General features: G+C 37.6%; 2 protein-coding genes across 6 annotated transcripts in view; both read right to left on the bottom strand.

Annotated features, from left to right (window-relative positions):
* Positions 1-947: 947 nt before the first annotated feature.
* Positions 948-78,189, bottom strand: Qser1 (glutamine and serine rich 1). Of its 3 annotated transcripts, none has more exons than XM_074043964.1 (13): positions 78,118-78,189; positions 48,083-48,195; positions 47,521-47,682; positions 40,176-43,847; positions 24,042-24,370; positions 22,771-22,887; positions 18,349-18,482; positions 16,779-16,996; positions 11,147-11,284; positions 9,338-9,435; positions 5,649-5,801; positions 3,703-3,798; positions 948-2,658 (listed from the first exon to the last, which is right to left on the bottom strand). In XM_074043964.1, exons 3-13 carry the CDS (start codon positions 47,615-47,617, stop codon positions 2,518-2,520), a joined length of 5,193 nt encoding a protein of 1,730 aa, XP_073900065.1. In that variant the 5' UTR covers positions 47,618-47,682; positions 48,083-48,195; positions 78,118-78,189; the 3' UTR covers positions 948-2,517. The 3 variants fall into 3 exon arrangements, with proteins under 3 accessions (XP_073900065.1, XP_073900070.1, XP_073900059.1); XM_074043969.1 differs by lacking the exon at positions 78,118-78,189 and adding an exon at positions 76,884-76,978; XM_074043958.1 differs by lacking the exon at positions 78,118-78,189 and adding an exon at positions 51,630-54,699.
* A 28,003-nt stretch (positions 78,190-106,192) lies between these two features.
* Prrg4 (proline rich and Gla domain 4) overlaps positions 106,193-112,844 on the bottom strand; it is a 27,976-nt gene continuing 21,324 nt past the window's right edge. For all 3 annotated transcript variants that reach the window (XM_074043947.1, XM_074043929.1, XM_020186046.2), the window contains exon 6: positions 106,193-110,357. In XM_074043947.1, the coding sequence (XP_073900048.1) occupies positions 110,129-110,357 (229 nt within the window). In that variant the 3' untranslated portion in view covers positions 106,193-110,128. The remainder of the gene's footprint in view (positions 110,358-112,844) is intronic.

Raw genomic sequence — 112,844 nt, 5'->3', positions numbered from 1 at the left:
AATTATTTCCAGATCTCTATAGGTAGGAAAATCCAATCTTCCTTAAAAATATTTTCCTAGGTTGTGGCAACATGTGCTTTACTTCTTTAACTCTATCTACAACCTAAAGATATTCCTATATTATAAATTTCAAAATCCCTGGCAAGGAATGTATATGCTAACCAACTAGGCATTTATTTAACTTCATACCAAGAGAGGACATGTATGTGGCTGTCATAGTCTCATATTTCTCTAAGGCCTGAAGTTGATGTTTTCCTATGCACAATGGAACAAATGAGAAGATGATGCAAGAAACAACAGTCTCTTTGAGACAGGGCTATAGGACTTGGTCTCCTGTATTATGAAAACACATGTTTTTCTAACTAACACAACTACAACTATAAACATCTTGAGGGCAACTGCCATTCAAAAGGAAATGGGTTCTTTTCTATGGCAAACAAGATGAAACATCTTTGTTTTCCATTGGGTTTATTCAAAATCTACTTCAAGGGTTACCTAAATGCAAGGTGGTTTTTAAAAATATTTAAAGCACTCATGATTCAGGAAAGAAAGCTGGGAGAGTAATGTAAGGATGTATAGGTACAACACTACATCAGGAAATGTAGCTTTGGAAATGAAAGAAACCAATTCTGTCCAGAGTCATTGTATCAGAGAAAAATGGCTGCTTCCTGCTTTTTTCTACTTGCAAAATTAATTTTATGATTTTCCCACTTCTCATATTCTCTGCACTCTCTCATATTCTCAGGAGTTAGGCAAAATAAATCTTATAGGTTACTTTTGTTTTCAAAAATAAGTTTAAAAAAAACTTTCAGCAGTGGAACATTTGACCCTTGAGAGTAACTTCCATTCTTGAGTTCCTTGTCTAATGACAGGTACAAGTATTAAGGATTATTGCTTTTAATAAAATACCCATCAGAAATAAATGTATAAGCTTAATTCAAATACTCGTTTTTCACCCAATGCTACAATATTTTATTCTAAAATCAAGTGACATGTTAACTTTAATTCTTTGCCAGTTTACTGAAATTTTAAGTATAAGACGTTGTTGGCCTGTTAACTCAAAATCAAGACAACAGAAATATGCACATAGGTATGTCTTATTTGGGCATTGAACAATAATGTTTTCTTAATAGGACTTAAGGCACTAAATGGTGGTAAAATAAACAAAAGTATGATGATTAACAATTTCTTTAGAATCCTAAAAAAGCAGATAGCTTAGAATGACACTAGTAAATCTTTTTCACAAACAAATAAGGCATCCTGTTGGCAAACACAAATAAAACACAAGGTCATGTTGAACCTAATACATTCACTGTCTCAGCTAAACTACTTGAAATGCTAGCTCTTAAACTTAAGAAAGCTACAATAATGTGTAAAAAGGTTGAAAAGGCACCAAAAGGAGAACTCCACTTCCAGTTTTAAGTGAGGGAAGCTGTGTGAAACACTGCATATTATCTATTTACCAGTTTTATTCTCCAAGATATAGCATGTACTTAAGATTTTTCTTTGACAGGTTGGCTTAATCAAGTGCTGGTTTAGTAAAAAATTTATTTTATAATTACAAAATTGCCATGCAGTGTCTAACACAGCCCCATTTATAAAGCTAAACCAATAATTCTAGCACTGAATGCATGTTCTGGATAACACTGGAGCAAATCTCTATGAACAAAAATGGTTACCTTAAGATAGAATTCACAATAAAATTCAACATAAGACTAAACAGGATTTACTGAAAACAATGAAGTATATCACAGATACAGAGGACAAAATTATAACCGCAACATTTTCCTTATGAAAAATACAACTATTAGTAAAATAAAATGTACAATTGAAATTTTCCCAAAGGAAAAAACACAGTATAAAGGAAAATACTTTTCTTTGAGATAGGGAAAATAGTATGTCACTGTTTTTTTCATCACAATATAATTTGACACAAAAAGCAGTCATAGAATTGCACCAATTCCACATCCAGTTTCCTGAACATGTTAGAAGGAGTCCGTAAAGCAGAATGCAGTTTCTGAACTTTATGTTTTAAACTGATGATATTCTCATACAGGATGTCACATCATCTCAGATCTGTTTACATAATGTACAATACTTTCGGTTTTGTGGCCAGACACGAATACAAATGTATGCTTTCTGCCACCTCTTTCATTCTGACATTTAGCCAGAATCAGAAAAAAAAAAAAAAAAATCAAGTTATTTAAGTGTTATTACTCTAGCAATAAAGATTATATTAGTGCATGCTTCATCATTTGTCAAAAAACATTTCTGAAAATAAAACTCAGTTACCCAATGGTTTATGAAATAGAAAAATCATTCATCAGAATAAAAATGTGGTGGGATTAAGTTTCTAAGGACTGATGTCATGGTAGCACCACTCTCCTTAGCAGAGGTACTTGTGAAAGTGTTTGCTGGAAGTGGGCATTCCTGCAGGAGACATGTGATTGATTATCTGTGACCACCCCCTCTGCCATTTCATTAGTGCTATAAAAAAGGGGAATTTTTGTGTACATGTTAGGAACATTTCTGCTGTACGTGATTTAGAAGTTCTCCAAATTTTTCAAATAGGTCCTCCACCCATTTTACATTTTTCATACAAAGTTGAACAATTTCCTCCTGTCCTAAATCTTCATTTTTTTTCTGCACAGAAGAAATCTAAAATAAAGAAAATTGTCACATTAGTTTATACATATCACTTTATACTTAAGCCTTCACAAGGCCTTACTTTTTCTTGATCTTGATTGAAAGGATTTATTAATTCAAACTACATATACAGACTTTTTCCCCCCTTATTCCCACCCATAATTATTTCAGATGAATCTGGGTAAGGTCTACTCCTGTTCTCATCCCCTTGTTCTAGGAAAGCTAGAACAAGTGCCTTAAACTTTCTAAACTCTTTCCTGTGTGTTAAAACTAAATGACAAATACAGATGTTAACACTGCATCTCGGAGCACTGTAAAACACCAACATAGTTGGCATCATCATCTTCGCATTCTTCTTTGCTAGAAAAGTTAGATTTGTGAACATCTTTCCATCTCAGACTATTGTCTAACACATTCAAGAAAAACCTGGGCTAACTTAACCTCTTATAACTAAAAAAACTGTTAGTGCTGGTCAAATAGGTAGTAGTAACAACAGTTTACTCTTGAGGAATTAATCCTTATATCCCACATATAAGGTGCTCCTATTGTGATAAATAATCTGTGTAACTAAAAGTTTATAATATTTAACTAAGTTGTAGTAATACTTTAATTAAGTTGCAATTAAAATGTAGATTTCATTTTTTATCCCAAGGTACAAAACCCCATTTCCCTGGGATAAGGTCATTTTAGTGATAAGGGAGGCAGGAAGATATCAAGCCAGTGACCGAAATGAATTAAAGCAGATCATTCTAGACAATGAAACAACAAAATGCAATAAAGCACCATTGACCTTGGTAATGTAAAGCAAGCACTAACAGTTTAAAAACATCGCCAGTTACAGTTATAGCTCAAGAGGTGGTAAGGCTCTGAAAAATTTGAGCACAAAACAGCACAGAAACTCAAATCTAGTCAATACAGAATACAAGCAAAGTACACATTTTACAATTCATTTTAAAGCAGTCACAAATACTATGACATTTAACATACTTAACTAGAGTCTCTTCAAACTTCAGAAAAACAAACGTCCCTTTTTTAAATAAAAGAAAAAGAAATTACCTCATCCTTACATATCAGATAAACATGGTATTTATAATGATGGAGTGAATGATACAAAGAATACAACTGTATTTTCTCTGGATCAACAGCAAACTCCTATAAAAAGAAAAACATTTATAGATATTTTCCCTGAAACATCAAGCTAAGAATACTTCTGGGGAAATACTAGATTAAAATTCTCAGGAATGGTCTTGTGGAGTGGCCCAAGTGCTAAGAGTGCCTGTGAGGCCCTGAGTTCAAACCCCAGTGCAGCCAGAAAAAAGCCAAAAACCTCTTATGGCAATCTTGATAATGACCTACATGGTTAGGTCTTAGGTTGTATTAATATGCACAGAAGTTTATTCAAAATAAGAGCTTAAATTATATTTTAAATCATTTTTTTTGGAACTGAGGAGATGGCTCTGTGGTAGAGTGTGCGCCTAACATGCACAAGCATGCACAAGGCCCTGGGTTCAACCCCCAGCTCAACAACAACAACAAAAAAATCATTTTTTTTTCTTGACCATAAATATGCACTATTTGGAAAAATTAACCAGAAAACACATGATGACTTAAAGTAAAAGCTTTCTATAATCTTTCACTTCAGAGATAAATGAGGCTAATAGCATGTTATATATTCTTGCATGCTTTCCCCTGGGTATAGTACATATATTAATAAAACTTTTCTTTTTTGTAGTTCTGGGGTTCGAACTCAGAGTCTTGTGGTTGCTAGGCAGGCACTCTACCCCTTGAACCACCCACCAAGCCCTAGTAACACTAATTTAAAATGAAAACAGAATCATCTATGCATATTGTCCTGTAATTTGCCCCTCCACAAGTTATTTTTTAACCTAACTACAACTTGGCTATCTTTCCTTTTATGATATATATATCTATCCTTACCTACAACCACATACAAGTTATATAAGAGCATGGAATTTTGTATTTGTTTGGTGGTACTGAGGTTTGAACTCAGGGTTTCACACTTGCTCTATGACTTGATCCACTCTGTCAGCCCTTGAGGGCATGGGTTTTGACTAGTTTTCACTGTTGTATTCCTAGTTCTTAGAATTATACCTGACATAGCACTTTTTGAGAATGAATGCATCTATATCTCTTCTTTTAAAAAAGTAACCAGTATTACATTGTCTTTGTAGTTCTTTCTTTATTTGACTTCACACTGGTGGTACATAAATGACTGCCAAGCAAACTTCTTTCTTTCTCTCTCTTTTTTGTAGTTATGCAGACTGAACCCAGGCCGTTGCGCATGCTAGTCAAGTTACTACACTAGTTGAGCTACACCCTCAGCTCTCCTTGCTTTTAAAGCAATCTCACTACCGTTTTGCCCAGACTGGCCTCAAATTTAGGATTCTTCTGCCTTGGCCTCCCAAGTGACTCAAATTATAGGCAGGTGCCACCATGCCAAGCAAGGCACACATTTTTATGCATTTGTGAATGTGTTTGTATAAAATAGATTTTCGATGTGGTATTGTTATGCTGTTAAATTTTTCTGGTAGGTTATAACAATTTATAGTATATTTAAAGATGAACAAATACCATTTTAATGATTTTGCAGATATGAAATCAAATATTGAATCTTAGAATGTATGCATGCTTATTATCTGTAAAAGTGTATCCAACAACAAAATGATAAACAGGTAATGAACATGTGAGGTAGCTCACGCTAGCTATTCCATCATTTATATATTCTTCAAAATGTGTACATGATAAATATAATTTTGCTTGTCAATTACAAAGCTGTCCATGGAATAATTTCTTCCTTATTTCTGTGAGCAATTTTTATATGCCAGATACTGTGCTTGGCACAGGAGAAAAGTAATACCACGTCCTGGTCAACAGGCCAGAACTGCTTATTCCTACCCAAAAACCTTCATACTTAATGACAACATAGGAAAATATTTGTTTCAATGGAAAATTTATACTTCAATTAATCAATATTTACTTACCTGTGCAGATTTAGTGATTGATTTAGAAGTCCTTAGAGTTTTCTTATTATAAGCTTTGCCATTCATTTTGATTTTAGAAATAGCAGATCCTCCATTTTTTGTTTTAGAGTCTCGAGTAATTATTGTTAGTTCAGGAAAACTTTCCAAAGCATTCTTTAAAACAATGAAGCAAAATAAATGACATCAGAAAACTAACCTAAACTTCCAGCTAGCCAAAATTTATACACACACACATGTGTGCTTACTGATGGGATTTATTAAGGATGTGTACACACACACACACACACAGGGAGGGTAGACATGATCACAAATTCTTTACACCCTCTCCCATCAGATGTGGAATCTATTTCCCTTTGAATGTGGGCCACCCATGTGACCTGTTTAAATAACAGCATGCTATAATAAAAAAACTCCTGAGTTCTTTCTAGTAATGCCTCTCTGGCTTCAAGAGGGACATGTATGTTTCTTCAAAGTTTACCACTTAAACCATAGTTCATACCCTGAAATGAAGCCAAACCTGCTATAAAGAAGTCATCTGTTCCTAAGTGAAGATAAGGACAAGGACAACAAGAAGTACTGTAATGTTTCTCTGGCTTCAATGCTTCCCTCTTCTTGCTTCTTACGATTTTACAAAAAAGTACTTGTGACATTAAGACCCTCAAACAGAGCATGGTGAGTTTTCTGACCACTGATAATATGGTGGCCATGTGGCAGAACCAATTCTAGCCAATTCTCTAAAAGCCACTGGCATATTCATGCCCTTTCTTACTTGGCAAGCCATCCTGACATGAAAGGCTCCAAACAGTAACTGAGTGACACTTGTAACTAAATTCAGCTGCTTTGATCACACTTTCATAAAATTACATTGAGCTGCCAGCATCATTTCTTATTCTGATACTAAAAAAGTTAAAGTCCTCCCATTTTCTTTCTGATTCAGGAAGCTGTCCATGTTTGAAAAGCTCAACTGTTAACTGTTGTAAACTTCAAAGGCCATTTCTAACAAACTTGGTTTCTAAATACTAGAATTGTGGCCCTAAAACTACATTTTTAAAGCAGGTAACTTAAAAGCCTTAGTTTAAGTGCTGTAAGGAACTAAGTGTGTTTTGGCATTTCCTACCAAAGGTGAGCTACCATCGATTTCTAGCTTCGTTCCTTCTCAGATTATTTGCTTTCATCACATACTCTGGTGCTCTGCATTTAAAATATGTTCCGCTTAAATAATTCTGGATCTAGAATTGAGAATTACAAGTAGTATGTAAAGACCAAAAATGGATTCTAAATTTGGAAACCATGGACACTAGCTCAGTGGAGATGAAAGGAGATAAATGAAGTCTTTCCAGTGAGCACAAGATACTGAAGATCTGAAATACATGGATTTCTGAGGGAGATACAACATCACTAACTTCAGGAACCTTCAGTACTGGGGGTCAGGTACAGTGGTACAGTGCACTTCTGTAATCCCAGCTACTCAGGAAGCACAGATTGGGAGGATCAAAATTCAAGGCCAGCTGAGGAAAAATAGTTATCAATACCCCATCTCAACCAGTAAGCTGGGTGTGGTGGGACATGCTTATAATTCCAGGTATGGAGACAGGAGGATGTCAGTCTGAGTCCACAACCAGGCAAAGATATGAGGCCCTATCCAAAAAGTAACTACAGCAAAAAGGGCCAGGGGCACAGTTCAAGTGCCTGCCTATCAAGCTTGAGATCCTGAGTTCAAATCATAATACCACAAAAAGAAAAAAAAAAAAAAGCTTCAGTACTCACTCCTAAAATCTCCACAGTCATCATGACAGATGCTGCTATTATTTCTATGGAAGAGAACATGTTTCCTAATCTATTTTACTTCAAATCATTCTAACTTTTAATACTGTGCAATTTGGCTTTGAAATACAAATTGTTATACGAAACGTCAGAATAACTTCACAAAATTAAAAATTTTGTTTCTTTTTCTGTGAAAACAGGAATATGGCTAGGCATGATGGTGCATGCCTGTAATCTCAAAATTCAGGAAGCTGAGGCAGAAGGATTGCAAATCCAAGGCCAGCCTGGGTTACACAGCAAGACCCTGTATTTCAGTTGTACACAAGATTCCAGCAGTCTTTATTTTACTGTGAGCTACTAGAGAATTGGTGACATTTCTAAAATAATCAAACAAAACTAGGTTTTGCGTGTGTGTGTGGTGCTTGGAATAGAACCCAGATCTTTACACATACTAGGCAAGCGTTTTACTACTGAGTTATATTCCCAGACAAAACTGGTATGTGTGCATGAGCACACACACTGGCCATGAACTGTCAATCCTCTTGCCTCAGCCTCCTGAGTACTAGGATAACAGGTGTATGCCATTGCCTGGCTGTAATTTTTAGCATTTAGTATGTCTTTAGAAAACCTATATCTAAGAAAATTCCCTTGTCTCCAGACAACTTAGTATTTCCCAAAAGAACATTTGAAGACAGCAGTTAAGTAGAAAACACTAGACTAGGAGCCAGGAGTACTGGGCATTTCACTAGCATATGCAAATGAATGCCAGTAAAGAATACATAACGAACAGTACAGTTTAGTGTCAATTTATTTTTGTTGACTATTCAAGGGGTTGAACTCAGTGCCTCACACTTGCTGACAGGCACTTTTCCACTTGAGCTACACCCCTAGCACTTTTTGCTTTAGTTATTTTTTGGAATAGGGTCTTGCATTTACATGCGCAAGCAGGCCTGGACCTTAATCCTGTTTGTTTCCAACATAGCAGGCATGACAGACATGTAACATCACAACCAGCCTTGTTGGTTGAGATGGGATCTTGGGAGACTTTGACCAGGCTTGTCTCAAACAGCAACCCTTCCAACCTTTACCTCCCAAAGGGCTAGGACTATAGGAGTGAGCCACTATGCCTGGCTAAGTGTTAATTAACTTCAAATTCAATCTCAGAGCCTCAATTTTCACCAAGTTAAAATGAAATAAATAGTGACTTTCATGTAGAGTTCACAAAATAGGGATATGACAAAGAGACACAAATGTGTAATACTGATACATCAATTTAAAAAAGTTCCACCAAGAAAGAGAATATCAAATCCAGATGTGATGATCTTACACTCTGAATAAGAAAATCTGGAAAATACTTTTGACTAGTTCTATGAGGAATATTCTGAGCTTAGATTATCTTTTGGTTCTGTATTTCTGAAAACACCAAAATCAACTTATACTGCCAAGAAAAAACAGAAATAATTATTTATACACACACACACACACACACATATATATATATATATGTTTTCTAACATATGAAAATCAAATTTTCCTCAGGTATTAGGTAAATAAAATAAAGGACATTTTGATAAAATGCTAAAAAAGGCTAATTTTAATTATAAGTGAAAAATTTTTAAATCTTGAAGAAAAAAAAGCAAGATTTGAATGTGATGGTTAAAAGGCAATATTTATAGAAAATATGTGGAAATTTCTAATAGAAAGATTGTTAGATAAATGTAAATGCCCAGAAACTAAAACAGAGAAAAAGGAAATGATTAACACTAAAAAGGTAAACTAAAATGACTCATAATGAACACAAAACAAATTTTTGTTAGGTGACAATTTTGTAAAGCTAAGAATGAGTTTCATAAATTTTCTTTCCTATTACATTCAGGACTATGTGTGCCACTGAGTTGTGATAATAAGTCATCTTACAGGAATACCTTGAATGACTGATCCAAATGAAGATTCAAAAGAAGTCTTTTTCGGTTATCATTTAGCATGCCATCTATTTTTTTCATATGAGGTAAAAGTAGCTCATCTGAAATAACATAATTTTTAATAGAATAAATTATCAACATAAACTCATTAAAAACCCAGTTTTTTTCAAAATATTTGCATATTACAAGACATCAATGTAACCAATGGGCAAGACGCCCAATTTCTCCAGACATCATCTACCTCATCTGCACAATAGTATTATCACAAAACAAAGTAGCCTGACATTATAAAATACTGAGTAGGACCAAGACATATTTTTTTTTCGGGAGGGGGGGCGGGGAGTGCTAGAGATTGAACCCAGGGGTCTTGTGCATGTTTGTAAAAGCACTTTTAACCATGGAGGTATATCTGCAGACTCAAAATATTTTTGATTCATTGTAATTTGAAGCAAAGAAAAAGTAGGGGAAGAAAAATAATCAAAACTCGGTGTCAAAAAATACAAGTCCAAACAGTTATTTTAGAAAAGGGGAAAGTAAAAATATGACAGACTCCTACTTGAAACTTCTTGCTTTCTTTTTTATCTCTCTGAATTAAGCTTTTAAGGAAAGTACTTTGAGTATAAGTTCATTACTTTTGGTACTTCATTAAATTCTTAAGGTTATCAGAATATTAATTTACCAGCACAGTAATATATTTTATGATGCCCTCAATGACCTTTCTGAAAATATATAGATAATCCTTGGGATCTAGGTTATAAACTTCACAGCTGAATAAAATTAATGTTCACATATTTGGAATACAAATACAAGCACAGTATCCTGGGAAAGCACAACTCCTTGAAGAAAAAGTCCTTGGTAAGGAAAACTTTCTAAAGTTGCTGTAACACATCTGCTAGTCTAATCTTATCATTCTAGTAGTGATTTGATCTGTTTTAATAAATATTACATTTACATCTCACTAAAACAAGCTTAAACATTTGCAATTTATTTTCAAATATGTCTTTTAGATTCCCTCCTTTACTTATATATAAAATAAAAAAATCAGAAAACTAAAAGCAATTTAAAAAAATCTTTCAAAATACAACCACACAAAAATAACTACTACAAAAAGATGTATATTTTATTATGTAAGGAGTTTTTGTTTGTTTTTACAGGACTGCGGTTTGAATTCAGGGCTTTGTGCGTGCAAAGCAGGCTGTCTACCATTTCAGCCACATCTCTAGTCCATTTTGCTCTGATTATGTAGGAGATCTTGTGAACTATTTGCCCAGGTTGGCCTCAAACTACAATCCTCCAAATCTCAACCTCCCAAGCACTAGAATCTGGCTACAAAGAGTTTTGATTCAGAGAGAAACCATCTGATAGCAAAAATGCTAAAGACTGTTTCTGTTTGTTTTGTAGTTCTAGAGATTCAACCCAGAGTCTTGTGTATTCTAGGCAAGTGCTCTACCACTGAGCTCCCAGTCCCATACATTGTTTTAATACTAATTGATTAGAAAATAATTCCTCTGCAATGTATATTTTACTGAAGATGCAAATAAACAATTTTAATCTTAAACTAGACAATCTGGTTCATCTTTCTAATTATTGGAAAGCAGAATATATTGACATATACTCTTTCCATGAAGCAATGAAAATATATTCAATATAAAGTTCTTCTTGTGGTTAGCAATGCATGGAAAGATACGACTGTTTTCTAGATTAAGACATTATGAACTTAACTGACAATTTGTAGGTATATATTACACAAACCACATAACCAGCAGACAAGAATAATAAAAAGTCCAAGAGAATTCTACTTAGTAGATATACCATTGCTCTTCTCTAAGGCTTGCATGGTGTCGGGATCCAGGGCGATGCTAACAAGCAGCTCCATATAACTCTTAAAAGTTTCCTTCATTGCTCTTGTGTTCAGAAATCGTGTGACAAAGGGAGCTGGAGGATCAAACTCTGGGATGGAGAAAAGATGAAACAGTCAAGTTTTCCTTCCAGACAAATTTAATAACACTTTTCTCTATAACAGGAGCTTACAAGCAAATGAAAGATTGAAGATATAATTTCTTCCAATTAAAGGCATTCTCAAAACACCCCAGGTGAGACTCTTGAAAGGTGGTCTGCACATTACAATTATTGGAGCAAGAACCAGAGCAAAAACCAGACTGCTAGACTTATTAAACCAGAATCTTTGGTAAGAGTGGTGTTGAACTTTAAACACTACACATTTAAAAAGCTTACTAGGTGTTTCTGAGACCTAACACCACCCCACCATCTGAACCTGTTTCTAGTCTCCTGGCCCACACCACACATCTGCTTCCAGGTCATGTCACTGCAGTCTTGATGGCTTCTCTATGTTTACTTAGTAAAAGAAACAATAAAATATCTAATGTATGAGTACATATATACTTATCTCTTCAGTTTTTTATTATATACTTAAAATTACTATAGAATGTCTGGGTGCTGGTTGCTTATGCCTGTAATCCTTACTACTTGGAAGGCTGAGATTGGGAGGATTGCCATTTGAGATTAGCCCAGATAAAAAAATGTTTGGAAGATCTTGTCTCAGTGAGAAAAACCTGGGCATGAGAAAGTACACCTATCAACCCAGTGACAGTTGGAAGCCTAAAATAGGAGGCTTGTGGTCCAGGCCAGCCTGGTCAAACAATGAGACCCTGTCTCCAAAATAACCACAGCAAAAAGGGCTGGAGGTATGGCTCAAGTGGTAGAGTGCCTGTGTACAAGCTGGATGCCCTACTTCAAACCCCAGTACTGTCCCCTCCCCCCAAAAAACTACAGAGTTCTAGTCTTGAACATATTAAAGTTTTCTTCTGTTTTTATGATTTCTTTTTGAGACAGGGTCTTGCTATAAAGCACAGCTGGCATAGAACACTCCCTCCCCTGCCTCAGCCTCCTGAGTGCTAGAATTATAGGTGTGTACCAACATGCCCAGCACATTTTAAAAAACATTAAGATACAAATTCAACAGCAAGAACTGAAAGGCTAAAAGTTTGCATCACAGAGCTAGGCTGTGGCTCAAGTGGTAGCACGCCTGCCTAGCAACTGCCAGGCCCTGAGTTTAAAGCCCAGAAATGTCCCATTTCTCCCTTGCCCCACAAAGAGCTTCAATTTTGAGATTTTTCAGGTCCTATACCAGCATTTCTTAAGAATATGGTTCATAAAGTAATTTCAGTGGTCTTTGATGTCAACACTATTTTCATCATAATATCAAGATGTTATTTATCTTTTCTAGTGTCTGGACATCGGCAAAAGTAACACTGGGTAAAATTGCTAGTTCCTTACTTAACATGAATCAAGGCAGTGATCAAACTATCCTAATAGTTATATACTTTGTCATGTTGCCACCATGCATTTGCTTGGGAGAAAAAGCTACTTTCACTTAAGAATTAGTCCTTAACAAACCAGGCCCTAGGTTCAATCTTCAGCAATTCAATAAGAAGAGAAGGAAAAAGAAGAGAGAGGAGGGAGGTGGAGAAGTAATTTCAGTAGAAGTTGTTTCAGAAGAAAAAAAGAAGTAGGAAGAAGAAGGAGGAAGGAGGAGAAAAGGAGAAAGGAGGGAAGGGAGAGAGGGGTGGAGGGAGGGACAAAGTGAAAGCCGGAGGGAGGAAGGCTGGAAGGAAGGAGAGAGTAGTAGTAGTAGTGGTGGTTCCTTAGCTGGGTGTGATGGTTCTAACACTCAGGAAGTAGAGGTGGCAGGAGGATCACAAGGCCTACATGTCAAGACCCTGTCTCAAAATACCAAAACAAAACAAATATAGTATAAATATGCAAGGGTATATGATTTAGTCATAAAAAGGAATCAGGTTCTGATACATGCTACAACAATGGATGAACTCTGAAAATATACTAACTCAAAGAAACCAGACACAAAAGGGCATATATAAGATTAAACACTGCATTTGCAAATTCATGTAAAAACAGATGAGAAGTTATCAGCTGCTGGGGGAAGGGGAGAATGGAGAGCTACTGCTTAATGGTTACAGCATTTGTTTGGGGTAAGAGTTTTGGAAATTGGCAGTGGTGAAGACTGAACAACAGAGTGAATGTTATTAATGCTACTGAGTTATATACTTACACTTAAAAATGATCAAAATGGCAAATTTTAAGAATAACCTTTTAAAAAATTAAATGGATTTTTGGAAGAACTTTGCCACTGAACTAATGCTAGCTAGTATTTCCACATGAACAATGAATGTTATGAAACTATGCATGGATGAAAGATACTCAAAGAACAAAACAAACTAGGAGATTTTAATATAACAGAGCATGAAAAGTTTAAAACTATAACATGTCAAGTTTGGAGTATCAAATAAAAATATCCAAAATTTTCTGAAAAGGCAATTAAAATATACTCTCTATCCATTCCCAACTACCTAACTATGTGATGATTGGCTTTCTTTATATACATTATCAAAAATAACATAGAATAACAAACTGAATGTACAGCAGATGTGAAAATGGCACCCATCTCAATATTGTTTAATTTTGGAAATAGCTATTTTAAAAGTTTTTGTTGGGTGAATTTGATCTAAGTACCTCATATGCACATATAGAAATATCACAACAAAACCCACTGGTACAATTCATTCCCACTAATAAAAAATTTATGTTACTAAGTAAGAATAAGTATAAAATAAGTAAATATTTTGCTTAACTGCTATTTTGTAAATACCAATAGATTTAACTCACATAAACGAAAATATTTGGAAACCTCAATACATCTGAAGACTATAAAGGTACTCTGAAACAAAAACTTTGAAAATCACAAGCATACAAATTTATTATAGATAGTTGATGACTCAAAAAATGCTCACTCAACTACTACTGACGCCTAGTGGCCACTCAAGTTATCAATTCAAGAAAATTTTATCTTGGCATTTGAAGAAACTGTATGTATAATTACAAATTCAGAACCCCAAACCCTCTTTACTTTAAGCAATAGACAAGACTTCTTATGGAAAACATTACATATAATACCTTCAATACCTACTGAAAGCAGGACTTTCTTATAAATTCTCACGTATACACTTATAAATAACCATTCACAAATAGCTTTTTAAAACAATACATCATTAGATTTCACCACTGAAGAATTTTTTTTTTTATTCATATGTGCATACAAGGCTTGGGTCATTTCTCCCCCCTGCCCCCCCTCCCTTACCACCCACTCCGCCCCCTCCCTCTCCCCCCCACCCCCTCAATACCCAGCAGAAACTATTTTGCCCTTATTTCTAATTTTGTTGTACAGAGAGTATAAGCAATAATAGGAAGGAACAAGGGTTGTTGCTGGTTGAGATAAGGATAGCTATACAGGGCATTGACTCACATTAATTTCCTGTGCGTGGGTGTTACCTTCTAGGTTAATTCTTTTTGATCTACCCTTTACTCTAGTTCCTGGTCCCCTTTTCCTATTGGCCTTAGTTGCTTTTAAGGTATCTGCTTTAGTTTCTCTGCATTAAGAGCAACAAATGCTAGCTAATCTTTTAAGTGTCTTACCTATCCTCACCCCTCCCTTGTGTGCTCTCGCTTTTATCATGTGCTCAAAGTCCAATCCCATTGTTGTGTTTGCCCTTGATCTAATGTCCACATATGAGGGAGAACATACGATTTTTGGTCTTTTGGGCCAGGCTAACCTCACTCAGAATGATGATCTCCAATTCCATCCATTTACCAGCGAATGATAACATTTCGTTCTTCTTCATGGCTGCATAAAATTCCATTGTGTATAGATACCACATTTTCTTAATCCATTCGTCAGTGGTGGGGCATCTTGGCTGTTTCCATAACTTGGCTATTGTGAATAGTGCCGCAATAAACATGGGTGTGCAGGTGCCTCTGGAGTAACCTGTGTCACAGTCTTTTGGGTATATCCCCAAGAACCACTGAAGAATTTTTATAATGGTTCTCTCTCTAACCAATCACTAAGATCATCTTTTTAACAATGATCCTTGTAGTTCTAAAACTTCCTGAACATCAACCTGAACCATATTCCCAACAACCAATTATTTTAATTCTAACAAGATGACACCCCGAGTTTCCTAAATCTGTCCCCTCTACTCCACCCACTACCAACTACTTAGGTTCAGATACAATTTATGCCTGAAACTATGTCTTATAATTAAAATTCAAATTTCACCATGTTGCTCCCCTCCAAGGGGATCCCAAGCTTACTTATAGGATCCCAAGCTTTTCATATTTAATATGGCATGCATGACCTTCCATCACCCCTTCATCTTTTTGTATCTTCAACTTTAGGCTCTAGCAGAATAATGGTCAGCACACTGTAAAGAGTCATATTGTAAGTATTTTAGGTTTTGCTGGTCATATGGTGGCTGTAGAAACTACTCATAGTAGCAAAGTAACTGTTTACAAATGCATATATTTCCAAACAGTATTTGTGGAGCCAAGTTCCAATAAAGTTATTTACAAAACTAGGCTGACAGTCAGATTTGGCCTGCAGGCCAGTTTGCCAATCCCTACTCTCTGCTGAACTGCTTGAGATTTTGTGTATGCATCATACACCAAGTTTTTTGATGGCTAGAGGAATGTGTGCTGTGTATTCTTGAGTCTTACAATTATTTCAGTTTTAATTTCTAATACGGCAAATATCAACAGCTGTAACTTCAATAAATGCTCTTTAAAATCTTCAACATCTTCAACAATTTTTAAGAGTGAAAGGGGTTGCTAAGGTCAGAAAGTTTGACAACTGATGAGGTATTTCAACATTATTTTATAGAAGAGAAAACAAAGGCATCTAATTTACTCAAGGGCATGTGGTTGGCTTGTGGCAGATACATAGTAGTACGCATCTTTTTTTTTGATGGGATTGGGGTTTGAACTCAGGTATTCATGCTTTCAAAGCCGGTGCTCTACAGCTTGAGCCACACCTCCAGTTTATTTTGCTGTGGTTATTTTAGAGATTGAGGTCTTGAACCTTGATCCTTTCCATATCAGTCTCTAAGTACCAAGATTACAGGTGTGACCCACTGGTGCCAGGCTAGTAGTGTACATCTTATACATATCGGAAGTATACATTACTACATACATTATTATGTAATATTAATTACAGCTTTTTGAGTTGCTGCTTTCTAGGTTTATTTCCTCTTTTCTTCTGGCATAAACACAGACTCAAGAGGTTTAGAACTAGAGTATTCATAGTAGTCATCTCACCTAACCTCCATCCTACCCAGAGAAGTGAGACCAGAACTCACAAAGTTAAGTTCTGCTTCTTCTATTTTACAAGGCTGCGTATGTGGGCCAACTGTTGTTCAACTGGTGTACTGTTTTCGCAAAAGCTCAAGCAGAACTTAGAAGACAGATAAATCTCCTGAAAAATGAACCCGTTTCGACTTGCCACCACCATGCTCCCTCCATCGTGCAGTGTAGACTGCATGCAGGTATCAAGGTGCTGGTTTCATGGAGAACTCACCCTCATCATCACTACTGCTAGAATGGACTTCAGGAGATGAGTCAGATTGTGAAGATGAAAATTCTTCTTTCCATTTCTTCCGTTTCTTTGGTGGTGGCTCAGCCTTTATTTTCAACTGTTTAAGTTTGGGTTTCATGGAAGGGGCTTTTGTAGTTGCAGTTTTTGATGTTGGAGGATCAGAAGTTTTACTGCTATTACTTGGCTTAGCCTGAACAGTTCTGCAATGTTACAAACAAATTTCATTAACACACTTAAATCTTCTCAGATTAAAATAAATTAGGAAAAAAGTGATAATCACAGGAGAAGAAAAGATTATTTAAATACTCTAATAGGAAGTCCAAATTGTCAACAGTGTCAACATCCATAAAGTATTTTTGAAATATATTCATAAACCACTGACATTCAATATTCAGTTATTAAGGGGCTATTACTTCAGTCCCTATTTCTCTCTTTATTCCTCCCCTTCCTTTTTGCCTTTTGGACTCATTTTCCAGACAGTATGAGGCTTTAATATCACCAGTGGGCTTAGGAAAGTAATGTATGATAAACCCTCAATAGTCAAATCTATTTCTGTCTATGGAAACTCATGGGGTTCTTGTGGTACTAGGTGTTAATGCAGAAATTCAAATGCATTTGTCTGAGTCTCAGTCCCTGAAGACTGTCTCTATGCTGCATATAATGATTTCGGTGGATAAATTCCACCATAAAAATTAGGTGAACTAGGGCTAGGAGTGGTGGCTAACACTTGTAATTCCAGCTACTTGGGAGGCAGAGATCAGGAAGATTGTAGCTCAAGGCCAGCTTGGGTGAAAAGTTAGTGAGACCCCCATCTCAACAAATAAGCCAGGTGTGGTGGTAAGTGCCTGTGATCCCAGCTATACATGAGGCTGTAGGTAGGGGGCTTTAGGTCTAAGGCCAGCTCTAGGCAAAAATGTGAGACCCTACCTGAAAAATAACTAAAGCAAAAAAGTTGAGGATATTGCTTAAGTGGTAGACCTCTTGCCCAGCAAGCACTGAGACAGTTAATTCAAGCCTCAGTAATACCTCCCCACAAAGAATAAAAAATTAGGCCAATGTCCCAGATTCATGCTGCAGACAACCCAGGCACATTAACCTATGATGAAAAGTCTACTATACACTTTTTGAGTAATGCACAGTTCTTACAGTTTGTTTTGTTTTTACCAAAAATTATCTCATTGTAAACTTGACATTCACTTATTATTTTCATTTTCTATCTGGGAAAGAGGGCTTCAGAAATGTGTTATCTTCTATAGGCCACAAAGAGCTAGACTCAAAATATTTTGCCCTAAATTCTATTTTTTTCCACTATGTTAGAGTGACACCAAGGAGACTCAGGGAAAGAAAACAGTACTTGCCCCACCAGATAGGTTTATAGTGCCCCTCATTCTTTCAAAAGGCATCACTTACTACAACAGACACTGAACATTCAGACATGCATAGAATAAAAAAAAAAATCAGTCTCTTCAGTTGATGTAATCCTTTGTACAATGTTATTGCCAAAAATAAGAAAACCATGTATTAAAAAAATATGTAATAAGAAAACAAATACCTGATGGTCTGTGAAGGCTTATTTCTTGGCTTTTTGGAACATACTCTGACGTATTCCTTTTTGTTTGCATTTTCAATGAACTTCACATATATCCTTTTATATTTAGTCTTTGCATCTCCAAAATATCCAAGGTACTAAGGAAAGAAACATCTTGAATTACATGTTATACTATCTATATACAAATACTATTATGCTGACAACTATCACAGCCATCCTTCATGTTTACAAAAGGATGTTCAGGCTAAATTCAACCTGAATAAAAAGGGCCCCAGCATATATATATATATATATATATATATATATATATATATATATATATACACACACACACACATTATATATATATTATATATATATATATACATACACACATACGCACATACACACACACACACACACACACACAAATAAATATTGAAATTAAAGCAGTAACAAAGAGTCTTCCAAAGAAGAAATGAACAGAACTGGATGGGTTCATGGCAAAATTCTACCAAACATTTAAAGAAGAATGCGCCTCAAATTATCCCCCCAAAAAAGAAAAAGAGAAAACTACCAAACTCATTCTATGAAGACAGTATTATTACTTGATATCAAAACTTCATAAGGACACAACAACAAAAATACAGAGCAATTTCCCTAATGAACATAGATGAAAAAGCTCTCAAAGATGAGAGCTGCAAACTGAATCAACAACATTAAACAGATAATATATAATGATCAAGTTTGTTTCACTCCAGGAATGCAAAGATGGTTCAACATATGCAAATCAGTTAATGTAATACAGCACATATAAACAGATAAAAAACAAAAATCACATGATCATCTCAGCATATGTTAAAAAAGCCTTTGGCAAAATTCAATATCCTTTTTTTCATGATAAAAGCCTGGAAGAAATGGGATACAGGGAACATAACTCAACATAGTAAAAGCTATTTTGATAACCCTATATAGCCAATATTTTCTCAAATGGGGAAAGACTGAAACTATTTTCTCTACACTCAGAAACAAGACAAGGGTGTCCACTCGCTTCACTCAATTCTTAAAGCAATAAAGCAAGAGAAATAAAAGTGATACAAATAGAAAAAGTTAAATTATACTTATTTGCAGATGGTATGATCCTATACTTAAAAGACCCTAAAGACTCCCAACAGAAAACTCTTACATCTGATAAACACTTTCAGCAAAGTACCTTTTCATATACCAATAGTGAACATGATGAGAAACAAATCAGAAACCAAACCCATTCACAATAACCTCAAAAAGTAAAAAATAAAACAAAATACCTAGGAACAAATGTAACTAAGGAAATGAAAGACCTCTACAATGAAAACTATAAAACACTGAAGAAAGGCATTGAAGAAGACAACAGAAGATGGAAAGACTTCCCATGTTTACAGACAGACAGAAATAATATGAAAATAGCTACACTATGAAAAGCAATATGCAATTCCCATCAAAATTTAATGACATTCTTCACAGAAATAGAAAATTCAATCCTAAAATTTACTTGGAGACCAGCAAGGTGGCTCATGCCTGTAATCCTAGCTACTCAGGATGCAGAAAGCAGGAGGATCATTGTTTGAAGTCATCCAGGCAAATAGTTCACAATGCTATCTTGAAAAATACCCCACAAAACAGGGCTGGCAGAGTGGCTCAAGTGGTAGAGTGACTGCCTAGCAAGCCTGAGACCCTGAGTTCAAGTCCCAAGACACCCCCCCACAAAAGAAAAATTCACTTGGAAACACAAAAGACCTAGATGAGATAAAGTAATCCTGAGCAAAAAGAACAATGCTAGAGGTATCACAATACCTGACTTTAAATTGCATTACAGGGCCATAGTAACAAAGACAGCATGGTATTGACACAAAAAGAGCCAGGTGGATCAAGAGCGTACAAGATTCAGAAACAAGCCCACAGAGTCCCAGTCATCTGATATATGCAAAGGTATCCAAAACCTACACTGGAGAAAAGACCATGTCTTCAACAAAGGTGTTGGGAAAAATGGATATCCACATCTAGGAGACTGAAATTAGATCCATGATCTGAAAGTTAAGACCTGAAACTGTGAAACTGCTAGAGGAAAATAGGGAAAATCCTTGTAGATACAGGTAATGCTTTTCTGCCTAGAACCCCAATTGCTCAGAAAATAAGAACGAGAATCAAAGTTGGGTGCTGGTACCCAACTCATACCTGTAATCCTAGCTATTTGGGAGGCTGAGATCCAGAGAATCAAATTTTCAGGCAAGCCCCAGCAAACAGTGTGTGAGACTCTATATCTCCAAAATAACCAGAGCAAAATGGACTGGAGGTGTGGCTCAGCAGTAGAACACATGTTTGTGAGTGCTAAGCCCTGAGTTCAAACCCCAGACTCACCAAAAAAACAAAAAACCTGAAAAACAGGATTGCATCAAATTAAAAAGCTTCTAACAGCAAAGGAAACTACCACAATCGAAAGAAAGCCTACAGTATGGGAGAAAATCTTTGTCAATTATTCACTGGATATAGGATTAACTGTGAAAAGAACAAATACTCCATTTAGTAAATAGGCAAATGAATCAAATGGTTTTCTAAAGTACAGGTGGCTAATGAATACACAACAGAATGCTCTACATCCTCAGCCACAGAGGAAACGCAAATCAAAACATCACCGAGATTCCATCTCACCCCAGTCAAAACCGCTAACATCAAGAAAACCAACAACAACAAATGCTGGCAAGGATCTGAGGGGGGAAAAGCAACCCTTAGAAGCTGTTGGTGGCAATATAAATTATCACAGCCACTTATGGAAATCAGTATGGAGGTTCCTTAAAAAAACTAAAGCTAGTTCTGCTCTACCACGTCTGGACATACATCTGAAGGAATGTAAGTCAACATAAATGAGGTACCTGTACATTCATGTTTATAGCAGCACAATTCATAATAGCAAAAATAAGGAATTGGCCTAGGTACCTATCAACTGATGAATGAATAAAGAAAATATGGTACACATACACAATGGAGTATTACTCAGCATAAAGAAGAATGAAATTATGCAGGAAAATGGATGTTAAGTGAAGTAAGCCAGACAAAGAAAGACAATTATCCTAAATTCTCTTTCATATGTGAGATATAATCTATAAAAGTGAATAACAGAAATGTAAACTAGGTCCTGTGTAGGGAAGGATATCAATGAGAATGAGGAGAGTAAAAGGAGAAGGTAAAGGGGGTGGGTGAATACAGTCAAAACCTCTTTGCACTTACATATGAAAATATAACTAATTATGAAATCTGTTGATTTTGGGGGGGGCAGGGAATAGAACTGAAGTTTGAACTCAGGACTCTGTATTAACAAAACAGAAGCTCTACTGCTTGAGTCACACCTCCAGTCCATTTTGCTCTTAGAAATGGGGTCTCTAGAACTATTTGCCTAGGCTGGCCTCAAACCAAGATTCTCCTGATCTCAGCCACTCAAGAAGCTAGGATTACAGGTGTGAGCCACCAGCCCCTGGCTTCCTTTTAAAATTTTTTAAGAAGGGGAAAGGATAAAGGGAGTGAATTTGATCGAGGTGTATTATATGCATGTGTGTGTGGAAGGATCACAATGAAACTCACTTGTACAACTGTAATATACTAATAAAAAAACCTCACAAAAAATAGAAATGTTAACAGTAGGGGAAAAAAGATCCCAGCACCTGCATACATATTTATAAATAATGCATTTTAAAAATTTACTTTCAAATTTTCTGCCACCGAGCTACACCATGAGTTCCCTGAGGCTCACTCTTGCCTACAAGCCATCCCATAATGGCACTAGAAGCAACATCATTTGCAGATTCTTAACTCACAGTGTTTAATGGCAGGGGGCCGTACTGGGGTTTGACCTTAGGCTTCATGTTTACTGGTAAGGTGCTCCACCACTTGAGCTATGCCCCTAACCCAACTCAAAGCTACTAAAAAGCTATATAATAAAAAAAAGAATAACATCAGGGCTGGGAGTGCGGCAAAAGTGCTAGAGTGCTTCCCTAGCATGTGTGGGGCCCTAGGTTCAATCCCCAGTCCCATTAAAAAAAAAAAAGTATCAGCCTTCTGACAAATCAGAATATTTGGTAGAATTATCAGTATAAGAACCTCTAATTCCACCTGACAGAAAAAAGTTAAGCAACAGTATCCTAAGTAGCTGGAACTTACTTGCTAATTTTATTTAAAAATCACACTCTCAGAGTACTATATACTACACAGGTCAAAATTTATGCTAGTTTAGATCAGATATACTCAATATAAAATGCACCTAAATCTAAATTATTCTGTATTTTCCCCAGGAAGGTTAATATAAACAAGCAATTTAGGGCTGGGGGCATGGCTCAAATGGCAAAGCACCTAAGTTCAAACCCCAATACTGCAAAAAATAAATAAATAAAGTAAATAAACAAGCATTTTACTTACACTATTTGTAGCAGCAAATTCTCTTTGCCCATCTCGAACTTCAGGAACAAATTTCTGTAATAAAGCTTTTTGTACTTTCCAAATAGCTGGGGGTTCTTTTCCTATTTTTAAGGCTTCCTATAATAAACAGAATTAATTACATATACAGAAAGTATAAATGTATTTCAATTTTTACAGAATATCTTACGGCTGAAAGGAATATTAAAAACCTACCTAGCTCAATTATTATCTCTAGTTGAGTTTGTACAATAATTCTTTTTTGCCCCTTTGCAATGTTAAGACCTTAGGCATGGAAGGCACGTGTTCTACCACTGAGTAACCTTTCCCCACTCCTACCAATAATTCTTGTAAGCTGGTTAGGCCACTCAGTCATTGCTTAAATTCTTCCAGAATTAAGTAGTTCACCAACACAAACACACTTTTAGTTTTGTATAGCTAAAACTATTGGAAAAGTCTTCTGCTAATGACAGTCATGTATTATTTATGAAATATTATAAGAGTATGTACATATTTTAAAAGACCAGAAACAAACTAAACTTTTAATAACTGTTAATTGTGAATGGTAGGAAAATAAACTTGAATTTTTTTCTTTCTCATGTCATCTCTCCACCCCAACTTAAAAAAAAAGGGCAAAAACAAAAAAATATGAAAATATATCATGTTAAGCATAGCCAAAATTTTCTTGCACAAAACTGTAACATTCTACTCATGGCGCTACAATTTAACATGATGAAATTAACCAAGCGCTGGTGGCTCACACCACTTGAGAGCTACTTGGGAGGCTGAGATTAGGAGGATCGTGTTTTAAAACCAACCTGGGGAAATAGTTCTCAAGTCCCTATCTCCAAAATAACAACAGCAAAATGGAGTGGAAGTGTGGCTCAAGCTGTAGAACGTGTGCTTTGCATGCACAAGCCCTGAGTTCAAACCCCAGTTCCACCAAAAAATAAAATAATGAAATTAGATCTAATACACTTTTAGATCTTTTACACTTTTACACTTTCAAATTATAGAAATAAACATCTTCTCCAAACTCCTAATGTCATATTAAGCTGGGAGATGCAGAAAAAAAAAAATTAACATTTCAAAACTGCTGAATACTGGGGGTATGGCTCAAGAGGTATAACATCTGCCTAACAAACATGGACACTGAGTTCAAATCCCAACACTGCCAACAAAAAAAGAAAAACTGCTGTAATTAACACACCAAATGCAACCAACTAGTAGGAAATACATAAACCAAGATAAAGTTAAAATAATTTTCACATCACCTTAAATGTCTCTATGTCTTCTATCTTTACCACAAATTCATCACGCTCTCTGTATTGGCCTTCTCCACCACTTTCTGTGTTCTCCTCATCTGTAAGACCTTCTATGGCAACAGTGTCCTGTCCCTTTGCAAACTGCTCTGAAGGAAGACCATCAAGTCCAATTGGTTTTGGCGGTTCTGTGGAGTTTATATTTTCCAGAATGTTTACTGCAGATGAAGTAGAGTGGAGAGTGTCTTGTTTAACTGCACCAACAGTGGCGGAGGAAACAGTAGTAGTACCAGTAGTACTGGCAGATGGGCCAGGAGTTGCCCCAGGCGTGGCCTCTAAAACTAAATCAAGCAAATGTCAATCAGTAATACAAATATTTAAACATGTACATGTTTTCAGTGAAATCTGAAGAGATAAGACTTGGTTATTTTTGCAATCAAATGGTTCAAATAATACCACAAAAATGAAAAGAAAGGCTGTTACTCTAAGAATGAAAGATGTGCAAATTAAATCTGGATGACAGAAGACTGCAATGCAAGCCTGCATCTGTGTACCAATCCTTCTCTCAAAATCTATTTTAAGTAGATTAGAGACAATTTTAAAAGAAGTGAAAGTGACAGAAGATAAAGAAACCAAAGCAGCAAAGAAGTCCTAGAAGATGAAAGGCCTACTGGATGCAGAAAAGGAAAATACCCCAATTTACTTTGAGAAACAGCACTAGAAGCTACTGAAATAAAAAAGATAATAAAGTAATACTATGAAAAACTGTATGCCAACAAATTAAATAATTTAAATGAAACAAATTCCCAGAGAGATACAAACTACTACAAAGGACTTAGAAATGAAAAAAATCTAATTAGACTAATACCAAATAAAGAGAATGAAAGTAAGTATTTAAAAGCATACTTTATACAAAGAAAAGCACAGGCCCAAATGGCTTCAATGGTGAATTCTATCAAAAGTTAAAGAATTAATATCAATCCTTCATAAACTCCAAAAACTATGAGGAAATACTTCCCAACTCACTCTATGAGGGCAGTATTCTTCTAATATCAAAACCAGACAAAATTATTACGAGAAAACTACAGACCAATATCCTTTATAATATAAATACAAAAAATCCTCAACAATATGTGACCCACCAACATATTAAAAAAAAGAAAATCATACAAGGGCTGGGAGTATAGTATATGCTGAGGCCCTGGACTCAATCTCCAGCACAAAAAAAAAAAAAAAAAAAAAAAAGATTAGTTAATATCTAAAATCAACTCATGCAATTTACTATGCAAACAGAACAAAGGACAAAATCACAGAATTATCTCAATGGATGCAAAAAAAAAAATAGCAGCAGCAAAATTTAGAATCTTCCTCTTATTAAAAAAACAAAACAAAATATTTAACTACCTAAAAATACAAATACCAGAGAACTTCCTCAACATGATAGAGGATACCTAGAGACTTCATACTTAATGAGGAAAAACAGGATGCTTTCCCCTAAAGGGATGTCTAAATAAGTAAAGTTATCCTTATTTACGAGTTATTGTATATAGAAAAGCTTAAGAAATTTACTTTAAAAAAATAAAAAATACCTACTAGAACTAATAAATGAGGTCAGCAAGACTGTAGGTGACAACAAGACCTGTATATAAAAATCAAATTACTTCCTAGACAAAGTCAGTAAGACTCTATCTTAAAAACAAAATAAAAAGCAAAATGGCTGGGGGCATGGCTCAAGTGGTAGAGCACTTGCTTAGCAAGCATGCAGCCCTGGTTCAGTCCCCCAGCAATGGAGAGAAAAAAAAAAAATCAAAGAAATTGTAAAAAGTCCACATAACTAGAAAAATATCCCTATACATGGATCAGAAGACACAGCACTGTTAAGAAGGCAACATTCCTCCAATTGATCTACAGATTCAACTCAATCTATATCAAAACTATGATGCATTTTCCCCATAAGCTGACAAACTGATCCTAAGACTCATATGCAAATGAAAGAAATCAATAAAATAACCAAAAAATCTTGAAAATAGAAGAACAAAGTTGGAAGATTCATATTTCACAATTTCAAAACTTACCATAAAACTACAATAATCAAGCCAGTGCGACAGGAACAAAGTCCCTGGCGAATGAGCCGAGCGGAAGGTCCCTAAGGGCTCACACTTACTGCTGCTTTTTCAAAACATCTTTTTGGTTTTCTTTTCTTTGTCTTTTTATTTTCTTGGACTCCTACATTTATAATCAAATGATCTTCAATAAAAGTACCAGAACAATTAAGTGGGAGAAAGAATAGTCTTCAACAAATGGTCCTGGAATAACTAGACAGCCACACACAAAAGAATGGAGTTGAACCTCAACCTCTCACCCTGCTCAAAAGCAACTGAAAACAGATCACAGACCTAAATGTAAAAACTACAATCAAAAAATTTTTACAACACAAGTTTTACAATACTTGACCTTGCAGTAGGTTTTAGCTATTGCCACCAAAAACACATGTGACAAAATAAAAAACTGAACTTCCTCAAAATGTAAAAACTTTTGTGCTACAATTGCCAATATCAAGAAAAGATCACCTAGAGAACTGGAAATGTCTAGAAATCACGTTTACCGTATATTTACCAGAGACTTATATTCAGAATAAACAGAACTCTTGTACCTCCATAATATAAAACTACTAAAGGCTGGGGCACAGCCCAAGTGGTAGAACCTAGCAAGCATGAGGACCTGAATTCACACACACCTGTACCAACAAAACACAAAACAAAAAAGGGCTAATAACCAATTTTTTAAAAAGTGGACAAAGGCAGGCCTGCTGGTTCAAGCCTGTAATCTCAGAACTTAATAGGCTGAGGCAGGAGCATTTAGGGTTCAAGGCCAGCTTAAGCTACATAAGGACACCATCTCATAAAACCAAAACAGCTGGGCACTGGTGGCTCATGCCTATAATCCTAGCTACTTAGAAGGCAGAGCCAGGAGGATCAAAGTTTGAAGCCAGCCTAGGAAAATAGTTCAAAAGACCCTATCTTGAAAATAAAACACAAAACGAGGCTGGCTGTGGAGACTGGATTATGAGAAGCCTATGAGGATATTAGCACAGCTATGCCCAATGTTCTGTAGGCTGAGTTTGGCACAGCCCTGGCCACAGAATAAGGTAAGAATAAGGTGCAGAGCAGCTACTTTTCCTAAAATGTTTCTGCAGGCTGAGACTGGCACAGCCCAAGCCACAGAAGAGAAAAATGCAAATCAGCTGCTTTTCCTAAGTTGTTTATGTTCAGAGAGGTAGACTGCAGGTTTCTCTTGTTACAATGTCATGCCCCAAACAGAGAGCTGTTGCCCCACCCTCCTTGTTTACCACTGGATATAAAAGACTCCTGAAGGAGGACAGGAGACTTTTGCTTTTGGCTTTTTGATGCAGGAGGCTTTGGAAGGGAAAAGAATTGCTGAAGGAGAATTGCCAAAGCTAAAAAGAGAACATAGGACTGTGCAAGTCTGCACCAAGAACTTTATACATAGGCTTTAGAAAAGCTAAGCTAGAGAAAAGCTACAGAGAACATGAGACAGTGCAAGTCTGAGCACCGAGGCTTTAAGAAAGCTACAGAGAGAGCATGGGACAATGGAAGTCTGAGGGCAAAGACTTTAAGAGAGATTATGCCAAAGAAAAGCAAAGGAAAACATAGGCCAGAGCGAGTCTAAGGAAAAAGACTTTAAAGAACTGAAAAAGACAACTTTAAAAGCAAGGTTTTAAGGAAGACTTTTAGAAGCAAGATTTTAAAGAACTGTAAAGGAGTAAGGTCTTAAAGAATACAAATAGAGAAAATAAGCAGAGTAAAAATAAATAAATAAAATAACTGAGGGTTGTGCATCTTCATCCAAGCGCCCAACACACCTGGCCCCAACTTTTGTCTGTCTATCCTGTGTCTTTTCTACATCTCCCATCGCCACCCAGTTAGGCCCAATTAGGTTCAATAGTAACAAGGGAGCAAGAGAAAAAGCTCACTCCAGCTGGCAGAGTGGCTCAAGTGGTAGAGTGCCTGCCTAGCAAGCATGAGACCCTGAGTTCAAACCCCAGAATCACCAAAAAAAAAAAAAAAAAAAAAATTCACTCTTACTAGGACGGCTTTAATTAATCATGGAGATGATAATAAGTGCCATCAAGAATATGGTGTTAACTGTAACCCTTCCTTACAGATTACTGATGAGAATATTAAATTGACAGCCACTTGGAAAGCAAGCTTGGCCATTCCTCCATTAAACACGGAGAGAGATATATATGACTGGGGAATTCCACTTCTGCAAACATGGAGAAATAAAACAAACATCCACATAAAAACTTGTACATTAAGGGTGGAGATGTAGCTCAGTGGTAGAGTTCTTGCACAGTATGCACAAGACCCTGGGTTCCACCAGCAGCACTGCACAAAAACAGTAGTTGTGGACTGGAGGTATGGCTCAAGCACTAGAGCACCTTCCTTACAAGTATGAAGGAAACTTGTATATTAATGTCCACAGCAGCATTATTCAAATAAATAGGCAAAATGCTGGAAAAACCCAAATGTCCACTAATTAACGAACATACAAAATGTAAGCTATTTTTGAGGACTGAAAAGGAATTAAGTACTGATATATGGTACAACACAGATAAACCTTGAAGACATTATGCTAAATTAAAGGTCACCTATTCTATGACTTTTTTATATGAAGTGTTCTAAACAGGCAAATGTATAGAAAAAGAAAGTAGATTAGTATTTGCCTATGGCATAGTGAGTGTGAGGAATGACTGCTAATGGATACAGACTTTTTTGGGGGGAGATGAAGAAAATGTTTTAAACTTAGACTGTGATGATGGTTGCACAATTCTATGAACTGATTCAGTATTAGGGTTTGAACTCAGAACCTCATGCTTACTAGTCAGGCACTCTACCATTGGAGTCACTCTGTCAGCCCAATTTGTATGTGAACTACAATTCAATAAAACTGTTCAATACTTTGAGAGCCAGAGCATATAGAAGCAGCCTGGGTTGAGGAACAAATACAATGTAGCATTCTGGTGGCAATTACGAGTAACACTGATGAAATAAAATGATACTATATACAATAACAATAGTAAATTAGGAAAAACAGTGATTCCTTTATTTGATAATAAGCTAAAATGCAAAAGCTAGTTCCTAAAAAAGTGAACTCTACCTCCTTGGAAAAGAACCAAAGCAGAACTCAAAAACATAGAAAAAAATAGAAAAGCAGTGTGACAAGGGAAATTAATGCACTAAAGTGCTTGATAACCAGAGTAAAGCCTTCTTCTCTGCCAGTCTACCTCTGTTCACAGTACTGGGGATGGAACCCAGGGTCTTACGCATGCTAGGCAAACACTTAAACATTGAGCCATCCCCAGCCCCTGTTCTTGTACCAAATTAAAACTATTCTTATCTATGTATAATTCCTTCCAATCAAGGGGAAAGGCCAGGTGAAAAAATACTGATGAATAATCTAATCATGTTAGGAATCCATACTGTAAAATTTTACCCTAATGCAATAAATATATTTTTATAATACTACAGCTATACAGTAACTTCTCCATCACAAAGCATGTATATAAATGAAAATTGACTTATCTTAGAACAGGAGTTTCTAAACGTTAGCTATTTCTAACACAATAACTTTCATCCAATCCTTTCAAATTTTAATGTAAAAAGAATGCTGTTGTTGGGTGGAGGCAGCATTTAAAATTATCAATACATGGGTCTATGGGTAAATACTGCTTATTGTGGTAGGTTTTTACAACCAGTTTTATTTCTATCCTTCATTTTTATTGATAAAAGAACTGTGAAACTATGTTTACATAAATAAAAGATGAATGAATAAAAGGGATTTTGTTATAGCAATGTTGTTGAATTTCACAAATGCAAGTTATACGGCAAAAGAAATCGGATAGCTGTCTATGAAAAAAAACAGAGATACTGGCTGGCGGTGTGGCTCAAGTGCCTAGCAAGCTCAAGGCCCAACACTGCCAGAAAAAAACAAAAACAAACAAAACCCAGAGATACTAGCAGAACCTAAAAAAAAAAAAGTAAAGTACACGCTATTACCAGATGCAAAAATACAACATATGACCCCAGAAAGGCATGAGGTGCGAGAATAAATGAAGGGTAAAGGGCAAAAAATGTACATAAAACTAAACAAGTGCTTACTATTTTTGAACACTATCAGGAAAGTCTTGTTGAACTTAAAAAAAAAAAAAGTATGTGGTAACAGGAACATTTAAGTTAGGAGGAGGTTAAGTGGAGGACCAATATTCAAGTCTGCATTATCCAAGAAAAAAGGTATTGAAAATTTTAGAAGCTAAAAACACATATTTCACCAAAACAATCAGTGGATGAGAGAATAGGTAAAAGAACAAAATGAGTAAGACTACCTAACTGAGTGGGCTGTGCCAGGGATCAGAGAGAATGTAGGGCCTCATACTTGCTAGGTAAGTATTTTACACTGAACTATATCTTCCAGTCCTTGCAGATGATTACTGAAACCAAAAGATACATGAAATTGGTTTCATTATGCCAATCTCTACTCTGTACTTTTATATACGTTTGAAATATTCCATTATAGAAAATTAAGCAGAGCTGGGTGCCAGTGGTTCAAGCCTATAATCTTAGCTACTTGGGAGGCTGAGATAAGGAGTATCACAGTTTAAGACAGGCCCAGGTAAATAGTTCCAGAACCTACCCCTAAAATAACCAGAGCAAAATGAACTGGAGGTAAGGTTCAAACAGTAGAGTGCATGCTTTGCAGGACTGAAATGTACCTCAATGGTTCAGTGCAGAATTGCATCTTAATATATTGGGATGCTGAGCACATGTGAGGAGCTGGGTTTGATTCCAAGCATCACACATAGACACACAACCTAACGTTAGGCACAATCTTTCTTTTTTTAAAGAGCAACTTCCAAATTAGTAAAGTGAAAATATACTGATATTATTTATATGAAGTTTTCGGTTTTTTGTTTTGTTTTGTTTTTACGGTACTGGGGCTTGAATTCAGGACCTTACACTTGCTAGGCAGGCACTCTACTACTTGAGCCACTCCACCAGCACTTACATGAACTTTAAAAACAACCAAAATATAATAGATAAATACATAGATAAATACATACACAGGTGGTAAAACTATAAGAGAGAAGGAAGTGATTACCATTCAAGTCAGTCAGTAGTCACCTCTGGAGATTATGAGGTTTTTTTAACTTAATACTCTCTTTTATTTTTTTTGAGGGGGCAGCGAGAATGCGGTTTGAATCCAGACCTTTGTGTTTGTTAAGCAGGCACTCTACTGCTTGAGCCACACCTCCAGTCCATTTTGCTTTGGTTATTTTGGAGGTGAGGGTCTCTCGACCTATTAGCCTGGGCTGGCCTTGAAACGTGATCCTCCCTATCCCAGCCTCCCAAGTAGCTGGGATTACAGATGTGAGCCACTGGTACCTAGCTCAATGAATGGAATTTAATGCTATAAATTTCCTTCTTTGTTTCACATTCTAGCCACATCCCATTGGCTCCAATTATTGTTTCTTCTAAATAGTATGTAATTCAACTTAGGTTTCCTTTTTACGCCAGGAATGGTTTAGAAGGGTGAGTTCTTTGTTTGAACTCAGGGCCGCATACTTGCTAGGCAGGTGCTCTTAACCACTTGAGCTACTCCACCAGCCCTTTTTCTTTTCTTTTTTAATTTAACTTTGTTTTTGAGACAGGGTCTCATCACGTTATCCAGGCGGACTCAGACATTCAATTCTTCTATATAAGCTTCCCAAATGTTGAGATTAGAGGCATGTACCTCCATGCTCAGCTGGAAAAAAGTTGAAATGAAATATCAGGAAGAAACTTAAAACATCATTAGTAAGTAAAGCATAACAGAAACAATAAATACAACAGGCTTTTTTTCCTTTCAAGTTATTTCATAATATATGATGTTATAATTTGGATTTGGAATGTCCCCAAAGGCTCATGTATTGAAGGCTTGCTCTCCCTCCATCTGGTAGTGCTGCTGAGAGGTGGCTGAAACTTTAGAAGCTGGAGCCTAGGTGAGGAGGTAGACCATTAGGTGCATACCTGTGAAGGGTATATTGATTCTGATCCTGACCCCTTCCTCCTTTCTTTTTTTTTTTGTTGTTTTCAGACAAAGGTCTCACCACATAGTCCGGCTGGCTTCTAATTCAAGATCCTCCTGCCTCAGCTTCGGACTGTTGGGATTGCAGGCATATGCCACAACACCTAGTCCTCCCTTGTCCTTAGTTTCTGGCCCCCTTGAGTTGAGCAGTTTCCCTCCACCACACTTCCATGATGAACTGCCTCACTACAGGTCTAAAAGCAAATGGGCCAAGTTACCATAGACCAAAACATCTCAAACACTGACAAGGTACCATAGACCAAAACATCTCAAACACTGAGTCAACATAACCCTCTTTTTCCTTTAAGTTGGTTTCTCTTGACATCCCATCACAGAGATGGAAAGCTAATGTAGTTTGGATATAAAGTGCCCCCCAAAGACTCATGTGTTGAAGGCTTGATTTCCATTGGTGGCCATAGCCATTGACAAGTGACTGGATCATGAGAGCTGTGACTTTATCAGTGCATTAATCCTCTGATGGGTTCATAATGTATGGCATCATTGGGAGGTGGTGGAGAGTAGGTGGTGGGTCAAGTTAGAGGATGTCAAAGAGGGCATCATTGGAAGGTACACCTTGTCGCTGGATCCCTTTCTGGCTGCCCTGAGGTGAGCTGCCTTGCTTTACCACATGCTTCCTTTCCCCCATGATGTTCAGCCTCACCACAGGCCCAGAAGCAAAGAAACCTCTGAAACTGCGAGCCAAAATAAGTATTTTCTTATTTTAAATTGTTTCTCACAGGCATTTGTCACAGTGATGAAAAAGTAACAAAACTAACAGAAACAGTAATAATTATACATATGACTGTGGACAGCAAAAATTACTACTCTATTTTCAGTATCATCTTAATGTATAACATATATAACCTGAGAGGAAATGTAAAGGAAACTGTATGGCTCTCGGACATCTATATTATACTTGAAATGGTAAAAATATTAACAGTAGATTATGAAAAGTTAGATCTGTAGATTGTGAGTCCTAATCACATTAAAAACATTATACAAAGAGATACAGCCCCAAAACAGAGAAAATCTTTCAAAATATTCAAGTCATTTTTTAAAAGGTAGTAAAGAGCTAGGAATGGTGGCACACACCTATAATTCTAGTACCCAGGAGACTAAAACAAGAGAATCTCAAGTTCAAGGCAAGCCTGGGTTTCACAGCAAGACTCTGTTATACTTATACACACACACACACACAAAAGCCTTATATTGAAAGGGAAAAAATAAAACTTTCCTTATTAACAGAGAACATCAATGTCTACCCAGAAATTCTATGGAATCTTAAAAAAGAAAAACCCTAGAAGCATACCTAGCCATAGAATTTAAGATCAATATGCAGGAATCAACTGTATTTTTATACTGCATCAATGAATACTGGAATTTGAAATTTAAAAAGTATAATTTACAATATATATTTATACATAACACCAAAAATATTTAGGTATAAATCTAACAGAAAATGTGGCAGAATCTATGTACCAAAAAATACAAGACAAATGAAACCGGATGCTGGTGGCTCATGCCTGTAATCCTAGCTACTCAGGAGGCAGAGATCAGAAGGATCATGGTTCAAAGCCGGCCCCAGGGAGATGGTTCTTGAGACCCTATCTCAAAAAAACCCAGCACAAAAAAAAAGGGCTGCTGGAGTGATTCATGTGGTAAGAGCATCCTGCCTAGCAAACCCCAGTTCAAACCCAGTGCTGACAAAACAAAACAAAAAAAAGGACAAATGAAAAGACAGTGTCCAGGAAAAAATATACTGTTAACAGTTCAGTTCCCAAACTGCTATATAAGATTCAATGAAATTCTAATCCCAGCAGGCTTTTGTCCCCACATGAATTATGCAATTTACAAGCTGCATTTATTTGGTAAATATCAACAAAATTTTGGCATTTCAATCTTATCTGTGACCTTGTTCCAACTGATTGGTATTAAACACTCTTAATATTTTTTTAAATTCATGTGAACAATTAATAATTATTAAGAACTTGTAGTTCTTATTTGTACTTTTTTAACTTTTTTGCCACAGTTTTTTTTTTATTTTCTTAATAAAAAATCAACATGTAATAATAATGTACATGTTTATGGCACACACTGTGATATTTCGATATATGCATACAATGTTTAATGATCACATCAGAGTAACTGGCATATCCATTACCTGAAATGTTTATCATTTCTTTGTGCCGAGAACATTCAAAATCCTCCCTAGTAGCTATTTGGAAACATACAACTGTTTCAACCAGTTACCCTCGTATGCTAAAAAACACTGAAAGTTATTCCTCCTATCCAACTATACTCCCAGCAGACTTTATTTATTCATTTCTTTTTTATTTATTTATGGCAATATTGACAGCTGAGTTGAAAAATATATGGAAAAAGGAACTAATTTATGAAAGAATGAATTTGGAGGAGTCACAATGCCTTAATTTAAGGCTTACAGTAAAGCTGCAGCAAGTAAGACAATGTGGTATTGAGGAAAACATAAGCACACTTATCAATGGTAGAGAACTTAGAACCCAGAAATACTTCTACACAGATAGGGCTACTGATTTTTGACAAAAGTAAAAAGGCAATCATGAGAGAAAAAAAATGGTGTTTTCAAAATACAGGAAAAGTTGGATTTCCTTATGCAAAAAAAAAAAAGTTGGATTTCCTTATGATTTAACTTCAACACATGCTTCATGTATTACACAAAAAACAAATTAAAATGGATCATAGACCTAAATGTTAATGAAGCTCAGAATAAGAACCCAAAATATGATGGAGACCACAACTATCACAATGATTATTTTGAGAAACCACAGATAAATAAGAGGCTCTGAAAAGTTGCCCTTCAGTAGGAAAAATTTATATATCACCATCTGTAAGAGAGTATCCTTCTCCACACCAGGAAGGAAAATTATCAGATACTCTGAATCCACGAGAAAGTATCACTTAAATCTGCATAACAAATCTGAGAAATAAAAACTTGTTAAAAGTACTTTTCTGGTCAGCTCTTCTTACTTTGGCTTTTCTCCATACTGTGTTTCAGAGAAAGGTAATTTAAAGCTCATGCCTATAATCCTAGCTACTTGGGAAACTGAGATCCAGCAACTCAGGCAAGTAATTTGTGAAACCACCCCCATCTCCAAAATAACCAAAACAAAATTGACTAGAGGTGAGGCTCAAGTGGTAGAGTGCCTGTTTTTTTTGCAAGCAAAAAGCCCTGAATTCAAACTCCCATTCCACCAAAAAGAAAGAAAGAAAGATCTTGAGGAACCACAGAAAACAAACTAGGACTCCTGCATTGGTATTTCACTGTTAAGCTTCCAACATATTTCAGCCAAGTGCATTTTATCCAGAGATACAAATAAACTGCAGGGAAACACTGTCGCTTTTATTGTGGGTTGGGTTTACTGTTTGGGTTTCAGTTACTGTGTCCTTTAGCAATTTGCTCTTCCCTAGGAAGTGGAAGCAGAGAGCTGTGGCTTAAGTTGGCCTCTATTTTGAAGAAACAGCCCACTCACCCTGAACGAAATTAAATTGTAACTAGAGTTTGTTAGCATAAATAACATTCTGCCTCCACTGGCTAGGTAACAGTAAGTTACCTGATACAGACACAGAAACATTTTGACACTGCAAAAACTAGTTTTTATACTGTACTTGCGTTTAATTTGAAGGGAGTAAGAACCAGTGAAAATGGAAACCATCCCCAGTTTCAAGATTCAAGCAAGTTTCTCCATCTTATATTCCATTAGTCATTTTTTGTTACTGTTTTTGCAGTGCTAGGGATTGAACCCAGAGCCTCCCAAGCCAGGCAATTTCTCTACTACTAAGCAGTATCTACAGCCTTCTATTGGTTATTTTAATACATATACAGAAACCAGTGCTGTGAAATGAAGCTCTCTGAAGAAGCCCAATCTTAAGACTGATTGACTGGTTAGAACTTCCTGATTGTGGAGATGGAATATTGCAGATCTAGAACCAAAATGCTTCTGAGTTACTTTTTTAGTCCCTTCAGTAGCCATTAACTATCAACCTCTGTATCTGACAGAGGTTACTATTAGGTAAAACTTTTCTTTGTATTATTAAAATTAGCAAGCCACTAGCTTCTACCAACCCTAAAGCAAAGAAAGTTATAAGCACAGAAAAGATTTCCCCAACTATGCTGTAACTCACCCACCTGATGCCCTCACCAATGTATATGGTAAGTGGATTTATTTATAACTTTCCATTACTGTTCATGGAACATCTTCGGCAGTGAAACATATCATTCATGGTACCCTGAATCTGTGTTCTCGAACCATGGTCACTCATGTTTGGCTCAGAATAAACCATTTCTTATTCTCTTTTTGGAGCTGTATTTTGTATTGACAGTTTGTTAGACAACTGTGCTCCATCTTGCCTATTATAGCCTGGTATCTAGTCTATATTAGTCACAGATACGGTGGTTCATTAATATTTTTTCTTAATGTAATTTTTTAATTTCCCCACCCTCTTAATTCAGCTTTTATAATGGAAGTAAATAGCAATCTTTACAATTACAGATGATTATTTCATCACAAATTTTACTAGAGAACACTACCGTTTTAGAGTACATAAATAATTCTAAGTCAACAACTAGAATCGTTGGAAACAAATGTAACTAAAAACATCTTCATATGCTAAGAATGGCCACAGTAGTCCATAAAAACTGGCAAAAAGTCAATGTTCCAGAAAATATTACAAGAATTCAAAAGTAAATACTTCAATGGAAGATAGCTCTGCTGTTTTTGCTTTGTTTTGTTTTGTTTTAGCATTGCTGGGATCAAACCTATGGTCTTGTGCATGCTAAAAGCATGGGTCCTGCTATTGAGCCACATGTCCATGCCTCACCCACCTCCTCACTTTTTTTAACTTTTTGTTTACCATGGAATTTGGAGAACCACAGTCCCATCATCTTATGACCTCATTGAAACTGTCTACAATGTGCACTGTATATGCAAAACTCAGAATTCTACTAAAAAAAATAAAATAACAAAAACTGCTGGGCGCTGGTGGCTCATGCCTGTCATCCTAGCTACTCCGGAGGCAGAAATCAGCAGGACTGCAGTTCGAAGCCAGCCTGGGAAAACAGTTCGAGAGACCCTATCTCAAAAAACCCTTCGCAGAAGTAGAAGGCCCTGAGTTCAAGCCCTAGTACTAGGAAAAAAAAAAAAAAAAACAACCTAGCTACTTACCTTTAACTCATGGGTCACCACAATTTTTCTTTTCTTCTTCTTTTTTTTTTTCAATATGGTGCTGGGGATACAACCTAGGACCTTGTTACACCCCAGCTGCATAACCACTTTTATTTTTTGGGTGGGAAGTGGCACTGAGCATTGAACCCAGGGCCTTGGACATGCTAAGCACATACTCTACCACTGAGCTACACTCCCCAAACGTTCCTTGTATTTTTTTGTTGTTGTTGTTGTTGGTCCTGAGGGTTGAACTCAGGGCCATAATGCCAAGTAGGCACTCTACCAAACTAAGGCATACCCCCAGCCCCTTTTGTCTTTTAGATACAGTCATCTCACAATCATTTACTGAGTCACTTTATATTTTAGGCTTGCAAAGAAAAAGGTGGACATAGTGTAATATAAAAAAAAACAAAAAAAACTAAGGCATCTGTTTCTGTACTAAGTGCTTTACATCTCTGAATCTTCTCAAAGTAGCAGAGGCATACTGTATCACTGTCTACATTTTACAGATCAGTAATGTGTCTAAAGTCACAGTTATTAAGATAGAAATTTGAAACCTAGGCGATTTAACTCCAAAGGCCAAATTCTTTTTTTTTTTGGTGGGACTGGAGTTTGAACTCAGGGCCTCACACTTGCTAGGCAGGTGCTCTACCACTTGAGCTACAATGCCAGCTTTTTTGTGTGTTGGGTATTTTTGAGATAAGAGTCTTGGAAACTATTTACTGAACCACAATCCTTCTGATCTCTACCTCCTAAGTAGCTAGGATTATAGTCATAGCCCAGCGCAAAGCCCAACTCTTAGCAATAAAGCCACACAGGCTTAAAGAAACTAATACTTTAATGAAATACATATATATATATATGCAAATGAATAAGTTAAAACAAAAGTAAATGCTTTCATAAACATTTAAGGTCAATGGGAATTGAAAGGATAAAAGTTCTAATTTGGCCTGGAGTAACTTCCATAAAATGACTTTGAAAATGGTTTTCAAAGATAATTAATTATTTGCTGGATTAAAAAATAAAGAGAGCAGTATAGACAGAAATCTGTTCAAAGATTTTGAAATTCAAAATCTTTCAAATTTCAATTGAAATTTTTTTTTGAATTTTGAATTCAAATTTTGAAATTTTTGAAATTGAAAAACATTTCAAATTCAAAAATTTCAAAATCTTTGAAAAGAATTCAAAGATTGTGAAAGAGGGTCAGGTCAGATGTCCAAGAAATTGAGTTGTCACTGAAGAAGGAAAATGGAAAGAGTAGGGTATTCCATAGAATAGGAAAACTCTTACATGTTATCTTCACATTTTCCCATGAAGCTCAAAGTGGTGCTTTGAAGCAGAATAATCAGTTTTCTTTCTTATAAAGATGAATCTGATGACAATGTGGAAGACGGACTGGTAGGGAGACTGGTGAGAAATACTGTCATGAGAAGTCTGTTCTAAGTGTAAATGATGAGTTCTTCCACATGGCCCAACAGGGACAGTGAAGAGAGAACTTCAAAGACCTGAGAGTAAAGATTGGGTTGGTACTGATGATTGGAATTAAAATTTAGATGATTGTCTAAAAGAAACTAATTTTAACTTTTATTTTAATTTTATCTGGTGGGACTGGGCTTTGAACTTGGGACTTCACACTTGCAAAGCAGGTGCTCTATTTGAGCCACACCTCCAGTCCATTTTGCTCTGGTTATTTTTGGAGATGAGGTCTCGCAAACTATCCCCGTGGGCTGTCCTCAAATGGCAATTCTCCTGATCTCAACCTCCCAAGTAGGAAGGATTATGAGTGTGAGGCCCCTGGTGCTCAATGGAAGAAACTAGTTTTAGACTCATGTTTTTGGATCAGAGATTTTAGAAAATCCTTGTTTTAGGAGAATTTTTTAGACATGTGCTTATTATCATTTATAATAAGATTATCAAGGATACCAGTTGTTTCCCATCATCTTATCAAATGCAGAGAGAAGCTGAGAAATAATTACAAAACAGAGTTTAAGTCTTAAAACATTGTCCTATTGATGCAAAAGAGCTAAATAAGGATATAGGCTCTAAAACCAGATGTACCTGGGTTGAGCCTTGTTGCTCACTACTAATGGACACTTAGTCTCAGTCATACCACCTACATTGGAGACAATAATGCATATCTTACAACACTGCTACTAGGTCCTGACACAGAAGTAATAGCTACACGATTGTTGTAAGTTTTTTCTTGGCATGTTCCTTAAAATAGTAATCTATACTTACCTGGTAATTGTTTAAAGAAGGCAGTACTCTTAAACAATTTCTTCTATTAACCACAGCATAAAGATTTAGGTATATAGTTTTAAGTAAGTACAAAATTGTAAAACTATCTTAATTAGATCGATATGCATACTATGTATCACTCAATTTAATAGCAAAATGCTAAATTTCAGATAAAATAGTCATATCAAGAATATATACCAGGTTTAAGGCTGGGGGCATAGCTCAAGTGGTAGAATGCTTGCCTAGCAAGGCCAAGGTCCTGAATTCAAACCCCAATATTGAAAAAACAAAAGCCAGATTTATACAACAGCGCCTCCAAGACAATGCCTCACATCCAAAAGCTATTTTAAGATTCTCAGATTAGAGAAGTCTAGATAGCATACTGGGTAAGTTATAATGCCTGTAGCAAAAAGCTAAGAAAAACTGGAATGACAACCTAACTTTCCTGTATGCAAGATAAATGTTTAAAAGTCTCTAGGACCTACTTTAAAAAGTTTAAAATGTGGGCTACAGCTAGAAAAACAGTTAGAAAGCCATAAATTTTGTGAATCTAAAACTTTACCTGTTTTCTTTGTTTTATCAGAAGTAACATCCGATGAAGACAGGGAAGTAGAGATGCTTTTATAGACATCATGACTGCAAACTCCAGGATCTTCCTCATCAGAAGAAAATGAAGAGAAATGTTCCAAGTTTTTAAGCTCATTATCGACTTTTTCTGATGGACTGACACTCCCAGTTTCAGACACTAAACGTGTGGGTGCTGTGGATGAAGTCTTTGGATGTGGTGGAGGACAAAACGTACGGACAATCTGGGTCCCGGGTCGTCTGGTCCTGTTAGGCATTCGGACAGCAAGTGTGGAAAACTGCTGCTTAGGCCCAGATTTCAAAAAATCTAAGAAAGAAGCAATAAATCCTGTCTTGACTTCTGGCTGTTTTTCTTCTACTTCTTTTATCTTCTGCCTCATTTTTTCTTGATGCTGATAACCTTCGTGGCAGCTTTCTGAGGAAGGTGGAGTATATGGTAAATACGGATCTGTTCCCCTAGGATTCTGGCGTTTGCCTTGGGCGGGTCTTTTCAGCTGTTTTTGATTATTATTTTCTTCTTCTTTAACTTGCCCTTTTCCTTTAGGTTTTTTCTTTGGAAGGTTAAAATTTATTAAATCTTGGCTTTCTTCTTCAATCTTGGCACTGGCTGTATCACCAGACTGAGCCATGGCCAACAGTGCAAGGGCACTCCTATTAGGGTTCATTGACATACTACTGTCATCACTCCCCAAGGTAAATTCATTCTCTGATGTAGCACTCTCTCCACTTATGCTCCTACTACTAGAAACAAACTCTTGGTTTCGGTTATTACTTAATGTATTATCAAGAGGAACCTCACTGTCTTCTTCAGACTCATGATTGGTAGTGGACAGTTTTTTGAATGGGCCAGAACTTTGCTCCTGGACTTCATGACTTGGCCCAACTACTGCAGAAGTTACTTTAGTTGCCATATTTTGACTAGGTGTTTCAATATGCTGTTGGTCAAGAGTCATTTTTGACTGAAGGGTAGGTACTGGTGAAAGGTTTACAGTAACCTGATTTCCATTTAAGGAAATATCATTTATATTCTGTGGCTTTCCTACTGTGGCTGTTATGGAGTTAAAATCTGAAGTTACATGCCTGACATCTAGTGACTGCTGAAAATGAGATTTAGAATTACCACCTTCAACAGCCTGCACGGTATCATTTGAGGTTGACTTCGAAAAATCAGAAGGTGTAACCCCACAAGCTGCTGCTGTAGCTGCTAAGATATCATCTACATTGGATAAAATATTTCTTTCATCACTGAGAAGCATTGCCTCTGGGAAACATATTGATCCAAGAGAAACAAACTGACTCTTGGAATCATGTTGATTTGTTTCAGTGAAATGACCCTTTGCTGTTAGATGTTGTTGTAATGGTTTTGAAGATTCGGAGAGGTCTATTTTCAATATTTCAGGATTCTGAGGATGGATCTGCTGCTGAGAGGGATCACCATTGGTCTGAATAATATGGCCATCCATTTGAAGAAAAGGATGTACTATTTGTTGAGGACTCTGAACACGCTGTACTTGTAAAGATGCTTTAACTTGTCCTAAACCTGCCTGAAGCATGGACTGCTGAAGAATCTGTAAATCACAGGCAGATTCTAAAAGGACCTGTGTACTGGGAAGAGATGTCTGATGGCCGTGCCCTAAAGCATGATTTGGAATTTGAATCTGAGATGAGGCATTAATTATTTGATCATGCTGTTCCTGGGCCTTGGCTTCATGTACCTTATGTATAAGAGAATGCTGCCGGTTTGGGTCTTTAGTACTCAACCTTATTTGTGGAGTTTGCATTAAATTAGTTGCCTTCTTAATATCAGGGGTTGCTGTATTTTTGGTTTGGCCAACTTGTTGGTTAAGCTGTGTAACTGAGCCAATCATGTTTTCTTCTTTATTTGACCCTTGTAGAGCAATCCCAACAACTTGATCTTCAAGATGGGAATTGCTTCTGATTACACTTTGAGAGTATCTGTCATCAGTCTTTGATGACTTATAAACTGATTCTTGAGACTTAATTTCCCCATCAGGTAGCCTTTGGCTTGATGATTCAAGAGATGCCTGTGGTTGCAATGCCTGTAACTCTTGCATTGGAAACTCATCTTCTTCCTTTGAAGATGTATACACATTTGAGTCAAGTTTTCTTTCAGCGTAAGACTTTGGATCAGGGGAAGGTATGTTATTCTGACAATGAGTAGAGGATGCAAAAGATGATGACTGCACACCAGGCAAAAACTTTTGGGATGGGGGAGATGATGATCCTTGAGTCTGGGCATTTTGGGAAGAATGCATAGAAATGTAATTTTGGGTTGGGCTAGAATCTGGCAAGTTCTCAGCCCGAGAAGCAGAAGAGTAAGAAAGAGAAGGGGCTGTTAATGTAAGGGGCTGTCCTGACACATAGCTTTCTGAAGGACTAACAACTGATAAAACTTGTGATTGAGATGAATAACTGACCTGTGTCTGGCTAACTGATGATAAACCCTGAGAGTGACCAGATGAGTAACTTTGAGACTGACTGACTGAACACAGATCTCTTGTTTGGGCAGGGTAATTCTCACTTGCAACTGAAGATAACACTTCTTGCTGACTGGATGAATAACTCAGTGTCTGATTTTGAGAAGTTATGGGCTGAGATGACCCAGAAAAAGTCAATGTTTTATATAAGGATGGCAATTTCTCAACCCTGCTGGACCTATAAACCTGTGAATGAACAATAGATGGCACATTATGTGGCTGTACTAAACCGTAATTTTGGGACTGACTAACTGATAAAAGGCTGGGTAGCTGTGCTGTAGAATAAATTTGTGCTTGGCCTGATATTACAGAACTCTGGTTATGTAAAGGTTTGGAATAGCTTAGTGTTTGCACAGGAGGAATTATACTCTGAGATTTTGGGCTCTTAGTTGATGTTAGTGGTTGTTTTGTAGAACAGCTGTCTACTTTAAGAGTAGAAGAAGGATACCCTGATGATGTTATTGCAGATGAGTAAGACTGAGCAAGTTCCACTGAGACCTGGGGTGTTTTCTGTTGTAATCCTCCATTGCTCACCTGAGTAGACTCTCCAATTGGGCTACAAGGTAAAGATGACTGCCTGGATGTTTCCTGAAAATTAATTACACTTGCATTTGATAGATAACTATGTAAGGAATGCTGTGAACCAGTCAGTTGGGTACCTGAAGGCCGCTGATGGTGTTTAATAACACTACATTCTCGAAGAAGAGCTCTTTCAATGGAAGCAGAACTAGTAAAGAGAGTTGAATTGTAGCCTTGAGGAGTTTGCTGGGCTCCCCCAAGTGCTGAAGGCAACAAACTAAATTGAGGTTGTAAAAGATGGGGTGCAGACTCTTGAGCTGAGCGATATGTTGAAGACTGAGGTGGTATGCTGTTACTTAATGCAGAACTGCCCAGGCGCTCAAATGCCAAAGCAGTTGGGACAGTTCCCTGGGAAGTCTTAATCTGTAGCAAAGGGTCATGAGGATTTAAAATTCCATTTGATGTAGTGTTAAAAGTTGAATCCTGAAGCACCAAAGGTGAGGTTGTAGCAAAGTTTCTATTGTTAAAGGTGGCGGGATGCTGATAAGCAGAGAGGGTAGACGGTGCAAGTGTTCCAGTGGTGGGCAAAGGTCCAGTAACAAACAGCTCAGTTGCTGCTGAGGAATGCATGCCTGTGAAGAGAAGACAGAAAGACCTTTACACAATTATGGCACAAATATGTGTTTTCACAGTAGTGAATTATATAATCCTCAACACGGCAAAATGACTACTAGGGTAAAAAATTAACTCTGTAGGTAAATTCTGAAAAATACATTTCAATATAGCTTGCTTTCTTAAAGCAAAACCAAAATTATAAAGGTATCAGCATTCATATCTATAATTATCATATCAGTGAACTTATATAAACAAGGTCACATAAAAATTAAAAAGCCAGCAAAAATATTCATAATCACTAGTGACTAATTTACCCTGAGTTTCTAATGCAAAATAACTAAAATGTACAAAACATTAAAACTGAAACATTGCCGGCCTGCAGGTGGCTCACATCTATAATTCTAGCTACGTAGGAGGCACAGACCAGGAGGACTGTGGTTCAAAGCCAGGCCAGGCAAAATAGTTCACGAGACCCCTACCTCGAAAAACCCATCACAAAAAAGGGCTTGGTGGAGTAGCTCAAGGTGTAGGCCGATTCAAACCCTAGTACTGCAAAAAAGAAAACAAAAACTGAAACATCAATACTGAACTGCCTATACCTAACATGATGAATAAATCTAAAAATAACAGTGAAATAAACCCTAAAATTTCTTTAGCCAAAATGCATTCACTTTAAAAATCTTTTGCATTTTGAATACTGACCTCCATGAACTTTCCAATAGTAAGAGATGCATAATTATTATGAAAGGTTGGTCAGAAATCTATACTGGTAAGAAGAGACTGACATTTCAGGATAGTATTACAAATACATAAAGCAAAAGTAAAAATGTGTATACCCATTCAAGTTTCATTTCTAGAAATTTATTCTACAGAAATAAGTGGACAGCAAGACATTTTGTACAAGATATTCATTATAGCTGTTATTTATAATGAGTACAAATTACCAAAATGTCCATCAATAATGAATTAAAATAATTATGCCATATCCTAACAATAAACACTGATTAGGTGAATATGAATGTTTTTGACATACAAAGACATCCAAGAAGAACAAACACCAAACTCCTGTCTAAAAATGAGTGGAGTTAGGCACTATCACTTCCTCCTTTATATACTTATTTTTTTTTTTGAGACACTGCAAAATAACAACTAACATGTATAAAACACCATAAGCCTGCACCCAGCATGTTTTTATTTTCGTGAAACAGTCTCACTGTGTAGACCAGACTGGCCTTAAACTCAAAATCCTGCTGCCTCAGCCTCCCAAGAGCTGCGATTGTAGGTGTTGTCCACCACACCAGGTTTTGACTGATTTCTAGATGACACACTAGATCAATAGAGAAGGGAGTGACGAGGGCTAGCAAATTTACCACAAATCCAACAAAAGATATTCTGAAATGAAGATGTTCCTTATCCTTACACACTAACACCAATACCTTCTTCCAATTACTAGTGTATGTGTTATGTATACGTTCTTATCTTATTTCCCAGTGTAGGTTCAGTTTGATGTACACAAATCCATGAATATTTCTTTATTTGGCCATAGGATAGAAAAATTTGTGGTGCTCTGGGGAAAAAAAAAAAACCATAAAACTGCCTCAGTAATCCAAGAATTCAAGGCCCTTCTGAATGCAATTCAATTGTGGAACCAAATACAAATTGCAAAAAGTAAATTAAAAAAAATTGAAACCTGAAAATTACTAAAAAATTTAACTCCCCACCTCATGGCCTGATTTCCCAGTAGACCTGTGCCCCAACTCCACAAAATGATTTTTAAATCTATGGACTTAATAAAAATTTTCCCAGTTAAAAAAAAAATTAGGGGGAGGGGGGAGAGGGGAGAGGATGGGGCAGGGGGAGGGGGGAGAAATGACCCAAACAATGTATGCACATGTGAATAAGTGAATTTAAAAAAAAAATTAAAAATAAACTGTACAGCTGGGCACTGGTGGCTCATGCCTGTAATCCTAGCTACTCAGAAGGCAGAGTTCAGGAGGATCGTGGTTCGAGGTCAGCCTGGGCAAATAGTTCATGAGACCCTATCTAGAAAAAACCCTTCACATAAAAGGGCTGGCAGAATGGCTCAAGTGGTACAGCGCCTGCCTACTAAGCATGAGACCCTGAGTTCTAAACCCCGGACAAAAAACAAAAACAAAAAAACCCACAAACTAAACAAATTAAGAATACTTTACAGAAGGGGAGGCTCAGATGTGAATTATTAAACGGTTGCCTGCCTTCTTTTAAACATACACCAAAAATATTAAAGGATTTTCCTTTGGTTTATTTTAAAACTTCATTTTTACCACTAATAAAGTATAACTAAATACATGAAATATAAAATTATTTCTGGAAGCAAAAAAATGAAGTTTTTTTAAAAAAATATTTTACTTTACACAAAATGTAAAAGAAGCACAAAAAAAATGTTGCTAGGCATCCTGAGAATCTTAATTAGTGGATTTTTTTTTTTTTTTCAGTACTGGGGCTTGAATTTAGGACCTACACACCTTGAGCCACTCCACCTGCCCTTTTTTTTGTGATGAGTGTTTTCAAAATAGGATCTCATGAACTATTTGCCTGGGGTGGGCTTCTAACCTCAGTCTTCCCAATCTCTGCCTCCAGAGAAGCTAGGATTAAAGGAGTGAGCCACTGGCATCTGAAAATTAGTGGAATTTGTAAAAGAATGATGAAACGCTATTTCCTACAGCTATTATTTTAAAATCTCAAATTTTCTGTCATCTCTTCTTTAAAACAAAACACCCCCCCAAATATTCCTGCATCCTACAAAAAATAATTATATATAAAAATTTAAAGAGAAACTGTTGGAAAGTGAAAAAAAATCAAATAGAGAAAAATACAAAGAGACTTCGTAATTATTGTTGAAAATAGGTATGGTATAATATCAACTTGTAATAGCTTTTATTAAATAATTTCAATCTTTCAATTAAGGATAACTTCATGTAACACTAATGATAAAATAAGTCAAGATTATTTTTTACTATTATTATCTATCTAACCTGAAGTCCTTACAACAAATGAAATTAAATCTTCACTCCTCTCAAATAGATAAATAAATATTTACCATGCCAACTATAATCTTTAGGGTTTATCTTTAATAATTATCAATTCTTAAAAGTCAGTTTGTTAAGTTTCATCAGAGTGCTAAAACAGAATTTCTACACCAGGTGTGGTGGCACATACCTGAAATCCCAGCACTCAGGAGGGCTGGGGTAAGGAGGATAAGTTGGGGGCAAGCCTAAACGGCAAGACCCTCAAAAAAAAAAAAAAAGAAAAGAAGCAGGGCGCCAGTGGCTCACACTTGTAATCCTAGCTACTCAGGAAGCAGAGATTGGAAGGATTATAGGTTGAAGCCAGCACAGGCAAATAGTTGAGATCCTATCTCAAAAATACTCAAGAGGAAAAAAGGCTGGTAGCATGGCTCAATTGGTAAGAGTGCCTGCCTAGTAAGCATGAGTCCCTGATTTCACATCCCAGTACCACCCAAAAATAAATAAAGAAAATGGAATTTCTGCTAGTGACAAATTCTTGAATTTTATCCACCTTAAAACATTCCAGGTCTTAAAAGGTACTAGAAAATCAATAACCAACATCAGTCTCAGCCATGAAAAAGCCATAAAAGTATATTTTTGATCATTTTTAGAAGATTTAAAAATTCTGAAAACAATGAATCACCTGTCTGCCAGGATGGAGCCCTGAATTGTGGTAAAAGAGTAGTTCCTGAAGAAGCAGCCTGAGCTGTGCGGGACTCAACAGAGGAAAGGAAATTCATCACGGAAGATTCTTTAGTGTTAGTGCTGGCACTGTTCACACTAGTATCGAATATTCCCGAAAGACCTGTGGTGGAAGAGAAAATATATTCCAAAGTAAAAATATACTTATATAAAATTCTATTTCTAACCCTACCTTAAAAAAGGAATTTCTGAAAATTAAGGTCAAAAACTTCTGTAACCCTGTTTTATCTTGTAATAGCTAACAAATGCTAATTTGACCATGCATATTCATAATTTTAAAATTTCCAATGACACATGAAAGAAAATGTCTCAATTTACTAATCACAGATACTCTCTCTCTCTCAGTAGAAACCAAAGGTTTTAAGCGCATTTTCATTTTATTATTTCCCATGGCATAGTTACATCCTACACATTACATTTATAACCCAAAAAGTGAAAATTACTTTCTCTTCTGATTCACTCTATGTGCCTAGGTTCACAGTATACTCCACAAGCACTATTACCAGTGGGTTGAGGTGTGGGGGCATATCCAGGAAGCTGATGAGAGGCTCCAAATGACTGTCTCTGAAGGAGATCTGGTTCAGACTGGGAAGGGTGTCCTTCTTCATAGCTTAAACTGGAGGTTAAAAAAAAAAAAAATTAGTAACCAAGACACACAGCCCAAACAATACAGTCAAAAAATTTCTAGGAGATCCAGGTGTGGTAGTACACATCGACAATCTCAGCACTCAGAAGGCTGAAGCAGGAGGGTCATTAGTTCAAGACCAATCTGGGCTACACACTAGGCCAGCCTAGGATACACAGCAAGACCCTGTCTCCAAAAAACCAGGGCCAGGCCCCAGCACTGAGGAAAAACAAAACAAAACCTAGAACTACTACTAATAGTATTAGAAGTTGTCTCAGCTAAGGACCACCTGTAACTGGCAAAAACAAACACCACAAAACAAGTAGTAGAAGTCTTTGACCAAATTTCTGACCTATAAATAAGCAGAACACAGTCAAACAGTATCATCACAATATGGACAATACATCAAAGATACAATGGGAAGAAAAATGTTACATGGTATTTTCCTTAATTCAACTTTACTTAGGAGTTCTTTTACCAGGAGAAATAACATGGTATAGTGCAAACAGCGATATTCTGAAAAACAGGAGAGCTGAATTCACTGTCCAAGCTGTACTTCTAGCTAGTAGTATGATTTAAATGTGACACAATTACTGTCAGACTAATTTCTTCATCTGTATGAAAAAGGGACCAGACAAAATAATCTTCTTTAGTTCTCACATTGTATAGAATATCAGATAATTCAAACAGATTAATTGCTGGGGCTTAGGATGTCACTGAGTGGTAGTATGCTTGCCTAGGATGCATGAACCTGGGTTTAATTCCCAGCACTGTAAAACCAACCAAACAAAAAAATGACTTCTCAGTAACTGCCTAGAAATTCAGAACAAGATCAATTTTCCACTTTTGATTTTTACTTTGGATATTTTAAATCCCTAAGAAGTCAAAATAGTACAAAGAACAACCACATACCCTGTTTAAGATTCAATAGTTAACATTTTGTTACATTTACTTTTCCCTATATATAAGAATACACACTTTCTCCTCTCCGCCACTTAAAATAGTTTGCAGACATCATGGCACTACAATAAGTACTTCAGCTATAACTCCTAGGAGTAATATGTAACCAAACATCATCACGAATCTTGAAGAAATTCAACATTAATTCAATAATCATGTAATATGTAGGTATATTTAGATTTTCCCAATTGTTGCCAAAATGGCTGGGATTTCTCAGTTTTTTCTAATAAGGAGTTAATCAAAATTAAATTAGTTCATTTGATTATGACTCTTTAACTGAAGGTCAGTGCCTCCATGCTGCACCCCCAATTCCAGATTGCTTTTGTCTTGATTTCATGACATAGACTTCTTTGGCCAACTGAACTATAGGTATCCCACATTCTGTTTGTTCAGTTGAGAAAGGCGTACATAAATGATTCTGTGTTCTTATTTTGCAGAACATGAGGCAAATAATGTCAATTTGTCTCATTATCGTTGATAATAAGCTTGAAGTAGTTCAGGTAGTATCTGTCAGAACTCTCCATGTAGTTATTTTTTCTACTTTGAAATTAGGTATGCAATTATGGGATATTTTGTTCCCAATAGTTTTAGGCATCATATACTCATAATCTTTAATTCAATTATTACACTGGAGAACAGAAGTGATAATATTTTAATTATGTCATTACTTCAGTATTTGTTAACATTCTTTTTTTTTATTCATATGTGCATACAATGTTTGGGTCATTTCTCCCCCCTTCCCCCCCACCCGCTCTCTCTCCCCCCCACCCCCTCGCTACCCGGCAGAAACTATTTTGCCCTTATCTCTAATTTTGTTGAAGAGAGAATATAAGCAATAATAGGAAGGACTAAGGGCTTTTGCTAGTTGAGATAAGGATAGCCATACAGGGATTGACTTATATTGCTTTCCTGTACATGTGTGTTACCTTCTAAGTTAATTCCCCTCAAACTAACCTTTTCTCTAGTTCTTGGTCCCCTTCTCCTATTGGCCTCAGTTGCTTTAAAGTATCTGCTTTAGTTTCTCTACACTGAGGGCAACAAATGCTATCTAGTTTTTTGGGTGTCTTACCTATCCTCATACCTTCCTTGTGTGCTCTCGCTTTATCATGTGCTCAAAGTCCAATCCCCTTGTTGTGTTTGCCCTTGATCTAATGTCCACATATGAGGGAGAACATACGATTTTTGGTCTTTTGGGCCAGGCTAACCTCACTCAGAATGATGTTCTCCAGTTCCATCCATTTACCTGTGGATGATAACATTTCATTCTTCTTCATGGCTGCATAAAATTCCATTGTGTATAAATACCACATTTTCTTAATTCATTCGTCAGTAGTGGAGCATCTTGGCTGTTTCCATAACTTGGCTATTGAGAATAGTGTTGCAACAAACATGGGTGTGCAGGTGCCTCTGGAGTAACCTGAGTCACATTCTTTTGGGTATATCCCCAAGAGTGGTATTGCTGGATCATAAGGTAGATGTATGTTTAGATTTTTAAGAAGCCTCCAAATTCTTTTCCAGAGTGGTTGTACTAGTTTACATTCCCACCAGCAGTGTAAGAGGGTTCCTTTTTTCCCACATCCTCACCAACACCTGTTGTTAGTGGTGTTGCTAATGATGGCTATTCTAACAGGGGTGAGGTGGAATCTTGGTGTGGTTTTAATTTGCATTTCCTTTATTGCTAGGGATGGTGAGCATTTTTTTATGTTAACATTCTTCTGTAAAATAAGAGCTTTTTCTCTTGTGCATGTATAATGTGTATTTAAATTTATCTCTTCAGCCCAAGCTGGCCTTGAACTTACAATGTACCCCAGGCTGGTCTTGAATCTTTCTCTCACCTCCTGCATGCTAGGATTACAGAAGTGTGCCACCATACCCAGTTCTGTGTCTTTTCTGATGTGGACTTCCTTACCTTCTGGCATAAGATGTTTCAGGTTCACCTTATTTCCCCTGTCTCAGCTATGCAAGGAGCCATGAGAGCCATTTTAGGAGCAATGGCATTTAGAAACCAAGACTAGATGTTATGTGTGCTCAATGCCTGGGGTGTCACTGCTTTTAGGCCCTTTCAGTGGACAAAGCTAGAAAGCATAGGTCTTTTTAAAAACGTGAGTTCATACTGACAATTCCTATTCAAAATCTAATATAGATTTCCTTATCTTCCCCCATTTCGCACGTCTCTCTCCTATTATCTACAGTCAGAATCCTGGATCACAATTACACAGATATTACATTTATTCATTATCTTTATCCAAAAATATAACATTGCTCTACCAAAAGCAAAATAATTCAATATTTCTTCACAGTGCTTTTTTGTTCCAAGATTGCATTTCATAAGAATACATTAAGATACTTTATCAGAAGTAATTACTCTTTGTACAGCTACATTATATTATTAATTAGGTATAGGAGATAGATTTTGTTTCTGTTTGAAGAATTCCATTTTAGGATAAATTTTAAATTTTTCTCACCTTAAAATCAACTTTAAACTGGCCATGGTGGTGCACACCTGTAATCCCAACACTGAGAAGTCTGAAGTAGGAGGATGGGGAGTTCAAGGGCAGCCTGCACTACACAGCAAGATCCTGTCTCACAAATACAAAACAACAATAAAAGCCAATATTATTGGTTGACTTACCACTATAGCTTAGTGGTAAAGCACTGGCTTCCAAGCAGGCCAAGGCCCTGGGTTTAATCCCTAGTACCAAACAAATAAACCCCACAAAACTTTATTAAGGTATACGTTACATACAAAAATATACATGTTTAATAGATTGAGAAATTTATGTACTAGTCTAGCAAGTATAGTGTCACCATAATAAATACTTACACTGCCATCACAATGAAAAGGTTTTTGAGGATTGCTTTGTTTGTTTGTATTGGGGTGGGGATGATCATACTATGTAGCCAAGGCTGGCCTAGAATATGTGATCCTCCTGCCTCAGCCTCCCAAATTCTGGGATTACAGTCAAACGGTAGAATTACAAGCGTATACCACTAAACCTGCCTACAACAAAAAGTTCTCACATGCTCCTTTGCAGTCAATGTGATTTTCATTTCACCCCTGGCCCTGATCACCAATAATTTCATTGCCACTTTTAGGAAAGCCTCTTTCAGAATTTCATATAAATATAATCATATACTGAAACCTTGTGTCATACAAATAACCCTGTGCCAGTTTACTTTCTTTTAGCACAATCTTTTAAAGATGCATTCATGTTGTTGAATATACAAGTAGTTAACTCCTTTTCATTAATGTGTATGAATTACACAATGTTTATCCATTCAGCTCCCGATGAGCATTTAGTTTGTTTCTAGTTACGGGCTACTATGAACAAGCCTGCTGTGAACATTTCTGCACAATTTTTTGGTGGACATATGGTTTCATTTTCCTAATTAAATATCTGAGAGTGGAATTACTGAGTGATAAGGAGGTACATACACTGTTTTATAATATCACTGATGTATGAATATTTACATCCTTGTCTATACTTAATCTTTTAGCTATTCTTAATTTTAGCCATTCTAGGAGGGTACAATGGTATCTTCTTATAGTTTATAATTTGCACTTTCCTACTAACAAATATGGAGGAGCATATTTTTATATGTTTATAGGCTACTCTTTTAGCTTCTCTTGTGAAGTTTGTGCAAATCTGCCCATTTAAAAAAAACCTGGGTTGGGTTGTAAGAGCCCTTTACATATTCTGGATCTACTTTTTTTTTTTTTGGAGGTGCTGGGGATCAAACTCAGGGCATTTTGTATGTTAGGCAGACACTATACCACTGAACTATCCCCAGTCCTGGATCCACATTCTTTGTCAGATACATGTATTGGGATTTTTATTTTCTCCAAGTCTAGTGGTTTGCCTTTTCATTTTCTAGTGTCATTGAATAATGATGTTTACATTTTTGGTAAATTGGATTCTCTTTTATTTGGTGCTTTTAGTGTCCTAAGACACTAAAGGCTCTGTCAACCAAGGTTACTAATATAGTTTCCTTATAGAAAACTATACATGTTTAGGTCTAGGAATCATTTTCAATTTTTTTTGTATGGAGTGAGATAATGGTCAAGGTTCATATTTTTAACTTTTCAAAAAATCAGGAAAAAGATGTATATAGTAGCCCCCCCCCCTTATTTGCAGAATACATCCAGTTTTGACCAAATGCAATAAAAAATGTATTTTTAAAAATCAAAAGAAAATTTAAAAAACAGAAACATGTACATTCCTGCATGTGCATTATGCAGCTCAGGTGAGCAGAGCGGCTCAGTCAGGCCTTGCATTGTCATCAGTTCTGTTTAAATCACGTGATCTACTGAGTGTTCCCCTACCCTTAATTTTGTGAGGCTATACCTCCCACAAAGTAAATGGTGCCCCAAAAGCAAGATAAAAGTTATGATAATCCTTCTAACACAGAGAGAACATGTAATATGCATAATTTAAGTGATAAAGTGACAATTTTAGGTTTGCTGAAAGACAGCTAGCGTGTCTTTAGGGAAGTTGGGCGACATTATTAGAAAAATGAATGAAGTATCCCCAGTACTGAACTCCATGCACACTAACCATTTGCATTTTTTCCTCAATGGCAGATGCCAAGGGTCTACTGTACAGTAAAAGGCATCTTTTCTAGTACACAGATCACTGAGCACTTTTTGTTTGTTTTGGTTTGTCTTTCTTGGCAGTATTGCAGATTGAACCCAGGGCCTCTTGTGTGTTAGGCAAGTGCTCTCCACCTTAAGCTATGCATTCAGCCCAGATTCCTGAATTTGGATAAATGCATAGGCACTACAATACCAAGAAAAGAAAAGGCCCACCATCAAAAAGATTCCTCCATGCCCCTCTGAGTCATCTCTTTCCAAACACCCCATATCCCCAGTCAGTCATGGTTTGTTCTCTGTCCCTATAGATTTACCTTTTCTAAAATGTCATATACATGGAATCATTAAATAAGTAATCTTTTGTGCCTGGCTTCTTTCATTTAAAGGCTTAATGCCCTCAAGTTGTTATCCATATTGCTAACTCATTCCTCTTTATTGCCAAGCAGTAATCTACTGTATAGAAGTACCACAGGTTGGTTGGTTTGTCTAAAGTCTATTCACAAGTTCAGACACATTTGGGTTCTTTTCAGTTTAGCACAATTATGAATAAAGCTGCTATAAATAATACAAATTTTTGTGTGAACACATTTTCACTTCATTATCATTAGAGTAAATATACAGAAGAGGGAGAGCTGAGTTACATATAGGACAAAAAATGTTTAGAAAAAATGTTTAGAATGTACCTAGTTTTCCAAAGTGGCTATGCCATTGTTCATTCCCACCAATAATGTATGACTAGTTAAATCACTTTACATCTCACTGGCACCTGGTACAGTAGACCCTAGTTACCCACAAGGGATACATTCCAAAGCTACTCCAGTGGATTCCTAAAACCATGGATACTACCAAACTCTACATATACTATGATTTTTCCTACAGGTATTATAAGGTTTAATTTATAAATTAATTGTAGTAAGAGATTAATCACAATAATTAATAATAAAACTATTACAGTATACTGTAACAATATTTCCAAGTATACCAATTAAGTACTTTAGGAGCTGTAGTAAGTAAAATAAGGATTACTTGAGCACGAGAATTACAAAACCCTGACAGTTGAGTTGGTAACACAGATGGCTACTAACTGACTAATGGGCAGGTACTATATTTGCTAGATGATTCACATCCTGAACAGGATGGGGAGGGGTAACTCAAGATTTTATCATTCTACTCAAAAAGATTTGCAATTTTAAGTAGGTGTGGCTCAAGCCTGCCTGCTTTGTGTGAAGTCTTGCGTTCAAACCCTACTCAAAAATTTTTTTTTTGTTTTGACCAGGTGCCACTGGCTCACACCTGAAAATCCTAGCTACTTGGGAGGCTGAGATGGGGAGGGTCATGGCTCAAGGCCAACCTGGGCAAAAAGTTGAGAGACCCCATCTCCAAAATAAACAGAGCAAAATAAACTGGAGGTGTGGCTCAAGTGGTAGAGTGCCTGCTTTGCAAGCACAAAACCCTAAGTTCAAACCTCCTCCCACCTTCCCCATCCTACACACATACAAAAAAAAAGACTTGCAATTTACAACTTATAAATTGGTGCCTTTGTAGAAAATTAGATGGCTATAGCTATGCTTAGCCATCAGAGAAAGGCAAATCAAAATTACATTAGGATTCCATCTTAAAACAAAAAGCAACAAATGCTGTGAAGGGTTGGCAGGCAGGTGGTGGTGGAGGGAGGACCCTTATACATTGTTGGCAAAAACATAAAATAGTGTATGGATGGGCCCCCAAAAAACTAAAAATTAAACTACTATATGATTCAGCTAACCTGGGACTATACCCAAAGGTATCAAAGTCAACATACAACAGAGATAACTGGACACACAGGTTTACTGTGGCAAGTTATAGAATCAGCCTAGATGCCTGTCAATGGATGGATAAAGAAAATGTGTGTGTGTGTGTATACATATATAAATATAAATATATGTATATATATTACATGTATTATTATTGGACTATTATTCAGCCATGAAGAAAAATGAAATTATGCCATTTGCAGGAAACTGGATGGAAGTGGAGTTCATCATGTTAAGTGAAAAGAAAGACAAATATCACATTTTCTATCATATGTGGAATCTTAAAAAAAAAAAAGACATAAAAGCAGAAGGGGAACTATTAGGAAAAGAAAGGGGAATGGTGACAAGGGGGGATGACGATGAGAGGTTAATGGGTGGTAAATATGATCAAAGTACATTATTTGCACATATGACAATGTCATATGAAACCTGTTACTTCATAACTTAACATATGATAATCATGTTTTTAATTTATTAACTTTATTTCTGGAATTTTCCACCTAATACTTTCTGAAAAAGGTTGACTATAGACAAGTAAAACCTGGGAAAGCAAAACTGACTGTACCGTCAGTTTGTAAGTTATTTCCTTTATTAAAAATGTTAGGGCTACAGGGGTAGAATGTTTCCTAGGTTCGTTCCTCAGCACCATACATATGCACACACTCAAAACACGTTAGTAATTCTAGTTGACGTGCAGCGACACTTCATGGTGGTTTTAATTTGCATTTATAATAAGCAGTGTTGAGTAAGCATCATTTCCTCATCTGCCATGCAAAAATCTTTGGTAAAGTATCCACTCAATCTTTTGCCTATTTCTATTGAGTTGTTTGTATAGGGAGCTGATCACTTATTTTGGAATCAACTCCTTGATAAGATACAGGTTTTAGAAATATTTTGTTCCAGACTGTAGTTTTCATTCTAACGTCATCTTTTAAAGAACAGTACATAATTTTGTTCAAATTTTAATTTATTAATTGTACTTCTGACACTGCAGCTAAAAAAATTTTGTCTAATCAAGATCTCAAAGATTTTTTCTTGTGTTTTTTCCTAAACACTTTATAGTAAAGGTTGAATATCCCCAATCCAAAATGCTTGAGACTACAAGTGTTTCAGATTTCAGAGTTTCTCAGATAGGGTCCAATGATGTAGTTCAGTGGGATACTGTGCTTAGCATGTGAAGCCCTGAACTTAAACCCCAGCAGACATTACTTACACACACATACACACACACACACACACACACACACACACACACACACACACACAAACACACAGTTTCTTGGATTCTGGTACATTTGCATAGACTTTTCCAATTGAGCATCAATAATCTGAAAATTCAAATTTTGAAATGCTCCAAAATCTGAGATCAACATAATCATCAAAAACTTTTGGATTTCAAACCTATATAAAATTATCCATTTAGGTCTATGATCCATTAGGAATAATTTTTGGTAGGTGGTGTAAGGTAAGAATTGAGGTTTTTTCTTATTCATTTATTCGTATGTGCATACATTGTTTGGGCCATTTCTCTCCCTTGTTTTTTGGGGTTTTTTGATGGTAGTGTTGGTAGAACCCATGGGCTTGTACATACTAGGCAAGAGCTGAATTACTGAGATATAACAACCTTATATATTGAAATTTTTTTGGCAGTACTGAGGTTTGAACTCAGGGCCTTGCTCTTGCTAAGCAAGCAGCTTTACTAATAGAGCCATGCTCCCAACCCTATATTTAATTCTTTATACTGGCCCTCCTTCATTGCTTAGGAGGACAGGCATGTAGCCACCATGCCCATCTATTGGTTGAGATGGAGTCTCAAGAATTCTGCTCAGACTGACCTCAAACCACAATCTTCCTGATATCAACCTCCCAAGAAGCTAGGATCACAGGTATAGGCCACTAAAGCCCAGCTAGTGTACAATTCTCACACTAAAGATCAATGCTATGAATATTCATATAAAAAGCTTTTGCGTGGAAGTATATTTTTATTTCCCGTGGGTATATATCCAGGAGTGAAATTGCTAGATCATATAACTCATGTTTTAAGCAATGAGCAAACTATTTTCCAAAGTGGCTATATCATTTTACATTCCTATCAGCAAAATGTAAGGATCACAATTTCTCAATATTTTTATTGTTTGTTTGGCTAGAATATCCTAATAGGTATGAAGTGGTATCTCTTTGTGGTTTTGATTTGCATATAACTGATGATGCTGAGTGTCTCTGCATGTGCTTAATGCCCATTTATCTTCTTGGCAAATGTCTATTCAGATGTTTTGCCCATGGTTGTACTTTTTCTGTTTTTGTGGTACTGGTTATTGAACTGCGGACCTTGCACTTGCTAGGCAAGGACTCAATCCTGGGAATCATGCCCCAAAATCCTTTTGATTTTAGTTTTTTGTTTTTCAGGTAACGGTCTCAATGCTAACTTTGCCCAAGCTGGTCTCAAACTACACTCCTCATGTCTCTGCCTCCTGAGCAGCTGGGATTATAAAGAGGGCACATTCAGGCCTAACTTGTCCATGTGAATTGGGTTACTTGATATTTTATTATTGCATTTATACAAGATACAAATCTCTGATAAATATATGATTTTTGAACATTGGTTTCTATTCTGTGGATTTCTTTTTGTGTGTGTGACATTGGGGTTTGAACTCAGGACTATGAGCTTACAAAGCAGGTGCTCTACAACTTGAGCCACACCTCCAGTCCATCTTGTTTTGGTTATTTTGGAAATGGGGTCCCTCAAATTATTTGCCCAGCATGGCCTTAAACCTCAACCCTTCCAATCTCAGCTTTCCATGTAGCTAGGACTACAAGCATGAGCCACCAGCACCTGGCTTATTTTACTTTCTTAACAGTATCATCTGCAGCACAAAAACTTTCAAATTCCTATGAAGTCTAATTAATTTTTTTTCCTTACACTTCCCAGGGAGATGTTGTACCATTTGAGCCATAACCCCAGGTCCTTTTGCTTTAATTTTGAGAAAGGATCTTACTTTATGCCCAGGTGGGCTGGAACCACAATCATCCTATTTGTGCTTCCTGTGTAGCTGGGCATGACAAACATCTGCCCACTGTGCCCAGTCATTGGTGGAAATGGGGTCTCACAAACCCCACTCCAGGGCTGGTCTCAAAGCACAATCCACTGGATTTCCATGTTCCAAGTACTTAGGATTATACAATTGAGCCACTGCACCGAGCCACTTATGCTTTTTGATAGTATATCTATTATTGAACCCAAGGGGTCATGAAGATTTATGCCTATAATTTCTCAAAGTGTTTTATGGCTTTAGCTTTCACATTTACATTTATGATAATTTTGAATTAATTTTTGCACAAGGTGTGAGGTAGGGAAGTGATGTAGGAGTTCAACTTTATTCTTTTACTTCTCATTTTACGTATAATTTGAAATTCATGTTTTCTGCAATGCTGGGAATCAAACCCAGGGCCTTACACATTGAGCCACATCACCTGCCTAATTTGAAATCCTTTAATGAAAAAACAAATGTTCAACTGCTATTTCCAAAATACTTCTACCATTTTATCTGATTTTCAAACTATCATAGCAATCATTATTATTAAATCAATCTAACACACAGTCTGTCAGCTGATAGTTTAAAAGCAATGACACTCCAGTAGCAAAGAGCCTATCTAATACTCAGATCTTGGTCTCTAATACCATTCTTTTAAAAAAATGAAACAGAGGTCCTAGAGAAATGGGAGAAGAAGCAGGATAGGTGAGCCTTCAGCATCATATAATGCTGCAGAAAAGAAAAAGGAGAGAAGGGAGGGGAGGGGAGAAAAGACAGCACGCTGATAACTTTTATGGGGTATGCCAAAGGTACTCAGCAGCCAACTGAAAAAGCTCCTAAGTGACCAAAGTTAGAATATATTGGACTGTAATCCTAAGTGTAAAAGATGTATCCAACAGTCCACAGTGATATTAAGTGGTTGAATAAATGAATGGGAGGAGAGACCAATCTCCACTGAAGAAGTCCAAATAATTTATGTATATACACTCTACCCTCAAGGAGGAAAACATAATTCTTCCACTCCTTACATATGAACAGTATCTAGTGACATCCCTCCAAAGAGCAAAGTATTCAAAGAGGGAAACAAAGAGTTAACTTTCCAGTGTAGAAACCTGAGAAATACTAACTCAAACAGGTGATAAAAGTCAACAGCCGTAGGGACAGGTCATGCTGATAATCTTGTGTGTGTATGTGGGGGGGGGGGGGTGCACACACATGTGGGATTGAGCCCAGGGCTTCACGCAAGCTAAGCACAAGCTCTGCAACTGAGGTACATGCACTTCCAGCCCTGATAGTATGTACTCTTTCTATGACCTGATTAAAAACGGCACTTTGAACCAGGAGTACTGGTACATGCCTGTAATCCCAGCTACTCAGGAGGTTAAGGCAGAAAGATCCCTTGAGCCCAGGAACAAGGCCAGCCTAGGCAACACGGCAAGACCTGTCTCAACAAAAAAGACATTTTGTTTTTGTGTTTTCTCCCCCTAAAATTCTAAACCCCAGTCTAATAGTGAGAGAAAGAAAACATTAGGCAATTCCACAAACGGGTACCCTGGGACGAGGGAAGTGGCTGAGCGGTAAAGCGTGTGCTAGTGTGCACTCAGGTTCCAGATCTGATCTCCCGCACTCCCTTTCAGGATGCTCTACAAAACACTTAACCACGACTTTTCAAAATGATAAAGGTCATCAAAAACAAGGAAAGCCTGAGAAACTGTCACAGACAGAGGAGACAGTACTTTAATGTGACATCCCTAGACAGAAAAAAAATCAAGTAAAAACTATGGAAATTTGAAAATTACAAACTTTATATAATAACTAATATACCAGTATTAGTTCATTAATTGTAACTAAAAAAGTACCAAACTGATATAACATGATAATAATAGGGGAAAGTGGGCAAAGGGGTATATGAGAACTCTTATCTTCTCAATTTTTTGGTAAATATTACAATTTCTACCAGGCACAGAGACTCACACCTACAATCCTAGCTACTCAGGAAACAAAGACCAGGAGGATTGAGGTTCAAGACCAACCCAGGCAAAAAGTCCAAGAGACCCCATCTCAACCAATAAAAAGTTAGGTGCAGAGGTACATGCCTGCTATCCCAGCTAATTGGGAAGCATAGACAGGAGGATTGAAGTCCAGGGCAAAAACCTTAAGACCCTATTCAAAAAATAACAAAAGCAAAAAGGGCTGAGGACATGGTTCAAGTGGTAGAGTACCCACAAGGCTCTGAATTCAAACTTCAGTACTTAAGAGAAGAATCTGTATATAATACCTTTACAGTTTAAAAATAAATTTCAAACGTTTTAAACCTTATAATAAATAAGCTAACAGTCTATGGGTTTTTTTGTTTTGTTTTTGTATTGAGATAGGGTCTCACTTTGTAGCCCAGTCAGCACATATTAGCTGTATAGAGGGGTTTCCTTGTGGCATTTAATATGTGCTTACAATATCTCTAACTAGATTTACCCACTCCATCGTTCTCCCTCACCCTCCCACATCCCTTCTTACAGTTTCACTGTCCTATTTTCATACACATACACAAAATACATTGACCATATTTGTCCTCCTCCACCCTATCCATTCTGTTATTTTTTAAAGGAAAGTCTGAATCTTTTTTCCTTAATCCTGGAAGGGAACATGGTCTTTGTTCCTAATTCCTGTATTTGGACCAGTATAGGAACTCCTTTGAATAAATGTACATTTATTTAAGATAGGCCCTGCTGAAGCTCAGCATAGCCCTTCCAAGCCCCAAGCCCTGGTTAGGTGGCAGAGAAACAAAGGCGACTTCTACCATCCTTCTACATGCTTGAAACATTACCTGAACTGAGGCCGAGAAGAGGACTGAACCAGGTGGGCCTTAATCTTCATATTCCCAGCCTAGAATAAAACTTCATTCTTCCATCCCCTCCCCACACACTCATGAGCTGGGTATGAAGATAAGGAGGGTCAGAATTTTATAGGGAAAACTATCATTTTCCCTCAGGTGCTGTCCACTTTGAAAAAAAAAATTGACCTTAAAATCAAAACAAGCCAAAAATAAAAAGATAATTCAGTTACTACTCTCCACCTTGTTTAAGTATGAACATTCTTTCCCAATGTTTTAATCTAATTTATTTTAATAAATTTCTAAGGCAGATGAGATAACTGAGACAAAATCTCATCTAACATGGCAATTCCTCCACACTGGAGGAAGGCCTTATGAGGGGAGAGAATGTGGGAATTCCTTTAAGGAAGTTTGTACTCTTCCTGTATACATGATACACATTTGTATTTTGTATATTTTAATATAAAGTAAATGAATGAATGTTGAAAACAATAAAAGTAAAAAATAAAATGGCAATTTCTGCAGTGAAGATGGTATATGATAAGGAAAAAATGCTTTTGAATGTATTGGTGAAAATATACTATCTTATAGTTTATATCCAGATACTACTACCATAAAACTTACTCCTTGTATAGCCTACCTAATGCCTATAAAATTTAAGAAATAAAACACATTCCAAGTTTGAAAATAATTAGCAAAAGTTCCATGAAATATGTTAAATCCCAGATTAACAAGTCAGTACTTGCACATAAGTAACAAGTTACTTAAGCATGAAATGATTTAGCCTCAAATAGTAACATCACTTTCTCCTCTTTGTGTTAAAGAATTTAGTCACTGGAAACTAGAATACAATAAAAACAGAATTCTCCTTAGCTTTAAAAATAGATATATCAACTTTCCACACAGTTGAAAAAGGTGAGAATCCTGGATTGGAAATTAGGAACTTCAAATTTCAGTCCTGATTCTGCAAATAAATGCTGTAAGACTTTGAACAAAGCATCGTGTACTCATTTTCAAATAAATAAAGCTTGATGTACTTTATAGTTCTAACATTTTGAGTTAAGATATTTTTACTTCACCTATTATACAATACTCTTTAGTATAAAATCTACATAGAAATAAACACAGAGTCCACCAAATTACCTTGTGTTTGGACCTCCAGCATGTCTTTCCTACTTACACTTACAGGCCAAATATTTTCTAAAGCTTTATTTTAGCTTATCATAGTCTGAGAATTAAAAACAAAAATCTGTTGCCAACAATAATCAGCCTTTCTTAAGGATTTATCATGAACCTGAAAAATAAACTTGAAACAAAGGTAAAACAGCTGTTAAAAGCATAGGCTCTGCAAATAAAACTACAGGATTCAAACCCAGATATGTACAATTCCTGTGACTTGCGGCTAACTGCATAAGCTTCCGTTTCTTCAATAACGACCCTGCCCACCTTCATCAAGCTATTGTGAGAATAAATGAAGCAGCGTATGCACATTATATAATACGGCACTTGGCACATAATGTTCAGCCAATGCTATTATTATTACACCTAAAGGTGCAATCTGCATTTATGCAACTGACATTTATTGGCTGCCAAGTCTTATGCTAGAGACTAGAAGATACAGAAATATAAACACAAAAAATATAGAAAAACGTAACACAGTGTGGGAAGGCTTTCTCTAGAAAAATGACAGTTTAGCACTGAAGGAAAGAAGCAAAATTACTCAAGGATGGAAAGAGAGTAGTATTCCAAGAATGAATAGTATACAGAAAGGCCTGGAAATGTAAATTATGATAGCACATTAGTAAACCTGCAAATAATTCTATATAGGTCTACTACATAATGGAATATGAGGTAGACAGGAGACAAATTGTTACATGCAAAAATAAGGATCTTATATTGTCAAGGAAATTAACAGCCTCTAAGAAATTTTAATCAGATAGATGATAAAAATTGTCCTTTTAAATTAAAAAATGGAACCAGGGATTTCACTAGTGTCACCAGGTGTTTATTTTTGTTTTGTTTTGTTTTTTGGTGTGACTGGGATTTGAAATCAGGGCTTCACACGTGCAAAATAGGTGCTCTACCGCTTGAGCCACACCTCTACTCCATTTTGCTCTGGATCTCAAGAGCTATTTTCCCAGGCTGGCCTCAAACCACAGTCTGCCTGATCCCAGCCTACCAAGTAGGTAGGATTACAGGTGTGAGCTACCAGCGCCAAGCTAGGTTTTTTCAATCTATATATGCCCGTCTCATTCTAGAATTATTTATCAGTTTCTTGAGCTAGAATAGTGCAAATTCACTTTTAAAACGTTCAAGAGAGGATTGGGGTAGGTATACCTCAGTGGTAGAATCACTCTTACAGAATGATAATCTCATAAACCATTTGGAAAAAACTTCAAAGCAAGAAGGCAAGAGCCTACTATAGAAATCCAGGTAGGAACTGTAGGGACAGAACAGTAGCAATAACTAGATATACATGAGATCTCTTTAAAAAACAAAAACAAAAAAAACAGCTGAGTCCAGGCACCAGGGGGTCACACCTGTAATCTTAGTTACTTGGGAAGGAGAGATCAGGAGGATCATGTTTCCAGGTCAGTTGGGGCAAAAAGTTTGCAGGACTCCCATTTCAACCAATAGCTGGGCACAGTGGCATGTACCTGTCTTCCTGAGCTATGTGGAAGGTTGAGATCAGGAGGACTGCAATTCCAGACTTGGTGGGGGGGGGGGTGAAAAACACCTCATCAGAGTAGAAAAAACTGGGTGTGGTGGTGCATGACTGTCATGTCAGTGACAACAGAAAGCTTAAAGTAGGAGGATTGTGGTCCAGGACAGCTGAACAAAAACTGAGACACTATCTCCAAAAAATAACCAGATCAAAAATGGATGGAAGTGTGGCTCAAACAGTAGAGCACCTATTTTTCAAGCATGAAGCCCAAAGTTCAAACTCCAGTCCCACTAAAAAATAAACATGGAATTCAAAAATCAAATATATAAACTTTTTGATGTCATGACCACACCCAATATACACATCACTACCCAGCAGATATAAGTTGCACTAAAATTTGCCTTAAAAATAAATGTTAGAGCCAGGCTCAGTGGTATGTGCGTATAGTTGCAGCTATTTAATGGGATGAAGCAGGAGGATCCCTTGAGTATAAGAGTTTGAGACCAGTCTGGGCAAAATAGCAAACCCTGTCTCAAAATTAATTAATTAATTAATTAAAAAAGTTAAAGGATCTTACGTTTAATAGGCTGAGGGCATAGCTCAAATGGCAGAGCACTCGTCTAGCAGGTGTAAGGTCTTGGGTTCAATCCCCAGTAACAGGGGAGAAGGAGATAGATGGGAAAGGAGGAGTTTAAAAAAAAAAAGTTCTTTACTTTTGTTTCTTAAAGATAGGGTCTCGCTAAATAGCATAGGATGACTTCAAATTCACAATTCTCCTGCCTTAGACTCCTATAGGTGTACACTATCATGCCAAGTTATTTGGCAGTTTTAAAAATGTAAAAATATCAAACCAATAAAGCTTCCTTTGAACCCAATTTTTCAGGAAATAATGGTAGAAGAGACAGATGTAAGAGTTGAATCTGGTGAATTTTTAGGAAGTAATCTAAAAGACAACCATAAGTAATAGCATGGATGTGGACAAACTGGAAACCTCATATATGTCTGGTAGGAAAAAGCCACTTTTTAAGGGAGTGGTACTGGACATGATGGCATGCACCTGCAATCTCAACTCCAGAGGCTGAAGGCAGGAGCCCTGAGGCCAGTGTGGGTTACATACCAAAATTGTCTCCAAAAAAAAAAAAAAAGAATTTGGCAAGTCCTCAAAGCTTTAAACACAAATTTGCCATATGCCCAACAATTACAGTCCCAAGTTATCTATCAGACTTACATGCAAATGTTTATAGCAGCATTATCCACAAGAGCCAAAGAGAGAAAACTCAAATGTCCATAAACCAGTGAATAAACAAAATGTGCTATATCTATACAATATCTATACTACTCAGCTATAAGTATAACTACTTATAAGTATTCGTAAGTACTTACTGATATACTATAGCATGGATGAATCTCAAAAACATCATGCTGGAAGAAGCCAGACACGGTATTTTATGATTTTCACTTACATGAACTATCCAGAAAAGGCAAATTTCTAGAGACATGAAGTGGATTAATGAATATCAAGACCTTCGGGTAAGAATGGGGAGTAACTATAAAAAAGTATGAGGTTTCTTTTTTGGAGTAACAAAAATGTTCTAAGGTTAGATTGTGGTAAACATATAAGAATGCTGATATAAAAATCACTGAAATCTCAATAAAACTGTTAATTTAAAAAGTGATGGAGGCTGGGGATGTAGCTCAGGCAGAACAGCCCAGCAGGTACAAAGCCCTAGGTTCAATCTCCAGCACCACAAGGAAATAAGTGACGGAGTCAAAGGGGTCTAGACGTGAATCCCACTGAATTCACCACAGCTTATAGCTTTTACGGCCTTAATTTGCTTATTTGAAAGCCTGCCTCAGAGCAGGGTTACTCTCACAGACTGCATCACATCACTAAGATTGTCTTGGGGCCATCAGATGTGGGTCTACAGAAGAACAGGAAAGGTCTCAGTGTTACCTGACCATTCTCTCCTTGAATCAAAACCATGGGTTCTGCTGAGCTCTAATAACTTTTGCTCCTTTGAGTGATAATTGGTATAAAAGAAGTACAACTGGTGGTTTATAGCAGTAAGTTAGTAAAATCAAGGGTGATTTCTTCAAAGAAAAAAACTTTTAACGTACTTTAATTATATCTTTATTTTGGGAGTTGGGGAAATTCTGGCTCAAGTGGTAATGCACCTGCCTAGCAAGTACAAGGCCCTGAGTTTATACCTTAATACTACAAGGAGAAAAAAATTATTTTGTACAAATGAAACACTTAAGTTGGTTAAGAAGATGATGTTTCTGCTTTACTAAGAAAGATGAGATGTAGAGAGTACTATGGAATTTCCTACCTAGTGGAGTAAGAGTGTATTCAAAAACCAAACTATGAGTTCCAAATAATATTCATAAAAGATGAATTTTTGGCATTTGCAACAAATGCCCAAGAAAAAGACTGCTCAGAGTTTGTCTGCTGTTGCATAGAGAAATAATGAAAATGTGAAGATGACATGTGTCCATAACAAGAGCTACCAACACCTGGATTGAAACAATTCCAAAATTTCATTTTATCATCTTCTTTTTCTATTTTTGTGATCATCTGCATTACTAATCATTCCTCTAAACAAAGGGGAAAAAAAATCAGGTCCCATTTCACTCACTTTTCTTTTAAAGGAAATAGGGACTAAGTGAGGTAGTATACGCCTACAATCTCAGCTACTAGAGAGGCAGAGATCTGGAGGATCTCAGTTGGAGGCCAGTCCTGGCAAAAAAAGTTAGTGAGATTCTCTCTCAACTAATAAGCCAGGTGTGGTGATGTATGCCTGTGATCCTAGCTATATGGCAGGGGACTGCCATTTAAAGCCAGTCCTAGGCAAAAACATGAGACCCTACCCCAAAAATTATTTAAGCAAAAAGCGTTGGAGGAATGACTCAGATTCTTTTTAACATGCAATGTATTGTTCTTTCTCTACAAATTTTTAAGAATCTGAAATGTCCTAGAAATTCAAAAGGCTTGGTATTTGTTTTCCTAAAGACGTTTTCAGAAATTTATAAGCTCACTACCCCAAAACATAATAAAACCCCTAGTATTTTTATTCTGTTGTAATTATATGGCCTACATTATTTTAGTTGTAATATACTACTAAAAGATTAACTGTAAATACAAAAGCTAGTGGAATATATATAGACTATCTTCAAATACCCTAATTTTTAAAAGGTATTTAAGAGCTAAATATTTATGTGCCTAGCAAGCATAAAGCCCTGAGTTGAAACCCTACTACCAAACAAATAAATAAATAAACCAATAAATAAATACATCTGTCAAAGCAAATTATTTTGTGGCTCAAATTGTGGCATGTATTAATTACCTGTAATGTCCAGACATGTTTATTTAAGAGACAAAATAGTTATATGGATCCTGGATTGAAGAAATTTTCAACATCCCTGCCCATAAAGGAAATGCAAATCAAAAACAATCTTGAGATTCTACCTCACCTCAGTCAGAATGATACCAAAACCATCAAGGAAACAAACAGCAAATGCTGGTGATGATGAGGGGGAGGGGAGCATATATAAACCCTTATATACTGTTGGTGAGAATGTAAATTGGTGCAATCACTATGAAAATCAGTATGAAGTTTCTTCAAAAAAGTAAAAATTGAATATATGATCCTGCTATACCACTCCTGGGCATATATCTGAAGAAAAGTAAACCTGCATACAAGAGATATAAATACACACCTATGTTTGTAGCAGCACTATTCACTGCCCATCAAACAATGAATGGATAAAAAGTGGTATATATACACAATGGAGTATTATTTAGTCATAAAGAAGAATGAAATTGTGTAAATTATAGGAAAATGGATGGAAATGGGATCATGATGTTAAGCAAAATAAACCAGTGTGAGAAAAACACAAATATCACATGTTCTCTCTCATAGGTGGAATTTAGATCCCCAAAAAAGAAAAAAGAATTACTGTTTGGTGGTTGTACCCTCAGGGAGGGAGAGGGCAAGGTAGAAGTGAAGCGGGGGAGGCAATTATAATTGAAGTACTTTATATGCATGTACAAAAACAGAATGAGACCTGTTAAAAATTATTTAAAAAGCAAGGGAGAGGTGATAAGAAACAGAAACAGAGAGGGTGAATTTGATCCAAGTATACTACATGCCTGTATGGAAATTTCACAATGAAACCCCTTTATAGCAGAAGTTGGGTGCCAGTGGGTCACTCCTATAATCCTAGCTCTTGGGAGGATGAGATCAGGAGGATCAAGACCAGACTGGGAAAACAATTATCGAAAAATATTTACTCTAAAAATAACCAGAGTAAAATGGACTGGAGGAGTGACTCAAGCAGCAGAGTGCCTTCTCACAGTCCTGCACCCTACCCTCCAAAAAAGCAGAAAAACAAAAGAAACAACATCAACACTGATAAACAGAATCAAACAATGGGTGGGGTTGTAGAATTTGACAGGGATGGTGAGGTAAATTGGGTACCATTCCATTGAGGACACTAAGAGGAGGCCACTGAATGACTTGAGGGAGAAGGCCGTGTAGATTATCTGAGAAAAGCCCTAACAGAAGAAACAGACTAAGAGTTATTGCATTCCCGCACCACTCAAGGAATGGTGAAAACTTGGTGTGTTCACTCAAAGATGAGAGGATAAGGTAGAATCTGTAGCCATGGTTCTGCACAGACAAAAAAAAAAGAAATTGAAACTGGTATACTTGAATGACAGGCCTTCAGTAAATACCTCAGAATTTCCCATACTTTGTGGCAACCATTCAATCTGGTATAATCCAATGTACAAAAGTATGCTCTAAAATATCCAGGTGTGGTAGTCTACACCTGTAATCCCAGCCCTCAGGAGGCTGAAGCATCAGGATTGTGAGTGAGTCCAGCCTGGGTTTCACAGTGAGACACTGTCTCAAAACCTGAAAAGAATGTCCTAAGAAAATAATTATAATTTTTAAAATAAATATATTTATTTATATTTATAAGTATAGCCTCCTGGCACAGATGTCCCCAAAAACTCAATACTCTTCTTATCAAATTCTTCTACCACTAATTCTTTCTGACTTCTTTTCATTTGCCAATTCTTTTTCCTATACTCTCAACCCCTGAAAAGTGTTCTGTCAGACCCAGCACAGCTTGTGATTAACAAAGTCTTTGAAATCACAATCCCAGAGTTCAAATCCTGCCTCTGCCACTTAATAGGCATGTGGCCATGGACAAGTTAATTAACCTCTCTGTGCTTCATTTGTCTATAAAATAGGCTAACAGTAGTATCTATCTTAGAGTTAATGTAAGGAGTTAAATGAGGTAACACATATAGGTTATTTAATAAATGTTGTCAGCAAAAACAGGTAAGGCTCAATTCTCAGTTTAGGACTGAGAATACTCTTCACTTCCCAAAACCTTCATCTCTGAGATTCCTCTACTGTCTCTACAAACTCCTAAACTTTCTTCTTTGGTCTTGTCAGTTAAAGACAAATATTTAAAGAAAATCAAAGTGTTGAAATGAAGAAAACTTGTCAGGGCTACTTTAGATTTGGAAATCAGGGAAGGTCTTTGTGAAGAGATGATATTCAAGCCAGGTGCTTGGTGACTCACACCTGTGATCCTAGATACTCAGGAGGCGAAGATCAGGAGGATATCAGTTCGAAGCTAGCCCGGGCAAATACAGTTTGCAAGACCCTATCTCGAAAATACCTAATACACACAAACAAAAAAAAGGGCTGGTGGAGTGGCTCAAGGTGTAGGCCCTGAATTTAAGTCCCCCTACAGCCAAAACCAAAAAAAAAAAAAAAAAAAAAAGAAAGAGAGATGATATTCAAGTAGAGATAAGAACAAGAGGCCAACAGTGATAAGGTCGAGGTCAGTGTTCTCATAGCATGGCTCCTGGACAATCAGCACTAGCACCACCTAGACACTTAGGAAAATTAGTGTTCTACCCCAGATCCACTGATTCAGACCCTCTAGAGTTGGGCCCAGAAACCTGTGTTTAACAAGTCCTCTGGGTGATCCTTAAGGACCACTGATCTAACTAAGATCCTATCGGTGAAGAGAACTGTCAAAGACAACTTGCCTTAGGACATTCTCATGGGTTGTTTTCTAGGTATCTGGAAAATGCTGCTTCCTCAGATTTTTTTTTTTTTTTTTTTTTGGCAGTACTGGGGATGGAACCCAGGGCTTCTTGCATGCTAGACAAACACTCAACCACTGAGCTATATCCCCAGCCCCAAGAGAAAATGTTCTTGTTCATTCACTTGTCTGAGTCCCAGCTCAAGAGTGTATGTTCCACAAGACAAAAATTTTGTATGTCATTAAGACAATTTAGTAACAATGTTACCAAATCCCTAATACCTAGAAGACTTGTATGGCATGTTTTGAATGAACTAACCCTTGTTTTTGCAATGCATACATATTTAAAAATATGTTATACAGCAATAGTTATGTATAATTTTTGTCAATTAAAAATAAATTTTTAGGTTGGGTACAGTGAATGGCTCAAGCCTGTAATCCTAGCTATTCAGGAAGCAGAGATCAGGAGGATCAAGGTTCAAGGCCAGCCAGGGCAAAAAAAGTTTGCAAAACCCTATCCCTAACCAGAAAAAAGCTGGGCATGGTGGTGCACCTGTCATCTACAACAGAAGTGGGAAGCTTAAAACAGGAGGATCATGGTACAGGCCAGCCTGGGCAAAAAGTGAGACCCTATCTCCAAAACCACCAGAGCAAAAAGCACTGGAGGGGTGGCTCAAGCAGTAGAGTGCCTGCCTACCAAGTGTGAAACCCTAAGTTCAAACCCCAGCATCACCAAAATAAATACATATATGCATACATACATATAATAATAACTAACACAAAAAGGGCTGGAGGCATGGTTCAAGTGATAAAGTATCTGCCTAGCAAGCACAAGGCCCTGACTTCAACTCCCCAGTACCACGAAAATAAATAAATATTTAAAAATTTTTTGTTCACTGCATCATTCATTCTTCTTTCAGTCACCAGCTTTTCGTTCATTCACTGAATGCTAGTGGCACTTAGAACACATAAGTGCGAGCAATAGTTAATAGTGTACATGCTCTTCCAATGCTGCTGTGCATTCTGCTCTATATGCTGACATCATTCAACGACTCTGCTAAGTTACCTTGTTTAAGCCTTAAGCATTAAGTGTCCTTATTTTATAAAAGGAAACTGAGCCACAAAGGTTAAAAAAACAGGCCTAAAATCATATTTCAAGTAGTGAAGTTAAAAAATACATCCAAACATTCTGACTGCAGAGTTTATGCTATCACCAATCTCTACACTAAAGCTCCTTCTACAGATGTGAATAAGACAAGAGTTCTGTTCTCATGAAACATGCCATTCTATTAGTGATGGTTAGCGAGATGGGGAAAGAGTGGCATTACTAAATGCTACACATAAATCAACAAAATTACTTCAGAGAGTGATAATGCTGTGAAGGGAAAAATAAAAACTCTGCAATATGATAGTGAAGAGAAGTTTCTTTAGACAGAAGCCAGAGGAAAAAAAAACATTCAGGGAAATATCTGAAGGTCCAGGTGAAAAGAAGAGCCAGTGAAAAAGTCCTAAGATGAAATAATTATAATATGTTTTAGGAAAGAAATATGTAACTGAAGAATAGTGGTGGGAGTAGAATGTGATGAGGTTTGAGAATTGGCTGAGGCTTAGATCATGTAAGACCTTGTAGGTCAAGAATTTGACTCTGAGTAACGCTAGAAGGTTTTAAGCAAGATACTGCCAATCACCTGATTTATATTTTGAGGTTAATGCTGCCTATTACATATTTAATACATTTTACAAGTAGAAACAAGGAAAGCAATTGAAGGCAACAGTTCATGTGGAAGTTATGGATAAAGAAATCAAATCAAGCTGGGCACTGGTGGCTCATGCCTATAATCCTAGCTACTCAGGAGGCAGAGATGAGGAGGATTGAGGTTCAAAGCCAGCCCTGGCAAATAGTTCTGTGAGACCCTATCTCAAAAAAACCCGTCACAAAAAAGGGCTGGTGGAGTAGCTCAAGGTGTAGGCCCTGAGTTGAAGCCCCAGTACCACAAAAAAAAAAAAGAAGAAGAAGAAGAAGAAGAAGAAATCGAATCACTGGAACTTGTTGAGGGACTGGAAACGGGAAGGAAAGAACTGAATCACAGACAATCCAAACCTGTTGGAATCAGGCAACAAGGTAAATAGTGGTACTATTTACTAAGATGGGAAAGCTTAAGGAAGACAAGGCTGGGGGCTAGGATGATAATCATGTCTTGGATAAACTATGTTTGAAATACTATTCAATATCAAGAAGAGATGTCTGTGGTACCCAAAAGAACTTAGCTCAGTACATTTCAATGAGTGAACACATGCCATTAGATTTCTCAGTCTTTCACAATAATACAATACTTGAGGATAAAGGCAACAGCATCTCACATCCAGTAGGCACTCAAGTATTTGTTTAATGAACGAAAGAAAAAACTTGGACTATGTGGTAGACATATTTTAGTACTCATTCCAGAGAACACAGCAAGGAAAGAGAAGACAAGCAGTGGCTGATATCCCATACTTCTAACCCATGACAATTACAAACACCTTAAAGTCCTCATCTTGGTTCCTGCCACAGGCTAGAGGGGGAATTGCACTAGAATCTGCAGGAACAAAGGGGCTCCCAATCCTCACAATGAAGCAACATTCAAGATGGAATTTAAAAACATGGGCATGGATGTGATGGACCTCAGGAGAAAGCACAGGAAAACCATTATCAATCCCAAGCTCTGGGTAAGCAACAATATGTGGCAATTAGTCAGAGAAGGATAAACACTAGTAAATAACAAGGAAAAGCAGTGTGCCAGAGATGAAAAAGGAAAACCAGGAAAGCGCAGTACAATGGAAGTGAAAGGAAGTATGTTTCAGTTAGGAAATGGTCAATAGTGACTAAGGACACTGAAATAAGGATACTGATGCTAGACTTCTAGGCCAGTTCACAAATGCTCATTTAATTATAATATAGGTGAATGACAGCATTAGACTATTTTACCATGAGACAATGCAGTACAGTGGCTAAACATGTAGGCTGAAGACCCACAAATGACCAGGTCTAAATCCCAGCTCCACAACTTACTAGCTTTGTGGCTGTAGGTACATTAATGCCTCTGTGCCTGTTTCCTCATCCATAAAGGGAAGGTAAAAAAAAATACCTACTTCAAAGGACTTTTGTGAAGATTAAATGAACTAATGTGTGTATGTGTGTGAGACAGTAGCTAGTACAAATTAGTTGCTTATGAAATAAATGGTAGCTACTATTTACTATGGGTTAATATTTTCTGAACTCTCACAGCAGATGTTTGCTTGAAACAGCCTTTCACTAATTTGGGATTATCCTTCCTCCTTATAAATTGTGATCTTAGTTATTTTTCAAAAAAACTTGAGGGGTGCTCTAGATTTAAAACTTACTCAAGGGCTGGGGGAACTCAGTAGTAGAGCACATGCTTAGCATACGTAAAATCCTTAGTTCAATCAATTTTATTGCTGGGGAGCAATAAAATAAAATAAATTGTATTCAAAATGTATTCAAGTCTCAGAGAAAAGCTGAACATTTTTCAAGAAGCTAATCATTTGGTTTTTTGGTGAAGTACCTATCACACTTATTATACATTCATCTATGATCAGAAAAACTTACACCCCCACCCAGCACAATTAAAAAAAAACGAAAAACTTATGTATTAGGAATCCTAAACTGGTAGCAAAAAAAAAACAAAAACCCTTTTATGTTAGAAAAACAAAAAACAAATATAAATCTAAAACAAAAACGTTTTCATTCAATCACTTTCTGGTTCATATTCAAATATAAACACAACCACCTATCATAGCCCTACTGAAACAATATGCCTCCTCCTATTTTGTGCAAGATATAGATACCAGGTAGAGAAGGGGCAAGAGGCCTACGGGTTACTAATGACACTCCTATTTCCAAAATCACACAAAGGATTTACAGCACCTAAAACAGCCCCCCAAATGGTATGTCCAACTGAATGATGACTGGCAAAGGACATGCTCACTTGGTTTCTAAAACTGAGAAGAGCACAAACTAACAGAGATTTACAAGACCAGTTCCTCTCCCTGAACTTCCAGGGAACTAACATGTGCTATTTTAGAAATATTCAGGGGCCAGAAATCTCCCTATAAGTCCTATTTAAGAAAAAATGCTAGGGTTTCCCATTATCTTTTAACTGCTAAAATAATAGAACTGGGCTGGAGGTGTGGTTCAAGTAAAGCACCAGGTTAATAAGTTCGTAGCCATTAGAACTGCCAAAAAATTTTAAAATATAACTATATAATATCTGTTGGAGCTGTTGTATCTTTAAAAAAAAAAAAAAGTACTGTTTCATACTCAAACTCATGGGAAATTATTTACCATGCCTTTTCCCACCGAGTGATGAAAACACATTTTAGTACCAAGCAAAGACATAAAGTAGGATGTGAGATCCCATGTCAGTAACAACTAGATGTCATTACCATCTGTCAGTTTCTGAATAGGTTACAGGAAACAAGGTGACAGACAGGCTAATTCTTTATGGATAAGTATCCATATTACATCATCACAGCTAGTACTCATTTGCACCTCCAGAGGAAACTGCCACAAAGGGAAACAAAAACATTCAACTGACACATGAATTGTGAAAAAGCTTCAAATGTTTTAAAAATATTTAAATTTGTATTTAAAAGAATTTAAAGACTTACAAGGCATATTCCAGATATGGTATTTTTGACACCACTGAAATCAAAGAGAACATTTGCCCATTTTGAAGATTAAAATAAGGTACAATTAAGAGTGTGTGCAGCCCTGTACAGATGGCTTGATCCTACCACAAGATGTTAACAAAGCAGGTTTGTGGGGGAGGGGAAAGTCTGAATTTTCTATGCTATAATTTAGCTGACCCCCCCCACACCAATGGTTTTAAAGCAATGAAGGCGTTAGCATGTAAGAATCAATGGACAGAAAATACATCTTTTTAGATTATGTGAAAACTACTGTTTTTAAATATGTTTGGGAAGTCATTCTGTTACTCTGATAAATAACATTTGGAAAATATGACAAGATTTTAATTTGTAGCCTCAGATGTATTTTGCTTTAAAAAAAAAACTAGGTAGCAATTCAGTTTCATTTACCTAGTAAAACATTTTTTTCATTTAAAATATTTAAAATGCTGCACAATATATCATTGCTGTTCACTGAAGAGAAAGTAATTTTAATTTATAAATTATTATATTCAATGCAAATGCTACTTGAAAATGATTAAATCACCACCAAAAAGAAAAGTGACATTCTTCACAAAATTCATCCAAGCAGCTTACTTCTATATAAAATTATGGCTATTTCTGAAAGGTTTTAGCATTTCATCATCTAAATTAGCAAATCACATTTTTCTTTAACTCCCAGCTCTTTTAAACAAAGGGCCTACAATTTCCTAAGGAAAATTTTTCCCTTTTCTTAGAGCCAATTTTTTTCATTCTTTCACAATCATCCCAAGGTACAATCTAAGACAAAGACCAGCTACTCTTCTCGCATCGGTTTCCAAACCGGGTATGTGGAACTTTCATGAAAACAAAGACAACCTAGAACACTGAAATGTATAAAGTGGGGAGATAAAAAAAGTTCACTTGGGTCGTGAAAATGAAGAATCCTGATGAGATCATACAAGCCACGGAGCTTCCTGTTGGTGGCTGAGGATGAAGTCACTAGCAACCCAGGATTCCCCGTCCTGCTAATCAGAAGCAGCACCTACCAGATTCAGTATTGTTCTGGAGAGGTGGCTTTAAAACACCCCGCTCTGATTCCTCCAAGCCAGACCACGCCTTCCAGTTACCGTTCAAATGGGACCGTTTCAAAGTGTGCCACTACCATATATTTTCCCGCGAGCTTAAATATCAAACAGGAGTCAACATTTTGTCTCCCTTGGTCAGGCTGGAGGGAAGATGAACTCTTGAACCCCGCGCTGCAGAATGAAGCCGAGATGGAGAAGCATGCTTCGGTCCTGCAATTCTTACGGCCTGCACGGACCACCTGCCCCCACTGCCTCCCAACTCTGTCACCCCCAAGGCACAGAAAGCAAAACGAGATTCCTTACTTCCTGCTGTTGCTCAAAGGGGAGGAAACCCAAAAGCAACTTTGAACGCGTGGAAGAGAAATCGCTTCGTCTTGGCTACCACTGCAAACATATGTCACCCAGCCCCAGCTCGGTGTCTGCGACCCGCGGGGAGCCCCTTCCCCGGCCCCCGCGCCAGGGGGGTCCTCCAAACATAGCCCAGTCTTCCTGGATTCCCCCAGTGTCAGGGACCCCCTTCCACCTCCCCCACCCTCCCACCGCCGGGTCCCCAAGACCACATTGTCGGCCACCCAGGTTCCAATACAATGGAATGTCACTGCCCCCAACTCTCCGGCGACCCCTTGGACCCCCAGGGAGCCAGTCCTGGCCATTCCTTTATACCGAGTTCAGCCTGGAGCCCAAACTTCACCATGTGAGAGTCCAGGACAGGGAGATGACTGAGCCCCACGACTCCAGCCCATCCCTCTGTCCAGCCACCGTCCTCGACCATCCCCAGGCTAGAATCCTGCACTGGGCGCCCCCACCCTGCCGGGACCCCCTGCTAAGAATCCAGAGCCGCCAATCCCAAGCGAGACGAGGGCAAGCCTAGGGCTCCCCGTCGGGCCAGGACCCCGGACCCCTGAGCTGCGCTGCAGCGCGAGCCAAGGCCACAACCGCATCCCCGGCCTTTCCTGTCCCACCGCGACCCCACCGCCCACCCTCCCTACCTGGCCTTGAGGCTGGGGCTGCTGCGGCCGCTGCAGCTGGGGCTGGAGGCGGCGGCCGGGACTCGGGGTTCGTAGGCCCAGGCGGGGGCGGGGGGCTGCGCGGCGGCGCTGGAGGCGGCGGCGGGAGCGGCGGGGGGCGCGGGCGGCGGCGGCGGCGGGTCGGCAAAGCCGGAGGTCGCGTAGTTCCTGTCCATCGCGGGGGCGGCGTTGCGAGAGCGGGCGGGTGGGCCGCAGTGGGGGCTCCTCGCGGGCGCCGTCTGAGGGGGGCGGGAGGGGAGGGAGGGGCAGGGGGAGGAAGAGGAGGAGGAGGCGACGGCGGCGGCGGGAGCTGCCTCCTCACATGGCCCTTCGGAGAGGCGGGAGGAGCGTGCGCCGGCGAGGCTGTGCCGCAGGAGCCCGGGCTGCGGCGTGCGGCGAGGCCCCTGCCGGGGCGTTAGAGAAGCTTCGTCGCCCGCGGCCCGGACTCGAGACGGCGACGGCCGCTTCGCCCCATGTTGCTGGATTTCCCAGGATGCACCTCCCGCGCCCCTCCGCCCCGCGGCCTCGCCCCGCCTCCCCTCGGCGCCCCGCGCTCCGGGCTCGCGGGCCCGTAGGCCTGCACCGGCCGCCTCGGGGGGTCGTGGAGAATATCTCCCGGGCGGAGGAGTCGAGGCCTGCCGGCCGAGATGACTCCCAAAGCCTGTCAGCCTGCACCCTCGGCCGCGGACCTCTCTGCCCTCGCGCACCCCGCGCGGAAAGGAGAAGGGCCCGCGCCGGCCGGTGGCTCCCGCGCGGGGGAGGGGACGCTGAGCGGAAACCCAGCATGGGGTACTGCAGGGGGACGCTTGTCAACGGTTTGCCTGGAGTTTGTTACTTGACCCTTGGGTTTATTTTGAGGGGCTCGAATTCCCACATGGCGATTTCTTTTTCTGCGCCCCAAACCAGAAACAGCTGAACGAGCTGTTTTCTCAGTTCCGTTGACTCCCTTCCTGCCCCGAGCGAGCTGGGCTAAAGAGGACCCGGGTCCTGCTGCTAAGGGGGGATTTATATTCAAAGAGATTCAAATTCAAACGTATTATTTTCCAATCCTCGCTGAAAGGGCCTTTCCCAGGGGCGCTTATTAGCTGTCCCCACCCCCACCTTGGGGATTTTCTCGCTCTGGATTTCAGAATCTATCCCAAGATAAATACTGCCTCTTCATTGATTAATCCAAATACCATCTGGATGACTTTAATTACGATAAATTTAAACTCACTGTGCACGCTGCGTCGGAGGTTTTTCTGCTCGAGATTTGGAATCTCAGTAGGATTCTACCTAAATATTTCCTTATCTGACTTCCAAGCGGTTTGGTGTGGTTAATTTAATGGCTTTTTGAGGCTGTTCTGTTGCGTATTAGAGTTGCGTTTCTTAGGAGCACTGAAATTAAGGGATTGTAGAAATTGTTTGGCCTGTGAGCCATAAATTGAAAGTTAAAGTAATAGTGAAGTTTAATGACCAAGTCCCTTTAAAAAATCAATATTGGTTTTACACCTATTATGTGCTCAGCAAAGAACTATATCCCTCAAGATAACTAAAGGTTTAAGCAAATCAGACAGGCGTAGTGGAGGACCTCATAAACTTGATACACTATCTCTGATAACCATTAAAAAGCAGTTTAAACTTCAATAATATCTGGTATTGAATCTACTTTTCCTTCAGAGATTAATTTTGTTCTGGGAGATTCTGTTTTTTCCAGGCGCCTACATCCTTTTGTTCCTATTCATTCGTTTTTTGTAAGCCCTTCTGCACCTGTGATGCTTGGAGCTTGGTCCCCGGCTGGGGAGACAAAGTAAGTAGGCGTTATTTACAAATGAATTCAAATGTGTGGACACCAGTGATCTTGCCAGTTTTATGTTAATTACAGTATACATTTGCTAAGGATATATGTGGAAAGTGATTTTCCTTGGGGAAGGAATTTGGGAAATCTCGGATCCTGCAGAGAAGTAACATAAATCTTCATTATAACATTTACTTTTCTTCCTGAAGACTGGAAATCTGGAATCTAAATAAAAGACGTTTTCACAACTAGCTGTTATATTTATAAGTACTTTTGTGAGTACTAAAGTTTTGTCTCTGTGGAAATGGAGTGGTGCGCTATAAATGTTTTATAGCACTTAGTTTGAGATACCCACAACTGGTACTCAGAGTTAAGTTATGCAGGCAATACCAAACTAGGGCAATAAAACCTTTATAGTCCCCTACACCATTTTGTAGTTTGTTTATGCCACATAAATCAGAGAAAAGATATTAAGGGAGAATTTTAGTGAGCACTTTTAAATAATATTACCCTGTCACCATATGTTCCTTTGACTATTAAATGGAATTTCCTTAGTTTACCCTAACATCAATACAAGTATAGTTCCAAATGTTATATCTGAGTAAAATTAAATCTTTTAAATTAATTGATAGACATAGTTACATACATTTATGAAGTGATATTTGATTATGTAAATCTTTTTTAAAGTTGTCTAATCAATGTACAGTTGATTGTTCATTCTAAAAAGTGACTTCTCTACTGAAGATAGATTCCTTATCTGCAAACTTGTTTTTAATGTAGGGAATGGGGGTTAAACTCAGGGCCTCAGGCTTGCCCATAACTGCTTGAATCTCTCCACCAGCGCTTTTTTTGTGATGAATTTTTTTCATGTTAGGGTCTCTTGAACTATTTGCCACTGCTAGCCTCAAACTGCAATCCCTTGCCTCCTGTGTAGCTAGGATTACAGGTGTGAGCTACCGGAGCCTGGCAGAACTCTGAAAACTTTTTTATTTTTTGATTTCTTTCAAATTACCCCCATCCAAGCTGCTGAAAGTCTGACTTACGCAGTATCAGAAGTTTAGAATGAGCGTTGTTGCTCTTGTTTTAAATAAAACATCAAGTGATAGATAGCTCAGTGATAGAGTGCTCACCTAGCATGTGCAAGGTACTGGGTTCAGTCCCCAGGACATTAAAAATAATTAATCAAAAATAAAAATATGACAAAGTTGATTTAAAAAAAAAAAAATCCATTCCCTTCTTTGCCTGTGAAACTCCTTCCATGACATTTCCTGCCCCCCCCACAACATCAGTTGCTTCCTTTTCATTTATCCTATGATCTTTATTCCAATTTCTATCATATTTACACTGTCATATTGCATTGGAAGTAGTTGTACATCTCCCACTTCCTTCATAGATCATGGGGTCTGTAAAGGGAGGGTTTGCATCTAATTCATCACTGTATCTAGCATTCAGCCTCCAACACCTTGTGTCTCCTGGCACTAGATATCACAACATATATGTTTATTGAATGAATGCATATAATTAAATACTCATTCACAAGTTCCACTTGGTCATTTACATATTCCTTTCACAAAAACATAAAAACTGGGCGCCAGTGGCTTACACCGTGATCCTAGCTACTCAGGAGGCAGAAATCAGGAGGATCACAGTTCAAAGCCAGCCTGGGCAAATAATTCCTGTAATTAGGGAGCAGTCCTGAAAATTGGCTAAATGAAAGGCAGTTTCGTACACTTAAGGAGTCCTTGCTCCTTCCTCACCCCCATCTCCTACTTCCTTTTGAGTTTGATGTTCCAGTTTGTAATGCCTTACAAGACAATCTCTGACATTTCCTACCCTCCCCCATTCCAATTACAAATCAGTAAACATTGCAACTGGTAGGAAGCATGGAGTTACACCAAGTGATCCATTACCTTCATTTTGTAGTTGAGGAAACTGAGGTCCAGCCTTTGCTTCAAAGTAAGGGAGGGAATCTTGGGAGGAGAGAGCAATAGAATATCTTATTCATTAGCTGTTGGAAAATGCAAAATTTGGGGTTGCCTGATTGGAAATACTGTATAGTAAATCCATCCATCCCATATTATAAAGAGATCAGCCATTGAGTAGAAAAATACAAGAAGGTAAGTTGTGGTTTCACTGAGAATATGCAGGATATGTTTGAGAGAAGTGTGTTGCTTAGAGAAGGGGGCTTACCGTTAAATTCTTTCTTCTCCTGACTTTGCTAGGGTAGCCCTGATTTCAGTCTCTTAGGCCAATATCAGAAATTAAAACAATAGAAACGGGCAAGGCGTGGTGGTGCATGCCTGTAGTCCCAGCTGAGAGACTGAGGCAAGAGGATCACTTGAACCCAAGAGTTTGAGGCCAGCCTGGACTATATGAAAGAAGAAAATAAATTATTATTTCCACCATCATTTTCTGAAGCTTGACTCTGTCAATCATATCTGACTGTTCTTGCTGTTGACTCCCAACCCCCCAGGGAGACAGCAGTGAAGTCCAGAGAACTGTCCTTAATCCTGCTTCTTTGCAAGCCAGAGCCCCACTGGCAAGGAAGATGGTATCCCTAAAAGACAGTAATAAGTCAGAATCTTCCCAATGAACAGAGCTTCAAGAAGAATACTTAATCAGCAACTTTTTAAAATTTATTTTTGGTTTCATTGTTATATTTCCTTACATGCACATGATGTACTTTGGTCAAATTCACTCCCTTTATTACTCTATCGCATCCCCTCTTCTCCCTATTCATACAATTTTTAACGGGTTTCATTGTATCTTTTCATAAATGTGTAGGAAATATGTTTATCATATTCACCTCTCCCCCATTCATGCTATCTTTTAATCCCCTTCCTGCTGGTTTCTACCTTAAACAGTGCCTATTTTACACTCATATCCTTTTTACGTTTAAGTGTAAGTTCTGCAATAAGAGAGATCACAGAATATTCATCTTTCTCAGTCTGGCTTATCTCACTTAACATGATGATCTCCAGTTCCATCCATTTTCCTGCAAATGACATAATTTTATTTTTCTTTATGACTGAATAATATTCCAGTGTGTGTGTGTGTGTGTGTGTGACTTTTTCTTCATCAGTTGATGGACACCAATGCTGAGTCCATAGTTTGGCTGTTGTGAATAGTGCTACAATAAATGTGGGTGGTGTAGTGACTTTTATTTCTTTGGATATATGCCCAGGAATGGCATAGAAGGATCATCTAGTAGTTCTGGTTTTAGTTTCTTGAAGAACCTCCAAACTAATTTCCATAGGGGCTACACTGATTTATATTCCCATCAACACTGTATGGGAATTCCATCAGCACATATGCCCCCCTCCTCCAAGAATGATGTTTGTTTTCTTGATGGTTGTCATTCTGACTGGGATGGAATCTTAGTGTCTTGATTTTTCATTTCTTTATGGCTAAGTACATTGAATATTTCTCCATGTATTTATTGGACACTTGTACTTCTTTTAAAAACTGTTCAATTCATTTGCTCATTTATTAACTAGATTGTTCTTTTGATGCTTAATATTTTTAGCTCTTTGTATATTTTTGATATTAATCTTTAATCTGATGAATAGTTGACAAAAATTTTCTCCCATTTTGTAATTTGTCTCTTGATTCTGGTAACTGTTTCCTTTGCTATGCGGAAGCTCTCAAATTTGATGCAGTCCCATTTATCAATTCTTGTTTCCTGAGCAAATTAGAGTCCTATTCAGAAAAGTGTTACCTGTGCCTATATCTTCAAGGTTTTTCCCTATGTTTTCCTTTAGGACTTTCAAAGTTTTTCATCTTACAATTAGATCTGTGATTCATTTTGAGTTAACATTTGTACAGGGTGAGAGATAGGAATCTAGTTTCAGTTTTCTACATGTGGATATGTTCTCAACACTGTTTGTTGAAGAAACTGTCTTTTTTTTTTTTCCAATGTGTGTTTTTGATATGTTTGTCAAAAATCACATGGCTGTAGCCATGAGGGGTTATTTCTGGATCTTCTTTTGCATTGGTGCCACTAACATGCTGTTTTTGTTACTATGGCTCTAATATATTTTGAAGTGAGGTATTGAGATACCTCCAGCCTTGAGTTTAGCAAAAAGACAGTGTGTGGAGGGGGGAATTCAACAGTGAATCTATCTGGGCTTTTCTTTCTTGGTAGAATCTTTATTACTGCTTTAGTTTCATTGCTTGTTATATAGATCTGGTGGTTTGTATCTCTTGGTTCAATTTTTGTAGGTGGTAAGTATCTAGAAATGTATCTTCTTCTTCTAGATTTCTAGTTTATTATAATATAAATTTTCCAAGTATTCCATAATGATCTTCTGAATTCCATTGGTATTTGTCTTGATTTTCCCTTTCTCATCTCTAATTTTATTAATTTGTGCCTTCTCTTTCTTTGTTACCTTGACTAAGGATTTGTCAATTTTGTATATATTTTCAAAGAGCCAACTTGTTGTTTCATTGATTTTTTTGTTTTGTTTTGTTATTTCAGTCTCCATTTCATTAATTTCTATTCAGGTCTTAACTTATTTCATTCCATCTACTGTTTTGGGTTTTGTTTTATTCTTATTTTCCTAAGAGTTTGAGGTGCATAATTAGGCTATTTATTTGAGATCTTTCTGATTTTTTAATGTAGGCACTCACAGTTATAAACTTTCCTCTTAGCATTGCCTTTGCCATGTCCCAAAGATTGGTAAGTTGTGTTTTTATTTGATTTGATTCTAGAATTTTTGTCTTTTTTTTTTTTTTTGGTACTAGGTGAATTCAGGGGCCTTGCACTTACTAGACTGGTATTCTGACACTTGATCCACTCCACCAGCCCTTTTTTGTGTTGGATTTTCAAGATGGGTCTCACGAACTATTTGCCCTCACTAGCCTTGAATCATGATCCTCCTGATCTCTGCCCCTAGAGTAGCTGGATTACAGGTGTGAGCCACCAGCATCCCTCGGAAATTTTTTATTTACCCCTTAACTCCTTACATGAGCCACTGATCACTCAATAGGGAATTGTTCAGTCTCCATGTGTTCAAATATTTTCTGTAATTTCTCTTATTTCATTTCTAGCTTTATTCCATTGTAATTGGATAAAAGACAGGAAATATTGCAATTTTCTTATATTTGTTAAGACTTGCTTTGTGTCCTAAAATACGATTTAGTTTGGAGAACATTCTTGGGTTTCTGAGAAAAACGTTTATTCTGTGGCCGTTGGGTGGAATAGTTTGAAGATGTCTGTTAAGTCCATTTAATCTATTGTATCATTTAATTCTGAGTTTTCATTGTTAATAATTTTTTGTATGGATGACCTATCTATTGGTGAAAGTGAGGTATTAAAGTCATCCACTATTATTGTGTTGGTATATCTGTGTTTTTATGTCCAGTAAAGTTTGCTTTATAAAACTGGATGTGCTAACATTCAGTGAATATGTTACCATTGTTATATCTTCCTGATGAATTATACCCTTTATCGATATGAAATAACCTTCTCTGTCTCTTCTGACAAATCTTGGCTTGAAGTCTGCTTTGTTAGAAATGACTATAGCTACTCCTACTTGCTTTGGGCTACATTTGCTTGGAAAATCTTTCACTTTGGAAATTCTTTCACTTTAAACCTGCATTTTTCTTTGCCAATGAAGTGTGTTCCTTTTAGGCAACAAATGGTCTGGTCTTATTTTTTAATCCAGCCCTCCAGTCCATGTCTCTTTTTTTTGGTGGGGGAGGTGTCTGGGGTTTGAACTCAGGGCTTTGTGCTTGCAAAGCAGATACTCTACTTCTTGAGCCATGCCTCCAGTTCATTTTGGTGTAGTTATTTTGGAGAAAGGGTTTCTCAGACTATTTGCCTAGCTGGACTTGAACTGCAATCCGCCCAATCTCAGCCTCCCAAGTAGCTAGGATTACAGGTATAAGCCACAGACACCAGGCTCAGCCATGTCTTTTGATTGGAGAATTGAGACATTAACATTCAGAATTACTATTGGAAGGTATGTAGGAATTCCTGCCATTTTGTTGTTTCTATAGTGTTTTATTCTTCTTTCCTTACTTTTCATTTGCTTATCTACTCATCTAATAAGAATTCTTCTTTCCTGTATTTTCCTGGTTGTGTTTATCTTTCTCTTTTCTGTGTAGGATACCTTTCAGTATCTTCTGCAGTGCTGGTCTAGTGGTTTTGAATTGCTTTAGTTTTTGTTTATTATGGAAGGTTTTTATTTCTTTGTCAATGAAGGACCACTTTGCTGGATACAGTGATCGAGGTTGGCAGTTATTTTCTTTAGGGCTTGAATACATCATTCCATGCCCCCCTTGTTCTTAAAATTTCTGTTGAAAAACCTGCTTTTATTCTGATGGGTTTGCCTTTGTTGATGACTTGGCACTTTTCTCTTGCACATTTCAGTATTCTTTCCCTATTCTATATGCCTAATGTTTTAGGATGTGAGGAGGTTCTTTCTGGTTTTGTTTGTTTGGTATCCTAAAAACCTCCTGTACCTGAATGACCATCTCTTTCTCAAAAATTGGGAAGTAGTTTGCTATTATTTTATTGAATTTGTTTTCTGTGCCTTTAGCTTGTACTTCATCTTCTATGCCCATGATTTGGTCATTTAAAGGTGTCCCAGAGTTATATGTTCTGTTTGTACATCTTTAGTTTTTTTTCCTTTATCTTCACCTGCATAATCTAACACATCTTCCTTATCTTCAAGTCCTGATATTCTGGCTTCAATTTTTTCCTATACTAGAGAGTTTCAGATTAATTCTTTATTTGATTTATTAAGCTTTTCATTTCCAGAATTTATTTTGATTTTTTCAGAATTCCTATATCTTTACTCAATCTTGTTTCATGTCCTTCATTATGTTCTTTATTTCATGCAGCTGTTTGAGTTAAACAGCTCATTTTTATAATCTTTGTATTCTCTGTCTGATATTTCATTCACTTCACTATTGTTAGTGTTTGTTACTGTGGAGTTGTTGAGTTTTGAAGGAGTCGTGTTGCTTTTTTTCTAAATGTGTGTGTGTGAGAGTGTGTGTGAGTGTGTGTGTATGTGAGAGTGTGTGAGTATGTGCATGTGAGAGTGTGTATGTGAGTGTGTGAGAGAGTTTGTGTGTATATATGTGTGTGTGTGTACATCTGAGGCCAGGTCATTGGTTGGAAGTTTTAATTATCTGTAGTCTTCAAGTTGAAATATTCTGTGTTCAGATACTGGCCGGTTTGAGATATTATTTCTCACCACTGGACTGGGAATATGGTCATTAGCCAAGCATTCACCCACACGCTCAGGGCACCAGATCTTATCTCCAGAACTCTCAGGTTAAGAACAACTAGCTGGAGTCTTTTTTTTTTTTCTTTTATTCATATGTGCATACAATGCTTGGGTCATTTTTCCCCCCTTCCTCCCACCCCCTCCCTCACCCCTCCTACCCCCTTGCTACCAGGCAGAAACTATTTTGCCCTTATCTCTAATTTTGTTGAAGAGAGAGTATAAGCAATAATAGGAAGGACCAAGGGTTTTTGCTAGTTGAGATAAGGATAGCTATACAGGGACTTGACTTGCATTGATTTCCTGTGCATGTGTGTTACCTTCTAGGCTAATTCTTCTTGAACTAACCTTTTCTCTAGTTCCTGGTCCCCTTCTCCTATTGGCCTCTGTTGCTTTAAAGTATCTCCATTAGTTTCTCTGCATTGAGTGCATCAAACTAACTAGAGTGTTGTAGAAGAGTTAGTCCTCTGCTTTTTGGGCTGCCTTCACTATAGGAAGCTTCCCTTCTTTGTGTACTGCAAGTCTGCTGGTCACAGGGGCATTATAAGCCTGTAGGTGGCTATGTTCCCACTTGTTCCACAAGCCCCCTAGTTGTGTCTGCAGAGATAGCAAGTACCAGAGCCTGGAGGGGAGTGACCCCCTAATGTCTCAGAGTGTTGGGGGAGCAAACAGAACACTGAGTTCTGCAGTGGCATGGGCAGATCTTACACTCTGCCTGTCCTAGTGCTTTCAGACCCCTCCCATCAGTTCACCTCCCTCTGTGGGGAAGCTGTGGAAGTCATGTGATTTGGACTTGGGGCCTTCTGACCCACATGGCAGCAACTCAGTGCTTTCAGACCCCACCATCCAGCAGTTCACCTACCTATGGGAGGGAGGAGGCTTTGGAAATCTTGTGATTCAGAAGACCTGGTCTTGCTGTTCTCAGTCCCATGTGGCAGCCAACACACCTATCCAAGAGAAGGACCTGGAGCCTTAATACTGTGTCAGCCACAGTCTTGGTGTTTGGTTTCTGCTGCGATCCTAAGGTGATAGGACTCTGCTCACCAGGGAAGCATGGAGGGAGTAGGGGATCTGACTACCAGGTCCTGACCTCCTGGAGCTCCCTCCTTTGGTTCCATGTCAGACCCTCTCCTCTATAACCACCTTTCATGGCCAGCTGCCACCCAGATTCTGTGTCAGGGTGTCCCAAGACTACCTTAGCTGTGATTGTTCCCTGTTTTCAATCCCCCAGAATACCTCACTATCAACAGGCACCCCTCTCAAGATTTATGGTCCTCCAAGATGAGGAAATGCATATGTAGCTAGCATTATCTAGTTTACCTATTGATTGCATCTTAGGCTTTCCCTACCCTTCTAGGGGGGAGCCAGGAATGGTGCTTGGGACTGTTTTTTTTGTTCTTTCTCTCTTCAAAATATAGTCTCTCCTTTGTTACCTGACCCTTCTCATTCACAGAGTCAAGAAAGAAAAGGCTTTTAATTTGCTATCTTGCCTTTACCAGCAACTTTGTATGGAGGGGTAGTGGAGCTGATGAATGGCTTAGCATATCAAGGATCTAAAAAGATCAAGGTTGAATGGTTGTAAACCAGGAAGCTTGGGAAAGAAGCAGCATACATATATAAGCTGGAACTATTTATAATGGTCAAACTAAAGAATCAGCCTAGATACTATCAACTGATGAATGGATAAAGAAAATGTGGTATTGTTGGAATTAATGACCTCTGGTGCCAAAAACAGACAAGAGACAGAAAATCTTGACAAGGCAATTTCTCTTGATCAAGAGGGTGCAAGCATGTGCTCACTCCCGCTAAGCAAACTCACAAGCACAAAATGGCTGACAGTGGCTGCTCCTTATATCCCTGACACAGTTGTACCTGCCCCTCACCTGGGATTTGTCCAGCTCAAAGGTTCACAATCTCCTTCTATTGGCTAAAAGGCTTGGGGGATGGGTTAGGGCATATAGTTGGTGGGCAATGGAGTTGTACAGGAATCTGGAAGAAGAAGCAAGGACCATTTAAACATGCATGGTGACCTGAGGAATTTTTAAGTATTCTAAGAGGATAACAAATACTTTGATAGAAAAGATCATTTTTCTTACAGTATGTATATACATTAAAGTATTATTCAGCCATAAAGAACACAATTATGTCATTTGCAGGAAAATGGATGAACTAGAGATCAGGATGTTAAGCGCAATGAGCCAGACTCAGACAAATACTGCATATTTTCTGTCATGTGGAATCTAGACCTAAAAAAATTGACAATGTAAGAGGGGGAGTGTTTGTGGAGGTGACCAGAAAAGGAGTAAGAGCAAGTGGAAAGGGTGATTGAGGTAAATATAATCAAAGTGCTTTATATGCATTATGAAAATAGAATAATGAAACCATTAAAAACTGTTTTAAGAAGGATAAGAAAGAGTAATAGAAGGGATGAATTTTATCAAAGCACATTATATGCACTATGAACATATCACAATGAAATCCCTTGTACAATTAATAGGCACTATAAAAAGAGACAATGACAGAGAAGAGAAAACACTACCACCACTACCACCATCACAACAAAACAAACATGAACTGAAAAGACAGAAATATGGTGGGATCCTGAAGTCTTTCATTGAGCATATATTTTTCTCCTTAAATAGATTACAGGAAATGTAAACCTTATTCAATAAATGGTAGTGATTCTTCTTAGAATAACCAATATATTCTGAATGTGCATGTGCTAGGTCCTTTGGCAAGAGGCTTATGTGGAACTTATGTGGAGCTAATCCTTATAACATCCTTAAGCTGTAGGTATTGATTATCATTAATCTAATTTTACAGGAAGTTGAAGCTTAATGAGTTTAAGTAATTTTCTTAACATCATACAAGCTGATATAAAATGATGAGCTTTGCTGGACACTGGTGGCTCACACCTGTAATCCTACCTTACCAGGAGGCAGAGATCAGGAGGATCACAGTCCAAAGCCAGCCCAGGCAAACAGTTCCTCGAGACCCTATCTTGAAAAGACCCTTCACAAAAAAATGGCTGGTGGAGTGGTTCAAGCTGTAGGCCCTGAGTTCAAGCCCTGTACTAAAAAAAAAAGAAAATGATGAGCTTCAAATCAGCTCTGTTTAAAATTTTACATTTTTAAAATTTTACTTAGTCAGTGGCACTGGGATTTGAACTCATGCTTGCCAGACAAGTGCTCTATCACTTGAGCCATACCCTAAGACCCAATAAGCTTGATTAAGTAATTACCTGCCAGTTTTTGTTTAGTTTCAGTGGTTTGTGGGTGTGGTGGCATTGTGATAATGTTGGTCCTTTGGGTACAGTGACTAAAATTAGAGCCCTGTCCCAGCAGCAGGAAAAAAAAAAACAAATAGACAAAAGAAAGTATAGTAGGGAAAGAGGCTTTTCTTAGAGGTGACCGAACATCCCTGAAGAGAGATGTAGGGTGGGCAGTTCAGAAAGTCTGACTGACTGCCTAAAATGCAACAGCATACCTTGAGGGAGAGGCGGGCAATTTAGGTAAGGACCTGTCGCCCCAAGTAATTTGTTTAGGTCCTTTGGCCATGGGGTGTGGAAATCTGTTGGCCTGAATGCTTGGATCTGGACGTGTGGGTGGAGGACCATCCCCTTTTCTTTCTACCTGCCTATTCTAACATTTTCTCCACTGAAGATTTACTATGTTTTTCTTTTTCTTGATTTTCACTGAGGCAGGGTCTGTCTGTGTAGCCCAGACTGACCATGAACTCACTATCTTCCTGCCTCAGCCTTCTGAGAGCTGGGGATTGAACCCAAGGCCTTGTCCATGCTAGGCAAGCGCTCTACCACTGAGCTAAATCCCCAAGTTACTATATGTAATTTTAAAATAATAAGTATTTTGTGGATACTATATAAATTAGTGAGGCATCATTTTTTCACCTCGGTTTCAGCATCTGTATTAGTTTTCTGTGGCAACTGCAACAAATGACCACAAACTACGCAGCTTAAAACAACAGAAATTTATTGTCTCTCAGTTCTAGAACCTAGAAGTCTGAAATCAAGTTGGGGCTTAGCAGGACCACACACTCTGAAAATGGAGACTCTTCCCTTGCCTTTTCCAGTTTCTTATGGTATTCCTTGGCTTGTGGCCACATCACTCCAATCTCTATCTCTGTTTTCACATTGCCACCTGTATGTCTGCCTTTTTTTTGACCTGTATAAGAACATTTATCTTTGGGGATAGAGCCTAGCTGGTTGATCAAGGATGATCTCTTCTCAAGATCCATAACTTAATTACCTCTGCAAGTATCCTTATTCCAAACAAGGTAACATTCCCATGCTCTGAGGATTGGAACACAGACACACCTTTTGGGGAGGTATCAGTCAGCTCACTATAATATCCATTGTCTGAAGCAACTAATACTATGTTTACCAAATTGTGATTTAGACTCAGGGCTTCACACTTGCAAAGCAGGCACTCTACAGTTTGAGCCATGCCTTTAGTCAATTTGCTCTGGTTATTTTGGAGATGGAATCTCTTGAACTATTTGCCTAGACTGGTCTCAAAATGAGATCCTCCCGATCTCAGCCTCCCAAATAGTTGAGATTATAGGCATGAGCCACTGGTGCCTGGCTAGTCATTATTCTTCTTCAAGAAGGAACTTTTTATCCCTTGTTTATTTATTATTTGTTTATGTCAATATGAACTCATGGATTCTTTTTTTATTCAGTGGATTTGTGCAGTGAAGGATTAACTCAGCAGGTCCAGATTGTTCAAACTCTGCACATGCAAAGAAAGGTTTGGACCTTGCCTGGCTGTAGGGCTACAACTTTTAAGCACTTGGAATATTGTGCCTATTTTAAAATTATCTTCATTTAGAGCCAAGTGGGGTGGCACACACCTGTAATTCCAGCACTCAGGAGGCAGAGGCAGGAGGATCATGAGTTCAAGAGCAGCCTGGACTGCACAGTGAGACCCTGCCTCAAAAAACAACAACAACAACAACAAAACCCAAAATCAAACCAAAACAAAACAAATCATTGTTTAGTTGAGGTTTTGGGTCACGCCACATAGTTTATGCTAACCATGTAACTTATGATGGGGACTATGAGCCATGTGATATCAGCTGGACTACTAAAAGGCATGAAGAATTAAAGTCAGCAACAGGGGCAAGCAGCTATAATCATGTGAGTGACCCCCAATAAGAACCCTGGATATCAAGGCTTAGATGAGCTTCTGGTTGATGGTACTTCATGTGTGTTGTCAAACAGTATTCATGTCTTCATAGCTCCACTGAAAGAAGACACTGGAAGCTTGCACCTGGTCTCTGTTGTATTCTGCACTGTGTGCCTTCACTGCTGATTTCAATTTGCTGCTTTCTTTCATTGTAATGATCTGTAGCCATGAGTATAATAGTCCTCTGAGTCCTTTAGTTCTTGTAGCAAATCACTGAACTTGGGGGTGGTCCCCAAATATAGGATTATAATCTGCTACCACATATATTTATGTTGATGTTCAAATAGTCCCATAGATGGTTCATGAGCCAAATGTTTAATGACTTGAATGTGTCTTCACAATAAGGAGTCATAGAACCTTTTAAAGTCAGGTCTGTTGCCACACATCTGTAATCTCAGCATTTGAGAGGAGGAGGCAGGAGGATAACTAGTTCAAGGGCAGCCTGGGCTACATAATGAGACCCTGTCTCAAAAAATGAAAAAAAGCAGGCACACTACCACTTTAACCACTCTATTAGCCCCCCCAAAAGCCTTTTAAGCAGGAAGTGACTTGATCAATGCTATATAAAACATTCCCTAAGGTGGTTCATTAGAAAGAGCAAGGAAATGTGTTCTGCAGAGGACAACAAAAGCATCATTCTTCAGAGAGTTACACACACACACACACCCCAAGAAAAGAAAAAAAACCATTTTGCTACTGAGAATGGTTCCACCCTACACCTGTTGTCCTGGTTGTTTTTAAACACGAACCCCAAACCAAGGGTGGTAGAACCTCAGCTGTTCGTCATTTTCAGCCTCTTTCAGCTATGACTTAGGCCTAAACACTGAAGCAGACTCCCCCAACTTCTGGGGAGGGGACTGAGGCTAAAAGTTAAATTGATCATCAATGGCCAATGATTCAACAACCACACCTACATATTGCTTTTGTTTTTCTTTTGCGGGTCACTGGGGTTTGAACTCAGAGCTTTTTACACTTGCTATGCCTCCAGCCTCCAATCACACCTACATAATGAAGTCTCCATAAAGCACCCAAAGGACTGATCCTGAGAGCCTCCAGAACATGTTGGGGTAGGGTGGAGGGTGGGGAAGTTTTGGAGGTTGCCTTGCCTAGAGAGAGGACAGGAGCTTCGCACCTCTTATCCTGTATCTCTCTCTGAACATCTATTCATCAGTATCCTTTGTAAAATTCTTTTTGTTGTTGTTTGTTTGTTTGAGACAAAGATTCAGTGTGGAGCCCAGGCCAGCCCCAAACTTGCCACCCTCCTGCTTTAGCCTCCTGAGTGCTGAGATTACAGGTGCTCACCATCACACACTTTAGTATCTTTTATAAAAACAAGTAAATGAGTTTCTCTGAGTCTTGTGAGCATCCCTAGCAGATTAATAGAATACAAGGCGGAGTTATGGAAATCCCAATTTCTAGCTGGTCAATCAGAAGTCCCAAAGGCATCTGAAGTGCAAGCAATCTTATAAGGCTAAGCCTTGAACCTTACGGATTTGATGCTACCTACAGGTAGATTGGTGTCAGATCTATCACTTGAATCACACCCCCAGCCCTAATGTCAGAATTGAATGTAATTGGAGGACATCCAACTGGTGTCTGCTGTCTGCTGCTGCATCCATGTTTGCTCGATGGATGGAGACCCTCCCTCCCCAACCATATGCCAGAAGAGTGTTGTGAGAGTATGATGGGAGTTTGTTTTTTCTATTTACTATCAGATTCAGTTTTGCTATATGGGATTTCTCAGTTCCTTAAGATCCAGAAAGGTAGACTTAGACATCCTGTGGAAATCAAAGCCCTCTGTCAAATGCCTGCAAATTCTGGAGACGCTTGTAATCTCTTACTTATCTTCAAGTTTCTGCTTCCATGGGAGCTCTCTCTCTGTTCAGTGGAGAAACTGAAATTAAGCCTTTCCATAAAGCCTCTCCTACAATTTACTCATATAGAACATTTATGAAAGTAACAAAGTAAGCCCTGGACTGTTCATTCTGCCAACTTAATTTTATTACAGCATCAACCTACTTATGCACACAGTTGACTCTTGAACAACAAGGGTTGGAACTGTGTGAGTCCATTTATATGTGGAAAGTTTATTTGTTTGTTTTTGTGGTACTATAATTTGAACTCAGGGCCTCACAATTGCTAGGCAGGCCCTCTAGCACTTGAGCCACTTTGCCAGCCCTTTTTTATGCTGGGTGTTTTGGAGATATGGTCTCCTGAACTGTTTGCCCAAGATGGCTTAGAACTGTCATCCTCCTGATCTCTGCCTCCTGAGTAGCTAGGATTACAGGCATGAACCACCAGTGCCTGCTTGTTTTATTTATTTATTTTTTAGAAATTCAACAATTTGAAGAAAGTCAGACAAATCATGTAACTTAGAAATATTAAAAAATAGTAAGAAAAAAACATATGCCATGAATGCATAAAATAAATGCAGATAATAGTCTATTTCTACAATTTACTATTATGAAATATTTCCAAATGTATTATAAAAATTCTAATTTATCAACATGTATACAAACACTGACCTTCCTTGGCTCCATTTTCAGTAGAGAGGAATGTATTTGAAGATAAAATGTTATCAGAACTGGGAGGGTTAGCTCACTGGTAGAGCACGTGCTCAGCATGTTGAGGCTCAGTACCAAAAAGAAAAAAAAGCAGCTTTAAATCATAACTGCATGAAGTTAACTGTAGTAATACTGTACTGCTGTAGGAGCTTTGTAGCCACTTCCTCTTGCATTAGGGTAAGCCAGGTGTTGTGAGTACTCCTATGATGCTAATCTAAATTCCTCATTCTAACAAATCACACCCAGAGTAACAGTGCTCTCTCCCAGTTCTCTTGTATTTTTCACTGTATACAATATATACAATGTACAAAATATGCGTTATTCTGCTGTTTATGTTATCGTAATCTTTCTAATCAACAGCAGGTTCTTAGTAGTTATGTTTTGGGGAATCAAAGTTTTATTTGGATTTTCTACTGCATGGAGGTCTGTGCCTCTAATCCTATCTTGTTGCAGGGTCAAATGGACTTATTTTTCTTCTGCTTGTATAAACAGGTACTCTACAGCTTGAGCCATGTCTCCAATCCATTTTGCTCTGGTTATTTTGTATATGGGGGTCTCACAAACTATTTGCACAGGCTGGCCTCCAACCACAATCCTCCTGATCTCAGCCCCACAAGTAGGTAGGATTACAGGTATGCACCACTAGAGCCCCGCTCAACTTTTTTCTTTTCTTTTCTTTCTTTTTTTAACACTGCAATCCTTTCAAACAAAAGCTCAGTATATAAAATTGATAAAAGTATTCTCCTGAGGCCTTCTGGACCTTTCTCTCTTGATCTTAACCCTGAGCTCCCAAGACAACTTGTAGAACCTTTAGGCTTTTATAAAATAGTATGAAAACTATTGGGCTACCTGGGTGTGATGGCACAGGCATATAATCCTAGCACTCAGGAGGCTGAGGCAGGAGGCCAGCTGTGGCCACATAGCAAGACCCTGCCTCAAAAAAAAAAAAAAGTGCTCATGTCACCACGTATACTACGAAAACTGATGGAAGGATAGAAGGAAGGAAAGAAGGCTGAAGGTGGGAAGGAAGGAATGAGGAAGGAAAGGAAGGAAGGAAGGAAAGAGAGAAAGAGAAAAGAAGGAAAAAAGAGAAAGAAGGAGGAAGGAAAGGAAGGAAGAAAAGTCTTGGCCTAGACAGAGTTAAAGCCCAGGGAACAAGCATCACAGCGCATCCAAGTAAGAGCTGGAAATACTCAGGAAGTGGGAAGGTGACTGACTAACTTTTTGTTTTGATTTGGTTTGGTGTTTGGTACTGGAGATGAACCCAAGGCCTTGCACATGCTAAGCATGTACTCTGCCACTGAGGTACACCCCCCTCCCCTGGTTAACCCTTAATGCTAACATTTTATCTGCAGGCTTTCTCATTTCAGTGAAATTCTGGTAGCCACATCATAATCTGTTATACTGACAATCCCATAATTTAACTAACCCTTCACCTGTTGTTGGACATTTAAACTGTATCCAAATTTTTGCTTTATGAGCAACTTCTGCATAGCTCTAATTCCTTTGATTCTCTTGGCCACATTTTTAGAAGCCAGCTCTGTTTGTCATGGCACAAAATGCTCCCCAGTGCTCCCGCTTTTTTTCTGGTACTGGGATTTGAACTCAGAGGGTTCACCTTGAGCCACTCCACCAGCCCTTTTTTGTGATGGTTTTTTTTTTTTTTGAGATAGGGTCTTTCAAACTGTTTTCCTGGGCTGGCTTTGAACAGTGATCCTCCTGATCTCTGCCTCCTGAGGAGCTAGGATTACAGGCGTGAGTCACCAGCGCTCAGCTTCCTCAGTGCTCCTTGTTGAATACTCTTGCATATCCTTGATGCACAGTGCCAAATTTTTCTGCAGAAACATTGTGTTAATTTCTCTATCCCTCACAATGTATGAGAGTATTATTACTTATTTATTTATATATGTATCTATTTATTTATTTATTTATTGGTGGGACTGGGTTTGAATTCAGTGCTTCAAAGCAGGTGCCACTTGAGCCATACCTCCAGTCCATTTTGCTGTGGTTAATTTGGAGATAGGGTCCTGAGAACTGTTTGTTGGGCCTGGCCTCAAATCTCAATCCTATCACTTTCAGCCTCCCAAGTAACTAGGATTACAGTGTGAGCCACTGACTCCTGGCCAAGAGTACTATTTTGAGTGCATACCAACATATCAACACCAAGTGCCTGAATTGTTTTGGACTTAAATTGTTGAAAATGAAGTTGCAATAGCTATGTTTGTGTCATTCTCATTCTAGCATTAATGAGTTTAAAATCATAATTGTTCCTTTCCCCTTTACAGTTAGTGGTAGATAATGTTAATGTTAAACATAATTCCTTTTGCCCAAACCCTGTATCAAGAATCTTCACCTGAGCATCCTCACTTTCTGTGCCATCTAGCTTAAGTGACAACTTTTTATCAAACTCTATTAATAAAATACAATGGTCCTTCTCCAGCTATCACACTTAAGTTTTTGGCAAATGACTAAACAAATAATAAACCTAGAGCTAAGAGAAGTTCTAGGAACTTAGGGACAGATTATGAAGGTACCTGTGAATGTTTTTATAAATGAAATAAAAGCTGAAGTCATGCTCCTTGGACAGACAGAATAGAATAGTGGTTAAAAGCATAGATTCTGGGGATTGAGGGTGTAGCTCAATTGTAGACTGTGTACGTAGCATACTTTTTGACATAAAGAAGGTTAAAGAATAACAGAATTTCCTTACACCTTTCATTAACATCCTCTAAATGTTAACATTTACATTTTTAATCTCTCTCTCTCTCTCTCCACCCATCTTATTCAACACTGTACTGGAGGACTAGCCAGTGCAATAAGATAAGAAAAATAAATAAAACGTATATAGAAAAGAAAGAAGAAAGTAAAACTCTGGTCTTTGTGAATGTCATAGGAAGTCCTAAGGAATCTACAGAAAAAGAAAGTAGAACTAATTTTCATAGTTTGTTTTGTGGTGCTATAACAGAATACCTAAGAATGGATAATTCATAATAAGCAAATTTATTTGACTCACCATCCTCCTGCTGGGAAGCTCAAGTCTGAGGGGCTGGCATCTGACGTGACTCCTTTGCCTCATGCCAGGAGAGAGAGAAAAAAAGACTTTTATAATAAGCCCATTCTTGTAATGACTGCATTAATTCATGCACGGGGTCATAGTTCTCATAGCCTAATCACCTCTCATTAGGCCACACCCTTCAACACTGCTGCACTGAGGATTAACTTTCTAATGCATGCTTTTGGAAGGATACTTTAAAACCATAGCATCAATAATTGAGTTTAACATAATCATATTTTTCTTGTCTCAAAGACAATAGCCAAATATTAATTGTATTTCTATATACTACCAGTAAATAATTAGAAAATGAAAAACCAAGATATAATTCACATAAGGTTGAAGTTTACAGTTTAAACCACGATTCAGTGGTTTTTAATATATTCGTAAGATTGTCCAATCTAACTCTAGTTATATAACCAGTATCTAACTCTAGAATACTTACATCACCCCCAGAAGAAACCTCTTATTTCTTGGCAGCACTTCTCATTTCTCCCTTTCCCATAGCCCCCCTGGCAATCACTAATCTAGTTTCCATTTTTATGTATTTGCCTGTCTGGTACATTTCCTATAAATGGAATTATACAATGTATGTGGGCTTTTGTGTCTAGTTTCTTTCACTTATCACAATGTTTTCAAGGTTCACCAGTGTTGTAGTATGTCTAATACTTTATTCCTTTTTAATTACAGCATAATATTTTTTGTATGGATATACCACATTTTGTTTACCCATGCACGGATTGATGGATGGACATTTGGGGTTTTCTACTTTTTGGCTCTTATGAATAATGCTACCATGAAGAAAAGAAACACTTGAGGATGAATTTAATAAAATATATGCACAATCTGTACACTGAAACCTATAAATATTGCTAAGAGAAATTTAAAAGAACAGAATGTATGGAAAACATATCATGGATCGGCTTCGAAACTATGATCCTCCTGACCTCTGCCTCCTGAGTATTTAGAATTACTCCTGAGTATTTAGATATGAGCCACTGGCACCAGGCTTATATCTAAATTTTGAAATAAATTATGTGCAATACTGGTCAAATTTTCATCACTCTTTTATTGTCCAGGTTGGACCCCATCTAAACCAATGGCTGGATACAGCATACCTATTATCCCAGCTAGTCAGGGAAGCACTAGGAGGATTGTGGTCCAGACTGGTTCAAGCATAAAGTAAGACCCTACCAAAAACAACCAGAGCAGACTGGAGATGTGGCTCAGACAGTAGAGTGCCTGCTTTGCAAGTGTGAAGCCCTGAGTTCAAACCCCAGTCTCACACACTCAGAAAAAAACATAATAAATAACCAGAGCAAAAAGGGCTGGTGACTTGGCTCAAGTAGTAGAGCACCTGCCTAGCAAGCAAAGCCCTGAGTTCAACCCCAGTACTGAAAAAAAAAAGGCCATGGATTTTAATAAACACTTGACCAAAAAAGATACATAAATAGCTAATATTTAAATAAATACTAATAAATAATATTAAATATTAATAAATAATATTTAAATAATAGCCAATATAAAAAGATTTTAAGTTTTCAGGGAAATGCGAATTAAGACCTTTGCCCACATAAAGACCTGCCACGGATGTTTATAGTGGCTTTATTCATAAATGCCCAACTTGAAATCAATCAAGAATTTCCTCAGTAGGTCAATGTCTAGATAAACTCTATGCAAGCGGAAAATGGAATATTATTCAGTGCTAAAAAATGTTGGGCTATCAAGCCATAAAAGAGGAAGGGTGTCTTCTTTGTTTTTATTAGCATATATTAATACCACAAGGGGGTTTCATCATGATAATTCTACGGATGCATATGGCATACTTTGGACAAGTTCAGCCATTCTGTAATATTCCCTTGACTCCCCCTCTATGCCCCTTTTTGGAGCAGTGTTTGGTGGATTTCATTGTGCTATCTTCATATGTATATCTATATACATACACACACATACTTATATATGCATATATATTTGTATATAGTACTTTGATCTTCTGTACCCCCAGTACCATCTCCTTTCCCTGTCCCCCTCTGGCTGATCGCTTCCAAGCTGTCCTCTTTTATATAATTATTTTTTTAATTATCATTTTAGGTCTAGATTTTGCATATAAATGAAAACATGCAATCATTGACTTTTTGAGCTCAGCTCATCTTGCTGAATATGAGATCTCCAGTTCCATTCATTTTCCTGCAAACAATATAATTTTATTCTTCTTTATTGGCTGAATAATACTTCCTGATGTATATACACCACATTTTCTTTATCTATCCATTGGTTGCTGGGCACCTGGGCTGATTCTACTGTTTAGTTTATTGTGAATAGTGCAGTGATACACATGGGTATGTGGGTATCCCTTCTGAATGGTCATTTACACTCCTTTGGATCTATCTCAAGAGTAGTAGAACAGGTTTTTGTTTTCTTTCTTTCTTTCTTTCTTTCTTTCTTTCTTTGTTGCCAGGGATCAGACCCACAGCCTCATGCATGCTAGGCAAGTACTGTACCACAGAGCTACAACCACAAGACCAATTTTCAGTTTCTTTTTTAATGAATTTCCATACCGATTTCCATAGTGGTTGCACTAGTTTACATTCCCACCAACCTTTCCCCTCCAATCCCCACACCCATTCTCACTAACATTTGTTGTTTGTTTTCTAGATGACAGCCATTCTCACCTTAGTGAGATGGAATCTCAGTGTTGGTTTTGATTTGCATTTCCTTAACGGCTAAGGATGTGAGCATTTCTTCATGAATTTATGGGCCATTTATACTAGTTTGGAGAAATGTCTGTTTTTAATTCATTGCCCATTTATTAATAGGATTATTTGTTCTTCTGAGATTTAATTTTTTTGAGTTCTTTGTGTATTCTGGATATTAATCCTTTATCCAATGAATAGTTGGCGAAGATTTTCTTTCATTCTGTGGGTTGCCTCTTGATTTTGGTAATTGTTTTCTTTACATATAAATGTTTTTAAACTTGATACAATACCATTTGTCAATTCTTTCTCTTATTTCCTGGACAAAAGGAGTCTTATTCAGAAAATAATTGCATATGCCTGTATCTTCCACTGTTTTCCTTGGGAGTTTCAAAGTTTCAGGTCTGACCTTAAGATCTTTGATCCATTTTGAACTGATTTTTGTACAAGGTGAGAGACAGGGGTCTAGTTTCAGATATATGTATACATATCCAGTTTTTTCCAGCATCATTTTGTTTGAGAGGCCGTCTTTTCTTCAATGTGTATTTCTGACTCCTTGGTCAAAAAATCAGATGGCTGTAGCTGTGTGGGTTTATTTCTGGGTCTTGCATGTTGTTCCATTGGTCTTCCGTCTGCTTTTGTGCCACTAGCATGCTGGCATGTTTTTATTACTATAGCTCTGTAGTATAACCTTGAAGTCTGGTATTATACCTCCAGATTGCTTTTTCTCAGGATTACTTTTGCTATTTAGGTTCTTTTATGTTTCTATATGAATTTTAAGATTGAGTTACCTATTTCTGCAAAGAATGACATTGGAGTTTTGACAGGCATTGCATTGAATCTGTAAATTACTTTTGGTTATATAGCCATTTTTGTAATATTAATTCTGCCAATCCATGAACATGTAAAGTCTTTCCATCTTTTGGCGTCTTCTTCAATTTGTTTTTTCAAGGTTTTGTAGTTTTCATTGTAGAGTCTTTCAGCTCCTTAATTAAGTTTATTCCAAAAGGTTTTGTTTTGAGACTCAGGGCCTCTGTGCTTGCTAAGCAGGTGTTCTACACTTGACCTTTTTTGTTTGCTTTAGTTATCTTTCAGGTAGAGTCTTGCATTTTTACCCAGGGCCAGCCTGGGACTGCATTTCTCCTACCTTTGCCTCCCGCGTAGCTGGGATCACAGAAGCATACCATCATGCCTAGCTTATTGATTGAGATGGGTCTTGCTAACTTTTTGCCCACGGTTTCCTCAAACCACAATCCTGTCAATTTCCACCTCCCAAATAGCTAGGCTCATAGTTGTGAGCCACCACGCCTGGCTATTTTTCTGATTCCTTTCTCAGCATGTTCATGGTTGAACCTAGAGAAAGCTACTGATTATTGTAAGTTAATTTTATATCCTGCTACATTGCCAAAAATGTTTATCATATCTAGCAGATTTTTGGTGGAATCTTTAGTGTCTTTTAAGTATAGGATCATAAGACCCTACACAGATGCTTAAGCCTGTAATCCTAGCTTCTTGGGAGGTGGAGATTGACAGGATTGTAGTTTGGGGTCAGCCAGGGCAAAAAGTTTGTGAGACTCCATCTCAAACAATAAAAGCTGGGTGTGGTGGCACACATCTGTCATTGTAGCTCTGCAGGAAGTATAAATAGGAGGATCATGGTCCAGGCCCACCCAGGCATAAAAGCGAGACCTTATACAAAAATATATCTAAAGCAAAAAGGGATAGGGACATGGCTTATGTGGAAGTTGCCTGCCTAGCAAGCAAAATCCAGTACTGAAAAAAAAAAAAAAAAGATCATATCATCAGCAAACAGGGATAATTTGACTTCTTCTTTCCCTGTTATAATCCCTTTTATTTCTTTCTCTTGCCTTATTCCTCTGGCTAGGAATTCCAGTACTATACTGAAAAACAGTGAGTAGAGTGTAGTCAGTCTCATTCCTGACTTTAGAGCAAGCAATTTTAGTTTTTCTCTGTTTATTATGATATTGACTATTGTCCTATATAGCCTTTATTATGTTGAGGTACTTTCCTTCTATTTCTCCTTTCTTCAGAATTTTTAATCTTGAAGGGGTGTTGGATTTCGTCAGAGGCTCTTTCTGAATCTATTGAGATGACCATCTGATTTTTGTTCTTTATTCTGTTTATGTGCTGCATTATATTTATTGATTTATATATGTCAAACCATCCTTGCATCCCTGGAATGACATCAACTTGTTCATGGTGGAATCTTTTTATGTACTGTTGAATTCAATTGGCAAGGTTTTGTTTTGTTTTGGTTGTTTTTTTTTTTTTTTTTTGGCAATATTGGAGTTTGAACTCAGGATCTGTGCTCTTGCAAGGAAGGTGCTCTACCAATTGAACTACTTCCCCAGCCATTTTTGCTTTAGGGTTTATAGTCAGGCTGTCTTGGACCTGGACCTCAATTCTTTCATTTATGTTTCCCACATAGGTTGAGAGGTATATGCTAAAACACCCAGCTTGTTTTTATTGGTTGAAATGGGGTTTTATTGGTTGAAATGGGGTTTTACAAACTTTTTGCTGGGTTAGCCTTGAACTACAATGCTACTGATCTTTGCTTCTAGACAAGCTAAAATTACAGGTGTGAGTCACCATATCTGACTTAGTTTGCAAATATTTTATTGAGAATTTTTATGTCTATGGTCATCATGGAAATTGGTTTATAATTTTTATTTTTGTTGTGTCCCTATTTGGTTTTGATAACAGGCTAATACTGGCTTCCTAAAATGAGTTTGGTAGTGTTCCTTCCCTTTGTGTTTTATGGAATAGTTTGGGGAACACTGGTGTTACTTCCTTAAAGGTCTGGTAGAAATAAGCAGTGAATCTATCCAGTCCTGGGCTCTTCTTTGTTGGGAGTCTATTTCTATTTCAGTCTCATTGCTTGTATTGATCTATTTAAGTGGTATATCTTCTTGGCTCAATTTTTGCTAGGTCATATGCATTTAGAAATCTATTTTGTCTAGATTTTCCACTTTATTAGAATATGTTTTCAAAGTATTCCCTAACGATCCTCTGAATTTTATTGTGAAAACCCCTTTTTCATGTCTAATTTTATTAATTTGGGTCTTCTCTTTCTTTTGGTTAGTTTGGTTAATGGTTTAGCAATCTTACTTATTTTTTGAAAGAACCAACTTTTGCTTCATTGATTTTTTTTAATAATTATTTTTAGTTTCCATTTCATTAATTTCAGCCCTAATCTTCATTATTTCTTTCTACCTATTATGAGTTTGACTTGTTCTTCTTTTTTCTAGGGAGCTTGAGGTATATAAATTAGGTTCTTTATCTGAGATCTCTCTCCATATAGGCACGCATAACTATAAACTTTCCTCTCAGCACTGCTTTTACTGTATCCCAGAGCTTCTGATAAATTGTGTTTCCTTTCTCATTACATTCTAGGAAATTTTTTGAACCTCCCTCTCATTTCTTTGATGACTGAGTCGTTGTTCAACAATGTATTGTTAAGTCTCCATGTTTTGAATATTTTCTGTGGTTTCTTTTGCTTTTGATTTCTAGTCTTTTTCCATTGTGGTTTGATAGCATGCAGAGAGCTATTTAACTATTCTTATATTTGTTAAAACTTGTTTTATGTCCTAAAATATGATCTGTTTTGAAGAAAATTTCATGAGCTTCTGGAAGAATATGTATTGTGCAGCTGCAGGATGATATATTCTGTAGATGTCTGTTAAGCCCATTTGGTCTATAATGTTGGTTAATTCTGAAGTTTCTTAGTTGATTTTTTTGTTGAGGTGACCTATTTGTGAGAGTGGGGTACTAAAATCTCCCATTATTATTATGTTAGGGTCTATCTGTATTTGTAAGTCCATCCAGTAAAAAAAAATATTTATTTAATGAAATTGCATGTACTAACTTTTGGTGCATATATGTTAACAATTGTTATCGCCTCTTGATCATATTTACTCAAGTGATAGAGTTACTCTGCCAGCCTGAAATCCATTTATTGTAGGCAACAAATTATTGGATCTTGCTTTTTAGTCCAATCCACCATTCTATGTCTTTTGACTGAAGAATTGAGACCATTGACATTCAGTATTATTATTGAAAGGTAAGTATTATTTCCTGTCATTGTTGTTTTTGTGATGTTTGTTACTTTCCTATTTGTTAATCTACTCATCTAGCCAATTTATTCTTTCTTGTATTTTCCTGGTTGTGTTTATCTTCCTCTTCTGTATGTGGGATTTCTTTAAATATCTTTTGCAGTGCTGGCTTAGTGGTCATGTATTCGTGTAGTTTTTGTTTATCGTGGAAGATTTTTATTTCTCTTTCAGTTATGAAGGATAGCTTTGCTGGATATATTAATCTAATATAACAGTTATTTTCTTTCAGGACTTGGAATATGTCATTCCATGCCCTCCTTGCTTTTGGTGTTTCTGTTAAGAATTCTGCTGTTACTCTGACGGGCTTGCCTTTATATGTAACTTGTTGATTTTCTCTTGCAGCTTTTAATATACTTTGTCCTATGCATTTGGTGGGTTTTTATTTTGTTTTGGTGGTACTGGGGTTTGAATTCAGGTCTCATACTTGCTTGGCAAGTGCTGTATCATTTGAGCCATTCGACCGGCCCTTTTCTGTATTGGTTTTTTTTTTTTTTTTTTTTTTGGCAGTCCTGGGGTGCTTCACATTTGCTAGGCAGGTGCTGTATGTACCACTTGAACCACTCCACCAGCCCTATTTTGTGATAGGTTTTTTTCAAGATAGGGTCTCATGAACTATTTACCTGGGGCTGGCTTCTAAACACAGTCCTCCTGATTTGTGCCTCTTGAGTTGTTAGGATTACAGGAATGAGCTGGTGCCTAGCTATGTTGGGTATTTTTGAGATAGGGTCTTGAGAACTGTTTGCCTTGAACCTTGATTCTCCTGATCTTTGCCTCTCAAGTAGCTAGGATTACAGGTGTGAGCCACTGTTGCCCAGGTAGTGTTTTTAACTATAATATGTCTAAAGTGTTTTCTCTTCTGAACTTGCCTGTTTGGTGTTCTGAAATCCTCCTGTACCTGGATGACCTTCTCTCAAGATTGAGGAATTTTTCTGCTATTATTTTATTGAGTATGTTATCTACGCCTTAAGCTTGTACTTCTCCTTTTTCTATATCCATGATTTATAGGTTGGTCTTTTGATGGTGTCCCAGAGAGCTTGCATGATCTGTTCATATTTTCTTAGTATTTGTCTTTATCTGATTGATCTAATTCTTCTACTTTATCTTCAGTCCCTGATACTCTATTTTCAACTTGTTCCATTCTATTAGCAAGGTTTTCAACTGAGTTTTTTAATTAGGTTATTGAGCTTTTCATTTCCAGAATTTCAATTTTATCTTTTTCTTTTCAGAATTTTCATATCTTTATTGAATTCCTCTTTCTTTATTTTTAAATTTTTATTGTTTTATTATTCATATGTGCATACAATGCTTGGGTCATTTCTCCCCCCTGCCCCCACTCCCTCCCTTACCACCCACTCTGCCCCCTCCCCCCCACCCCCTTGCTACCAGGAAGAAACTGTTTTGCCCTTATCTCTAATTTTGTTGAAGAGAGAGTATACACAATAATAGGAAGGAACAAGGGGTTTTGCTGGTTGAGATAAGGATAGCTATACAGGGAGTTGACTCACATTATTTTCCTGTGCATGTGTGTTACCTTCTAGGTTAATTCTTCTTGATCTAACCTTTTCTCTAGTTCCTGGTCCCCTTTTCCTATTGGCCTCAGTTGCTTTTAAGGTATCTGCTTTAGTTTCTCTGCGTTGAGGGCAGCAAATGCTAGCTAATTTTTTAGGTGTCTTACCTATCCTCACCCCTCCCTTGTGTGCTCTCGCTTTTATCATGTGCTCATAGTCCAATCCCCTTGTTGTGTTTGCCCTTGATCTAATGTCCACATATGAGGGAGAACATACGATTTTTGGTCTTTTGGGCCAGGCTAACCTCACTCAGAATGATGTTCTCCAATTCCATCCATTTACCAGCAAATGATAACATTTCGTTCTTCTTCATGGCTGCATAAAATTCCATTGTGTATAGATACCACATTTTCTTAACCCATTCGTCAGTAATAGGGCATCTTGGCTGTTTCCATAACTTGGCTATTGTGAATAGTGCTGCAATAAACATGGGTGTGCAGGTGCCTCTGGAGTAACCTGTGTCACAGTGAATTCCTCTTTCATATCTTGCATTATCTTCCTTATTTTATTCAGCTATTTATTTGAATTCTCTTTGAGTTCATTCAACTGTTTATTTGTATCCTCTTTGAATTCATTCAGATGCTTATACACATCTTGTTTAGTTTCTTCTATCATTCTTATTATTGTGTTTTTGAGTTCATTGTTTAAAATTTCATACACTTCACTATTAAGTAATTTATTTATTTATTTTTACCTTATTTTTTCATATTTCTTGTATTTTCTTTTGTTTTATTTCATTTTTTGTGGTGCTGGGGATCAAACCTAGGACCTTGCATGTGTATTCTACCACTGCGCTACATCTTCCACCCGTAGATTTATTTTTAAGGAGTAATATATTTGTATCAATTTATTAAATACTAAAATTGTTAAAAATAAAAATAATACCTTCACAATGGCAAATAAATTGTTTAAATAGAATGCTAGCCTCACTGGGTGAAATATATTCATAGCAACACTCTTCTATAAACATCATTTTGAAAACATGCAATGTATCGCTCAGATTTAATCAACAGTATTTCATGTCAGTATATGACATGACAGTACAATGTTTAAATGAAACAGGCAATAGAATTTACTCAAACTTTATTTATATGTATAAAAAGCATATGTAACAGGAGCTCATTAAAATAAAAACACAACTATGTTTCAGGAAAAATATACATTCATAAGAATTGATTCCTCTTTCCAGATAATGAAAATACTAACATATTTATACTGAGTTAGCTTAAACTGTTAAACTGTTAAGGAAACATTTTTAAACAAAAGAGTTGGAAGAAATAACTCAGAAGACTGAGTGCATCAGTATATGTCATACATGTTCCAAAATGACCACATAGATAAAAGAATCTAATTTTTAATATATATATTTTTTGGTGATACTGGAGTTTTAACTCAGGGCCTCATGCTTGTTAGACAGACACTCTACCACTTGAATCACTCCACCAGCCCTATTTTTTCTTTTTTCTTTTTTTTTTTCCAATGGTACTGTGGTTTGAACTCAGGGCTTTGCACTGGTAAGACAGGTGCTCTACTGCTTGAGCCATACCTTCAACTGGGACTCAAACACAGAGCCTTGCATAAGCTAAGCATACACCACACCACTGAGTTATTCCCCCAGATCAATTTAATTTGGTAAAAAAATTACAGAAATGCTAGACATTCTTCTAATAGTATAAATGCATAATATTTCAAATGAAGGTACTACTAAAAATTTATTCACATTTAATTAAAACAGTAACAGTAGGACAGACATGATATTGAGCTTTTGTTAAGCACTAAATTTTTTAGCATTAAAAATTCTCTCGTACATTTAGGAAGAGTACATACACACATAAATTATCTGAGTAATAGAAAAAAATGATTAGAATTTTAGAAGCAAATAAGAAAGCAAAAAACCTGAGAATGCTGTTACTCTACAGTGCTTGACTATTCTGCGTTTTCCTCCATCTCTCTGCATTCACAGATGCAGAACTTGGACAGTCAGGGTTCACACTCCCTTTAGCTTCTTTGTTTTTCATCTGCCTTACTGAAAGTCTAACCTTACTAATGGGTATTTGTCTCTTGCAAGTCCAGTTATCCTTTTGTACCCATATTCCATTCATTTACTGATTTGTAGTAGAGTGGGAAACTGACCTAGTCATAGATAAAATCCTGTGTGAAATAGATTTAATTATTAACACTAGTTAAGTGCCTAGAAGTGTGCACCTGTGTGCATGCACACACACACACACATGCACACATCACTCAAACTAAACAATAAATCTACCATCAAACAAACACAAAACAGGAACAGAAAAAGGTGAATGAAACAGAAATGTATGTCGGTGATTTTTATATTGAGATATTTCCCTCCAATCATTATAAGCATTTGTCAATACAGTTCTATGACATTTCACTTTTTATATTTAAAGTATCATGATCTAAGAATTGGATGCTTTATAAGTACCATGACTTCACAATTTCAGTGAATTTTAGATTTATTGGCACTACAGCAACCACACTGCACTAGTATATGATGGTAAGTGACAAATCTAGCCTTGTTGCTGGGACAGAATGGGGATTTCACAGCTTCTGAAGCTAGCTTTGCAGTTAGACTTTTGGGAGTAACAAAAGTAAGTAAGTTCACGGAATATTAAAAATTATGATTAATAAAGGATGCATAGAGGTCTAAAGGTGTAGCTCAGTGGTAGAGAGCTTGCCTAGCAGGTGCAAGGCCTTAGGTTTGATCCCCAGCACTGCCAGTATTTCTCACATATCTGTATGAGAATACATATGTTTATATATGAACATATTTACATGTATGTACATAAAAGAAGCTTGTATATTTCTCTCATGGATTTCAAATTAAGTAACAAGATCCCTGGATTATAATGAGAGGCCGTGGAATTCTACAGGTACGAGATGGGACTAGGATTGTGTGCTTTCTCATTCTAAACCCAGCTCTTAGATTTTAGGCAAGTTATGCCTTACTCTGATTATTACAAAGCGAACAAAGTCAAGTTTGCGTGTAACCTTTTAAAGAGGATTAAACAAGTGCAAAGCGCACAGTTACAAGAGAAAAGGTGTTTATGTAAAGTCAAGATATGACCCTAGTGGAATTTTATAGGTAATGTGGATGCCTTAAAAAAAAACAAAACCCTTTTCCTATATAAATCCAAATGTTGCTAGATGATTTGCAACAAGCAACCAAAGAGACTCTGAGAATCTAAAAAGCATAAACTGCCTTAATGGAGATCATGCTATCTTTTTGTTTGTTTGTTTGAGACAGGACCTCACCAAATAGCCCAGCCTTGAATGAGATTCTCCAGCCTCCCAAGTGCTGGGATTACACCTGTAATCACACATGCACTGTGATATGATGTATATTTTCTAAACACTTAATTTGGAAGGAATTATCAAATGCATGTGGGTTTGCAATCTCACCTATGTAGAAATATAAATATAAAAGAACAATGTATAAATAATCTTAAATGATAGAAAAACGCAATGTCTGACAAAAACATGAAGAACAGTATTTTCTAGTCTATTTTTCAGGAATATGTTGTTTCTTGACCTGTAAAGAGGAAACAAATTCACATATACTTACATACCATAAAAATTAGAACACACCAACTCCAGAGGTTTATAGTTTATACTCTGCTACATTTTTGAGGGGTGGGGGTGGTGCTAGGGAATCTAACCCAGGGCCTTGTGTGCATGTTAAGCACAGGTTCTCCTAGTGAGCTATACCCCTAGTTCCTCGGCTACATTATTAAAGAGAAACTGGTCATATATATGATTAGAATAGACAAAGTATAGAATCGACAAAGTGTAGGTCATACGCACATGATCAGAATAGACAAACACCTGTGGCACTTTTCTTTTGTGTAAGGACATATTAAGAGATACGAAGGGAAGCTGGGAGCATAGTTTAGAGTTACAGCATGTGCCTACTGTGTGGGAGGCTCTGGGTTTAATCCCAGGCACACGCATACACACTCAAAGAGATGCAATAACTTCAATCAATACTGTTATTTTTTTCATTTTACTCTCTGTGTGTGTGTGTGTGTGTGTGTGTGTGTGTAGCTGGGGACCAAATTGAACGCCTCCTACATGCTAGGCAAATGCTCCACACTTAGCTACACCCCTAATTTTAGTATTAAAAAAGCAAATTACTTGCTCTATATTCTTCCTTCCTTCTTTCTTCCCTTTCTTTCTTTTTGTTGGTGCCACTGAGATTTGAATTCCAGGCCTCATGCTTGGTGGGCAGGTGCTCTACCACTTGAGCCACTCCACCAGCCTTTTTTTGCAATGGTTTTTTTAAGATAGGGGCTCAAGAACTATTTGCCTAGAGCTGGGTTCCAACCTCGATCCTCTTCCCTCTGTACAGTTAGTGTAAGAACACAGTCTGTGGTAAGCATCAGGAAGCTTTTTTAAAATTAAAAAAAATTTTTTTGGTGGTACCAGAGTTTGAACTACTCAGGGTGCCACACTTGCTATGAAGGTACTCTACCACTTAAACCACTCCGCCAGCCCTTTTTCTTGGAGACAAGTCTCTCTATATAGTTCAGGCTGACATCAAATTTGTGATCCTCCTGCCTCAGCCTCCTGGGTGCTAGGATTATAGGCATGTGCCACTACCCCCATAGCTGTCACAAAGATTTCTGAACCACTAAAATACACATAGCAGGGCTGAGGATTTAGCTCAGTGGTACAGACTTGCTTAGCATGTGCAAAGCCCTTGTTCAGTCCTTAGCACCAATAATAAAACAAACGAAAGAAAACACACCACAAAAACAGAAGTTTCTTCTTAGCTGCAAGGATATGGAGTCAAAGCCTATCACTATCAAGCCGATAGTGATCAGGTTCAGGTTGAAGATGCAAATGGAACTGCGGTGTGGTTCAAATGTTTACCCATCCTTTATCTTTTGCAGTTTGTTATAAAGAGCTGAGTAGACAGGTCTTTTTTTGGTTCGGGAAGAACAAACCATTCAAATAACATGAATTTCTTATAGCAAGGTGGGCTTAGTGAGATGGGAGAGACAGAGACTTTTTAAATACCCTAAATCCTTTTGCTGGCCCAGGATACGGTGGTGGTGGAGAAACATTTTGTTTTCTGGTCAGTGCCACTGCCTGTTCATAAGAAGGTAGTCCTGTGTCCTCCGCAGAAGGTGACGGAGACAAGACAGCCTCCTCAGGTCTTCTGAAAAGGATGGAGGGAGTGTGCGTACTTCTTGCATAGGCAGCTGAAGAACTAAACAGAGAGATAGCATTTAGGTTTCATAACGGCAGCATTTTGGGGTTAAGATGGTTACATTAAAAAATTCAGTTACTGCCAGACAACAGTGGGAGGCTGAGATCAGAAGGATAATGGTTCCAGGCCAGCCTAGACAAAAAGTTAGTAAACGCCCCCACCACCACCCCACCTCAACCACTAGCTGGGCATAGTAGTACACACCTGTCATCCTGGTAATGGTGGGAAGCTTAAAATAGGATTGGGGTCCAGGCTGGCCTAGACAAAAAGCAAAACCTTATCTCAAAATAACCTGAGCAAAAAGGGCTGGAAACCTGGCTCAAGTGGTACAACACCTTTCTAACAAAGCCCTGAGTTCAAACCTTAGTACACCCCAAAAAAAAAAAAAAATCCAGCTATGGGTCCAGCAGAGTGGCTCAAGTGGTAAAGCGCCTGCCTAGCAAATGTGAGGCTCTGAGTTCAAACCCCAGTACCACAGGGGGAAAAAAATCCAGTGATTTTGATAAATATTTAGCCTGATTTATTTATTTATCTGCAGTAATGGGGTTTGAACTCAGGGCCCTACACCTTGAGCCACTCCACCAGCCCTTTTTTGATAAGGTTTTTTTTTTCGAGATAGGGTTTCACAAACTATTTGCCTGGGCTGGTTTTGAACCTCAATTCTCCTGATCTCTGCCTCCTGAGTAGCTAGAATTATGGGTGTGAGCCACCAGTACCTGGCAAGCCCAATTTATTAATATAATACCACCTTTATTTTACTCATAGACTCTGAAAGAGTATCATTGTAGGGAAAAAGTAAAACTTTTGAAGTCAGACATGGGTTTGAAATTTAACTCTGTCATTCCATAGCTGTGTGAACAAAGTCAAGTTCTCTGACTCAGTTTGGTCTTTTGTAAAATGGGGATAATAGCCACCTCAACAGAGTTGTTTTGTGTGGACGGAGTAAGAGTTTTATATAAATAAAGCCTTCTGCAGTGTCTGGCCTACTATAATGAGGACTCAAAGTGTGAATTCTCTTTTCTCCTGCTCCCGAATTAAAACTTTCTGAAGCATGATATGAAATCAAATCCAAACTTTGTTGCAAGGGGCACAAATTCAAGTCAAGGAAATAGACGCCACAGAGATAATCACAAGAGCTGTCACGGTCTCTGTCTTCTGTTCTCTTCCATGGTCTTGCTACCTGGCTGATCCCTCCCAAATAGGACTTCGGTCATAACATTCTCCTCCTCAAAATCTAGCTGCACCTACTTTCCACGGAGTTACATTCTAACTCCCGAGCCTCCTTTCCCTTATTCTAGCCTCACCTTATTTTTTATAGCTCTCTATTCTTGCTAAGGTGACTTTTTTATATTCCCTTGCTATGTGCAGCAAATTCTCAGGTCTTTGTGCTTTCACTGGTATTGTTCCAATCTTGGAATCTTGTGTATTTCCCTCTCCCTCCTACTAACCTAAGGCCAACAATTTTCTTTAAAGCGGCTTAGTTTGGATTGGGGATATGGGAAGTGGTAGTCTTACCTCTGTGTGTGTGTGTGTGTGTGTGTGTGTGTGTGTGTGTGTGTGTGTGTATTGCACACTGTCTAGGTTGACAAGGCCTTTTGCTCTTGCTAGGCATGTGCTCTACCACTTAAGCCATGCCCACACCTTTTTACTTTGTTTTTGTTGTTGTTTGTTTCTTTTTTGCCAGTACTGGAGTTTGAACTCAGGGCCTCATGCTTGCTAAGCAGGCACTCTACCACTTGAGCCATCCCACCAGGCCTGGTTAATTTTGAGATAGGGTCTTGAGTTTATGACTGGGTTAGCCTGGACTATTTATACTTCCCTTAGAGCTGGTATGACAGGTCCATGCCCAACTTTTTAATTGGTTGAGATGGGGGCACTTGATAAATTTTTGCTCAGGCTGGTCTCGAACTATGATCCCTAGAATTACAGTCCTTTCAACTTTTGCCTTCTGAGTAGCTAGGATTCCAGGCATGAGCTACAGGAGCTCAGCAAGTTCTACCATTTTCAGCCAATAAAAGTTGAAAAGCAACAAAGGGCTGGTGTTTTAAATGTATGGCTTTCCCTTTTCACCTGTGAATTATAAAGTATAACTAAAACATTAGTAAACTAGTCTGTTCAGACTCTAAAGTTGGCTGACTATAAGGTATCTATGAATAAACTAACCTCCTGTAGTTATGACTAATGAGATAATTAAAATTCATAGTCAATATTGACTATTTTGGGTTTGAGGCCAGCCTGAACTACAAAGTAGAGGCCTGCCTCAAAAACAAAAAACTGAAAAAAAAAGACATAGGGAGTTAAATGGTGCCATGATTATGGCATGTCTTCTGTGTACATTATAGTAACCCTAAACCCTGGCTATCTTTTTGTTTTAAAGTAAGATTAGTTCTATTTAATAGCCTCACATTAAGTCAATATTTACAATTTCCTTCCCCTCGAGAGGTAGTTTACAACTCCCAAATGCTGTAAAATTTTCCAAACTAAATC

Source organism: Castor canadensis, chromosome 1 (genome assembly GCF_047511655.1).
Source record: "Castor canadensis chromosome 1, mCasCan1.hap1v2, whole genome shotgun sequence".
Lineage (NCBI taxonomy): Eukaryota > Metazoa > Chordata > Mammalia > Rodentia > Castoridae > Castor > Castor canadensis.
Note: the sequence above shows the minus strand (reverse complement) of the source record. Positions and strands in the feature narration are given on the sequence as shown.

Coding starts and splice junctions, on each gene's coding strand:
- Qser1 (XM_074043958.1), bottom strand. CDS start 51,655: ATGGCCAGTTTAAAGTTGATTTTAAG. Junction 3,799..5,648: donor CAATCACTAAATCTGCACAG/GTAAGTAAATAT, acceptor TTCTTTTTATAG/GAGTTTGCTGTTGATCCAGA. Junction 2,659..3,702: donor ATCTGATATGTAAGGATGAG/GTAATTTCTTTT, acceptor TCTTTATTTTAG/ATTTCTTCTGTGCAGAAAAA.